At 40.7% G+C, this 131,735-nt stretch overlaps 5 protein-coding genes across 5 annotated transcripts; 4 read left to right on the top strand and 1 right to left on the bottom strand.

Annotated features, from left to right (window-relative positions):
• The first annotated feature begins 47 nt into the window (after positions 1 to 47).
• Positions 48 to 1,837, top strand: LOC117749382 (general transcription and DNA repair factor IIH helicase subunit XPD-like). The gene is made up of 3 exons (XM_034559854.1): positions 48 to 202; positions 313 to 456; positions 1,304 to 1,837. The coding sequence occupies exons 1-3, from the start codon at positions 125 to 127 to the stop codon at positions 1,394 to 1,396; spliced, it is 315 nt and encodes a 104-aa protein (XP_034415745.1). The 5' UTR covers positions 48 to 124; the 3' UTR covers positions 1,397 to 1,837.
• Positions 1,838 to 10,642: 8,805 nt separating this feature from the next.
• Positions 10,643 to 75,000, top strand: dnah2 (dynein, axonemal, heavy chain 2). Its single transcript, XM_034560743.1, has 87 exons — positions 10,643 to 10,750; positions 10,892 to 11,056; positions 11,217 to 11,445; positions 12,085 to 12,195; positions 12,571 to 12,809; positions 12,987 to 13,178; positions 13,558 to 13,715; positions 13,951 to 14,038; positions 14,189 to 14,394; positions 15,300 to 15,429; positions 15,633 to 15,815; positions 15,964 to 16,178; positions 16,468 to 16,614; positions 17,018 to 17,174; positions 17,480 to 17,589; positions 17,826 to 17,955; positions 18,958 to 19,146; positions 19,907 to 20,051; positions 20,272 to 20,464; positions 20,716 to 20,916; positions 21,046 to 21,202; positions 21,589 to 21,754; positions 23,763 to 23,926; positions 24,209 to 24,370; positions 24,542 to 24,645; positions 26,289 to 26,439; positions 27,064 to 27,140; positions 27,902 to 28,082; positions 28,245 to 28,383; positions 28,529 to 28,746; positions 30,048 to 30,137; positions 30,231 to 30,356; positions 31,071 to 31,181; positions 31,497 to 31,685; positions 32,045 to 32,142; positions 35,429 to 35,618; positions 36,598 to 36,778; positions 36,946 to 37,073; positions 48,897 to 49,049; positions 49,616 to 49,741; positions 50,955 to 51,173; positions 51,630 to 51,747; positions 52,435 to 52,571; positions 52,942 to 53,079; positions 53,233 to 53,391; positions 53,600 to 53,752; positions 54,271 to 54,362; positions 54,524 to 54,719; positions 56,287 to 56,511; positions 56,712 to 56,816; positions 57,103 to 57,291; positions 57,584 to 57,669; positions 57,872 to 58,002; positions 58,256 to 58,405; positions 58,727 to 58,894; positions 59,110 to 59,270; positions 59,644 to 59,783; positions 60,734 to 60,866; positions 61,088 to 61,227; positions 61,553 to 61,763; positions 61,956 to 62,072; positions 62,269 to 62,410; positions 63,237 to 63,406; positions 63,746 to 63,862; positions 63,998 to 64,162; positions 64,332 to 64,454; positions 64,577 to 64,725; positions 64,864 to 64,930; positions 65,714 to 65,864; positions 65,996 to 66,144; positions 66,310 to 66,443; positions 66,710 to 66,851; positions 67,372 to 67,571; positions 68,328 to 68,454; positions 68,787 to 68,970; positions 69,298 to 69,446; positions 69,608 to 69,791; positions 70,025 to 70,215; positions 70,370 to 70,561; positions 70,885 to 71,069; positions 71,649 to 71,883; positions 72,487 to 72,638; positions 72,767 to 72,881; positions 73,031 to 73,207; positions 74,061 to 74,135; positions 74,555 to 74,705; positions 74,846 to 75,000. The coding sequence occupies exons 1-87, from the start codon at positions 10,643 to 10,645 to the stop codon at positions 74,998 to 75,000; spliced, it is 13,356 nt and encodes a 4,451-aa protein (XP_034416634.1).
• A 3,677-nt stretch (positions 75,001 to 78,677) lies between these two features.
• Positions 78,678 to 91,251, top strand: LOC117749923 (general transcription and DNA repair factor IIH helicase subunit XPD-like). Its single transcript, XM_034560742.1, has 15 exons — positions 78,678 to 78,816; positions 83,006 to 83,064; positions 83,986 to 84,063; positions 84,162 to 84,224; positions 84,394 to 84,507; positions 84,691 to 84,807; positions 86,198 to 86,314; positions 86,604 to 86,706; positions 87,440 to 87,536; positions 88,689 to 88,707; positions 88,840 to 88,912; positions 89,027 to 89,097; positions 89,473 to 89,616; positions 89,727 to 89,870; positions 90,718 to 91,251. The coding sequence occupies exons 1-15, from the start codon at positions 78,678 to 78,680 to the stop codon at positions 90,808 to 90,810; spliced, it is 1,431 nt and encodes a 476-aa protein (XP_034416633.1). The 3' UTR covers positions 90,811 to 91,251.
• A 2,600-nt stretch (positions 91,252 to 93,851) lies between these two features.
• LOC117749745 (retinal-specific phospholipid-transporting ATPase ABCA4) lies at positions 93,852 to 95,688 on the top strand. The gene is made up of 3 exons (XM_034560474.1): positions 93,852 to 93,935; positions 94,083 to 94,332; positions 95,036 to 95,688. Exons 1-3 carry the CDS (start codon positions 93,883 to 93,885, stop codon positions 95,153 to 95,155), a joined length of 423 nt encoding a protein of 140 aa, XP_034416365.1. The 5' UTR covers positions 93,852 to 93,882; the 3' UTR covers positions 95,156 to 95,688.
• A 1,230-nt stretch (positions 95,689 to 96,918) lies between these two features.
• LOC117749633 (very-long-chain enoyl-CoA reductase-like) lies at positions 96,919 to 104,671 on the bottom strand. Its single transcript, XM_034560303.1, has 13 exons — positions 104,648 to 104,671; positions 102,280 to 102,330; positions 102,020 to 102,071; positions 101,380 to 101,424; positions 100,004 to 100,107; positions 99,535 to 99,650; positions 98,358 to 98,463; positions 97,963 to 98,035; positions 97,811 to 97,854; positions 97,661 to 97,718; positions 97,274 to 97,362; positions 97,128 to 97,173; positions 96,919 to 97,046 (listed from the first exon to the last, which is right to left on the bottom strand). The coding sequence occupies exons 1-13, from the start codon at positions 104,669 to 104,671 to the stop codon at positions 96,919 to 96,921; spliced, it is 936 nt and encodes a 311-aa protein (XP_034416194.1).
• Positions 104,672 to 131,735: the final 27,064 nt, after the last annotated feature.

Below are 131,735 nucleotides of genomic sequence, written 5' to 3'. Positions count from 1 at the left end.
CCCTCTTTACTGCCACTCTGCTTTACAATTTCGCTTTCTCTCTTCTCGCGTGTTTCAGGCTCGTCTGGAGTACCTTCGCGATCAGTTTCAGATCAGAGGGAACGACTTTCTAACGTTTGACGCCATGCGTCACGCCGCCCAGTGTGTAGGTCGAGTCATCCGGGGAAAGACGGACTACGGGATCATGATCTTCGCCGACAAGGTACGCGTTGTCCTACGGCAGGGCCTCAGCACAACATGCGGACTGGGCCTATAAACGGCCTTCTGATTTGGTCATTCTTTTTCTGAGACGACTCCCTCTCCCGCCCGCAGCGCTATGCCCGAGCAGACAAACGTGGGAAGCTCCCTCTCTGGATTCAGGAGCACATCAGCGACGGCAGTCTGAACCTCACCGTGGACGAGGCCGTCCAGCTCTCCAAGCACTTCCTGCGACAGATGGCTCAGCCGTTCAGACCGGTACGACTAACGCCCGCCAAGTACATCGTCTGTGCTTCAATTTGTTTTGTTTTTTGCATCTATAGGGCGAAACTCAATAAATAATTTTTTGTAAGTTTAAAGTTTTAAAGGCCAGATGTGTTTGACAATTAAATTCTGTGATTGCGATAATGTTTTCTTGAAATCTCCTGATAATTTTACAGCATAATCAGTTTTTGAGCTTCTGCATGCGAGTCAGAAAAATAATTCTTGGGATAAACCAGAGTGAACAGGTTTAGATATTTTGATACAATAAATCTATTGTACCTTGGCCAATGAAATCCCAGAGAACTGGTTATCTTTAGTAAACAGTTGTTTCTATGCCTCGTGCATTATGTTTGGGTCGTCTGGATGTATCGATATGATTTAGGTGTTCAAAGGTCAAGGTCGCTGTGACCTCATGTCCGTTCCTTCCTCCTGAATCTGATATCTCAGGAACGCCACGAGGGAATTTCTTCAAATTTGCCACACATATCCACGTTGACTCCAGCGATTAGACGTTGATGGTCAAAGGTCTCTCTGATCTCACAACACGACATTGTACCTAAGAAGATAAAATAATGAAGAGATGACGTTTTGGACAAATATGGATGTAAACTGCATCTTGACTGGTTGGCCAAGGCGTCATTCTAGGATAGAGCAAGTAAAAGCTGCTTAGAACAAATAACAGCTTCAAACTTATTTACAGCTGCAGTGAACGGGATGATTACTACAGGTCCTCAGCAGGCTGAAGAGTGATGTCAAGACAAGAACGTTGTTGAGCAGGCAGTCTTTGATCACTTTCTCGGTATCCTAATATTTACCTCTCTCTAATAATCTCTCTCTCCAGGAGGACCAGCTGGGTTTGTCTCTGTTGACTCTCGAGCAGCTGGAGTCGGAGGAGATGCTGAAGAAAATCAGTCAGATTGCTCACCAGACCTGAAGGCGACACAGACACACTGTGCAATGTCATCACCCGTTGAAACGTATTCAAAACCCAGCTGGCCCAGCTCTGGTGGTTACAGTAATGATTCCTGACTGGATAACTATCGATGTATATTCATGACACACCGCCAAAGGTCTGAGCCACTTCCTGTATTCCAGGTCTCACACACAGCCTACAGAGGTTTGAGCACCACAGCTCTTTAAGTGCATTTCATGTCAGATGCTGCAGTTTTATGGAGATCACTCACAGGTGTACTGTGAGAGGATATAGTGAGAGCACTGTAACGATTAAAGTAGTCTTGTCTGTAATACAGAAGTATTAATAGTAATAACTACTTTTTTTTTGCCGCTGCAACTGTACAGTCAACTTTTATACTGAACTTGAATATTTGTGTCTGTTTTTCAACCAGGAAGTTGGAATATAAATGTTTGTATTCAACAGTTGACTTGTGTTTTTCTTATTCTGACACGTCTGAAGCGAATACATAAACAATTTGACTTTTATAGTAACTATTCAAAAAGTTAAAGTAGCAGCCCTTAAAACAACTATTATTGTCAAACTCTAAAATAATAATACTTCAAATTTATTTAGCGCTTTTCTAGACACTCAAAGACGCTTTATTAAACAAAAACTAAATAGACAAGGAGAAAACAAACAGAACATTTCAGGTAAAAAGGAAAAGTGGTGAAGGCCCTGTCTAAACCTAAGAGACCAACTACAAAGCAATATTTCCACGCAAACACAATGAATATAGTTGACACCTTTTTTGTAATTTATTTCAGCTCAAGTTTTTCAAATAGAAAATAGAAACATTCATATTTCCCAGAATAAACACAGCTTCAGGAGATGTGTATTTTCCCTATCTTTACATGATTTCTTACAGGTGTGTCGTAAAGCCACTGTAAACTAAGTGCGTTCCAGCCCTTACATGAAATGGCAGTGACATTTTCTACCACAGTAAATGTACAATCAGTTGTTTTCCATCTTGGAAAATTACACAATGTTTGAAAAATAAAAAAATTGAATGGAAGATTGAGTTTTGTGGGGGAAAAATCCACAAGAATCTGCTCGTAACATTTTCAGGAAGCTAAGATTTCCTAGCAGCACGCATACATTAGTATCTTACTTTTAACATTTGAGGATTACATGCGTTCTAAAATTAGTTATTTGACGCTTTGTCTGCTTATTGTCAAAAGACATTCAGGAGTTTCAAGTAATTCTTGCTAAAACATAAATAAATACAAATAAATCTCTTTCATATTAAATGCTGGTTTACTAAAGTATAATAGTGAGTTGTGCATGTCAGTGAAATATAAATAGCATTATGTTGACTACCAACACTGGACTGCAACATTTTGACCTTCACAGGGTCACTGCCTACTTTGAATGTCTTCTGTCTCGCTGCACTGCTGTGGTGAGGCTGGGACACTGAACACCAAGAAACAGACAAATACACAGAATTGAGTTTGGGCTTGGACTTGATGAAAGCTATCAATTGCAATTTTGAGTCACATTTCATTAACGTTAGTAAATGAATGACATCGGATGCATTGAAGCTCAGGTTGGTAATCTTCAGAAACACTTTGTTATAATAATAATAATCCATTTAATTTATATAGCGCTTTATAAGATACTCAAAGACACTTTATATGTTACATTTCATACACCGTAGACACAGCTATGGGGAGCAATGTAGGGTTAAGTGTCTTGCTCAAGGACACATCGACTAGGGCGGGGATGGAACTGCCAACCCCCTGATTGAAAGGCGGACATGCTAACCACTAGCCCCACGTTATAGCTGTCTAAATCATCTTTACATCCCGACAGCAATCCATGAATCAAAAGCTCTGACAAAAAAGAAAACAATCTGATGAGTGTGATGTAATAAGCTGCAACTTGTGGAGCTCCTTCTGCAAGATACTTATAGATTTCAGACAAAATTAACAAATTGATTCTGTTTAAAAAAAACTAATTTAGCTGGAGGAGAAAAGCACGTTGATTAAAAAAAGAATTGCAATAAATCTACACAATGTATATATATGTGTGATGTTGAGCTCATGAGTGTCTAAACAGGGCAAACCACATAGACATTAAAAGTCAGTTCACCTAAATTACAAAAACATTTCTAGCCGTGCAGTCACATTTTGTGAGCTTCGGAAACTTTAAGGTGATCCAAGATTGTTCTGTGATGATGCTAAACCCACTAATATGTGACCTTCCTTCCTTTAAAGGAGCATGAGAACGTCCCATTTATGCTGGGAATGATTGAAAAGCGCTGCCTTTTACTGGTAGAGAGACATTAAAGTCTTACTCTGCGACTGTTCCTCGTCCTCGGTGGGAAAGAGGTCACCCAGAGACTCTTTGGTAGAAGATGTGTCTTTGTCCTCCTGAAGTGAGAGAGACACACACACACACACACTAAATTAACTGATAATTCAAAGTGGTGTGTCACACTAACAAACATAAATGTACCTCCAAATCTGCAGCTTTGTGTGTTTTTTTTTTTAAACCATTTAATTTACCAGCACATGGTTGAGTCTCAGTGCTCTCATCAAGCCCATTACTATGAAGGTAGATTTGTGTCTTTATTACGCAAACAAACAAAAAAGGTTTTGAGAGCAAATTTCTGGTTTGTAAGTAAATTAATTGTTAGTTTTGCTTATGAAACAATAATTTGTTGATCCAAATCAAAAACCTTCACTCTCAAAACGAAAAGCTACGAGTTGAGTTTGGCCGTAGTGGGCGGGGCATACGCTGCTGAATGAGCGAGGAGTTTCTATTGGTGGATTCGGCTGGGCTATTGGCTCTTGGCTCGCTATGCTAACGGGAGGTTACGGTGAAGAGGACATGGAGGTAAGTTGACATCATATTGCTCTGTTTTGTCAAAAGTATTTTAAATGTAGCAGCACTTCACTTTGTTTTCATGTTGTTAGTGTCGTGGAGTCTCTTTTTTAAAGAACCACATGGAGGGCTGCTGTGCTGACATGCAATAATAATTAATAATAAGCTATAATTTTGCTATCTGTCTTTACAGTATGGAGGAATGTGAGGCACTGTGTACCCGCTTAGCAATTATGGTTAATGGATCCTTCAAGTGTTTGGGAACCATTCAGCATCTTAAGTACAAGTAAGTGATTTTACCTCGTCCCATATCACGTATCAAATTTCTGTAACATTCATGCAACAATTAAACATAAATTCAATCGTATTAGCATTCTACGTAACTGGCAATCTTTGATTATTTTTCTTTTGTCTCGCATCAATGTTAATGTAGGTTTGGTGATGGCTACGTGGTGACCATGAAGATCAGGGCAGCCAAGCCCGGGTGTGCTCCAGATCTGAACGCTGCCGAAGCCTTCATGGAGAGCACCTTCCCCGGCTGCATCCAGAGTGAGAAACACTGCAACACTCTACAGTACAAGATCTCCTCCTCCTCCCTGGGGAGGATCTTTCAAATGGTCCTGGCTAACAAAGACGAGCTCAAGATAGAGGACTACTCGGTGTCACAGACCACTCTTGACCAGGTAAATGAGTATAGGAAAACAAATTACATCATGGGAATTTAACAAGGGTTTACATTGATTCATTTCATGTTTCTTTCAGGAGGATCAGATGGCTCAGTTTAAAAGCAGTCAAATTGTGAATAATTCACTATTTCTTTACTTTTAGCTCCGAATTGGCTCTACGCATTTAGCTGAAACACTTCTGTGCCGAAATACAGCCTCACAGAGGATTGCATTATATTTCATATCTTTGCTTTTTGATTCGCTCTTTTATTTGATAGATATGGAAAATGTCTCAATGTGCGTCATCTGCCAACTTAGTTCAAACTGATCTTGCTACGTCGGCGACAGGCGTGGCTGGAGGCATTATGTTTTCGGGTCGTCCGGCCGGTCTTCTGGTGTAAACACGCTATCTGAGAAACGCCTGGGTGGAACTTCTTCAAACATCCACCTGGACTCAAGGATGAACTGACTCAATTTTGTTGGTCAAAGGTCACTGTGAAGTCAAACTAATAAAATAAACAAAGGCTTTGAATATCTTTGAATATTTCTCACTGAAGCTTCAAAGCCCCCAAAATGGTATTAGTCCCGTTTACTGTGTCATAAAATGTAATTAAAAAGTCATAGTATTTAGTACCATTAAAAAAAGCATGGTATAATATGGTATATCATAACAATATTGTAGTATGACTTGATCCTAATGTTTCTATGTACTTACTTGTAGGTTTTTGTGAATTTCGCCAAGCAACAGTCAAGAGAGGACGACATCATTGCGTTGCATCCAAAAGCTGCCGGAGCACAGCGATATATTGAAGCCACGCCCTTCAAGTCTTTGGAGAAGTGAACTTATCTCACTGAGCACAATTGGAAGACTTTCTTTGGTTTTCATTTCCTCTTAGAAGCCGCTGTGTCTAAAGAATGCGCCCTATGTATGTGTGCTTCAAGGACTAAAAGTTAAGTAGAGGATTCTCTGTCATCATGAGGTCCTGCCTAGAGTCAAGCGACTGGTGCATGATCAGTTTGGGGAACACAGAAGATGAATCGCTTTTCCTTTGGAAGGGGTCTTTGTGGATCTACTGTGCGGTGTTAAGATCTGAAATGCAGTCTGTGAATGAGGCAGCCCTGTAAATGGGACATGACACGTGTCCTGTTTGACCGATGATCCGACACGTGGCAATACTTTGCTTTTCCAGTAAATGGGGTTAGTGGGCTTTGAATTTGGAAAGTGTGGAGCATTTATGTACCTGCTATATGTTCCACGTTCTGCTCACCTTGTAGGCCTTGCAGACTAAATGAAACGGCTTGAGATTTATGAGCAGCACCATGACTTTGATTGATGACATGTCAAAAAAAGTTATATATCGGGTTTTAATGGGAATGTGAATTATGTATTTTTTGCTTCAGATGCCAAGCAAGATAATCCTTTTTTGCCTTCTGTAGATATGTGTAATAAGCACTCTGAAAAGCATAGCCGCAGCACTTAATTGAGGCAGCTTTACCTAAAGCTTCATAATTCTTATACGACGATGTTCTGCTAGTGCAATACAACTAATGATTTTTACAAAGTCCGCTTGCTGCTATGGAATAATTTTTATATTGTGTGATATTTTCTTGCCACCAATGTCTTTGCGCTTAATTACACACGTTCAACTTTGGTAAACTGTCTGCATTCCACCAGCACCCATGGTGTCATTAGAGAAACTCACAAAAGTGACGTTTCTGAGAGGGGCATCATGTCAAATGAAGTACGTATTTTCTGTAAGATCTGGGCCTTTCCCTCAGACACTCTGTTTGATTTGTTTTACAGGAAAATAGCTCGAGATTATTCACATTTGTACAAAACAGTCTTTGACAGTTTAATAAAACCTGAGATTAGACAGGGCTGGAGAACAACAGCAATCGCTGAGCATTTGATAAGCCCTCTACACATTCATGACAGATGTTACACTTCTGTAGTATAGTTTCCTTTTCTCTGAAGAACACAATCTGAGATGTACAGTGGAGAAGCTAAATTGCATAATTAAATGTCTGCTTTAGCAGCTTACCTCCTGAAAGCGTTGAAGTGATGTTGCACTCTCAAATGGATGCCATGACATTTTTAATTCAAGTCTGCTACTTTGCTTGGACAGGCACTTTATTATGAGCTGGAGTACGTTTTATTTCTTTCACTTAACCGGAAAAGTTTATCAGTGCTGTAAGCATTCATCATTAAAAAGAAGTGGCACAACCTGTAGGTTAATGAGCCAGCTTGCAATGATAACTATTCACTTTAAATAAGGGTTGCTAAGATCCTGAGGTGCCATTTTCAACCTTAAATCAAGTCCTGAAAATATAAACAAAACAAATAATGTGTAATGTTAACACAAACTATTCTATGGCAGCAGTGAAGATATATCCAATATCATGAAGGCTGTGACCTCTTTTGCTTTTGACTTTCTGTAGGTAAAAGTTTGAGTTTCTGTAGAGGGCGCTATAGATAAGTGAGATAGCCCAACAAACAGGAACCATCACAAGAGCATGCATGTGACAGTTATATGAGCGGGTTGATGGACAGCTCAGCTGTCAGGTGGGCAGAGAAGCACCAGCAACTGACTGACCGATAAGCCCGGCTGCCATGTCCCAGCAAGAATAGGCCCGTTTCTATAATGCCAGATTCGGCAGCCATCAAAGGGCCAGAGCCTTTTTCAGTGCTGGTTGCCGATAAACCCGGCTGCCATGTCCCAGCCAGAATAGGCCCATTTCTATAATGTCAGATTCGGCCCAGATTCGGCAGCCATCAACGGGCCAGAGCCTGTTTCAGTGCAGGTTGAAAATCAAGGAACTTTGTATTCTTTAGGAAAATTCATTTGTGGCTTGTTCCAAGGCTGAAATGTCTTTTAAGACCATCAAAATATGGTGATGCAGCTTTGAGGCAGTAAAGTCATAAAACCATCAGGTATTCATGAAAATGTAAGTCTTGTGTTCTGAGACACTTTTTTGAAGAAAATCAAGGAACTATGTATTCTTTATGAAAATCCCCTTTTGGCCTCTGTACAGGCTAAAAAGTCGTTTCAGACCATAAAAAGAAGTAAATGTAATTTTTGGGCAGTAAAGTGATAAAACCACAAGGTTTTCTGAAAATGTCATGAAACTTGTAAGTCTTGTGTTCGGAGACACTTTCTTGAAGAAAATCAAGGAACTTTGTATTCTTTGGAAAATTCTTTTTTGGCCTGTTCCAAGGCTGAAACGTCTTTTAAAACCATAAAACTATGGAGATGCAGCTTTGAGGCAGTAAAGTCATGAAACGATCAGATATTCCTGAAAATGTTATGAAACTTGTAAGTCTTGTGTTCTGAGACTAGTGTGGTGTTCATCCTGACTTGTGTCCAGCAGGGGGCACTGTTGCTTTTTATTTAGCTTTTGGGCAGGTTTTACGACAGGAGAGTGATTTACAGACTTGATGCTGCAATGTTGTCCTCATTCTGCTGAGCGAGGCTAAGTTGAATCCGTCTTGCTAAATAAAAATACAACTTGATGAACGTGGCATTGATATCAAGAACAAAGCGCCATTTCCCCTATATACACACACACATTGATACATCCTTACAGGAAGCTATTTCCTAGTTACTAAACTACCCAAAACAACATGTATCTGAAATGTTCCATGAACACAACTGAAACATGTACAGTTAAAACTGTTAGCTCATGCACTGGATGGCCATATAGTAATTGTAGTGACCAGTTGTCCGATACATCAAAAAGCAAACATAAATTGAATGGCAACTGACGCACCATGAGTTTGTTGTTTTCTCATAATTTATTTAACAAAACAAAACAAGCAAACAAACAAAAGAACAAAGGACCTCCTCATGCTGCCTCTCCTGCACTGACGCATGCCCAGGTGCATGCTGGTCCTGTACCTGCCTACGCCTACATATAATCCCAGGTGCCCAAAGCATTACCCAATTAATGAACAACCAAAAGAGTAAGTATACTTTGACAACAACAAAGAATAAACTAAACAAAAAACTATCAAAAGAAAAAGCTATCCGAATACATCAAAACATCTAACCTAAATAAGAAACCATCTGGAATAGTTCAACAATACTACTTGTGAATAACATAACTAAATACTAACACCAAATAAATAGCTCCTACACTTCTGCTTTGTGTCCCCAACGACCAGAACGACTTGTCACACACCAAGCGCTGCAAGAAAACCCCGCACCAAGGAGAAGGTAGAGGCGGACAGACAGGCAGGCAAGGAGAGGAAGGGGGCGAGCGAGCAACAAGAGCCCAGGAGAAGGAGGAGAGGAGACAAGAGCAGCAGAGGAGGATAGAGGCTGGGGAGAACTTGAAGCGTCTCCGTCCCGGACTGTCACTCACGAATACGAACTCCCGCGAACGCACAGAAAGTCTCGCGTTAACTCAACTCCCGATCCAGGGTTACTGAGGCAACAAAACGTTTCCATGGAGACGCGCACACTCAATACCACAGATCAGACTGAATGAAGGAACCTCACAGAGAAAGAGTAACGTATCGTAATTAATGACTTCATGAAACATGTACATGTAACAAGTTAGAGTAAATAGTTGCCCTGTTGTCGTTGTCCGGCAACTTATTTCAGCTCGGGAGGACTTAGCGGCTATGCTTGATAAAGTTCACTTGCTAGCCGGCTAAGCTAATATAGTTTTAAACTCAGTTAGCCACTTTATGTCCCCTCTTACGGTAACGTTCCTCAATCTGGACACAAAGACTGGTCATACAACGGTAGTTTGTAAATAAGTGTTATGGAAATTGCTACGAAATAAAGATAAACAATGTGACGTCAGGCGGCCGTTTCTCAATATGCGTTCTTGTCCGTAAATGTGTTCTCGTGGACTTGTAAAACGTCATCAGTCGCGGCCCAAGTACTGTTCCGATTCAAAAGTTCGCTTCTCCCAAAGTACGGTCAAAATGCCCGGATGTGACTTGATCCGCCCAGTTTCCAAAGGATGCATCAGAGGAGACGTGTGCGTACTTTGGACAGCCAATATCCCACAATGCATTTCGCACCAGCGACGGGGAAAATGACCGCGAAAAAAGCACACAACTGTAAGTTGAAATTTGCTAAATACTACTGTTGTTGAGTCACGAAATGTAATTTTAGGATGTTTTCAGGCGAGAAGTTATTAGTTTAATCATTAAATATGTGGTCAGTGTGGCCGCCGAGAACTTTTTTAAATGACCAACCGCAACCGCAATCGCAATTTTCATCCTTATCATATATATATATATATATATATATATATATATATATATATATATATATATATATATATATATGATAATGGATCAGATATATATATATATATATATATATATACCAACCGCATATATACCAACAGCATAATGGTTCATATATATATATATATAAAATACGATAATTGACTTACTATAATAATACTGGCGCTTTTTATAAATGGTGGTGACGTCATCAAGTTCGCTGCTGTTCCAATTGCAGAAAGACCGTCCTCCCGGACTCCAAAAGAACACAAGTCTGTACTCAGCATACTTTTAATTGAGAAACGGCCCTGGCAGGGTGGTCACTATGTCGTCATAAGTTAATCTTTTTTAACCGCAAAGAACAGTTTACGTTAAAGTACAACATGATACATTTTCACTTAATTTACAGTTCTCATGTAAATTGTGCTTTTCACTGTATATTGTGTATTTCACTATTTATTGTGCATTTCAGTGTGTCAGTGTGTTTGTCTCCCTATGCTTAAAATCATCCTGCATGCTTTGGTAAACACAGAGAAAGAAGAAAGCTTTGAGGTGAGAGCTTCAAAAGAAATGGATGAGGAAGATTTAAACACCACTCGTCAGGTAACGCTCGGCCATTGATTATAATGTGTCATTTTTTTCATCTATCTCTGTGACAGACATTATCCTACTAAATAACCCCCCTGTCTCTTTCCCTCCCCACTTTTCTCCTCGGCCCCCTTCTTTCATCTCTTTCCATAAAAGACGTTTATCCGTTTATTGAGACTTACTGGTTTACTCGAAGAGTTATTGTCGGATGAGAATGAACGGGCTTTGGATCAATTTATTAAAGACACATCCATCACAACCATGGTGGCCTACTTGGACACTCAGGACAGGCTGCGGGTGGAGTTCTCCATGCCCTCACAGGTGAAGCGCTTCCTTCCCCTTTAACCTTCATGCTTTAGTGGTCCTTGACAGGAATACGTTTGAGAGCCACTGTTAGTTTTGTTTAAAATCCGATTCCCTCCCTGTATTTTTCATCTCTCCTCATTACCACCACGCCTGAATAATTATTTAATGGGTGCAGGTTGTGGAGCAGCAGACCTATTTTAACCGCATACCAGGAGCCATAATCGCAGCGGACACGTTTGATGAAGTCGTGCTGTTTGGCACGGTGCGGGGCAACCCCATCCAAAATCTGCTTTGGGAAATGACCTGTCTGCACGCCCCCGCAATTGCCCTAAGCACCGACATGGAGAAGAACATCAAGGATGACTATACCAACCAGATGCACTGCTTTCTTTACAGCCTCACAGGTGGGTACCTCAGAGGAAAAGCGAGGGAGACAATTCACTATCAAACCACACCACACATGGTAGTAGTTCTAAAAACAACTCTGGACCACTGTAAGGTTGTTATCTTTGCCTTACTCCCTCTGATTTGACTTTGACTCTTTAGAGATCTCCTATATACAATACATTTACTCAAGAGCAGTCTACACCGCCAGTGCTTTTGAAGCGTTTTAGACGTCCCTCACTCTCATAACAATGTTTCACTCAGCTCCAGTATTTGATAAAGACTGTACATCTAGAAGGGAAATGTTGTATTTCCCAAAGATGAGATGATAGAATTCCTTTTTTTAATACAACTATTAGGCAATCCACCAAGAATCAAAGGCATTTTACACATTTCTAGACCACCAAATCCCTCTGTGTAGCAAGACTATTTGATTCAGTAACAGTGAAGCTCATCTGTGACTGCAAATGGTGGTACGGCATATGCATTAAAGTGGAGTCCTTCTTTACCCCTGGTATACATCTTGCACTCTATGCCAGGATGGTGCGGTAGAAATCACATGCAGTTGTGCACAGGATGGGCAACATAACTTGCTGACATTTTCACCGAGCCACGTGTGCTGCAGTGTAATATTTTACCAAATTGTTGTTCTCGAACAGATGCTGTGTATGAGAAGTTGGGCCAGACAGTTCTATACATCCCAATGGAAGCCCTACAGTGCACACCTGAGGTGGCCAGCAAAGACAAAAAACTGATACAGAGAATGGAGAGTAAGCTCTATTTATATGTGTATGTATGAAATGGTGGGTGTGGTGCCTTTCTCTCTCTTTCCATCTCTGTGGGTGTCTGTGTCTAGAAGGGCACATCAGACGGTTTGTTCATTTCTGATTTAAAAAAAACATTGGCTTTGTGTCTCAGACTCTTTTGAGGTTTTATATAATGAGGCACTGGGCTCATAACCCCTCACCTGCATCAGTCCAATTTGTTAATTGTTTTTTTCCAATATTTCTTTCGTCATACTTAGTGGTTTTGACATCATTCAAACTCCTGGCCTTCTCTGCTTCCTTCCATCTGTCGACCACGCTTCATTTCACCTTACCACCATTTTCTCTTTTCTTCCACTCAATTGTTCCTCCTGGTTTTAGTTGTTCTTATCCACTGGACGGATCAGGTCAAGCAGCTCCTGAGTACCCAAGCAATAATGAAGATGAGGGAAAACTGCGGCCCGCTGCAGGAGATTGACTTCTGGAAGAGTCGCTCTGCAAAGCTGTCGAACATCAGCCAGCATCTGCAAAAGCCCGAGGTCAGCCACATCCAGAAGATTCTGCTGCTCGCCAAGTCTCGCTATCTACAGAACTTCTGCAAACTGGCTCAGGAAATACAGGTACCAGGAGTCTCAAGTCTAGAGGGCTTCTTACTGGTGGCGCTCATTACTGCAGCAACATTACGAGCTAAAAAGTGGGACAATGTTGACATGAGATCTTTTGTTGCCATGACTGAAGCAAACTGATAATAATAATAATATGCATTCATATTATCTTCTTTCCTCTGTGTTGCTCAGGAATGTTCTGTGCAGGCCAAATCAAACATGACCTTCCTGTCCATACTGAAGGAGCCATTGGAAGAGTTGGCCGGGCTAAAGCCCAGAGAATTCGCTCCAAAGTTGCGACACATTGTCAGTCTCATTCGCATCATCTGGGACAACTCCCCCCACTACAACACCAACGAGAGGATCGCTGGTCTCTTCTGCAAGGTTCCTGTATTTTACTGCATCAGAGTGATTGGGGGAGGTGTACTCACACCAGGTTTATTTTATTAACCCCCTCTGTCTCTCTGCGTATGTGCAGCATGCGGCTGCACATCCTGACTGCTTTTTTGTGGATTATTTTGATATGCTACTTCAACGTCTTTTACACAAGCAATCATGTATTCCTCAGGTAATTCAGAGGAGCAACATTAACAGATAAGCTATTATCCACCTCTTTGCCCATTTGTAGAAACCAATGGCTGACCTAAAGGAGAATATGTACATATTTTATCCAGTCTGTGATTCCAGCTAATACCATAAGAGAAGGGGAACAACATTATAAACCTTTTGTTTATAATAGTGTTTGTTTTCTCCTGCCTTGCAGATGGGTAATGAGATCAGCCGCCTCTGCTTCCAAAGCATCTCTCTGGACGGGATCTTTCAGGGCTATGTGTTATCCAGCAAGCAGAACCTCAACGACTGTATCCATTGCTGCCAGGAGTGGAAGAACATTTACCAGCACGCCTCACAGCTTCACCACAAGTAGGATAAATCTCACCTGTGTAGGGACACAACACGCTGTCATCTGGGCATGTTTGATTTCAAACATTACAATTCACTGATTTATATGGGTATAGTGTCACATTCAATTGATGTTGAATTCAGGTAAAGTTGGGCAAAATGTTCTAAAATACTCATATACTGCTCATTTCATTCTTCATTTATTTTTGAGACTCTCCCCCTCCCCCCCCCCAACCCCCTCTGTTTTTTACATCAGGTATTCTCAAAAAGGCTGGGTCCTGGACCAAAGCAGGTTTTTTGTACTGGTTGATTCTTCCATCCAGAGATTCGAAGAGCTGCTGGAGGTGAATTTCCCCTCACTCATACATGCACAGACAATAACCCACGTACACGTAAAGTATAAAGAAGAAAGAAAAAAATGTTTTCTCTTATGTCTTGATACAGGATGTATTGTTTGTTATTTGGGATATTTATTCCCTCTGGTTTTGTCTCAGGTATGCGATTGCCAGAATCAGTTTGCCCGTTGGGAGGACGGTCAGCAACGAGCCATCACAGTCTTCGGCAGCTGCCAGGCACCCGAGTTCACCCGCTGCCTCCTGGAGATAGAAAGCAAATTCCACCGTTGCCTAAAGAACCTGCACTTTCTTGACAAAGACATCCTTGATGTCAAGAACACCTTATGGCGCAATAAATTCAACCAGTAGGTCTATTGCTCTTTAACACATTCAAACTGAGACTAGATATAAAAGTAAAGCAAACGCAAGCAAAGTCTCGGATTGTAACCACAAGTGGGCATGACAATCACATTTTTTGCAATTTTGCTGTTTTCTCAAACTGGGTGAAGCTAGGAGAAGTTTGATGGAAGATGGAAGAGAGGCTGATACTTTATTAGTAGGAGAGAAAAAAAAAAACACAAACAAGTAAATACAAAGTAGGGTTTGGAGATTTGCTAGTACAGTGGAAACCTGTTTTAGCCATCACGTCTGTCCGGGTTAAATTAAGTGTATATAATATAATATAATGTATACCTTTTGTATAATAATATATAATTACTAGAACGGATATATATATTTCTAAATTGTTTTACAATTACCATCTAATCGACAATTAAGGTATTTTTTGTTCATCAATTAATATCTTGATTTTTTTTGGTGATCAGTTGAATAATGTATCAACTAATTTATTATTTATTCTACTACTGATTAACACAATCATGAATTTTTCCTAAAAAGATTTTAAAAACTTGTCTGATTTGTATATTCAAAACAATTCCAGAACTGATTTAAAGTTGTATTTAACACCAAAAAACTTTTCCAACACTTTTCTTTTTGAATAAGTTTGCAAACTGGACCAGTACAGGGATCTCATTTATAGCTGTTGCGTAAGCACGAAACCGGGCCTGGTAGATGGGTGCGCCACTTCCCACAAACCCCGACCCTGTGAACATGTTTGTTTTGAGCCTGGAAATTACCACACTAAAAAAGTTTATTACAGAATGAACAGAATTTCTGAGTGCTTCTAATGTATATATCAGCTGATCATCACACGTATATGTTTTCATGTGTGGATATGTTTTTGTGTGTGTGTGTGTGTGTGTGTATGCAGGTTTTGTGCAGTTGTGAAGGATTTGGAAATGATGATGGTGAACCTGATCAATTCAGTGTTTAAAACGGTGTACCAAGTGGAGGAAGGAGTTCGGCTTCTGTTCCGTTTCAAGCCGATCTGTTCTCGAGAGGTGTCTTTCTCGCAAAACACACACACACGAACACACACACACACACTCAAGTCTGAAATTTGCTTTCACACCACTCAATGATGCATTACTGCATTTCTGAATTAAACAGTTTGTTGCTCCCTGTATTCTGCTTAACATTTGTTTTCTGTCTTCTCTCACTATCATGGAATTCATTCACTTTTGTCCAATCTTCTCCTTCACAGGCCATTAGGCGCACCACAGAAGAGAAGGTGGAGCAAGTGATAAACATCGTTGACAAGGAGCTCAAAATGGTCAACAAAGAGCTGAACCGCGGGATGAGGTCTCTTTCTGACCACATGCCCCAGTTTGCAGGCCAGGCCCACTGGTTGAGGGCCCTCAAACGTCGCTTAGCGAGACCCATGGAGGTGAGTCCATCACTACACAGTGACATAAAGCAAAGTAAAAACCACATATTGAATGTAAACAGATGGCATTCATGATCTTCCCTGAACCCACCTTCTGGAGCTCCGTCCTTGACGTCTTCTTCACTTATCCTATCTCCTTCCCTGACAGGTGCTTCAGAAGGCTCGCTTCCTACCCGAGTCATCCAACCGCAAGCAGGTGTTCTTCACCTACAGCCAGATGGTTCAGGTTATGGATGAGTTGGAGAGGAAGAGCTTCAGCGATTGGAACCAGAAGCTGGATGGACAGTGCCTCAAGAAACTGGAGCAGCCGCTCATGGTGCGCCACAAGGACAGCACCGCCATGCTCGACATCAACTTTGATAAGTGAGTGACATAATCAAGACTTGCACACAAGATGACTCAAGGCATTCCCATTAAAGTGCAGATTCACACAGTCTTACATTGTGTTTTCTGTGTACTTGTCACACACACAAACTTGAGCCAATGCCCCGACAGGATGTACAAATACACACTCAGCTGGATACAAAGATATGCTCTTACACAATATATTATTCATAAACTACACAGTTCTACACAAATGCATGATGCATGACGCATGCATGTGGTCATCATTTATGTTGTGTGTTTTTCTTTAATGTGTTTTCTTGTCCAGCAACCTGATGAACATTTTTTCGGAGATCGACTACTGGGATCGACTAAAGTATGAGATCCCCCAGTGTGTGTCTGACATTTCCAAGGACAGGGACGACATTAGAGGCCTGCGTCAGAAAGTACTGCCGCTGGTCAGGGACTACAACAGGTCTGACACACACACACACACACACACACACACGCACGCCTGTGTGTATGGTTATATGGTAAACATCTGACTGTGCTTCTTCTACAAACACTGATGTGTGTTTTATCACAAAGCCATGTCAAACCTTTTTCTGTCAAGCATAGCAATATTTGATTAATGTTAACTGGTAACATAGGACTTCACATGGTATTTAAAATGAGATCAAGTATTTAAAAACTCAAAACAAACTCTCAACAGTGTTTTTCTTTTGGCCCACTCCAGAAGTACTCAAAACACATACATATTACTTAATGCCTTTCTCACCTGTTTGTGTGTGTGTGTGTGTGTGTGTGTGTGTGTGTGTGTGTGTGTGTGTGTGTGTGTGTGTGTGTGTGTGTACTGTATATATGGGTGTGTGAATCAGGATTATTGGAATGCTGTCTCCCGATGAGTTGGGTATCTTCCGGGAGCGAATTCGGCTCATGGATAAGAAGATTCAGCCAGGGCTGTCCAAGGTCCTGTGGTCTTCTAAAGGAGCTGCTAACATCTTCATCTGTGACTGTCTCCTGCATGTTAACAAGGTTGTTACACAAAGTTCCCTTTCTGATATGGGCATGGGGACAGATAACAAGAAGTGGGTGAATGGAGAGTTTGGTTTCAGTGTGTGGATTAAATCCCATGAATTTGTTTGGCAAAAGTGTTTTTCAGTGGACTTCTGAACATGGAACCATTTTTGACAGATCTTACTTTGTCGGGCAATAAGTTCTAGAGAACAGGACAGAAGTGACTAATAGTGTCCTCAAGACATCTGGAACCAATTCCTGGTATAGTAAGCGAACCACATTGTACTGAGGAGCCGCTTTTCTCTCCTTTTCATCCACTCCAGGTCCAGCAGATGGTTGATGGTTACAAAGCATCCAAACAATCTATCTCCACCCTCTGTTGCCAAATCAGTGAAACATTGCTGATTAAATTGGATGGAAAGACTGTATACAGGTACCAAGAGATGTTTGATTACATATTCATTGTACACAGTAAATAGAAAAAATAACGAATATAAAGTGTTCAGATATTATTTAACATGTTTTAATTCACTTCCTATGACATGGTTCTTAATTAATAATATATTCACTATATTCTTCTAATTCATTTCTTCTTTTACTCAGTGGACATGTGGTTTTTGTTTCCTTTCTTGGTGGCATTATGGGTGTTTCTCCTGTTGCAATTATTAGGAACCTGGAGTTCGAGGATGACCAGAAGACTCACCAGCTGAGCCATCTCCAGATACTGCGCTCAGCCCACCAGAATATTGTTCACATTATGACCCGCATCCACAACACCTTCTCTAATGATGGACTGGAGGTTTGTGCCTTCCGCTGAGACTCCAAATCAGAAGTCATATTATTCAGTTCCCAAAACAATAACACCAGTCTCATCAAGAGTCAACTTGGTCCCCTGGCTGCTTATTTAAAACCTGTTGCCAGAAATGTGGGTGCAATGTTTGACTAAAATGTTGAATAACAGATCAAAACAATTGTCCAGTCCTGCTTATTTCAATTAAGAATAATCTCAAAAATCAAACCCATATTGTCACGCTCAGACATGGAAAAAGTCATTCATGCACTCATTTTCTCTCGACTCTACTGCAACTCCTTCATTTCCGGCATAAATCAAAAATCCATCTCCCGCCTCCAACTAGTCCAGAATGCAGCAGCTCGGCTTCTGACTGGTTCTAACAGACGGCATCACATGACTCCAGTCCTGGCCTCTCTCCACTGGCTCCCTGTTCGTTTTAGAATTGATTTTAAGATTTTGCTGCTCACTTTTAAAGCACGCCTGGGTCTGGCCCCAAGCTACATCATTAAAATGTTAGCCCCATATGAGCCAGCTCGCAGCCTTAGATCCTCCGGTGGGACCCTTCTGGCCCTTCTGGCCGCTCCAAAGTCAAGGCTTAAATCAAAGGGTGACCGTGCTTTTGCCATCAGAGCCCCTCGACTTTGGAACGACCTACCTGAGGATATAAGGCTTGCAGAATCAGTAACTTCTTATCAGGGGGCATGAGCATGAACTTCTGGTGTTGTTGAGCCGTGGAGGAGGGGCAACCTTTAAATGTTGTGTTTACAAACTGCAATCAACAAATCGTATTCATTCTGCCTTAAGCTAGTAAAAAACACCATATTTTCAAATTCCCTCAAGGATGTACTACAGCAATCATTGTAATCTGCAGCTGTATCTCTTAGTGGGGATCTCTTTCCTTTCTTATTGAGAGACAGATTTATTAAATCTTTTGTATTTTTATGTGATGACAGGTCAGCTCACATGTCCACAACCATGTCATGGGTGTTATTTTTCATGGTGTTTAAGGTCCAGGAGCACTGGGTGACCTACACAGAGAAAGTGGACCACTTGGTAGAGCAAGCTCTTAGGAGCAACATCAAGCGCTCCGTGGAGAAGCTATCCAGGGCCATCAATGGAGACAATAAGACATCGCCCAATCCCTTGTTCAAAGTCCTGGTAGCACTACGCCAGGCAACCCCCCAAACCACACCAAAGGTACCATCCATCCATCTTAATCCAATTGGGTCATGTGATTATGAGTATAATATTTGGCCATATATGTTAGGATGTGTTTCTATGTGCTGACATTTAATGTATTCATGGTCATATTTTCTCACCACACACATTGGAGCTTTCACTGTGCTTAATAAGAAAAATTCCAAATACTGCCACTGCATTGCATTAGCTGGAACTTTAGCTTGCTAACAGTTGCAAACCATGTTTGTCCTTACCTGATGATACATTGAGATTGGCATGGTGATATTCAAATGTTGATTGAAATGGTCATTGAAATTATGTATTTTGAGTTTTTTTTTGCTATGTGAATTCTTGAGTCAATTTACTAGCTTTGTAAATGATCAAAAACAAATATATTTAATCTAACCATTTGTCACTATCTGAGAACTCTAAGGCCCACCAGTGGGTGTGAATAGCTGCTTTACAGTATGATAGCACAGGAGAATAGCTACATGTCCTGATCAACAGTATAGAACACACACACACGAACATATGCAAACATGCAGCGATCAATGAGTTGAACAAATTACTACCTTTGATCGTGACAATAAATTCACACACAGGTACACCTGCCATGCTCACGTTGACACATCTTATTCACTGTACTATTGCTGTGAGGCTTTGCTACATGGTTATGGTGTGACTGTATGCTTTAAAACACACACACACACGGCAATAGTTCAGTTTAATTAACTGGCAATTGTATATCTTGGGTAAAAGTGAGGGTCTGTTTTAACAGGTCGAGTTCTCCCCGCCACTCGGAAAGCTTGCTCAGATTGTGAACATTACGCCTCAGCTCATCAACACCATCTCCGAATTTAAGCGACTGCCAGAAATTCTGTCCTGCAAGCAGTCACAGGGGAATCCCATACACATGAACATAGGTAAGAACTTTATATGTATTTATGTTTTTACATTTTTATTTAGCAAGTACAATTGTGCACATCCAATCTGTTTTTATTGGGTGCTGATCAAATGCAGACCTCATGTAAACATACAGTTACACAATTACAGTGATTACTAAGCAGTTGTATGTGTATGTATACTTCTACCAAGTCTATCTGACTGTCCCCTCTGTCACCCTGGTCCTCTTTGATCCTTCAGAGCAAGACGAGGAGATAAGGAAGATTCAGGCTGCGGTTGCTGCAGGGATGACATCCAATGCCGGCCTCCTGCAGACCTACCTGAAGACCTGGGATAAATACAGGGATATCTGGCAGAGCAACCAGGACTCCTTTATAGAAGGCTACCGGAGACTAAACCCACCAGTCACTACTTTTGATGCAGATATACACAGGCACTGTGCATTAAAATACTCACATCATTCTTCAATTGACTCGCATAAAAAGTTTCTGAACCTTTTGACAACAGCTGTTGTTCCCGGCAGCTGATTCTTTTTTACAGTTCACATTCTACAGACCTATCCTCTAATGCGTGTTTTATCAGATTCCATTTCCCAAGTGCACGTTTTTGTTTCATTTTGACATTCGTTACAAGTTGAAGCAACACAGACTCATTAATCTCCCTCTTGTGTGTCATGTCCTCCAGGTACACGGAGAAAGCCTACAGCGTTCAACAGGAAGAGACGGTATTGAACATCTGGTTTGTCACACTGGACTGTTCACCAATCAAGTCCTCCTTAGCACAGCTCTGCACTGCGTGGCAAACCAAGTTCACTCAGCTGCTCAGCCACATGGCTAGCACCCAGCTAAAAGAACTCCATGGCTATCTGCAAGACAATGGCAACAGGTGGGCTTTGAGGGAAGATGAAGATGAACGGAAGAAAGGAAAGGGAGCACATTTTGATCAGCTAAAGATTTGAAATAGCATGCTAAAGGTTTTGTTTGTGTGTGTGTGTGTGTGTGTGTGTGTGTGTAGGCTGAGGCAACCTCCCCAGACACTGGCAGAGCTTGGTGAGAGCACGAAGCTCTTGGTGACCCTCCAGGGCGATTTGGCCAAGACAGAGGCTCAGATTCCTCTCATCCATGACCAGTTTGCTATCCTGGACAAATATGAGGTCCAAGTGGAAGAGGCTGTAAGCACCTCGCTCGTGTATAAACAAATATACAGTATACACATATCCAGCGTAAATGATACAGGAATGTATGTGTGTTTGTGTATAAGCTGTATACTGTATAACAGTGACTTCACCGTTGTGTTTGCCCCCCTGTGCCTTTTATTGCTGTTGTGATGTTTTTCGCTCTTCTCCCTACTGGCATCGGCAAGAGTTTGATTAACAGATGATTTCATCCAATCACCTGCCGAGTATATCTTTTAGAAGTGTGTGCCCTTTTCCAAACAGTTTCAAGTGATGGCTTCTCGGATGGTTATTTGTCACAAACCATCTGTCGGGTCAGGTTAGGGTACTGTATATTTCTACACGTACAACAAACACTGTTTTGTTTTTTGGTTCACCAACAGGTGCAGGATATGCGTGAGGTGCTGAACGGGGAGTGGGTGTGGTTCCAGCAGGTGGTGATTAACTGTGACATCATGCTGCAGAAAACGAAGGAGAAGTTTAGGGACAGCATGATTCCTGAGGTCATTAAGAAGATCAAGACCATGCTGGAGGAGTTCAACATCACAGGTCACGCCCTCCCTTTCTCACTGCTCTCTTTCACACACGTATATACATTATCACCATGGTGCGCACACGTTAGTGTTGTCCTTCTCAGTTTCCATGAGCCATTACTGATCTATAAGAGGCCTCTTTAGAACCAATAGCCTGCATTGAATCCATTCTTGCCCTCTGATGATTGCTGACTCCACAGCCACACCTTTGCACATTAAAAGGGATGTTCCTAACAGGAAGAGACACCATTTCCTGCCGCATCATCATCTCTCACTCCTCTCCATCTCCTCTGTCCCTTTCCCACTCCTTTTGGCTCCTGTTTCCCTTTTGTAGTATCATCTTCCCATTGTTTTTTATTATATTCAATCTAAAATAATGGTTAATACATAAAAAAATTCTGAAGAGACAAAAGAGACAGGTAAGAGGCAAAAACGTGGTTGAGGGGAAGAAACAAGAATCAGTAAGCCATTTCCACTCAAACACCAACTGAAAGAATTACTAAAATATCATAATCAGAATTTTGTCAGGAGTCAGCCCACTAAGCACGTTTTCGGAACTAGCAACCTGTAGCTCGGTGTTATCAGAAAAAGCCAGATAGCAAAGAGCAAGAGGATTCAACACAGATTCTGAACATCTTTAGAAAATCCTTCTGCACCAAAGCATCACCGAGATATGAGCCAAAGAACAGAGCAACATTAATCGCTTTAGCGCCTTACGGTCACAAATGTTGCTTATCTTTGGCTTTTTTTTGAAAAAATTCATTTTTCTTCTTCTAATCAACTAAGACTGCTGTATTTGATGTATTGAACACCATAAGTAATATACAAGTGAAATATATGGTTTTGTACATGAGAAAATTTAAATTGCACAGATGGTGCCCAAATGCCCATTTTGCCTAATTAATCTGTACTAAAACCTCTCTAACTTTCTGCTTTACTTTTTCAAAGTCAAACTTTGCAGAGAGACTGTTCACATAGTGTGCTATGATCTGAGTCAGTTTAAACCTTTGGCTCTGCATCCTTCCAAGAGATAATCATCCTGAAAGTGCTTTTTTGTTTTCTAGGCGAACCTGAAAATTCAACTTTTGCTGTCTTTCATCTTTATTTACTCTTAACCAGTAACAAATATACTAATATTTACACATCTGAACAAAAGCACACATGGGTTGTCTTTATTATAACACCAACATTATTCAAATAGCCTTTGTGGTTGCTGAGATACACCCTTTTTTAGTTTGGGTATGTTATTTCGAGCAGACACCTAACAAATAGGTCGGTTTTCAAAAGGATAAGACACAAAGGACTAAGACAAAAGGGGCCAGAGACAGGGAAACACAGGGTTTAAATACGCTGGGGAGGTGTAGGTGATTAGACACAGGTGGAATCAATCAGGGGCGGGGCAGACAATCACAGTGGGGGGAAAACACACAAGGTCGGAAGGGAAGTTATCTGAAACGAGAGGAGAGGTAAGTAACACAAAATAAAACAGGAAATATGGACAATGACCAAAATAAAGAAACATAACTTAGGAGACGGGACGAGACATGACACAGGTGCACAAAAGCAGGAGTCAAACAGGCAAAGAAACAAAAGGAAACTAACACCAAGATCATGACAGATATACAGTATTACCAATAGATACCTTGTGAATAAATATTGGTTCATGTTCTAATGGTTAACAAATTTCTAGTTTCTCAAGGCGTATACCGCCCAAGTGTGTTGGAAGAAAACAATTTTTACAATTGTTTTATGTATTTAGGTTTTTGTAGTGAAATTATGTTTTATAGATTTTACTCCTTATTTCAACGTCACCAATCAGCTGTTCCTCGTCCATTGCAGACAGGGCGCTATTAAATAGAAACAGGGCATCTGACAAGAAGTTCATCTTAAAACAGTGCCGCCGACAGTTCCAATGTGTTTTTAAAGAACAAATGTATTTTTGGACAGTTTCGACAATCTTAGTGTGTGGACGTATGCCTGTGGTGTGTTTGTCTATAACTATGCTTTTTTTCATGCATATCTAGGTCCATTTGACAGCACACTGAGCAGTGAGTTGGCCTTAAACAATTTAGCGGGCTATCGCAGTCAACTGGAGGCTCTAAAAGAGGAAAAGAACGCCATCTTTCTCGGGCTGGGCTACTTGGAAACAGAGCAGACCTCTTCCAAAAGCATCCGGACGCTGGAGAAGGTCTGACACAGCACTGGGCTCATGGGCCACAAGCGCCAACATAAAGCAGAGAGGGTTGTTGGAACTGTGGTTGTCTGTGTGAATGAAGCAAGCAGTTTGTAAACATTACATGCACTTGATAGTATATCATATTAGGGAATTCAAACCCAGAATGCCTCAATAAATTCCAAAAGAAATAGTTTTTGTTGCAAATGTTAGACTTGTCTCAGTGATGCAAGACTAAATTTATGATTGCACTTTTGTTTGTTCATATGTTTGTTTGTGTCCATATGTTTTGTACAGGACATAGACCACCTGCGGCAGGTCTGGGAGATCACGCAGGAGTGGAATGCCAACTGGAACATCTGGAAGGTCGGTCAACTTCCTACGCTGCAGACGGAGAGCATGGGCCTCACGGCACAGGACTTGTTAAACAAACTCCACAAACTCCAGAGAGAACTAAAGGTCAGTTCCATCACACAGCACTTTTTAAATAGCTGAAGATGTTGGCGCCGTGCTACAGTGAGTCACAGTTATATATATTTTACATGGACAGCTAATACTATGGCTTCCCCCTCAGCTGCTCTCACATTTACATTACACAGTAGTGAGGACCTGGTCTGTGTCTGATTCCAGGATAAGGAGTGGGAAATTGTAGATTCCTCCCAAAACAACATCATCCAGTTCAAGCGGATCATCCCTCTCATTGATGATCTGAGGAACCCAGCCATGAGAGACAGGTATTGTGTGAAAGAGAATATATGTATTTGTCATAACACTTGTCATTTCGGTATATATCTTGGAACTATTGTCCTGCAGTAGTTACCATGTACAAGACATGGCAGGAGCACAGCTACAAAATAATTATGTATATCGAGAAAGGCATCACAGTACATACTTAGCACACACACTACAGGTGGGTGCACCTTGGTGGTTGTATTTATACTTTCAGCTGGCTTTTTAAACAGTAGTTAATGCTTTAAAGTCCTAAACCACATCGCTAAGTCCCGTAGTATTAGCTTATTTCTGTGGTTTCTTCAGTCTTCTATCAAAAGTCTTCCTCTCAGTCTCGTTTCCCCTCATCAATGTCAGTACCTCCAAAGGGACACCTTTGCTGCATTCGGTCCTCCTTCGGGGAAAGTGGTGCCACAAAGAAAACAAAAAGAGAAAAAAGCTTAAGGCATCCTGTAATGAGCAAACTGGTCATTATTAAGTAGTTGATGGGGGTAATGGAAAAGACATATTCGGAGAAAGATGGCAAGGTTTAAAAGGGTGTATTCTCTTTGTTTGATATTAGAGATTTGCCGATTGCAATTCTTTTGCCAAATTCAGATTTTTGCAGATTCAAATTTTCTTTCTTTCAAATGATAATTGACAGCATACCCAACGGTTTTTGTAACTTTTCTTTAATGGCAAATTGAAATTCAATTGTATGTTTATAATAAAAAATTCACTATTAAATAACTTTCTCCAAAACTGCACCAAGTAGCAGAACTTAACTTCCTCTCACTCAAACATATCTCAAGTAGTTCCTAATGTCCTTGAAGGCTTACTTTGGACTTGCTGGTGTTCCAAATCTTTATGTCTTCTTCACTCGCGCTGAAAAACATCCACACCGTCGACGGGATGCATGTGTGTGGCTGTAGTATGTTCAGCTGAGGCCACTTTGTGCGCGACATGCATGTTGTGTGTGTGTGGCTGGAACATCACTGTCTGAGCTGCTGTGTGCGATGTGAGACCATAGTTGGTACGGATTCTGTTCCGTCTCCTCTTTCTATTTCCCCTGCCATCCCTGCCCTCTTGGTGTTGGTCTGTCAGTCAGTGTGCTGATGTCTTATATTATTTATTAGGCAGGATAAGCACACACTGGACATTGTATGTCACTGATGACAGCAGTATGAAGAAGAAGAGTAAGAAAGAAGCTGTATTTTCCTGGATGCTATCAAAACTGCACAAACAATGAGTTTAGTACACTAATGTACTAATGATTAGTACACTAAAGTACTACTACTAATAATAATAATAATAACTTTATTTATATAGCACCTTTAAAAATAGCAGTATCGTTAGATACTGCTAATGAGCAGTATCTAACGAATATGAAAACTAAAATGATAAATATTAAGTATTAGCATGTAGCAAGCATGTGGTTTTGCAACACATTGACAGCACATCACACATCACATCTTTTTGCTACGGCCTAATGCTCTAAAGATATGTTGTACAAATGCTAAAGCCCTTTGCGAACTGTGATTTTGTGTTCTATGAACATATTTGACTTTGTTAGCCTTACCTTTTAACTTTAAACTTGTTTTCTTCAGCTGACCCACTGGGCAATTTAAGCCTAAGACAAACAATACTTTCAATGCCACCTTTCTTATAGGCACTGGGAGCAGATCAGTGAAGCACTGCAGTGCTCTTTGGATCATACCAGCACTGATGTCACACTGGAGAAGATCATGTCTCTGGACCTTGACGATCTGAAAATCTGTGAGATCTCTGGGGCCGCCAGCAAGGAGCTCTTCATAGAAAAGGTCCAGTCTCTTCCTGTCGTTTAGACTGATGCCTATAGTGGGCCGGTCTGTAGCTTCTCCTTGATGATATAGATTCATTCTAACCAGGGTCTCACCGAGAATATTGGTGAGCCAAGCTGAAAGTGTAGTTAAACAAGATTAGCTTTCTCAGATGTGTATGTGTCAGATTCTTAAACTGAAATGCTCCACACGGTTTCAGAAACATGCTTCCTCCTTAGTGGTGTTTAGCTGCCCCTTTTATTTGTGACATTACAAATAAAACTAATCTTTTACTTTACAGACATTTTTTTAACTCCAGTATATCGCCATGTTAGTCTTTCGACATACTTCCAGGGGATTAAAAAAACAAATAAGAAATGTAGAATTGAAAAGAGTGTCAGAAAATGCTCATAAAAATAGAAAAACAAGTAAAGTGGAGAAAGAAAAAAAAGGTTGTTTTTTTTAAAAGGTTCTCCATCTCTGATATTTGAGAGCAGTAGAACTCATGCTAAGATTCATGGTTTCCTGTCATTGATAATATAATCATGCCAATGTATCATTAAGCTTGTAGAATAGAACAATATAAATGTTTCCCTCTGTAAGTGTTCCGTCTGTTTACATTGCTCTTTGTGTTTGATTATTAAGGGTCTGGAGGACATTACCAAGACATGGGCTGAAACGTTGCTGGACTTGGAACCTTACAAAAGCCACTATCAGCTGAGGTGAGGAAGCAAGCCTTGACGGCAGGGATGGGTGGATGGTTCAAGAAGTTATAACTGTCATCTTCTTTTATAGATTCTATGGTTGAAACTCACAGTCACAGATTTGGTCATTCATTGTGTCTTGATTACCTGCATCACAAGATTCCTCTGCTCAGTACAATTGCATAATAAAGTGATGGTCTCAATCTTACTTTGTTTAAAGGATACTATAGAAAATATGTGACCCTGATGCAGGAAAGTGTCTGTTGGCAGTGAGTGAGTCTGTTTGTCGTCAGAGACGAGTGAGCAGAGCAGAGTTAATTAAGCGAGTGACAGCCTGGTTTGGGAAAGCAAAAATCGGCCATCTGCTGCATATAAAATAGGAATAGAGAGACAGCCCCAGTCGTATTCGCAGCCCAAGTCATCGCCACTCATTCGACAATGGGGGGAAAGGTTACAGTCAGCCACTGGCCCACAGTTAACATAATAGAGGAAGTAGGGAGGGAGAGAGTTCAATATAGAGTAAATATTAGAAATATCTCTCAATGTTACGCACTCAAAATATGGAATAGTAACTACCTCCTCAAAAACTTCCACCAAAATCCTTTTTGGCATTGTTTACACAGTAATAATAATGTATATAACCACATTGGATTACAATAAACTGTACATGTGTAACTAATAAACTGGTAACATAAATGTTTACTTCCATGACTTTTTCCGCTGTGAAAATGCATCAGTATTGGAATTCCATAATCCATAATTTTCTGTCTCTGTCTCAGGGGCACAGAGGAGGTTTTCCAGGCCCTGGAGGACAACATGTCCATACTGTCCACAATGAAGGCTTCTCCGTTTGTCAAAGCCTTTGAAAAGGAGGTAGACTGCTGGGAACGGCAGTTATCCCATGTTCTGGAAGTCATCGAGATGATTCTCACTGTGCAGCGTCAGTGGATTTATCTGGAGGTACGAGAAACACACTCACATACTTTACTATGTTAAAGGATCACGCCGTTGTAAAACGCATCTGTCACAGCTCTCTGGTATCGGTTTTCTCGATATGGTCCCGGGACCATATCGCAATCTTTCGCTGTCAGTCTCCATTTTTTATTTCCTTCATCCTTCTAGAACATTTTCCAAGCAAAGGACATCAGGGAGCAGCTGCCTCGTGAATGCAAAGAGTTTGAAGACTTCAGTTCAAGTTGGAAGACCATCATGGGCCAACTCCACAAGGAAAGCAACGCCTTGCAGGGAACACACCACCCCGGTATGACAACATACTTGATGTTGCTTTTAAGAACATGCTGGTACAGAAATGTGTCATATATATATATATATATATATATATATATATATATATATATATATATATTTTATAACAGTCTTCTAACAGCCCCTCCTCTGTCTATCAGGCTTGCCTGAGAAGCTGTCACTGATGAGTGCTAAGCTGGAGGAGATCCAGAAGGCCCTGGACTTTTACCTGGAGACCAAGAGGCAGATCTTCCCAAGGTTTTACTTCCTGTCGAACGATGATGTGCTGGAAATCCTGGGGCAGTCACAGAACCCCAAAGCCATTCAACCCCACCTGAAGAAGTGTTTTGACAACATCAGGAGCCTGAAAATTAAAAAGGCAGGGAATGCAACAATTATCATGAAATCCATCACAGGCTAAGATGCACTCAGTGGCTCGTGCTGCACTACTACTTCTGTGAAGGAGTCATTTCAGGCCATTAATTCAAGAACATTATACGTTTCACAACATTTATGAAGGCTATTATTGAGGCCATACACATTTTGTTTTCTGGAAATTATTCAGTTGTCAAGCATATTTGAAATGCTTTAATAATGTCAATGTGGACTTAGTGTAGGCTAAGTATGCCCTTTACAATAGTAGGAATTATGAATTAAAAGTACTTTGAACAGGCTTCCCACGCTGCCTGGAAAATAATTGACCAATTTTCCAGTCAAGGAAAACACATGAAGAGAAACGGTAAAATGTTATATAAAATCCGGGAACATTTTTTTGACGTTCTACTATTTTCCTTTTAGCTGAGAATGAACAACATGCTATCTATCAGATCTCCCCAAAATAGCTAACGCTGCCATCTGAAAGAGTTAAGTTATTTTAAGGATCATATTAATGTTCCTATCATGTCACATGGTAGCACATGCAGGTTGGATGGCATCACAACTTAATTGGCCAAAACAGAACCTCAAATGTAAATATTAGTCTCTGCTGGCTGGTAACTGTGGCTGCTTCTATTGGTATTATTTCATGATTAATTTGTCGTAGTTTCTAATAATGTAAGAGATGATTTTTTTTAGATAAGTTATAGGCATCCACTGCATGTCTTTTCAATCAGACTCCCACATTGAAAAAATATTAGTCTATGTTTCTATCTGTCATACTTCCAAGGTCATCTGTAAAAATGTCCTGGAAACGTCCTGAAAACTGTAGAAAAGCATGGAAACCCTGTCCAAAGTAAAGATTTGGGGCAAAACAATAAATCCCACGCAGCCCAAGTAGACACATTGCTAAGATAAGATGATGCCACTTTTTTCAGTGCAGGTTAACTTTAGTTAGTGTCCTCAAATGAGACTCAATAAGTGGTGCTCTCCACTGGTACGCTGGACCTGATTTAATGATATCAAACCACATCATGTTTCGCAGAAACACCTTTTTAAACTGAACTTTGTGCTCAGGGACATATATTTCTTAGTTTTTCAAAATGTTTCGATCCTAACATTTATCTGCAAAAGCATGTAAAGGTCACATTGGTTAGGTTAAATTTTGCTACATGTATTTCCTTATTTCAGCAAGTCAAACTTCCAGGATGAAGTGGCCTCAAAACTTTAACCACAAAACACTGTTTGCATATTATACAGAATCCATACAGAGAGCTGTGAGATGTGTATGTATGTCTTTTCTAGGGCATTCGCCAACAGGCCAATGGGATATTCTCTGCTGATGGGGAGTATGTTAACTTCAGCCTCCCAGTGGAACTGGACAAACCCGTGGAGGTAAAGCAGCAATGATTATGATTGTGATCAATATGCAATATTCAAAGAGGTACGGTGGAGAATGTGAGCACCTTTTTGTTTGTGTGCGTGTAGGTTTGGCTGTGTAATGTTGAGACGGCCATGCGCGTTAATCTGATGAGCTCTCTGCAAAAGTGCCTTGGAGCTCTGAAGAAGAAGCCAGGCCAGTTCGAAAAATGGGTCGAAGAATGGCCGGGACAGGTACATTTGTGTTTAGTTTTTTCCCATTTTAAAATCATTGTGGTTTCACATCTTCGCCCATCTGACATTCAGACTGACTGACACTGATGCAGTCTTTTTGCACAAATCCCAGTTCCTGCTGAACCAGTGTTATTTTCGTGAAGGAAAACTAAGACTAAATATGTTCATTTGCGGCAGTTTTGTTTTTTTCCATGACAAAGACCAAACCATGAAGAGGCTGCAGTGACATTGTTAAATACTAGCAATATCAACGTACAATGTTAGAGATGTAATATGATGTAGTCCCTCATAGGACTACATCGGCAACACAGTCAGGGTGAGTCGGAGTAACAATTACATCAACAGCATTGAAAGAAACAAAGTCATATTTTTTTGCAAGACTAGATTGACTGAAATGTTCAATATAATCAAATACAAAAATACTTTCATTTACTAAAACAATATTTAAATAGTTATCTTTTTCTTTGACTAAGAATACATTTCAACTAAAAAGACTAAAAAAACAGAGTGAGTTTGACTAAATATGATGAAAACTAACAAATGCACTTGACCCCTGGACGAGGACTAAGGAAAATAGGTATCAAAGTGAACACTGTGATGAACCCCTCTCCATTCCCATGGTTATTTACTCAGTCCATGTCATTGGGTAAAAAAAAGAATATGAACAAGGCTAAAAGTTGTAAGAAAGCTAAGTGTGTATCTTTCCGTTTTTAGATACTGATCACCACCAGTCAGATCCAGTGGACCACAGATGTCACTAAAGCTCTCATGTCCTGCAAGCAGCGAGCTGATAAGTCCTCTCTTAAGTCCATAAAGAGGAAACAGGTTGAGTTTTTGTTGCTTAACTAAATATTTTTGAGTGAACTCACTGTGATGATTTGTTAACATACCAGTATGTTTCCATAAAGCAAGCTGAAAGCTCTGTACCCAGTAGGATGATCCTAAGCATGAAAATGTGTGTTGTGTTATTTTGTTATTATTTTCAATATTTTGTGCAGCCTGCAATTCATTAGCCTTGTTGTGTTAAATTCAGCGTATCTGCCTTTTCTGACGCAAAGGGAAGGCAACATAGTGGTGTTAAGAATTCAAAGTCTTCTAATAATCTCTTGAGCTTTTGCTATGTCCGTCTTTGTCTCTCAGGTCTCCAAGCTTCAATGCTATTCAGATATCATACGTGGCAACTTGTCCAAAATCTTACGTCTGAAGATTGCATCGCTGGTGACGGGGGAGGTTCATGCTCGCGATGTCATTGATAAGCTGATCAAGGCGGGCTGCAACGACGTCAATGCCTTCGAATGGCTCTGCCAGCTGCGACTATACTGGGAGATGGTATGCTATGAGTGATGCTAGTAAGAACAACAACAGACAGTATAGAGAAAAAGAAGGGCACAATAAGGAACTTTTTTCAAGCAATAATTTCAGCAACATTTTTTAATGGCTGTAAGAATGAATTTCCCTCTAAAATGTAAAAGCTAAAAGCAAAACTGTGGTAGATCAAATCGGTATACATTTAGCTATTATTGATTCCTCTGCGACACATAAACATTTCTTTCTAAATCATCAGCATTTTTCATTCTCCACCTTATGGCAGCAAAATATCAGTTTTGCTGAGCTGAGATGAGTTGGAGGGAGACAGATAAACATCCGCTGAATTTGTCCATTTTCTTATTTGCTTGTTCTCCAAATAGGAAGAGTGCATAATCCGACAGACTAACACACATTTCAAGTATGGCTACGAGTACCTGGGCAACTCTGGACGGCTTGTCATCACTCCACTTACTGACAGGTAGTGATCAATCGTTCCGTCAGTCAAACACTGCATTTCCGCCACAAATGCATCAAAACATCAATCAATTTGTCACGTGTCAGTTAAGTAACTCATTCAAAGTTAATCAAAGTATTTCACTTGTTTGTTTTAATTATTATTTTGGTATTTTTGACAGACAGATTTGCACTGATGTAAGTATTTTGTGTAATTAAATGTCAAGTGAATTCGATAACATCAGACAGATGCAATCATTTGCATTGTTTCTGTAGTATAGTCAATAGAGTACACCTCGGCTCTTTTTGCATTGACTGATAAAAAGACCGGTGCCAGAGGGCACATTAATAATGCCAATATAGAGTGTATTAGTTCATATTGGAGACCATCTCACATACTTTGTTGTCTATTGTTCAACCAAGTTCGCGCAGATGTTGAGGATTGTTGTATCTTCCAAATATTCGACCATTCATCCTCTGTAATATTCACACCAAGTTCCAGTTCCCATTTCAGTTTTACATAAAATGTTGTATTTCCTATTTTTTCCATCAGATTTTTATATAAAGTTGATATGTTTCTATATTTCTTTGAGTTGTAAGCTCCTATTATGGTTCTAATTATGCCATTTTTCCCCAGGTTAATTTTGTGCTTTATTTCTCTGTTGAAAAAGTCCCTTAATTGTAGGTATCTGAAGTGGTCCTGGTTGTTTAGTGAATATTTATCTTTCAGCTCCTGGAAACTCACAACACTTCCATCTTTAGTAATTGTGCATATTGCTGTTATTCCATATGGAATCCATTGTTTAAACCTCTGATCGAGAGTACCGGTACCTGGAATAAAATGTATATCATAGGCTATCCATCGCAGAAGCCTGAGCTCTTCTTCTAATTTATATTTTCGTACCAATTTGAACCACATCTATAATGTAAATCGGGTGACAGCATCCATCTGTTTAAGTAAATCGTTTGCTATATTTCTGTCTCCAATAAGGCTTTGAATTTCCCTTCCTTCTACATATTGTTCAAGGTTTTTCCATTTTGCTTCATAATCGTTGGTACACCAGGGGCCGGTATTTCAAAATGATCCCACAGGATTAATTAATCCTCCTGGATTGGATTAAATCCTGATCAGATCCCCAAAACGGGTATTTCAAAGCAAATCTGATCCTGAAGATTCAGATTCAGATTTGGTAATCCAATCCTGCCTTTGATCCGGATTAAACACTGCTGTTGAGTATTTCAAAACTTTAGTGGGAAATCTGGATCAGTTTGATCCTAAAAATCAGGATTACCCTGATCCCACCTCAGAGGTGGATTTGAGGGAGATTACATGTAAAGGTTTGAACAGCCTAAATGTAACTGCTCCCAAAGTTCCTTGTTTGATACAGATATAGCTACGCTTCACTGCTGTTTGAACAATGTTTATTATCTTTGCTGTGAAAAACTTACTGAAGTAAAAAAAACATACAACGTGTTTGTCGCCGAAAAACAATTAATATACATCAACATAATCAAAATTAAAATGTGGACCGCGACATACAGACGCTAGCCTATTTACTAACTTGTTAGCTCCTTAACACAGACGTCAATGGAGCAGCGTTAGCTCACATTAGCGCAAACTCGGCTCTTCTTTCAACTTTATGCTGATTTACGTACTTTGTTAACTCAATATAATGATTGCCTTTCATCTAGTCTTAGGACGCATCAACACTGAACAAAATCATACTTAGATTTAGAGACAATAGTTGCGCCAGCTTCTCCTTTTTTTCGGTAAAATGCTCGCTCCATTTCCTGTTTCTCGTCTGTGATCCAGGGGGCGGGGCGGATTTGGACATCCCAATCTGCCGGTATCAGGATCACTCAAGTTTTGAAATACCGGGATAGATCAGGTTGATCCGTGGCTGAGGACAGGGGGATTTGGTTATCCGGATCATTCTGATCTGGATACAAGTTTTGAAATACTGGCCCCAGTAGATTACTGGTCGAATTTGAGCTGCATGGAAGTATGCCCTAAAGTTTGGTAATGCCATGCCCCCTTTATTTTTCCCAATCTGTAGTGTTTCATATTTGACTCTGTTCCATATAAACCTTGAAATGATTTTATCCCAGGCTCTGAATTGTTTTTGAACATCTTGTCCCAAAAAGATAAGAGAAAAACTGGTTCACGCGTTTGTTACTTCTAGACTAGATTACTGCAACTCCTTATTATCAGGCTGCTCTAATAAGTCTCTTAAATCCCTCCAGTTGATCCAGAATGCTGCAGCTCGTGTACTCACAACAACTAAGAAAAGAGATCACATTACTCCTGTATTAGCTGCTCTGCACTGGCTCCCTGTAAAATCAAGAATCACATTTAAAATTCTTCTCCTCACCTACAAAGCCTTGATTGCACCATCATATCTTAAGGAGCTTGTAGTACCATATTGCCCCACTAGAGAGCTGCGCTCACTAAATGCTGGGCTACTTGTGGTTCCCAGAGTCTTAAAAAGTAGGATGGGAGCCAGAGCCTTCAGTTATCAAGCTCCTCTTTTATGGAACCAGCTTCCACTTTCAGTCCGGGAGGCAGACACAGTCACCTCATTCCAGAATAGACTTAAGACTTTCCTGTTTGATAGTGCTTATAGTTAGGGCTGAATCAGGTTTGCCCTGGTCGAGCCCCTTGATATGCTGCTATAGGCTTATAGGCTGCTGGGGGATGTTTTAGGATACACTGAGCACCTCTCTCTTCTCTCTCTCCTTATGGATGAATTTACATCTCTCCATTGCACCTTATTAACTCTGCTTCCTCCCCGGAGTCTTTGTGACTTCACGTCTCATAGGGTCCATTGGACCTGGAGGTGTCTGATGCCTGGTGAGCCGGCCTCCCGCGTTGGCCCTGCTGATGCGCCCCGCCCCCCCTCCTCTCTACCTCCTTCTGTTTCATGGATTGGAGTTCCATTCATACATTGTCATATTCATGTAATGTCTTTATGTAATTTTGTAATGCTGTTCATTCTGTACACATGACATCTATTGCATCTGTCCATCCGGGGAGAGGGATCCTACTCTGTTGCTCTCCTGAAGGTTTCTTCCCTTTTTTCTCTGTGAAAGGTTATTTTTGGGGAGTTTTTCCTGATTCGATGTGAGGTCAAAGGTCAGGGATGTCGTATGTGTACAGATTGTAAAGCCCTCTGAGGCAAATTTGTAATTTGTGATATTGGGCTATACAAAATAAACTGAATTGAATTGAATTTGGATGACATATAATGAGTATTTTTTTCAACATTGATACTGTGTAAATGCTTGACATGTAAATGCTTGACTCTGTCCAGATGTTACATGACCCTAACCACAGCACTCCATCTCCATCGGGGGGGCTCCCCTAAAGGCCCAGCTGGTACTGGGAAGACAGAGACAGTGAAGGATTTGGGCAAAGCTCTCGGCATGCACGTGATCGTGGTAAACTGCTCCGAAGGGCTAGACTACAAATCTATGGGACGCATGTACTCTGGCCTGGCACAGGTAGGAAAATGCTAGAGGATAAGAAAATATGATGATGGTGACGACAATGACTGTAGTTTGAATCATAATGTCGATGTCAGCCTAAATAAAACAAGGTAAAACAGTAGTTGTTATACTTTTGAGTGTATATATGTTAGATATGTCACTTGTTTACTAACTAGTTATGGAAACCCTATTCTCGTGCTAGTCAAGATCAAAAACACTTAATTTAATCTAAAACTGTGTTAGTAAAAATTGCTCTCTCGCTCTGTGTGTGTGCGGATTAGTGGTGGAAGAAGTACTCAAACAAGTATCAAAACTACAGTATAAAAATATACCTAAAGGATCAAAAGGAAAAAGTAATCATTATGCAAATGATCCCATTTAAGAAAAGAATTATAGACCATTGACTTATAATTAGTGATGCATTGATTTTCCAACTTCTTTATATACTGCCAGATTTAACTGCGTTTGACCAGATTTTCACAGAAATCTGTGAATTTATACAATACTATCGCAAATTGCGATATCGCAATTTCACCACGGTAACAAATCATATTGAATTATCGCCCAGCCCTACTTTAACGTTCTTTATTTAACACTCGTTAAAAAACAATAAATACAATTGTCCCTTTTGTTCTGTCAGCCCTTAATTAATTTCCTGTAGAATGAAGCTACATCTATGGTGGGTGAGACCAAAAGGAAAAGAGTTCAGAGGATATGGTTCATCTCACTGGTTTCTAGCTGCTAACAGGCTAAACAGGTCATACGCAGTTTGGGCTTTCAACTTGAAATAGAAGTTTTAAATAGCATTAAATAGAATAAAGTACAAACACTTAAATAAATATACTTATATGTACTAAGTTACAGTCAACCACTGATGACTCTTTTTCAGCTCGGGGGGAAAAAAAAGAATCCAGACAAAGCTGTGTTTTTTCATTGGTGTATTTTCTTTTTACTGCATGATTTGTATGTATTTCATTGTGTCCACCCTGGACAGACTGGCGCATGGGGGTGCTTCAATGAGTTCAACCGAATCAACATCGAGGTGCTGTCGGTGGTAGCCCAGCAAATCCTGTCCATCCTGTCCGCCCTCTCAGCGGGACAATCCAAGTTCCATTTTGACGGACAGCACATAAATCTGGTCCCATCGTGTGGCATCTTTATCACCATGAATCCCGGTAGGTCAATGCAAATGTGCATACACTGCAATTTATGCAAGTTATGTTAGGAAGTAGTTTGGGATATTTTTAGAGGATGTTTTGGTATGTTTATTTGATCATGAAAATAAATGCTTTCAGTGTTTATAATTCAATATTTCTTCTCTCCATTTGCTTTGTTTTCCTAGGTTACGCTGGTCGTACGGAACTTCCAGACAACCTCAAGTCCATGTTCAGACCTGTCTCCATGGTGGTGCCAGACTCTACTCTAATAGCTGAGATCATACTGTTTGTAGAGGGCTTCAACAATTGCAAGGTATGACAACTCAAGGATATTTTATACTCTAATCCCACTTTATGTGAAGAGCTCAGGCGGGATTACATTTTATAATTTATTCAAGGTTTTTAACAGACCATGCTGGTTATTTCACTGTGCATGAATGTGATCTCATTGGGAAATGTGAGGTATTGAAGCCTCAGCTGAACATAGATCAAAGGTAGGTGTTGATCCATCTGTTTCCCCACTGATTTCAATCTTCTTTAAGCAGTAAGCACTGGTCTGGGATCAGTGTCGGAATAGGGTTTGGTGAAGGGCCATGGTGGGAGAGTAAGTCTTAATACAGACGCTCTCTCCTGCTGAAATGCAAGCTGTCTGTATAGTTGAGCTATGCTTTGGGACGCGTCTTTGATGCTCACTAAAGCAACGCATTGGAAGTGATGGATTAATTTACTGCTAAATCACTCTGACTCATCTTATGTTTATACTGTACATTTGAATCCTACTTATGGTGAGATTGACCATTCTACCTCTGTCCTCCTTCTTTTGTTTCTTCCTTTTCTGTCTGTAACTCAGTAGACACTATACCTATGTGTCTATAACTCAGTAGCATAAAGACACTACCTCTGTCTTTTGTAAGTCAGTAGTATAAAGACACTCTACCTCTGTCTCTGTAAATCAGTAGCATAAAGACACTACCTCTGTCTCTGTAAGTCAGTAGTATAAAGACACTCTACCTCTGTCTCTGTAACTCAGTAGCATAAAGATACTGTACCTCTGTCTCTGTAAGTCAGTAGCATAAATACCCTCTACCTCTGTAAGTCAGTAGCATAAAGACACTCTACCTCTGTCTCTGTAAGTCAGTAGCATAAAGACACTGTACCTCTGTCTCTGTAACTCAGTAGCATAAAGACACTACCTCTGTCTCTGTAAGTCAGTAGTATAACAACACTCTACCTCTGTCTCTGTAACTCAGTAGCATAAAGATACTCTACCTCTGTCTCTGTAACTCTGTAGCATAAATACCCTCTACCTCTGTCTCTGTAAGTCAGTAGTATAAAGACCCTCTACCTCTGTCTCTGTAACTCAGTAGCATAAAGACACTCTACCTCTGTCTCTGTAAATCAGTAGTATAAAGACCCTCTACCTCTGTCTCTGTAACTCAGTAGTATAAATACACTCTGTCTCTGTGAGCCAGCATAAAGACCCTCTACCTATGTCTCTGTAACTCAGTAGCATAAAGATACTCTACCTCTGTCTCTGTAAGTCAGTAGTATAAAGACCCTCTACCTTTGTCTCTGTAACTCAGTAGTATAAATACACTCTGTCTCTGTGAGCCAGCATAAAGACCCTCTACCTATGTCTCTGTAACTCAGTAGCATAAAGACCCTCTACCTCTGTCTCTGTAACTCAGTAGCATAAAGACCCTCTACCTCTGTCTCTGTAACTCTGTAGCATAAAGACACTCTACCTCTGTCTCTGTAACTCAGTAGCATAAAGACACTCTACCTCTGTCTCTGTAAATCAGTAGCATAAAGATACTCTACCTCTGTCTCTGTAAGTCAGTAGTATAAAGACCCTCTACCTCTGTCTCTGTAACTCAGTAGCATAAATACCCTCTACCTATGTCTCTGTAACTCAGTAGCATAAAGACCCTCTACCTCTGTCTCTGTAACTCAGTAGCATAAAGACCCTCTACCTCTGTCTCTGTAACTCTGTAGCATAAAGACACTCTACCTCTATCTCTGTAACTCAGTAGCATAAAGACACTGTACCTCTGTCTCTGTAAATCAGTAGCATAAAGATACTCTACCTCTGTCTCTGTAAGTCAGTAGTATAAAGACACTCTACCTCTGTCTCTGTAACTCAGTAGCATAAAGACACTCTGTCTCTGTAACTATGTAGCATAAAGACACTCTGTCTCTGTAACTCAGTAGCATAAAGACACTCTACCCCTGTCTCTGTAACTCAGTAGCATAAAGACGCTCTACCTCTGTCTCTGTAAGTCAGTAGCATAAAGACACTCTACCTCTGTCTCTGTAAGTCAGTAGTATAAAGACACTCTACCTCTGTCTCTGTAAGTCAGTAGCATAAAGACACTCTACCTCTGTCTCTGTAAGTCAGTAGTATAAAGACACTGTACCTCTGTCTCTGTAACTCAGTAGCATAAAGCCACTCTGTCTCTGTCTCTGTAACTCAGTAGCATAAAGACACTCTACCTCTGTCTCTGTAACTCAGTAGCATAAAGACACTCTACCTCTGTCTCTGTAAGTCAGTAGTATAAATACACTGTACCTCTGTCTCTGTAAGTCAGTAGCATAAAGACACTCTACCTCTGTCTCTGTAAGTCAGTAGCATAAAGACACTCTACCTCTGTCTCTGTAACTCAGTAGCATAAAGACACTCTACCTCTGTCTCTGTAACTATGTAGCATAAAGACACTCTACCCCTGTCTCTGTAACTCAGTAGCATAAAGACACTCTACCTCTGTCTCTGTAAATCAGTAGCATAAAGACACTCTACCTCTGTAACTCAGTAGCATAAAGACACTCTACCTCTGTCTCTGTAACTCAGTAGCATAAAGATACTCTACCTCTGTCTCTGTAACTATGTAGCATAAAGACACTCTACCCCTGTCTCTGTAACTCAGCAGCATAAAGACGCTCTACCTCTGTAAGTCAGTAGTATAAAGACACTACCTCTGTCTCTGTAAGTCAGTAGTATAAAGACACTGTACCTCTGTCTCTGTAAGTCAGTAGTATAAAGACACTCTTCCTCTGTCTCTGTAAGTCAGTAGCATAAAGACACTACCTCTGTGTCTGTAACTCTGTAGCATAAATACCCTCTACCTCTGTCTCTGTAAGTCAGTAGCATAAAGACACTCTATCTCTGTCTCTGTAACTCAGTAGCATAAAGACACTCTGTCTCTGTCTCTGTAACTCAGTAGCATAACAATACTGTCTATGTAAGTCAGTAGCATAAAGACACTATACCTCTGTGTCTGTAACTCTGTAGCATAAATACCCTCTACCTCTGTCTCTGTAAGTCAGTAGCATAAAGACACTCTATCTCTGTCTCTGTAACTCAGTAGCATAAAGACACTCTGTCTCTGTCACTCAGTAGCATAACAATACTGTCTATGTAAGTCAGTAGCATAAAGACCCTCTACCTCTGTGTCTGTAACTCTGTAGCATAAATACCCTCTATCTCTGTCTCTGTAACTCAGTAGCATAAAGACCCTCTACCTCTGTCTCTGTAACTCAGTAGCATAAAGACACTCTGTCTCTGTCTCTGTAAGTCAGTAGCATAAAGACACTCTACCTCTGTCTCTGTAAGTCAGTAGCATAAAGACACTCTACCTCTGTCTCTGTAACTCAGTAGCATAAAGCCACTCTGTCTCTGTCTCTGTAAGTCAGTAGTATAAAGACACTCTACCTCTGTCTCTGTAACTCAGTAGCATAAAGATACTGTACCTCTGTCTCTGTAAGTCAGTAGCATAAATACCCTCTACCTCTGTAAGTCAGTAGCATAAAGACACTCTACCTCTGTCTCTGTAACTATGTAGCATAAAGACACTCTACCCCTGTCTCTGTAACTCAGTAGCATAAAGACACTCTACCTCTGTCTCTGTAAATCAGTAGCATAAAGACACTCTACCTCTGTCTCTGTAACTCAGTAGCATAAAGATACTCTACCTCTGTCTCTGTAACTATGTAGCATAAAGACACTCTACCCCTGTCTCTGTAACTCAGTAGCATAAAGACACTCTACCTCTGTCTCTGTAAATCAGTAGCATAAAGACACTCTACCCCTGTCTCTGTAAATCAGTAGCATAAAGATACTCTACCTCTGTCTCTGTTAGTCAGTAGTATAAAGACACTCTGTCTCTGTAACTCAGTAGCATAAAGACACTCTGTCTCTGTAACTCAGTAGCATAAAGACACTCTACCCCTGTCTCTGTAACTCAGTAGCATAAAGACACTCTACCTCTGTAACTCAGTAGCATAAAGACGCTCTACCTCTGTCTCTGTAAGTCAGTAGTATAAAGACACTCTACCTCTGTCTCTGTAAGTCAGTAGTATAAAGACACTCTACCTCTGTCTCTGTAAGTCAGTAGCATAAAGACACTCTACCTCTGTCTCTGTAAGTCAGTAGTATAAAGACACTGTACCTCTGTCTCTGTAACTCAGTAGCATAAAGCCACTCTGTCTCTGTCTCTGTAACTCAGTAGCATAAAGACACTCTACCTCTGTCTCTGTAACTATGTAGCATAAAGACACTCTACCCCTGTCTCTGTAACTCAGTAGCATAAAGACACTCTACCTCTGTCTCTGTAAATCAGTAGCATAAAGACACTCTACCTCTGTAACTCAGTAGCATAAAGACACTCTACCTCTGTCTCTGTAACTCAGTAGCATAAAGATACTCTACCTCTGTCTCTGTAACTATGTAGCATAAAGACACTCTACCCCTGTCTCTGTAACTCAGCAGCATAAAGACGCTCTACCTCTGTAAGTCAGTAGTATAAAGACACTCTACCTCTGTCTCTGTAAGTCAGTAGTATAAAGACACTGTACCTCTGTCTCTGTAAGTCAGTAGTATAAAGACACTCTTCCTCTGTCTCTGTAAGTCAGTAGCATAAAGACACTACCTCTGTGTCTGTAACTCTGTAGCATAAATACCCTCTACCTCTGTCTCTGTAAGTCAGTAGCATAAAGACACTCTATCTCTGTCTCTGTAACTCAGTAGCATAAAGACACTCTGTCTCTGTCTCTGTAACTCAGTAGCATAACAATACTGTCTATGTAAGTCAGTAGCATAAAGACACTATACCTCTGTGTCTGTAACTCTGTAGCATAAATACCCTCTACCTCTGTAAGTCAGTAGCATAAAGACACTCTATCTCTGTCTCTGTAACTCAGTAGCATAAAGACACTCTGTCTCTGTCACTCAGTAGCATAACAATACTGTCTATGTAAGTCAGTAGCATAAAGACACTCTACCTCTGTGTCTGTAACTCTGTAGCATAAATACCCTCTATCTCTGTCTCTGTAACTCAGTAGCATAAAGACCCTCTACCTCTGTCTCTGTAACTCAGTAGCATAAAGACACTCTGTCTCTGTCTCTGTAAGTCAGTAGCATAAAGACACTCTACCTCTGTCTCTGTAAGTCAGTAGCATAAAGACACTCTACCTCTGTCTCTGTAACTCAGTAGCATAAAGCCACTCTGTCTCTGTCTCTGTAAGTCAGTAGTATAAAGACACTCTACCTCTGTCTCTGTAACTCAGTAGCATAAAGATACTGTACCTCTGTCTCTGTAAGTCAGTAGCATAAATACCCTCTACCTCTGTAAGTCAGTAGCATAAAGACACTCTACCTCTGTCTCTGTAACTATGTAGCATAAAGACACTCTACCCCTGTCTCTGTAACTCAGTAGCATAAAGACACTCTACCTCTGTCTCTGTAAATCAGTAGCATAAAGACACTCTACCTCTGTCTCTGTAACTCAGTAGCATAAAGATACTCTACCTCTGTCTCTGTAACTATGTAGCATAAAGACACTCTACCCCTGTCTCTGTAACTCAGCAGCATAAAGACGCTCTACCTCTGTAAGTCAGTAGTATAAAGACACTCTACCTCTGTCTCTGTAAGTCAGTAGTATAAAGACACTGTACCTCTGTCTCTGTAAGTCAGTAGTATAAAGACACTCTTCCTCTGTCTCTGTAAGTCAGTAGCATAAAGACACTACCTCTGTGTCTGTAACTCTGTAGCATAAATACCCTCTACCTCTGTCTCTGTAAGTCAGTAGCATAAAGACACTCTATCTCTGTCTCTGTAACTCAGTAGCATAAAGACACTCTGTCTCTGTAACTCAGTAGCATAACAATACTGTCTATGTAAGTCAGTAGCATAAAGACACTATACCTCTGTGTCTGTAACTCTGTAGCATAAATACCCTCTACCTCTGTCTCTGTAAGTCAGTAGCATAAAGACACTCTACCTCTGTCTCTGTAACTCAGTAGCATAAAGACACTCTGTCTCTGTCTCTGTAAGTCAGTAGCATAAAGACACTCTACCTCTGTCTCTGTAACTCAGTAGCATAAAGACACTCTACCTCTGTCTCTGTAACTCAGTAGCATAAAGCCTCTCTGTCTCTGTAAGTCAGTAGTATAAAGACACTCTACCTCTGTCTCTGTAACTCAGTAGCATAAAGATACTGTACCTCTGTCTCTGTAAGTCAGTAGCATAAATACCCTCTACCTCTGTAAGTCAGTAGCATAAAGACACTCTACCTCTGTCTCTGTAACTATGTAGCATAAAGACACTCTACCCCTGTCTCTGTAACTCAGTAGCATAAAGACACTCTACCTCTGTCTCTGTAACTCAGTAGCATAAAGATACTCTACCTCTGTCTCTGTAACTATGTAGCATAAAGACACTCTACCCCTGTCTCTGTAACTCAGCAGCATAAAGACGCTCTACCTCTGTAAGTCAGTAGTATAAAGACACTCTACCTCTGTCTCTGTAAGTCAGTAGTATAAAGACACTGTACCTCTGTCTCTGTAAGTCAGTAGTATAAAGACACTCTTCCTCTGTCTCTGTAAGTCAGTAGCATAAAGACACTACCTCTGTGTCTGTAACTCTGTAGCATAAATACCCTCTACCTCTGTCTCTGTAAGTCAGTAGCATAAAGACACTCTATCTCTGTCTCTGTAACTCAGTAGCATAAAGACACTCTGTCTCTCAGTAGCATAACAATACTGTCTATGTAAGTCAGTAGCATAAAGACACTCTACCTCTGTGTCTGTAACTCTGTAGCATAAATACCCTCTATCTCTGTCTCTGTAACTCAGTAGCATAAAGACCCTCTACCTCTGTCTCTGTAACTCAGTAGCATAAAGACACTCTGTCTCTGTCTCTGTAAGTCAGTAGCATAAAGACACTCTACCTCTGTCTCTGTAAGTCAGTAGCATAAAGACACTCTACCTCTGTCTCTGTAACTCAGTAGCATAAAGCCACTCTGTCTCTGTTTCTGTAAGTCAGTAGTATAAAGACACTCTACCTCTGTCTCTGTAACTCACTAGCATAAAGATACTGTACCTCTGTCTCTGTAAGTCAGTAGCATAAATACCCTCTACCTCTGTAAGTCAGTAGCATAAAGACACTCTACCTCTGTCTCTGTAACTATGTAGCATAAAGACACTCTACCCCTGTCTCTGTAACTCAGTAGCATAAAGACCCTCTACCTCTGTCTCTGTAACTCAGTAGCATAAAGACACTCTACCTCTGTCTCTGTAACTCAGTAGCATAAAGACACTCTACCTCTGTCTCTGTAACTCATTAGCATAAAGACACTCTACCTCTGTCTCTGTAACTCAGTAGCATAAAGATACTCTACCTCTGTCTCTGTAACTATGTAGCATAAAGACACTCTACCCCTGTCTCTGTAACTCAGCAGCATAAAGACGCTCTACCTCTGTAAGTCAGTAGTATAAAGACACTCTACCTCTGTCTCTGTAAGTCAGTAGTATAAAGACACTGTACCTCTGTCTCTGTAAGTCAGTAGTATAAAGACACTCTACCTCTGTCTCTGTAAGTCAGTAGTATAAAGACACTGTACCTCTGTCTCTGTAAGTCAGTAGTATAAAGACACTCTTCCTCTGTCTCTGTAAGTCAGTAGCATAAAGACACTACCTCTGTGTCTGTAACTCAGTAGCATAAATACCCTCTACCTCTGTCTCTGTAAGTCAGTAGCATAAAGACACTCTATCTCTGTCTCTGTAACTCAGTAGCATAAAGACACTCTGTCTCTGTCTCTGTAACTCAGTAGCATAACAATACTGTCTATGTAAGTCAGTAGCATAAAGACACTATACCTCTGTGTCTGTAACTCTGTAGCATAAATACCCTCTACCTCTGTCTCTGTAAGTCAGTAGCATAAAGACACTCTATCTCTGTCTCTGTAACTCAGTAGCATAAAGATACTCTACCTCTGTCTCTGTAACTATGTAGCATAAAGACACTCTACCCTGTCTCTGTAACTCAGCTAGCATAAAGACACTCTACCTCTGTCTCTGTAAGTCAGTAGCTATAAAGACACTCTACCTCTGTCTCTGTAACTCAGTAGCTATAAAGACACTCTACCTCTGTCTCTGTAACTCAGTAGCTATAAAGATACTCTTACCTCTGTCTCTGTAAGTCATGTAGCATAAAGACACTCTACCCCTGTCTCTGTAACTCATGCTAGCATAAAGACGCCTCTACCTCTCTGTAAGTCAGTAGCTATAAAGACACTCTATCCTCTGTCTCTGTAAGTCAGTAGCTATAAAGACACTCTGTACTCTGTCTCTGTAAGTCAGTAGCTATAAGACACTCTTCCTCTGTCTCTGTAAGTCAGTAGCATAAAGACACTATACCTCTGTGTCTGTAACTCTGTAGCATAAATACCCTCTACCTCTGTCTCTGTAAGTCAGTAGCATAAAGACACTCTATCTCTGTCTCTGTAACTCAGTAGCATAAAGACACTCTGTCTCTGTCACTCAGTAGCATAACAATACTGTCTATGTAAGTCAGTAGCATAAAGACACTCTACCTCTGTGTCTGTAACTCTGTAGCATAAATACCCTCTATCTCTGTCTCTGTAACTCAGTAGCATAAAGACCCTCTACCTCTGTCTCTGTAACTCAGTAGCATAAAGACACTCTGTCTCTGTCTCTGTAAGTCAGTAGCATAAAGACACTCTACCTCTGTCTCTGTAAGTCAGTAGCATAAAGACACTCTACCTCTGTCTCTGTAACTCAGTAGCATAAAGCCACTCTGTCTCTGTCTCTGTAAGTCAGTAGTATAAAGACACTCTACCTCTGTCTCTGTAACTCAGTAGCATAAAGATACTGTACCTCTGTCTCTGTAAGTCAGTAGCATAAATACCCTCTACCTCTGTAAGTCAGTAGCATAAAGACACTCTACCTCTGTCTCTGTAACTATGTAGCATAAAGACACTCTACCCCTGTCTCTGTAACTCAGTAGCATAAAGACACTCTACCTCTGTCTCTGTAAATCAGTAGCATAAAGACACTCTACCTCTGTCTCTGTAACTCAGTAGCATAAAGATACTCTACCTCTGTCTCTGTAACTATGTAGCATAAAGACACTCTACCCCTGTCTCTGTAACTCAGCAGCATAAAGACGCTCTACCTCTGTAAGTCAGTAGTATAAAGACACTCTACCTCTGTCTCTGTAAGTCAGTAGTATAAAGACACTGTACCTCTGTCTCTGTAAGTCAGTAGTATAAAGACACTCTTCCTCTGTCTCTGTAAGTCAGTAGCATAAAGACACTACCTCTGTGTCTGTAACTCTGTAGCATAAATACCCTCTACCTCTGTCGCTGTAAGTCAGTAGCATAAAGACACTCTATCTCTGTCTCTGTAACTCAGTAGCATAAAGACACTCTGTCTCTGTAACTCAGTAGCATAACAATACTGTCTATGTAAGTCAGTAGCATAAAGACACTATACCTCTGTGTCTGTAACTCTGTAGCATAAATACCCTCTACCTCTGTCTCTGTAAGTCAGTAGCATAAAGACACTCTATCTCTGTCTCTGTAACTCAGTAGCATAAAGACACTCTGTCTCTGTCTCTGTAAGTCAGTAGCATAAAGACACTCTACCTCTGTCTCTGTAACTCAGTAGCATAAAGACACTCTACCTCTGTCTCTGTAACTCAGTAGCATAAAGCCTCTCTGTCTCTGTAAGTCAGTAGTATAAAGACACTCTACCTCTGTCTCTGTAACTCAGTAGCATAAAGATACTGTACCTCTGTCTCTGTAAGTCAGTAGCATAAATACCCTCTACCTCTGTAAGTCAGTAGCATAAAGACACTCTACCTCTGTCTCTGTAACTATGTAGCATAAAGACACTCTACCCCTGTCTCTGTAACTCAGTAGCATAAAGACACTCTACCTCTGTCTCTGTAACTCAGTAGCATAAAGATACTCTACCTCTGTCTCTGTAACTATGTAGCATAAAGACACTCTACCCCTGTCTCTGTAACTCAGCAGCATAAAGACGCTCTACCTCTGTAAGTCAGTAGTATAAAGACACTCTACCTCTGTCTCTGTAAGTCAGTAGTATAAAGACACTGTACCTCTGTCTCTGTAAGTCAGTAGTATAAAGACACTCTTCCTCTGTCTCTGTAAGTCAGTAGCATAAAGACACTACCTCTGTGTCTGTAACTCTGTAGCATAAATACCCTCTACCTCTGTCTCTGTAAGTCAGTAGCATAAAGACACTCTATCTCTGTCTCTGTAACTCAGTAGCATAAAGACACTCTGTCTCTCAGTAGCATAACAATACTGTCTATGTAAGTCAGTAGCATAAAGACACTCTACCTCTGTGTCTGTAACTCTGTAGCATAAATACCCTCTATCTCTGTCTCTGTAACTCAGTAGCATAAAGACCCTCTACCTCTGTCTCTGTAACTCAGTAGCATAAAGACACTCTGTCTCTGTCTCTGTAAGTCAGTAGCATAAAGACACTCTACCTCTGTCTCTGTAAGTCAGTAGCATAAAGACACTCTACCTCTGTCTCTGTAACTCAGTAGCATAAAGCCACTCTGTCTCTGTTTCTGTAAGTCAGTAGTATAAAGACACTCTACCTCTGTCTCTGTAACTCAGTAGCATAAAGATACTGTACCTCTGTCTCTGTAAGTCAGTAGCATAAATACCCTCTACCTCTGTAAGTCAGTAGCATAAAGACACTCTACCTCTGTCTCTGTAACTATGTAGCATAAAGACACTCTACCCCTGTCTCTGTAACTCAGTAGCATAAAGACACTCTACCTCTGTCTCTGTAAATCAGTAGCATAAAGACACTCTACCTCTGTCTCTGTAACTCAGTAGCATAAAGACACTCTACCTCTGTCTCTGTAACTCAGTAGCATAAAGACACTCTACCTCTGTCTCTGTAACTCAGTAGCATAAAGATACTCTACCTCTGTCTCTGTAACTATGTAGCATAAAGACACTCTACCCCTGTCTCTGTAACTCAGCAGCATAAAGACGCTCTACCTCTGTAAGTCAGTAGTATAAAGACACTCTACCTCTGTCTCTGTAAGTCAGTAGTATAAAGACACTGTACCTCTGTCTCTGTAAGTCAGTAGTATAAAGACACTCTACCTCTGTCTCTGTAAGTCAGTAGTATAAAGACACTGTACCTCTGTCTCTGTAAGTCAGTAGTATAAAGACACTCTTCCTCTGTCTCTGTAAGTCAGTAGCATAAAGACACTACCTCTGTGTCTGTAACTCAGTAGCATAAATACCCTCTACCTCTGTCGCTGTAAGTCAGTAGCATAAAGACACTCTATCTCTGTCTCTGTAACTCAGTAGCATAAAGACACTCTGTCTCTGTCTCTGTAACTCAGTAGCATAACAATACTGTCTATGTAAGTCAGTAGCATAAAGACACTATACCTCTGTGTCTGTAACTCTGTAGCATAAATACCCTCTACCTCTGTCTCTGTAAGTCAGTAGCATAAAGACACTCTATCTCTGTCTCTGTAACTCAGTAGCATAAAGACACTCTGTCTCTGTCACTCAGTAGCTTAACAATACTGTCTATGTAAGTCAGTAGCATAAAGACACTCTACCTCTGTGTCTGTAACTCTGTAGCATAAATACCCTCTATCTCTGTCTCTGTAACTCAGTAGCATAAAGACCCTCTACCTCTGTCTCTGTAACTCAGTAGCATAAAGACACTCTGTCTCTTTCTCTGTAAGTCAGTAGCATAAAGACACTCTACCTATGTGTCTGTAACTCAGTAGCATAAAGACACTCTACCTCTGTCTCTGTTTTTTTCCCCATCATAGCTCCTGGCAAAGAAAGTGTTCACCCTGTACTCCCTGGCAGTGCAGCAGCTGTCTCAACAGGACCACTATGATTTTGGCCTGCGTAGTCTCACCTCCATGCTCCGCTATGCTGGAACGAAGCGGCGCTCTTGCCCCAACGTTCCCGATGAAGAAGTGAGTCTCTTTCTCTCGTGCTCTCTCGCTCGCTCTCTTATGTGCACCAAACCAATCGACTGGGAACAGGTTTTGCTTACTATAATCATTTGTGTTGTTCATACTAGTGTTTAACAGATCCCTCCTTTATGCACTTCCAGTGTAAGTGAAAGCTGATAATATCTATAGTCCTTATTCAAAGGTTTCTATAAAGCTACAGTGAGGCTGGGTTAGTCGAATCAAGTAGATATCCCTCACTGTTAAAGTGACTGTGCGGCTCTATTTCTGAGCTGGGCTTTGAGAGAGTAACGGAGCCGGTCCCGAACCAGACAAGCATTCTAATTGTATTCATACTAATACTTAGAATGTAACTTGCACGCGAATATCAAGCAGTTGCTATGACATGCATGAGCTTGAATGTGAACCCAAGCTGTGCTGTCATCTCTCCTTTTGGCATCCTGTCTAAATGATAGGATGCTAGGAAACCAGCTCCTATAACTTTAGCTAAACTAACTACTGTCCTTTCCTTTCAAATAAACTAAGGAATGTAAATGTGAGTGGATCTGCCTTTGTATCTCTGTTCTCAGATCCTGCTGATGGCTATGAAGGACATGAACATCGCTAAGCTGACCTCTGCTGACGTGCCACTGTTGAACGGGATCACCCAGGACTTGTTCCCTGCTGTGGAAATACCCATTATAGACTATGGCAAGGTAAGTCAGCTGTTGACATCGGAACCAGCAGAAAGCTTGTGTTTTGTTTTGTTTGCTATATGACAGTGTCCCTTCTTCTTTGATTAAAAAATTACCAACAAGGTTTTTATTTCTTATCTGTTCAGCAATTTAACTATAGTTCACTTGCCCTAGAAGTTGTCCTGACTAAAATCAGTCTGTCAGTTCCTCGTAATATTAATTGTAGCATACATAAAATGTGTTTACCAACATCGATGCCACCATTGTCTCTGCAACTTTGTCTATCTGTCTTTTCAATTCAATTCAGTTTATTTTTTATAGCCCAATATCACAAATTACGAATTTGCCTCAGAGGGCTTTACAATCTGTACACATACGACATCCCTGACCCAGGACCTCACATCGAATCAGGAAAAACTCCCAAACAATAGAAAAAAACTTTCACAGGGGAAAAAGGGAAGAAACCTTCAGGAGAGCAGCAGATGGACAGAAGCAATAGATGTCATGTGTACAGATTGACAGCATTACAGAGTTATATAAAACATTCAATGAATATGACAGAAATGTATGAATAATTAGTAGTAGGCATGGACCACGATCCAGACTGCCACAATCCATGAAACAGAAGGAGGAAGAGGAGGGGGGGCGGGGAGGGGCGGGGAGGGGCGCATCAGCACGGGCCAAGGCAGGAGGCCGGCTCACCAGGCAGGAGGCATCAGACACAGCCAGGTCCAATGGACCCTATGAGACGTGAAGTCACAAAGACTCCGGGGAGGAAGCAGAGTTAATAAGGTGCAATGGAGAGATGTAAATTCATCCATAAGCAGAGAGAGAAGAGGAGAGAGGTGCTCAGTGTATCCTAAAACATCCCCCAGCAGCCTATAAGCCTATAGCAGCATATCTATGGGCTGGACCAGGGCAAACCTGATTCAGCCCTAACTATAAGCACTATTAAAGAGGAAAGTCTTAAGTCTGGAATATGTTGGAGCGCATAAAGGTTATTTTTATAATAATGTGTATTTTTACATGTGTTTATGTGTGGATGATTCTAAATTTAATGCATAATTATTTTTCTTATCTTGTTGTCTGACAAGCACAGCCACATGTATAACAAAAAATAATACCAATTTAATTCAACTTGACCCCAGTACGTCGGGGTCAAATACTGGTGTCTGTATCTTCAGAATGTCCCTCAGGGTTTCACCATCACTGACTATCTGTCATTTTGTTGCAGTTGAAGGAGACTATAGAGGTGGAGCTTCGTCGGAGCGGTTTGCAGATGACTCCTTTTACCATTGCCAAAGTCATCCAACTTTATGAGACCAAGAATTCTCGACACTCCTCCATGCTGGTGGGCAAGACAGGCAGTGCTAAGAGTGTTACCTGGAGGACTCTGCAGATTGTCCTCAGTTCCCTGCACCGCAAGGGAGAGCCTGGCTTCTGCCTGGTCCAGGTGGGTGTGGAAGGAAAATAATACTGAAAAGTATTGGCTCATACTGTTGCTTTTAAACAAAAGGAATGTTCTTGCGTCACAAAAAGGGGCACTAGTTTATTCTTCTAGTAAAACAGTCAGAATCTTCTTACTACTGTCTCTGTCCTTACTTATTACTTCTCATCCTGATTTCTTTCTTCTTATTTACAAATGTTGTATTCTTATTTTTTACTTACTAAAATCAATGTACAGTATGTGTTTGTAAACTCCTTGCTCTAATCAGAACGGGGGCTAAAACCGATTCCACAATTAACAAAAAATGCATGTGCTCTTCAAAAAGCTACTGTTTTTATGTGTTCTCATCACTTTAAGCTTTGTAGCTGACAAACCGACGTCACTAATTATGATCTGTCATTAAAATGCATCTATTAATGCAATAATGTTCTCTTCCATGCCTTGGACCCTGTGGTACAACAGGATTATCCTCTGAACCCCAAGGCAATGAGTCTGGGAGAGCTGTATGGAGAAAATGACCTCTCCACCAATGAGTGGTCTGACGGAGTGCTGTCTTCCCTCATGAGATCAGCCTGCGCAGGTGCACTAAAAACACCCTGCTGTGAATAAGTGGCCATATCCGTCCCATTTCTAACAGAGTATTCATACAGGTTTTATTTTTATAGATGTATTTATTTAGAATTTGCTTCTTAACGTAGTATTAGTATTAGTAAACAGTGAAATGTTACAGCAAGCCTGAGATGACAGCCTTTCACTTAGTAAGCAGTTGCTTCAGACAGTACATTTAAAATTGTCATTCTAAACACATTTTCTATGTTTTACTACGCATACTCATCGTCATGGAGCACAGGGAAGTTTTATGTTGCAGTTAATGCCCTTTTTATCAATCTTACCTAAGATTTACTGAATTGCAAACAGGTATGGGCACTAGACTAGGCACTTTCCTTTCTTTGCCTGGCGTTTGGGCTGTTGTATTAAAACTACTGGGGCAAAAGGTTTTGATCTAGCACACAGCACTGTAGTTCCAAAATGTTTTACTTTGCCCTGCAACACACACTCTTGTACATGGTCTTTTTTGTGGTCAATATATTTACTGTTTTTTTTATCAAATTCATGAAATCAAAAGATAAACTGGTAAGAATGACATCGACATGTTAATCCTACTGTCTTAAAATTGTAAAAGTAACAGAGTAAACATTATTATACCACTATATGTATATGTCTCTTCACTTTTTCTATCACACTGCATCCCCTCTCCGTTCTTTAGATGAGAAACCAGATGAGAAGTGGATTGTGTTTGACGGGCCTGTTGACACGCTGTGGATAGAGAGTATGAACTCTGTTATGGATGACAACAAGGTGCTCACGCTCATCAATGGAGAGAGAATCTCTATGCCTGAACAGGTGAAGACAGCAGCAGAAACTAGACGTGTGGGCATTTTTTGACTTTTCCTAGCAGGAAAAGCATACAGTATTCTGGTGTAATATATATCACATATACATTAACACACTAATGTATGTCTTTTGTACAATTGTTTTGATGTTTGTTTTGTATGTAAATGTGTCTTTTTCTGGAAAAACACATTATGCACTCTGTGGAAACAAAATCCCCATTTTTGGAGGATACATTTGATCTTGTTTATGGTCCCAGATTAAAAAAAGAAAGAAACTAATAACAAAACATAATCCAATTAATTATCATGTATTACTGTATCATAGTACACCATGTACAGTAAAAACTATCACAACAGAGGAACTATTGTTTTGGTCATAGGTGTCTTTGCTGTTTGAAGTGGAGAACCTAGCAATGGCCTCTCCAGCTACAGTGTCTCGCTGTGGGATGGTCTACAACGATTACACTGATCTGGGATGGAAGCCTTTTGTTCAGTCCTGGCTGGACAAGCGGCCAAAGGTACAATCCATTCACTCAGAATAATAAATAGTCATTGTCTTTCTTTATGAACACATTTTTTAGAGGAACATAAGGAAACCATGTTTCATTCCCTTATTTTCTGGAACCCGTTCGGTTCCATCTCCATCTATTTATCGCTCCATTTCTCCACAGGCTGAAGTGAATCATTTAAAGCATTTGTTTGAGAAATACATCGCGAGCACACTGAACTTTAAAAAGAGCAACTGTAAAGAGCAGATTCCCATCACTGAACTAAATGGAGTGACCTCTCTCTGCCGCCTCTACGACGCCCTGGCCACACCCAGCAATGGGGTAAGACAAATAGAGTACCATCTGCAACCTCCACTGAACATTGTAATCCCTCTCAATGACAACCATTTTTAAGCACTGCTTAAATATTGACGTGTTATAACTGACTTCAGACTTGTGACTGAAATTAAGCAAAACATTATCAGAGCATTAGAAAGTAAATCCATAAAACTGTAAGCCAGACATTATCTAATTTTCTCCCTTTTTCCAGGTGAATACTTCAGACACAGTCAACTTGGGTACGATGGTGGAACTCTGGTTCATCTTCAGTCTCATCTGGTCCATCTGTGCCTCTGTTGACGAGGACGGACGCAAGAGGATAGACAACTTCATACGGGAGATGGAAGGCACCTTCCCCATCAAGGTCCTCTTTAGAGCATATTTGTTTACACTTTTATGATGTACAAAGTCAGTCAAACAGTTAAGAATGAAGCTTCAAGCTATTCTATGAGGCTCTAATTTGTCACATTTTCTTTTGATTACCATCAGCCGAGCACTTGTTTTGTTTCGTCTCAGAAGCATTTTTCTTTTGGTCCCTGTCAAATATTGGTCCATTCTATAAACCTCCAGACAATTTGTCTGAATGAACAGGATTGCTTTTGTGAGAGCCGATTTGTTAACTGTTTCGATGTTGAATAGATTCTGACGTCTAAACATTATTTTACTTTGAGACCTTCTGCAATAACCTGCTTTTCTACAATCATTACACTAATCATTAACAGTTTATCAATATGATGTGTAGATGGTTTTAAAATTGCACGCCTTGGTTCGGCATTTTACTAATAAGAGATAATACTGTGTCCACTCCCACTTTCCATCAGCAAACTGAATAAATGTATCTGAGCAGGCACCAACATCATCTGATCTTTTAATGTCTTACAGGACACGGTTTATGAGTACTATGTGGACACCAAGAACAAAACCTGGGCTTCTTTTGAAGATAAAGTGCCAAAGGGATGGCGTTACAATGCCAAGTAAGTAATGTGTTCTTGTGTATCTGACATCAGCTGTTGGATATTTTTACCCTTTAGACTCTCTGCCAATACAGTTATTTTTTACTTTTGAATAAACACTATATGGTATAACCTCCCACTAACATCTACAATGCATCTATATCCCTCCCTCCTTCCTGCAGTGCTCCATTCTATAAGATTATTGTTCCTACAGTGGATACAGTTCGCTACAACTTCCTGGTTATGGCTCTGGTGTGGAGTCAGTACCCAGTGCTGCTCACTGGGCCTGTGGGAACTGGTAAAACCTTGGTGGCCCAGAGCGTCCTGCAAGGCTTAGATAACAAGTGGGCTGCCCTCACTGTCAACATGTCTTCACAGGTTAGTTAAGGCCTCATTACAGAGAAAGATGACAACCACGATTTATGACCTGAATGTCCTCAATGTCCACTGGGCTGCAACACACATGCTGTAATCTATAGATGCCACAAATACATATGCACATGCTAGCACACGCATCATATGTGTCAACTAGATATGACTGTGGACAAGTAGTAGACTGCTCCCCATATTTCTCGTTTTTAATTTATTTTTATTTGTCCAATGTCATTCCGAAAGTGCATTGATTGAAGCTGCACATATTTGAAGGTCACTAAATGCTGTTTCACATATGGCATTCAGTGGACAGTTTATTACGGCATTGATTAGAACAACTGTGCAACTAAATAATCACCAACAAAGTTTATTTTAATCTCCATAATGGAGTAGAGTCCATAATGCCATGAGTTCTCAAAGCAGTTTTTTCTGATTCTGAATGTTATAGCCAAATGACATAGTTCAACCCACAACGCATTGAATCACTAGCAGACAAACATCATTTTTGGTTCAGATTTTCCTCAGATGGTGCCATTTCAAGCTATCAAGCACTGTCTAATTTGGTTGATCAGCTGAAATCACATCCATAATTGTACGCACAGTCCGACACAAACAAAGTTTAAAACGTTAACAAAAGGATGGAGTTTATTTGCCCAATTGGACATTTTTTCATAGCTAGCACAGTTTAGACGGAATCTTTGTTCGGATTTTGGAAGATTTCCGAGCTGTTTCTGAGTTTATAATGGGTGTGTATGGCACGGAATGTTCAGATCTAGAGTGACAGAGTGAGAGGGAGGAACCGAAAGTCCTACAAAAATAAAACGTATTTTGCCACAAGTTTCTCAATTGTCACTCTTTTTACACCATTTATGGATCAAAACGTAGGGATTCTTGTGCTGGTCCTCACATGTGTCGATGGAATCCACAATGTTTCCCACATGTGTCAGGTGAAACCGTAACGATGGAGCAAGTCCACCTCTCTGCCCCACCCGCCTCCATTATATCTTTCCCTCCAAAACGTCTTCTCACAGACAGTCGGACCTGATTTCTAAATCGCGACCACAGACACATTTCATACACGACAGTCCCACCGTGTTCATCAAGTCATCCTTCCTCTCAAAAAAGTATTGGCTAAAAAAATAGAGCTACGGTTAACTGACTTTTTGAGATAGTTTGATAGGTAATCCCTCCATGTTAAGTCTGGCCTTTGAAGTTATCGCTATGGCAACCTTAGATGTTGGCAGCAAACAGGTGTTCTAATTAGTGCAGTTTGACAGACACACACACACAAACATCGCTGAGGAGGAGAGATATGGAAATGTGGGTGTGTCTTTGTGTACACTAATACACACACAGGAATAAATGCAGTTAAGGAGGCAAGGAAGGAACCTCCTTTCCCCTCATCCCCCCCTCACCTCACCTCCCACCCCTCACCTCCACCCCCTCATCTTCCTTCCCCCCCCCCCCCACCTCCCCTCTCCCCCTCACCTTGTTTTGTATTCATGATTTAAGGTACCCAATGAAACATACCATTTGATCTTTTCTGTATTTTTGTCTCTCTGTGTCTGTCCAGACCACCACTAATAACATCCAGGCCATTGTGGAAAGCCGCATAGAGAAGAGAACCAAGGGGGTGTTTTTGCCAGCAGGTGGTAAACGCCTGCTGTGGTTCCTTGACGACCTCAACATGCCGGCCCATGACCTCTTTGGATCCCAGCCACCGCTGGAACTACTGCGTCTCTGGATCGACTATGGCTTCTGGTATGACCGCCAGAACCAAACCCTAAAGTTTGTGAAGGTGAGAAAGAGCATTTTGAACGGAGTGGGAGTGAGGTCTGTTTTCAGATGATTGTGAGATTAATATCTTTGTGCCTCCTCCATAAATCACCTCTTTCCATTTTCTCTCAGAAAATGGGTCTAGAGCTTTACATGACCAATGTTCATTTCACAGGAGTGTGTTAATGAGGCCATAACACTCTGCTTTGTCTGCATTCTTAGGACATGTTCTTGTTGGCGTCCATGGGGCCCCCTAGTGGAGGGAGGACTCATATATCTGGCCGCCTACAGAGTCGATTCAATCTCATCAATATGACCTTTCCTCATGTAAGTTCCGCTGCCTATTTAGCTGAACTCTCTCTTCCTTTCTCGTCTCCTTTACCACTGAGGATTACACATTGGAGAAACTCATTTGATTGTAAAATATAAGTGCCTTGACACTTGAATGTGTGAATTGGACAACATGAAATGGAATTATCACACCTTATACGATTCCTATTCTGTTGTTCTTCCCTTAGCCAGCACCACTTTGAAATCTATAAATCTTATTGGCACGGCTCTATCATTGACAAGATGTACCAAACTTAAACAGACCTGTCATCTCTGCATGCAGGAGTCCCAGATCCGTCGGATCTACAGTACTATGATCAACCAAAAGCTTGAGGGCTTTAAGGAGGAGGTGAAGCCCATCGGAGAGGTTTTGACTCAGGCCACCTTAGAACTGTATCATGCCGTCACAGATTGTTTTCTTCCCACTCCAGTCAAGACCCACTACCTCTTCAACCTCAGGGATATCTCCAAGGTACGCATTAATTCATAGAGATGGTCAATGTGACACTTAACTCTGAATTCTAAATTCTAAGCCTGCTGTGTATGAATAGTCATTAATGATTAGTTAGAGTCCTGATGGGGCAGGTGGCCCCTTGCATGGTGACCCCTGCCATCAGTGTACAAGAACAGTCCATTTATCACTGGCTATGGTAATATATTTTCCTGAAAGTTCCTGAGAGCTTATATAACTCACGTGTTTAGTTATGTGACATTAGGTCACAATAACTCTCTGTGATTTGTTTTCAATGTTCCACCCATTCTAGGTGTTTCAAGGTCTGCTAAGAGCTCACCCAGATTTCCATGATACCAAAAACAACATTGCTCGGCTGTGGATCCATGAGTGCTTCAGGTAACATTTCACAAAACCTCTGACCTTCTCACAGTCATATAGCATATTTACTATAGTTCAAGCTTCATTATAACAGTCATTAGTATGTATGTCCTTCAGCTGAGGCAGAGGACATATCCATCTGAGAATGGCTTTCTACTTTATTTCACATTGGCTATGTATTGGATGATATTTGTTCCTTGTGTTTTGTTGTTGATTTCAGGGTCGTTTCAGACAGGCTGGTAGATCACAGTGACATGAAGGCCTTTGTGGCTTTGCTGGAGGAGAAACTAGGCTCACTTTTTGACCTCACCTACCACAACATCTGCCCCAACAAACAACCCCCAATATTTGGTACATTTGTATCTACACACACAAACATACATCCACTCATCAATGTCACACAAATGACTGTAATTAAACTCTTACAACTAAGTTAATGGATTGGTAGTTTAAGCATTATGAAACTGTTAGCCTAATGATTACACCAGAAGATATGAATATGAATGTATTAACGTGTGTGTGTGTGTGTGTGTGTGTGTGTGTGTCTGCGTGTGTGCGCGTGTGTGTGTGTGTGTGTGTGTGTGTGTGTGTGTGTGTGTTTCAGGTGATTTCCTGGGTGAGTCTAATGTGTATGAGGACCTGCTGGACATGAAGTGTCTCAAGACGTTCATGGAGACCCAGCTGGAGGACTACAACCTGACACCCGGCGTAGTGCCCATGAGCCTGGTGTTCTTCCGAGACGCCATCAATCACAGTACACATGAGAACGCAACAAACACACATCCACACACACCCTCATACACATATTCAAATGGACACAAAGTGCAGAGGTACTGTAATAATAAAAAAAATGGTATGACAGCAGATTTTTATCAAATCAAAATTATAATGTTCTGGCAACGTAACCTGATATATGAGGACAAAGTATTTTAATAATTGGTAGAAAACCTTTGTCAGTAGAACACAAACACACACACACACACACACACACACACACGCCACACACAAGCCAGGTATAAGAATACTGTATATGAAATTCAAATGTATTGGTCATATTTTTGTTTTCCCTCCATAGTAACCCGTGTAGTACGTGTGATCAGTCAGCTCAGGGGCAACATGCTGCTGGTTGGTGTTGGGGCCTCTGGCAGACAGAGCCTGTCTAAGATGGCTGCCTTCATCTGTGAATACGAGGTATTCCAGGTGGAAGTCACCAAGCAGTACCGGAAACAGGAATTCAGAGAAGGTGGGATCAAACACACCACCATATTCCCAGATGTTTGAGAAAAGGAAAGCATGACTGTATCGCCCATTGCTTGAAATAAAGAATAAATAAAAAAGATGGATATAAACAACATTAGAATAACAATATACTCAAATATATTTAAAACAGTCTTGTCCTCTCATCCCATCTTCAGTCAGCTACAATATATATCAGTTTTTTTCTGTCCTTTCTTTCAGACATTAAGAAGCTGTGCTGGTTGACTGGTGTGGCCAATAAGCCCACAGTCTTCTTGTTTAATGACACCCAGATCGTAGTTGACTCCTTCCTAGAGGACATCAACAATATCCTGAGCTCTGGCGAGGTGCCTAACCTCTATAAGCAGGACGAGTTTGTTGAGGTCTGTGTTGTCAAATCTTTTTGTCTTTCCATCTGTCTTACTCTGTCTACTTTTCATTTATGTTTGTATCCAGATTACATTTATGGTTGAAATATCTCAATTCACACAGAAGAAAATGATCTCAGCTCAGTTTTTTCTTTTTTACATTTGACAAATTATCCTTGCTATAAAATGTGACAGCTCTCTTAAGATAAAAATCTTAGATAAACTCTGACTGTAGTAGCCGAGTAACAGTCTGCTCTTAAGTAACATACGGCCTCCAATATGTATTAATCTTGCATACTGTGGCATCTATAGGATCATTCCCTTTTTTAACCTTTTTAAACCCACTTCCGATTGTGGTAACATCTAATTGTTGTCATTCTACCTCTAGGTGTGCAATGCTCTGTCAGAGTCTGCCAGGAACAACAACGTAACGGAGACTCCTGACTCCCTGTTCAGCTACCTGATAGAGCGAGTCAGGAACAACCTGCACATCGTGCTCTGTATGAGCCCAGTGGGAAAGTCCTTCCGGTAGATTCTGATTTGGTTTCTTGTAGCACACTCTGCCCTATAATACACCTGATTTCACAATATGTTCCTCCCTCCTTATTTTCCCCCTCTCTCTGCCGTCGACACATATGTTTATGGAAATTAACACAGTACACACACACACACACACGGGCGAGTATGCACACATGTTCTGTTATTCATTCTCTCTATCCCCTGTCACACACATTCACATGCATGTTTCTTCTCACAAATGTCCTCTTCCCCCTCAAACAATGATAGTTTGGTTGCAATTAGTAGCAGAGGGTACTGTTCACACGTAAGGCTGCCAATTGGACTGGCAGGCACCATTCGCTAATACCAGTCTCTCAGTGACAACTTGTCCTGGCCCTCTGACCAACTAGCTGCTATTCCTGTCCATATCACACATTTGGACCATAACTCCGGTTTTATCACTCACCCTCTTCGCCTTCTTTGCCTCTTTCGTCAACAGGGCTCGAGCTATCAAAAGCTATCGGGGGAAACAAAAGCACTACCCTCTCCTGTCTTGGTTGTGCAGGTGTTGATGCACTTGTGACGTAAAACTTATAAAGCCTTCGTTTTCTGGAGAGATTATCCAATGGAAGACAGAACTGAAAGGGAGACTTTATAGGCAAACCAATCTAATTGCTGATAGTGTCATTATTCTATGGCCATTATTTTGTGCAATCAACATTTACTTCATAATGATAAGTTACAGCAACATTGGCACTTTAAGATACCCATCTGAAAATATAACATTAGTTTGGATGACTTTGAAGCATATCCAGGGTTTATAATGGCTTCATTATTGCCTTAATTTGTTTTTAATTTACCAACTGCCAAATGTACCTGCACTAGTATACAGACTCTGTCTCTCCACAAGGTTGTAATGGAGATCATTATATCAACAAATTATATCGGAATACAATTTTTTAATTGCTGTTTGCCAACAGGAACCGCATCCTCCACTACCCAGCGCTTGTCAACTGCACCACCATTGACTGGTTCTGTGAGTGGCCCAAAGATGCTCTGCTGGAGGTAGCTGAGAGGTACCTGGATGGACTGGAGCTGGGCTCCTTGGAGGGGGTGAGGCACACACACACATAAATACACATTCTTCTGTGTGAGCACTTGATTTCACACTGTTAAACTGATGCCGATTTGACATTGTGATGTGTTCTTACACGTGTATCTGCTCTCCCAACATTAATAAGTTCAGCTTCATGTATATTCTATATTGTATATTATCTGAAATCCCTGGTATGGATGCTCCTACCTGGCCAATAAAACTAGTTCTGATGTCGTAGATCCAGACAAAGGTAGCCAGTGTCTTTATGACCACACACCAGTCGGTTGCACAGGTCTCCCAAAGGATGAATTTGGAGCTGAGGAGAAATAATTATGTGACTCCCACCAACTACCTGGAGCTGGTGTCTGGATACAGAAAGTAGGCACCTTTAAACGTTCTCCACTTATTCTTGCTTCTCTTTTCTCCTCCCTTCACACCACCTTCAAATGCTTCATGTGTTTCTTGAGGGTCATATAGATTGTTAACATTGAACTGGTCCCATTCTAAGCTCTAAATGTTAGTGCTTACACCCAGAGTATGCATACATTAGGTGTGGGTCTCTCGGGTAAAGCATCAGAATAGAGCGAAACCAGAACAAACAGACTCATAAAACTATGTCAATCATCTGGTTATGTTTGTGTGTGTGTGTGTGTGTGTGTGTGTGTGTGTTTGTGTGTTTGTGTGTGTCTCCCCATTCATGTAGGTTGTTGGCAGAGAAACGCAGTGAACTGAGGGAGCAGGTGAGAAATCTGCGGAACGGCCTGTTCAAGCTCAATGACACACAGGAGAAGGTGGAGGCCATGTCTTTAGAGCTTGAGGAGGCTAAGAAGCAGGTGGCAGAGTTCCAAATACAGTGTGACCAGTACCTAGCCATCATTGTAAAGCAATGGGAGGAGGCTAACATGCAGAAGACTGTAAGCACCACAACATTTTGTGCATGCACACACAGTTATTAAATAGATTTCAGTAATAATATTGATTAAGGCATTTATGTGATTCACACCCACACAAGTTTCCATTAGTGGTTTATGTTTGGGAAGCTCTGTTGGCAAATAGTAAAAATGTGTATAATACTCAGTGACACATTGGTGTATGTTTGTGTTGAGGTGGTGAGTGCTAACAGTGTGAACATCAGGGCAGAAGAGTTACATTGTAAAGCCATGGCTGAAAATGCACAGAGAGATCTGACCGAGGCCCTGCCTGCACTGAATGAGGCCATCAAGGTAGTGCTCTTTCCTGTTATCTTTTGTAATCCTTCCAGTCACTTTGTTCATAAATGTGTCTGGTTGAATTATTCCCTTGATATTTGAGAGTGGGCTTTCTGGCTATCTAAATTACAATTAAACATGTCTCAGCGAGTAGTGTACCCTGCCTTCTAACACCCGCAGATTCACTTTTCCTTCCTTCTTTTCCACCTAGGCTCTGGAGTCTTTGAATACGAGGGACATGACGGAGATCAAGTCGTATGGCTGTCCCCCAACGCTGGTGGAGACAGTGATGCAGGCTGTCATGACCCTCCTGGGCAAAGAGCCAACATGGGCAGAGGCCAAGATACAGTTGGGTGAGAGAGAAGTTTCCTGGATTTTGCAATTATACCAACTGATTTAAATTAAGTTGGCTGTTGAGCTGTCGGTTTATAAGGTGCCTCCAGTTCAGTGAGGCAAACTGAAATCGAAACCCAAATAGAAGAACATAAAAGTTAAGAGCTAAGGGCAGATTAAACACACTCAAACTTGAATAACATGTCCCAGATACAATTTATCAAACAGACTATCACATAGCAATTATATTCCAAAGGATTATGTAACAGCGTTCTGCATAAAGTTTCACGCCTCCGACAGGCAACAGCCGTGGACAGAGAGACATTATTTTTTCATGTTGTCCATCCAGCCGTTACTTTCTCTTTGATGTAATATCTCAGGAATGACTGTAATGAATTTCTTCAAATTCTTCAAAAGTCCACTTGAACTCAGGGTTTAACTGATTAGAACTGTTATGTTGTTTTGTTTGACCTCACAAAAACAAGTTTATATATGAAGTGATGACATTTTGGACAGACATGAATGTTAACTGCAACGTGACTGATTGATGGAGGCAAACACATGAGGAGATAATTCTAGTTTTTATTAGATTCTACTTCCAAAAGATTATTTGTGGTGTACATTGCAGTTTTTGCTGGAACACAAGTGATGATAATCAACCTTTAGAAACTTGCACTGCCTTTCCCTCTTCTTGGTCAAAAAGCTGTGAAGTTGTCATGACAAAAGATAACAACAAAATAGATGAAGGGAAATTAATTAAACTAACAGACACTTATAAGAATTTGAGAAAAATAAAGAAATACAACTGTAATGGTTTTCTGACCTATGTGACTTTGTTTCTGGCAGGTGATTCCAATTTCATCAAAACTTTAGTTAACTTCAACAGGGACAATATAACGGACGGGGTGTTAAAGAAGATGGGCCGGTACTGCAGACAGGAAGATTTCCAGCCTGAGATCATCGGCAAAGTATCACTAGCTGCCAAGTCCCTCTGCATGTGGGCCAGAGCGATGGAGGTAATATAGTGTTCACACACACACTCTGACTCACACTTACAGATATGAATAGTCACCATAAAGCCACAAGTGCATGTACTAGTTTGTAATTAATAATCATTATTGTTGAAGTAGTTAGTTACTGAATGCATGCAAACAATGGCACAAAGTGTGACATATCGTACAAACGTGAATTCAACACGTTTGATTAAGTGCATGTCTACGTAGCAGCAGCCAAAAACATTTGCTATATAGCAAAGGTGCTATCACAAACAAATTCAAGCTTTTTGTGAAATGAATACATGAACAGGAAAATAGGTGGCAAAACTAAATCCATGGATGTGTGCATTGTTCCTCCAGGTTTATGGGCATACCTTCAGGGTGGTGGAGCCCAAGCGGGCTCAACTGAATGCTGCCATGGCCCAGTTAGCAGAGAAACAGGCTGCACTGGCTGCAGCCCAGGACAAACTGCAAGAGGTATGGAGCCCAGTGCATCTAGCAACTAGCCTGATTCAAGCATTTAAACAATTAGACATTTAGCTAACTATAAATATGAGTGCAACAGTAGCATTATAGTGAATTCATTTAATTGCGGTGTCTGTCTGTGGGCAGATGTGGGAGAAGAAAGCCGAGCTGGAAAAGCAGCTCGGTGAGAAGAGGATCATGAAGACAAGTTTGAGAGAGAAATCCGATGAGATGGAGATGAAACTGGACCGAGCTGACAAACTGGTGACTGGACTGGCTGGAGAGAGGGTTCGCTGGGAGGAGAGAGTTGCTGTAGGCCACACACAAGCACACACACACACACACACACACACACACAAATAATAACACTTGTCCTACTCAGGTCTGGTTGTTTGGGGCGAGTTAGAAACAAACAGATCACACAGTACAATACATAACTCACGCACTCACATATACACTCTGACCTATGTGTGTGCTATAGGGTCTTGAGAAAAACATGGGATACCTGGTGGGAGACTGTTTGCTAGCAGCGTCTTTCCTGTCCTACATGGGACCCTTCCTTTCCAACTATAGAGACGAGCTGCTTGCCATCTGGATGAAGGAGGTGAGACACACAGACACGCATTCATCAAAACATATATCCTCATGTGGAGTTCAGGGAAAAGCTTCCCATATACTTAAACTCCATCGACAGTTACTACTGGACTCTGTTTACCCTTTCCTCAGGTACGGGACTTAGCGATCCCATTCACACCAGGATTCAGTTTTGCCGTCTTTCTGTCCAAGCCGACAGTCGTGAGGGACTGGAACATTCAGGGCTTGCCCTCTGATGCATTCTCGACTGAGAATGGAGTTATCGTCACCCGCGGAAACCGGTCAGTGCATGGAGACACAATCCGTTATTAAAGGTTTTAATAACTAAGATTAGCTGTTGTCCAGTTAGCATGCACACTTTTTTGTTTCATACTGCAAAATACAAGTTGGCTTGTTTTATTTCTTTCCCTTCTTTCAAGATGGCCACTGATGGTGGACCCTCAGGGCCAATCTATGAAATGGATCAAGAATATGGAGATAAAGAGAGTAAGTCTATGTTTTTGTGTCTTAACTGTTACATTTCTTGAACACTCATGGATAATTGAGTGTATACAAATGTGCATAGGAAGGTGTCCAGAGATGCACTCAAATTTCGAGAATTATTTAATGTATTTTCAGCTACCAATGCTAATGTTGCAGATCACTACGTTTCAGACACTCAAACTTTGTGTTGTTTTTAACAAACCTTGAAGCTGTATCGCACACATACTGCAGCTGGGTAGAAAGTTCAACTGAATGCCACACACCACACACACGATAAGAGGAGTCACGCGTAAAGGCTGTTTTTCCGTCATGTCAATAATACTCTATTTCTCATGATTATTTAACACACTTTTTACTTGTTCCATTATTCATCCTGTACTCTCAAACTGCTTATTCCACATTAAAACAACTTCAGGCAATTGTACTATATAATATAGTTATAACCATCTCCATTTTTGTTGATAAAAGTCTCCTAATAAAGCGGGCTCAGACAGTCACATCTCTTCCAAAATTAAATAAATATTTCAACAGACCAGATTTCAGGACTGGTGGATTCTTGATAGCCCATAAGTATATGCTGAACCTGGGAATACTCTACTGTACCTCCCAGCACAACATAACTGGACTCAACTTGAAATGACAGTGAAAGTCCCATACCATTGGATGATTTCAGTTTTAGAGGTGTGCGCAGTATCTGATGCTGTTTGTGTGAGAAAACTGGGATTTGTCGTTTGTTTTATTCCTCTTCCGTCTCTCTTTCTCTCCTCCGTGTGTCCACATGTGCAGGGTTTGAAAGTAATAGACTTTCAAATGACAGACTACCTGCGGGTGCTGGAGAACGCCATTCAGTTCGGGAATCCTGTTTTGCTGCAGAATGTCCTGGAGGATTTGGACCCCTCTCTCGACCCAATTCTTAACAAGTCCATGACACGGATAGGTCAGACTCAAATACACACATACACACATCCAACTATGCACGTTTTCTTTAGGAGGTTTTCAGCTAAATATGAGGCTGTGACTGAATCCATTTTTTGTATGGGTATAAATTTCTTTTCTTTTTTTTCTCAGGCGGCAGGATGCTGTTGAAGCTGGGTGATAAGGAGGTCGAGTACAATCCTGAGTTTCGTTTCTACATCACCACCAAGCTGTCTAACCCCAACTATACACCAGAGATTTCTACAAAGACCACCATAGTCAACTTTGCCGTCATGGAGCAGGTCTGAGTGTGTGTGTGTGTGTGTGTGTGTGTGTTTGGGCTCCAGGTCACTATTGTATACTTCTCTATATGTATGCGTATATCCTCAGTTGTATACATTTTTAGCGTGTGATTTGTTTCCTTAAATGATCTGTTTGTGTGCGTTTGTGTGCGTGCGTGTGTGCAGGGTCTGGAAGCCCAACTACTGGGAATTGTGGTGCGTAAGGAGTGTCCAGAGCTCGAAGAACAGAAGGACTCTTTGGTGATCAGCATTGCTTCTGGCAAGAGACGCCTGGAGGAGCTGGAGGATGAGATCCTCAGGTTGTTAACTGTAATAATAGCAGTATACAATGATAACAGCAATAGTAGTTACCATTGTTTGTTGTCCTGGTAATGTTGAGCACATTACATCCAGCAGCAATGAAAGCAACAAGACTTACGTTCCAAGTCAAACATAAATTGTTGACGTATGTGAACCCTAATGTGTTTGTGTTTTCAAAACATTTGTCTTGGTCTATCTTGCTTAGTAGGCACTGTTTTGTTGTATTTCTTTTTTTTAAATGTTGTTTGTGTGTCTGCTCTACCAGGCTACTGAATGAGGCGACTGGGTCACTGCTGGATGAGCAGCTGGTGAAAACCCTGCAGACATCTAGACTGACGGCAAGTGAGGTTTCAGAGCAGCTTGAGAGCAGTGAGCAGACCGAGATCAAGATCGACTCTGCTAGAGAGGTGAGGTGCAGGCGGCAAACTCCGGGTCTGAAAAGTGCCTTCAACTTGCATTCTTTAAATGCAAGTTGGGGGGCGACTCTTCTGTTTGCAAAAATAAGTCTATAAGAAAATGACTCTACTTCTCTCTTGATTCATTCCCTCAGTAAAGATTGTGAACATGAGTTTATGGTCTCAATCTCTAGTTTCAAGTCGTCTTCAATACAGCATGATGGCTAAAATGCTGAACTCGAGACTTCAAAAGGGCAGTCCACAAACCACTGGGGGATGTCACATTGACTACGTCTACTTCTTACATCCAGTTTATGGTCAGGTATAGGGATGAGGGGATTGGGGCAGCGGGGGAATTAGGTTTTATGATTGACTATCTTTAGGTTTTTGGACTGCCCTTTTGAAGTCCCATTGTTTTTTTCTGGAAAGTTCTGGTGGCCATTTGTTGTAATTTTAGTCTGCCTATTAAAATAATATTATTGAAAGGGCTCATTTGCATGTCAGTATCACTTAAAGTGCTCTCTCTTAACAGGCCTATCGCCCATGTGCCAAACAAGCCTCCATCCTCTTCTCCATTCTAAACGACATGGGCCGCATTGACCCAATGTACCAGTTCTCACTGGATGCTTACATTGACCTGTTCGACCTTAGCATAAAAAAGAGCAAGCGCAGCTACAAGCTGGAGGAAAGGATTGCCAACCTTAATGAGTACCACACTTATGCAGTATACAGGTGAGTCAGCTCTTTTCATAAATGCACATGCAGCTACCGATGAGTCAAGTGAATCAGAACATGTTTTTGTGGACAGAGAAAGACCATGATAATAAGCTGTATTTGTGTCGTATCTTTTAAGCGGCAGTGATGTTGAAGAATGATGATGAAGGAATCTCCGCGGATACTGTTCTTTCTGGTATAATAAAGTTTATTACAGACAGGAATCACAGGTCAGGACGGGCGACTAGTATGCCCGGAGACTTCTCGGTCAATCAGAAGGTCTCCTGGACAATGCAAGGCAGAACAGTTAAATAGGGCAGTTGTTTTGGCCACAACGTCACACGGGGGCCCCTAACCAAAGACATACGTTTCAGACATAGGCACACAGACCCTTCCTCCAACAGGTCAAAGGGCATTCTTTCGAGGGGGACACTGACGATTAACACATGTGGAACGATATTTTGGAAGCCGAGCCTCTAACGAGCGCTGAATACACAACATATGCTGACAACAAAGCTTTACAATCTCCCAATGGGCAAGCCAGCAACGTAAGTGTCTTGCCCAGGGACACCTTGACATGAGTGGACCTGCTTCACCTCCTGGGCCACAGCTGTGAACTGAGACATAGCCATAATGCTACTGTGTCCTTGATAAAGATGTTTATGACATATCTAATCAGCTCACTTATTGGACTTAAAGGTTTCTGATATGATCAATCAGAAACATACACTATGCCTTTTTTTGTTAGCTAACTCCGTATTTTATCCTCTGCAGGTACACGTGTCGTGGTCTATTTGAGTGCCATAAGCTGCTCTTCAGCTTCCAGATCTGTGCTAAAGTCCTGGAGGTGGCTGGACAACTCAACCTGGATGAGTACAGCTTCTTTCTGCGAGGAGGACTTGTAAGAAAACACAGTACACACTCAAACATCTTGTTTCTGCCTTATTTGATTTGGGAAAACCAGGACAAACCTTTTATTCTCAAACGCTCGGAAATACTTAAAGCCCCAAAAATGTTCCTGTGTATTTAAATTTTGAGCCATGTAGAAGTTATTATTCCTCTCAAAAACAACCAACAAGGTGTTTTCCCAAAATTCCCATAGCCATTAGCAGTTTTTCACAACTACCTTTCCTGGTGGCCTGGTGCTGTATGATTGATGTGTTAATGGTTTAGACAATTTATTGAAACACCGAAAGAAGTTTGACTACTGATTTATTGATGGTGTGCTTCTAGGTACTTGATAAGGTGGCTCAGATGAACAACCCCTGTACCAGTTGGCTGGTAGACTCCAGCTGGGACAACATTACAGAGCTGAATAAGCTGCCCAACTTCCATGGCATCATGGCCTCCTTTAAACACCACCGGGACTGGAACCTTTGGTTCACCAGTGCTGAGCCAGAGAATACCGCACTACCAGGTCTGTATGTGTTGTGGGAGGTTTTTCTCCACTATGAACAATAAAGTTGAAGCATACTCGACTGACATTGGTGTGTGAGGAAGGCAGCTTGTTCATGCTGCTGTGCCATCTTTCATTGTTTTGCAAAAGATTGCCGATATAGAATGTATTAGTATCTGCAATTATGAATGTATTTGTCAAGTGTGTGTTCATTATATCCTTTGCTCATGCTCCTTTTCACATTTCATGTTAATCATACATCTTCCCTAATTACTTCCAAACTGCCCTCCTTCACCCCTGAATTCCCTAACTTTACCCTTCCACTCTGTTTTTAATCTTTCCTTCTAGATAATTGGGAGAGTAACTGCAATGAGTTCCAGAAGATGCTGATTGTGCGCTCTCTGCGTCCGGACCGTGTCTCCCTGTGTGTCACCTCCTTCATCGTTAACAGCCTCGGCCATCAGTATGTGGAGCCTCCTGTTCTCGACATGAAGGCCGTGAGTGTCTGCTCTTAATCCCTGTTACTTCCTCCGTCTTGAATATTAGATGTAAAGCTTTGAATTTGAAACATCTCATTTGCATTCATCTGTTTTATTTCAGCTTAAATTCTCATTTCTTTCTTTGTCCCTCTTTGCTACTCTCTCTGTTCTCTCCCCAGGTTGTTGAGGAATCCACCAGCAGGAGTCCTCTGATCTTCATTCTGTCTCCTGGGGTGGACCCCACAGGGGCCCTGCTGCATCTGTCTGAGGCCTCTGGTATGAGCAAGCACTTCCATGCTCTCTCTCTGGGCCAGGGACAGGCCCCCATCGCCAAGAGCATGATAGAGGAGGGTGTCAAAAATGGTACAGCAGCAATTGCTCTGTCTTTCTTCTCGTCTGTGTCAGATTCATTCAGTGGCTAAGAAGTGTAACTTGTTCTGCCACAACTGATTCTTTGAGTGTCAAACGTCCCTTGTGCTTGACAAAGTGTGCAAAGTACTTTTATTATGCGTTTTCTTTCTCTTGTGATCCTGAAATGAGAACAATCTATACAGGTTATATCAGCTTATCTGAAGCCCTCTGTTTCTCTGCACCAGGTCACTGGGTGTTCCTTGCCAACTGCCACCTCTCTCTCTCATGGATGCCCGAGTTGGACAAGCTGGTGGAGCAGCTACAAGTGCAGGAGCCCCACCCAAACTTCCGACTCTGGCTCAGCTCTTCGCCACATCCCGACTTTCCCATTACCATCCTGCAGGCTGGCATCAAGATGACCACTGAACCGCCAAAGGTGCATGTGCTCACACACACGTATTTCCAGACTTTACATATCTTCTATATGTCAACAAATCAACATGGACGTTCTTTCAGTTTCATTTGCATCCACATATTTCACAGTAAGATCTACGTAGTGGTGTTAAAACACTGCCCCCTGTTGTTTTCAGGGCGTGAAAGCCAACATGAAGCGGCTGTACCAGCTGGTGACGGAGTCTCAATTCACCCGCTGCTCAAGACCCGCATTCTACAGGAAGATGCTCTTCTCCCTCTGCTTTTTTCACAGCATCCTGCTGGAAAGGAAGAAGTTTTTACAGCTGGGCTGGAACATTGCCTATGGATTCAACGATTCTGACTTTGAGGTCAGAGCTTTATCTGAAACTGAAGGAAACAGCTGAAGGCAGAAAGGCCACCCTGTCAGAGTGTTTGTTAGACGAATGGATGACAATCTACTTCAAATGCATGCGACTATTTATTGAATCTGATTTGCGGTCCTTTGCTGCATGTTTCTCCCCTTTTCCTATCTGTCATTGTTCTTTCCCATAAAGGCATATAACGCTTTAAAAGAAAATTATATAAAAAAGAATGTATAAGACTGCTTACTTAATTCCTTTACTCCTTGGTCTGTATCTTGCTTATCAGAGTCAGTCTGTTAAAATCCACGTCTTGATGCCCCTCCACCCAGGTCAGTGAGAATCTGCTCAGTCTGTACCTGGATATGTATGAGGAGATTCCCTGGGATGCGCTGAAGTACCTCATTGCTGGGGTCAACTATGGAGGTCATGTAACGGACGACTGGGACAGACGTCTTCTAACCACATACATCAGTGACTACTTCTGTGATGCTGCCGTGAACCAGCCCTTCTTTAAGTAATGCCCTTTGACACACACACATTTTTTATTACACACATACAAATACAATACAATAAAAACAATTAAGAACATTCATTAAAACAATCAAAAAGCAAGAAATAGAATAAAAGTTGCAGTGCCGTTAAAGAAATGAAATGCAGTAGCGAGATGCAGAAATTTATTGATATCCTTGAATCTGGTTTAATTAAAGGCAACAGCAAACAGAAAAGTCTTCAATCTGGATTTAAACAAGCTGAGGGTCTCTGAGGGTCACTGAGGGTCTCTGAGGGTCTCTAATGATCTCAGCAGACCTGCAGCTTTCAGGGACCTTGTTCCAGACATGTGGAGCAGAAAAACTGAACGCTGCTTCTCCATGTTTAATTCTGACGACCTGCGAGGTCAGGATGTACACTAACTTTCTTTGTTTTTGTCATTTTTATTGAACGTTTCAGCTAAAGTTTTTTTACATCACTTACTTCACATGAGATGAAAACAAATCTCTCCGAGAAAATTGGGAATTGTACACCAATGTTTCTAAATCTCATCATATCCATGTATCACTGACTTTATATTCTGTCAACCCCTTTTATCTGTCAGGTTGTCCTCCATAACATCCTATTACATCCCCCGTGATGGCCCCCAGTCCTCCTACATGGAATATATCAGCATGCTGCCGTCCACAGAGCACCCTGAGGTGTTTGGCCAGCACTGTAATGCAGACATTGCGAGCCAGATCGCCGAGACCAGGACGCTGTTTGACACCCTGCTCTCCCTGCAGCCTCAGGTCACCAGTCCTGCTGCTGCGGGGGCCAGGCCCATTGGAGAAGATAAGGTGAGGGAGAAGAGGAGGGAAGAGATGACTAGTTTAGTGGAAATACACAACTTAATAGACGTAAGATGAGACCAACAATTGAATGACTTTTAAAAAGGTCAGAGCACTCAACACACCACAAAACTCAAATTGTTTCCAATAGAACTTCCTCACCCAGGTGCCATATTAATATCAATTATGTTTTAAATTACCTGTACATGGAATGTTTTGCATTCAGACTTAGATATATCTCTGAGCTACTGAAGTCGAGACAGAAATACCCGTTTTGTTTTGAAAGTCATCTTTTAGGCTCCCTGAAACCATCCGCCAATTATGTTTTCGCCATTAAAGAGACTGGATGTTGTATAATAAAGTAGTTTCTCTATGTGCTTTAAACTTTCTTTAAATGTTATGCTAGTGTAATAGTGCTGAAAAATACGGTTATTTTAGTTTTTGGAGCATGACTGATATCGGAGTTTGTGTGTATATTAGAAAGGATTATCAAGAGCCGACACCTGAACTATTATAAGGCCTCCAATTTGACGCAGCACCACGATCTGACTGCTGTGTGCAGTAGATTTGTAAATTACCTGTTTTTGTACAATGTTTGCAATGTGCCTCCAGGTATTAGAGCTGTTGGTAGACATCCGTGGGAAGATCCCACCATTGATTGACTACGAGGGCACCAGGATCATCCTCCAGGACAACCTCTCCCCTATCAATGTTGTCCTGCTGCAAGAGATCCAGAGATACAATTCTCTGCTGGAAACCATCATGTACGAACTCTGTGTGTGTGTGTCAAAGGGATTGGGATGTACTCAGCACTGGCAGAAGACTAATCGGGCATGATTGTGAACCAACAAAAACATGAATCCAATATTATTTAACTGTGTGTGTGTGTTAGTTCCTCCCTGGCGGAGCTGGAGAAGGGGATCAAAGGCTTGGTGGTGATGTCCTCCAGCTTGGAGGAGACTTTCCGCTACATCCATGACGTCCGTGTTCCACCGCTGTGGGAGAAGGTACCAGACCCACACCTCACTTGCAAATGTTCACGCAATACCTCCACACCTGCATTATGAATGGCAGCCAACTGCTGGAAGCATGAAATGTCTGTAGATTTCAGATTTCTGTCTCACTCTCTCTGTGCCACTCTCTCTCTGCCCACCAGGCGTACCCTTCGCTGAAGCCCCTGGCAGCGTGGACCAGGGATCTTTGCCTGCGGGTCAATGAGTTTGCACGCTGGGCAGAGACGGGCCAGCCCCCTAACCTGTTCTGGCTCTCCAGCTTCACCTTACCCAACGGGTTCCTCACCGCTGTGCTGCAGTCCTCTGCTCGACAGTACAACGTGAGTGTTCACACAGCCGCACCACACAGGCAGAAAGACATTAGGGAATACCGCTTGTATTGTCACATGTAACAGGAAAGGGGTTCCCAGTTAACTATTTGATTCTACAATTGAAGACTCCACAAAAAATAAATGGAAGAATCCGAAGATGTTAAACTTTTCACAGTACACATAATACAGACATAAAAAACATATTGGCTTTTGGAAATTATTTAGCACGGTGTATGTATGCAACACTTGTTTTGTGACAAAAACATGAAAATCATTTGTCTTTTCCAACTTTCCAGTTGCAAGTAAACTGACGGGCAAATGTTTAAAACATGTTACTACTGTGGTGGGAGATTTCTATGTTTGATTAGGAGGAGAGTTGTGGTTCAAATATTCAATTGCAACAAACAGAGTCTTCCAAGGAATCAAAGTTGTCTTTCCGTTTATTCAAGCTTGCAAGCAGGGAAAAGGGTTCAACAGCCATGTATCACAGTGAGCTGCCGAAATCTCTTTATTCATACATTGTATTACATCGTGATTTATACAAGCATATGCACCCCCCTCCAAGGCCCACTAATGACGACAAACGAAGAAAGAATGTGAATGTCTTGGATAAGAATTGAGGAGAACAAAGAACAGAGTGTGTTGGTTTCGATAAGACATACGGTCATCTGTCTACCTCCATATCCTCCCTGTTGCTCTGCTCTTGAAACAGTCCATAAAATAACACATATTTTTCCCGTTAAACTACTAATGTGTAGAATATTGAAGTTCAATCTGCTGAACACTTTTCTGTTGAGTCCATAAATTAATCTCAACATCTTGTCCATTCAACAATTAACATTGTGTCTACCTGTTCTTTCAGATATCAGTGGACACGCTGTCTTGGGAGTTCATAGTGTCCACTGTAGATGACAGCAACCTCATTTACCCGCCCAAGGTGACCCCCCTCTACACACATTTCTATTTCCAAAAAGATGTCAACAAATTTAACATCAGAACACTTTTTTTTTCTTTGATCTTTCACCTGTCATGTACACTTTTCATCACATTTTTTAATTCCTCAAATTGCTTTTTTTATTCTTTTACAAAGCACTCTTACATTTCAAGTTTTGAAATATGTGAAAAAACCTGTTCATTTGTTGTGTTGCTCCCTTTTTGTCTGACATTGTAGCTCTTTCTGTCCAAACTGATCTGTCTTTTTGTCTTGCCCTTGTTTTCACCCCTCCCAATCCTTTTCTTTCTAAGTTTCATTGACCTTATGGCATGGCTTCTAGAAATGTCATGACACCTTCCCTGGTTGCCCCCTCCCTTTTCTTCCTTATTTCCCTGCTCATTCCCTCTCCTCTCTGCCTTTAGGATGGAATATTTGTCCGAGGTTTGTACCTGGAGGGGGCTGGTTGGGACAAGAGGAACGCCTGTCTGGTGGAAGCTGAACCCATGCAGATGGTCTGTCCCATCCCCACAATCCACTTCAAAACTGTGGAAAACCGCAAGAAGGCAGCCAAGAGTGAGTTGTTCTTTCCTCCATCCCAACATCTGTCTTTCCATCTTCCTCTCTTTTTGTTTTATTCTATTTTGAATGATTCATCATAGGATTCTTGTTTTTTAACTGTGTGTGTGTGTGTGTGTGTGTGTGTGTGTGTGTAGGTATGTACCTGTGTCCGTGTTACTACTTCCCAGTGCGTTCGGGTGGGGCGTGCCGGCCATCTTTTGTGGTCGGTATAGAACTCGAATCCGGAGCTGTGACCCCGGACCACTGGATCAAGAGAGGGACGGCTCTTCTCATGAGTGTGGACAACTGAAGGCCTTAATGCACACTCACACATTGACTCAATCGTTTATACTTGTGTTTATTAGTTATTGATTAAGCTGTTTCTGACTTGTCTGCTTTTTGTGAAATTTTAAAATGTGTTCCATTCACAATAAATGGCCTGCGTCATTCTTTTACACTTTAAAGTTTGTCGGACACAATACTGGAAAGGTCTTTTTCTCTTTTTTCACTCCTTTCTGGGCTGTCAGCCTCTTCATAGACCGGCATCAGTCTTTCCATCAGTCTTTTCTACTCATACTCAAACACCCACTCACATATTCGGGGAGTAAACTTATATACTTAGTCAGTCAGCGTTGTGAGAGAGGAGGTGCGTACCTCCCCAGTGGAGAAAAGCCAGCCCAAACTCCTCAAAGGGAATGAGAGAAAAACAAGAAGAGGAGCCTGGAGAAAGTGAGCCGGGGAGGAAGAATAGTCCAGTAGAGAGGGGAACAAGAGAGACGGGTAAAGGTTGTATTCAGACAGAAGAATTGGCCTCCTGAAAGACAGAACCTAAACTTTGTCAGGGTTTAAGAGACCTCTTTATCAGACTTGTGTCTGTGTCCACACACTGGCGGTCTCTGGTTGGATGGGAGATAGAGGGGGCACTCATAGTGACATGATGAATTCAAATTGCTGGATTCACAGGCCTAGTTCCTCATGGAGGAGGATGGAGGAAGATTCTTCAGCTGAGGGTTTGAATATTCTCTGTGTGTCCATGTGGGTCTACTCCTGGTGCTCAGGTTTCCTCCCACAGAATCCAAAAATATTCAATAATTGGAAACTATTATCATCTCCAATTAGTCCTTATGTTGGGTTTTTCTCCTGGTGCACACTTTTCCCAAAGATTAAAATAAAAAACAAAAACAAATCAATGTTATATATACAGTATTAAAACAATTGTACGACATGATTGTGAGTTTAAAGAAGTATTGGTATCTGTTTTAGTTGTGATTTTAATAAACTAAAGCTGATCAATAAAATGATCAAATATGTTTTATATATACCCATCGGTGACCAACGGCGTTTAACTTGGCTGTGCTCGTGACATATGTTAGTGGGTTATTGTCTGTGTAGATGGTGAAGTGGGCGCATAAAACAGATAGTCCCTGAATTTCTCACAAACAGCCCATTTCAAAGCGAGGAACTCAAGCTTTCCAGAGTGAAGCCTGTAGTTCTACTCGGCCGGAGACAAAGTCCTTGAACCATAGGCGATGACTCTCAGTCTTCCTTCCTGGCGCTGGTAGAGCACTGCAGCTAACCCTTGCTCTGAGGCATCAGTGTGTACGGTAAAGGGCAGGTCAAAGTCAGGGTATGCTAGTACAGGTGGGTTGGTAAGCGCGTCAATGAGTTGGTGGAGGATACCTTGGTGCTCTATTGACCACTGGACTGGGGACCCTGATGAGAGCTGGGCACCTTTCCCTCTCCTCATAATCCTCGATGGGTTTTCTGCTGCATTTCCTTTTATCTGCAACAATTCATAGATGGGTTTGGCAATGCGAGAGAAGTTTTGGATGTATGTCCTATAATAACTGAGGAATCCCAGTAGCTTTCTGACATCTCCTACTGCGTTGGGTGTCTTCTCCCTCAAAGCTAACACAGCATCCAGGTCTTTTGGGTCTATCCGTACTCCCTCTGCAGAGACCAGCCTTCCCACATACCTGACTTCGGGCTTGAATAAATCACATTTTGTTGGTCTAAGTTTCACACCATGTCGCTGCAGAGCCTTCAGGGCCCGCCTTACCTCCTCAAAGTGATCTTCAATTGTTTTCAATTCAGTTTATTTTGTATAGCCCAATATCACAAATTTGCCTCAGAGGGCTTTACAATCTGTACACATACGACATCCCTGTCCCAGGACCTCACATCGGATCAGGAACAACTCCCCAAAAATAACCTTTGACAGGGAAAAAAGGGAAGAAACCTTCAGGAGAGCAACAGAGGAGGATCCCTCTCCCCGGATGGACAGAAGCAATAGATGTCATGTGTACAGAATGAACAGCATTTACAAAGTTACATAAACACATTACATGAATATGACAATGTATGAATGGACCTCCAATCCATGAAACAGAAGGAGGTAGAGAGGAGGGGGGGCGGGGCATCAGCAGGGCCAACGCGGGAGGCCGGCTCACCAGGCATCAGACACCTCCAGGTCCAATGGACCCTATGAGACGTGAAGTCACAACGACTCCGGGGAGGAAGCAGAGTTAGTGAGGTTCAATGGAGAGATGTAAATTCATCCATAAGGAGAGAGAGAAGAGGAGATAGGTGCTCAGTGTATCCTAAAACATCCCCCAGCAGCCTATAAGCCTATAGCAGCATATCAAGTGGCTCGACCAGGGCAAACCTGATTCAGCCCTAACTATAAGCACTATCAAACAGGAAAGTCTTAAGTCTATTCTTGAATGAGGTGACTGTGTCTGCCTCCCGGACTGAAAGTGGAAGCTGGTTCCATAAATAAATAATAATAAAGTTGACTTCTTGGCCGGTCATTTAATGTCATTGACAAGTCACATCCTGTTTGTACATTCATTATAGCTCATTCATTATATTACCGGCTGTGTGTAAATCTCAAATACACTTTTTCTTCAACATAACCTGCCTCTGTGGGTCTCCTGACCCCCACCCTGACTTATGTGACCTTAGCCATAGGTGGAAATGTAACCCAAATTATTGATCTTAGCACAAAATATCGAATCAAAGCTTAATTTTAAATATTCAAACAGCGCAAGGGAGAGAGGGATTATAAAGAACATACTGAATCTATGAGTGATTATACAAAGTGATTACATCATGATATTTGCTTGATGACATACTAATGCAGAACGTTTGCATTGTGACATTTGAGGAGCAGGTTGTTCTCTGAGCCCCACATTTTAAAAATATTTATCGGAAATATTGTTATTATTCAGAGTAAGCAGTCCTTACTCTTAACTTTATATTCCAACGTGCACAATCAAAATATATCAGTTGAATAAGCAAATCAGTTAGTAATTTATTTGGCACTTAAAGCCAAACTGCTGCCCTTAAAATCTGATTTGCTTTATCTGCATGGATATTGGATATTATTTTATGTCCGATACTTCAGCAAACGCGTATGAACGAGGGCAAAACATAAAGGCAGCAGGGCATCATGAGTACAATTACAATCCTTTGATGGAACTATGTTACTATTTAATAATAATGTCACATGGGGTGTGTGTATGAGAAAATGTCCAAAATGCATGAATTTATTTGAGAATAAGGCCAGAGAAACTCACCAAAATGATATTCGTGTTCATAATATTCAAGCTATCATCCCCTGGAGAGCTTTTTGTGACACTTTTAAGAGCATACACATATTTCATGATAAGCAAAGTACTGTTTGAAAGAAAAATAATCTTTCCTTGTTAATACGCGTTAAATCGAAGATAAAATCCTTTAGGTCACGGTTGTTCAGACTGCTCAGAGGCCTGAAGACAAGGGGCGTGTACTGTTAAAAGTATGCCTCTCTAAAAGTTGAAGTCCACCAGGACTCCGACGCAGAGACAAAGAACGAGGCGACCAACACGTCGGATGTAGGCAACAGGCTGCAGCTGGCAACGCAACACGCGCACTTTTGTTTTTCATCCTCCTTCCTCCGAGGTCTCCATCGTGGCATCCGAGGAGAGGCAGCTGGTTACAGTCGGGATGAAGCTGGCTGTCATGTGGTTGTGCCTTCTGCATTTGACCGTTGTCGTTGCCGGACAATACACCCGCAAAGAGCATCGCAAAGACCGCAGCAATGCGCCGGCCAAAGCCCCCCAGAAGCCTCAGCCCCTCGGCACAGGTGAGTGCGTGGGCTGCGCTGTTGTCACGGCCGTGGTTTGAGTCAGAGGATGAACGCAGAGATTTATACGTGTTTTTTACTCTCGAGTGTGTGTCAATTTCTATAGAGATAATCCGACAGTTTACATAAACACATATTCATATTCTTATATCAAATATATGTTTGGACATATCGTAGGCTACTACATATATCGTAGGCTACTACACAATATGAACGATTGAATAATATTGAATTCTGAACTGCCAAATGTATTAATAGAATATTTTGAATTGTGAAAGTTTTAAAGGGAATAAAATATCAACTGGGAATAAAGAATGGACTTCAGTCTGAATATGAAATGACTTTCATACGTCCTTGTCAGAGTTGTTTGACAAGGACGTTGTTGTTTGCAAACAATTTGAACTCCTGGACATTATGTGAATATTAGTCTGTAATCGTGGGATTGGACTCGGACAGTGGTTGGGCTCATCTTTATGATGTCACCTTGCGACAGATATGAAACTGACCAGAATGAAAGATAAGACAAGACCAAACTATATGTATCCCAATAAGGGAAACTAGCTGTGTAGCAGTTGCAAGACAGATTGCGAATATTAAATGTCAAAAAACTGCTGGGATAAGCTTAAAGATAAGTACAGCATTCGATTTATTGGAAGAGTGTAGTACTTAATATTTTCACATTTGTAATTGGACATTATGTCCCATCATGTCATGGGAGTGAGCTGTATGGATTTGGCACAATGTATTGTTGCTCTTGTTCTTTGTTTAGTTTATTGTAGGTTGAGAGATTTGACGGCAGCAAAATTCTTTCCATGGGGACCGTTTGTTTGCTCGTATTCTCACTTGAGGGGTCGTCCCACAACCACAAGGTACCCGGTTCGATCCCCGCTCTCCACATAATTGCATGTTGAAGTGTCCTTGAGCAAGTCACTGAACCCCCAGTTGCTCCCCGGGTGTTTCACTGCAGCCCACTGCTCCTTAATAACTAAGGATGGGTCAAATGCAGAGAAGAATTTCCCCACTGTGGGATCAATAAAGTGTACATTATTATTATTATTGAGATAATGGTATGATGTGGTTCTTGCATATCCTCTCGCACACTTTAGGGAAGCCGTTAACATTAAACAAGAAAATCCATATTGTCAGAGGATTCAAGTACTGTGTTTGTGTCCGGGAAGTCGGTGAACTGACCAATCAGCGTCCTAGCTACTGGCAGCCACTGGGCAGTTGAGGTGTGTGTGTGTGTGTGTGTGTGTGTGTGTGTGTGTGTGTGAGCGACGCAAAGAGGTGACTGGTCGTTCTGAACAACAATGGCGGCTCCTGAGTTTAGCATAGATGCTTCAATAGCTTCAGTTTGACCAGAAATATAGATTATTTATTGAAGGAAGAGCAAAGAACGTTTATATCGATGGAAAATATGTTTTTGTTCCTCTCCCAACTGGCTTCGTCAAGACTTTGATTGATAGATGGTTTCAGCCAATCACCTGCCAAGTATTCTTTTTAATACATGCCTGCCCTTTTCCAACCAGTTTCCTATGACTGCTTCTCAGTTGGTTTCTGTCTAATAGCCCATCTGGCGGGTTAGGTTAAAGGTCAGCAGCAAGTGTATTGAAACATTGAACTCTTTCAGTGCATCCCACTTCCCTCAATGCATCTAGGTTTCCGTTACATGGGTCTTTCCCTCACATACATTCTAGGGAAAGAAAATGTTGAGACAGTCTTCGGAAGTGAATCCTGCTAGGCGGGTTACGGTCCCTCAAACTAGGTACCTGCTTGTCTGCAGTGTGTGTGGTCAGTGGGACATTTAACTGGAGGAGTTTGCTGTAAATCTCCTCATAGCTGGACAGTAACTTTTGCATATCAGGTTCGTGGTTGTCAGTATTAGCAGTGTCTGTTTCAATTTGTGTGTGTGTCCCATGTGTGTCAGTGTTCACTCCAGTCACTTCATTTAGCATTAATCCAGAATAATCATTAGCATTAGCTCTGTCAGTATTTAACTGTTGAATCTCCGGACTCTCGCTATGGCGTTCAATGATCTGATCTACTTTATCTTTTAGATCCAGTAACCATGACATACCCTCATCTTCTAACGTCAATAGGGAATTGCAAAACAACTCTCCTCGCCATCTTCGTCCAACTTATTTGATTGAAGCTCATCAATTGGTCCATTGTTTTTTGAGTAAGCTCGAAGATCTTTTCAGCTGACAGGTGGTGGAGTCCTTTCTTTATTGTCCAAACAAGTCTCTTCCTCTCGTTGTCAGACATGCCGCACGTTGTTGTCCTGGGACTGTTGAGTTGCGCTCTGTTGGCTTGGATTCCACTCTGCTGGTTCCCTCACCCTGGCAGTCGCACACTCGTAGTGCCCCTTGCTCTGGCAACGTGTCGTCACTCTGGCCCACGATTCATGGATCACTAGATCAGCAGTTTCCGGACCTCCGTAGCACTGACGATCCCCCAAAGATCTGTTACAGGTCTCAGATTGACAGAGCCTGACGACAGACTTGTACCTGAGAAAACAGGAATAAATGAGACAGGCAACTGTTCGGCTTCTCTATTCAGCGTCTTCTCAAGTTATGAGACGGCGCTGGTCGCGCACATACAAGTCGAAACCACAGCGCTGCACTGTCACCTACTGGGCACAGATGGTACTACATATCACAGAAACGTGTTCATTCTAATCTTCAATAAATAACAACAATGTGACCATACATTTTGTGTGCGTCACACATCCTTTCTTTATCTAACTGGTCTCTCCCTGATTGAAATACGGTATGTGAGGCCTCCACTGGGCAGTACTTTGCTCAACTTGTGAATGACGTGCTGGAGACCATGGATCTGGATGTGAAGCGGTGTATTGGAAATTCCACTGATGGGGCCTCCAATATGCAAGGCCAATATAAAGCTTCTCTGCTGAAATATATCAAAAACAGGCTCATTCTCTCATTCTCTCAACAGCACCTGGAGGCTTTTATGTTGATGGCTACTCAGACAGATGTTTTGCAGATGCTGGACGTGAGAACATCATAGACAGTGTTGCAGAAAAGAGTGAGCTGCTGCAAAAATTATTCATGTAGTGAGGTAATAATAACACGGAGTATACTGATATTGTTTTTATTACCATGTGACTATAATGCACCTGGACCGGCAGAGTTAGTTAAGGTTCTGTTACTTAACTTATTGTTTTGTTATGCACCTTCAACACCCCTACACACACACACACACACACACACACACACACACACACACACACACACACACACACACACACACACACACACACACAATCACACACCCAGCATGCAACACTACTGATACCACTGATGTACACACCCCATCGTATTGTAACATTTCGCTACGTTTGCTTATGACACGGAGACTGGTCCTTGGAGGCACGCTTTATTGATAGCCGTTCACGAGACACTCACATGCTACCAACAACAAGGTTTTCGTCACACACACTTAACTCCCTCCTGTCCCCCGGACAGGTCAAACCCCGCCTCCCCCCTGTTTCACCAATCACAGGCACGCACCTCGAGGATTGCTAAGAGCAGGGGTTGTCGTACAAAGCCCCCTTTACAGGGTCGCTACATTATGTTCTGTTCATTTCTACAATATAGTTCATGCTAATTCTACCCTCTGATTGTGGTCTTTCTCTGCTGACATTCATTCATTAGTTATACGTATAACCACTTGATACTAGCCCAGAGTTAAGCATATCTAGCAAACTATACCTACCTCAGAGTGTTACAATAGCCAGTATCATTTTATGTGTCCATCCAGGCAAATTGGTGGATCTAAATGTTATTTAAAAAAAGTAAAAACATATATGATGTAATTTCTTTGTAATCATCCAAAATAATGTTAAGTAAGGCCACTGACTGGTCGATAGTGCGATGTATTGAGTGGGCCGGTCTGACAGTAACTCCCGGGCCACTTTTCCCCGAGTCCGCCCCTGTCTTCAGTCGACACGACCCGAACTCGGTGGACAGGTTTATGTCCCCTTTTCCCTGAATGTTATGGTGTCCCGCGCCAGTCCAGCAGGTGGCGGTAACGCGCCTCTAAAATGGTTTGCCAACCGCCAATAAACACCGAGGCAGAAGTAAAAGCCGCAGAAGAAGAAGTCGGTTAATACCTGCAGCGTGTTTGTTGTTTTCTGACACCAAAGTTAATAAAGACGATGTATAAACAGCGACAGTGACCAAAGAAGAAGAAGAAGAGGAGGAGCGTCTGCTACACGTTAAATATGAAGTTAGTGTTTCTATGGCGACAGTAAAGAAGAAAGATATTACTGTAATCAAGCTAGCACAAACAATCCAGTGTGCAGATGTTGCTTGTTGCTAGCTCGGTTAACGTTACATCAATAATAACCCACCGAGTTAAACTAAATGACGTCATTTAGCTCAGGGAACATCACACCTGACACTGATTGAGCCTGAGCTCAAGCTTAGCTTCATACACAAGTGTGCTCACTTTGTAGCTGCTGCACGAACCTAGCATCGTTGCGGTGCTTTTTCACACACGCACGCACACAGTTGCAAAGAGGCAGCACGTCTCTCTGTTCTCAGTCCGTTGTCTGTATTCATCCTAGGCTCAACATCGAGCCTCCGCTAGCCTATGTCCTTGTGTCCTTGGGCCCAAAAGTGCTCCCGTAGCTGTGTCTACGAGGGATGTGTGTGAATGTGAGTTAGTCCTGATGTGCAGGTGGAACCTCCCATCAGTGGATGAATGATGTCATGTAGTGACAGGTCCATTTACCATTTAAAAAAACATCTACAGATGTAAAGATGCAACATGCACATTAATGCAGTGATAATAATCCAGAAAACATCACAGTAAAACACTGACAGAGAACATTTTACTCCACAATGTGTAGTTGTACTTCTCATATGAAGTACATTTAGCATTACATTAAGGTTCTGAATGCAGGACTTTCACTTTTAGTGTTTTTTTTTCTCTTCACAATGTGATATTAGTACTTTTACTTAAGTAAAAGTTCTGAACAGTTCCTCCACCTCTGCTGTGTCACAACACCGGGGTAAATTTAGAGAGCAGGCTTTGTACTAAAAAGACGGGGACACATTAATCAAGGGTGGAGTTAAAAATATTTTTTGTTTTTGTTTTGACAGCTACACACCGTTAACTTTTACGTGTGTCACTGTTTATGTTCAGGGTCATGGAGTCCTGGAGATGCCATCGGGAACCGGGAAGACCATCTCTCTGCTGTCTCTCATTGTTGCCTACCAAAAGGTGAGTTTAGCTGTGTTTTCTTTTGACTTCTTGTTGCTTCCCAACAGCCGATAATGAACTCTCTCGCTCTCGCTCTCTCTCTCTTCGCTCTTTTTCAGGTCTTTCCTTTGGAAGTGTCCAAGCTAATATACTGCTCCAGAACAGTTCCAGAGATCGAGAAGGTGAGTGAAATGTCAAATATGTTCACAGAAATTATTATTCAGAGATTTAATCCCAGCAACAACATTACGTAAATACACAGTCCATACTGCTTAGGAAACTCAAATCAAATGGTAAAACACATGACGGCTTGAGATGACGTGTCGTATATTTGATCTGCTGTCTGATCAGGTTGTGGAGGAGCTGCGGAAATTGATGGAGTATTATTCCAAGCAAACTGGAGAGAGCAACAACTTCCTGGCTCTCGCCCTCTTCTCCAGAAAAAACCTCTGCATCCACCCAGAGGTACGAGATTGCATACGGCCCGAGGCAGAGCACAAACACACTAACATGCCGATTTCACAGCCACATAACCAAGCTCTCTGTTCTTGTTCAGACTTCTTCTGGGAGGAAACCTTAGTAACTGGACCTTTTAGCACTTGAATTGTCTCAAAGGATTCAATGTCTCCTTGGTCTGCTTCTATCAAGGTGAGTGCTCTGCACGTCGGTAAAGAGGTTGATGGGAAGTGCCACACGCTGACGGCATCATACATCCGAGCACAACGCCATAGCGACCCCGACCTGCCTGTGTGCTGCTTTTATGAGGTAAGAAGTCACCTGAATGCTTCCGGTTCAGACCAGCTAGTATTTTTCAACTGAAGTGCAAATAGACGAGGCCGGTTGAAGGAAGCTTTGTGTACAAACTAGGGCTGGGCACGTTAACGCGTTAATAATGCGTTAAAGCAGCAATCATTAACGCCGACAATAATTTCATCATGCGTTAATGTAATTTTTTTTTTTTTTGCATTGGGAGGTGCTTAACACTGCTGAGAACATGGAGAAATGCACTTTTAAATGGACATTTTCATTTTCACCCAGACGGCATAGTTGATAAAAGCAAAGCTATTTGTAACCACTCAAACTGGAGTTATCTCATCACCGGAGTACTACGCGCATGAAGTACGTCTTAAAGGCGTTACGCAGCATTGAAACAACCAGTGGAGCGAAACTTCGTCAGACTACTGCAGCGTGTGGGAGAACTGTCGATAAACCAACGCAAGAAAAATAAAAAAATGCCTCAGCCAAGTGGAGAGCAGCGGACTGCAGGCTGATTCCTGTAGTGGAAGATGTCGGTCTGAGGAACGTCCTTAGAAACGCAACGAAAGACCGTATGAGCCTCAAGGCGCACCGTTGATTTGTATGAAACGGAGCGGACTACAAAGATGGCGGCAGGGTCAGTGTAACTGCTTTATTTTGTCAGAGGCTTTACAGACTAAAAAGTCCCCTGCACAGTAAATTCCAGCTGTGTTTTTTTTTTTGTGCTAGACCTGTTCAGAATTTTTTTAAAACAGATTTATATTCTGTTTCTTAACTTGCTGTTGCTCCGAGAGTGCCTGTTATACTGTTCTGATAGCATTACTTTAAAAAAAAAAAAGCGTGCAATACACTAGTTTTTAATTCATTCTTGAATTTTGCGCATAACACGATAAATCGCAGTTAATCACAGAAACATCATGCGATTAATTGATTTAAATTTGTTCATCTTTGCCCAGCACTAGTACAAACATGAGTGACAGCAGCTCACCGTAAAATAACATCCTTCACAGATGATGCCTAACCATGTGAGGGAGTGTTGTATTGTTTAAATGTGTAGTTCCTTCTACCTTTTTAGCATTTGCATCACCTGACATGTGAATTATGAAAATATTCCTACTGAACAGAGGTGTTTGCTGAACATTCTTTTGCATTAAGCTTGTGATGGAGTTCCTGCTGATTGGTTCACTGCAGCAGTCTGTAGCACCAGGAGACCAACACCTGCAGTCTATCCGTTACTGGATGCCCTATTACTGTCTTGTTAGCAACTGTAACTAGGTTAAAGTGAGAGTGGGATGCTCAAATATTGGAATAGTGAGGATACTTATTAGTGATTTATTGACAATGTACTATAGTAGCCCTAACCGGTTAAACATTCACCCACTCTGGTTCGTGTCCACAGGATTTTGATGCGGTCGGCCCACAGGTGCCCCTCCCCGCCGGGGTCTACAACCTAGACGACCTAAAGGACTTCGGCAAGAGGAACGGCTTGTGTCCGTATTATCTGGCACGCTACTCGGTACGTCGCACTACACACTAATGCAAACATGTTTATTATAAATCAAATGAAAAAGCTTTCTTAGTATTTTGGGAAAGACATTACTTGATGTATTTACAACAAGTGAAGCTCAAAACAATGTTTATAATCATGAGTAACGTTTGGTGGCGGACCGCTCGGCACACAAATCTGGAAATAGTCTGACGCAGTTGCTCTTTACTGAAGTAATTATAATAGTTCTAATACCTAAAGATGCTACACAAGGTTGGTGTTGCATCGCTCACTTTGTCCCATCTCTATTTCCTCTCAGCTCATGCATGCCAACATTGTGGTGTACAGTTACCACTACCTGCTGGACCCCAAGATAGCTGACCTAGTGTCCGTGGTGGTGTTTGATGACGCTCATAACATCGGTGAGGAGAAGAACTTTAGTGCAGTCAAAAAAAAATGTTACGCAACAGGACAAATACCAGAATGGACACGGTGGTCGGCGGTTTGCACGTTACTTGGACAATATGTTGCACAGTCCTGATCAAAACTGTCCAGCTCTTCCTTTTAATACATTGTACCCGTTTTCACATTTTTATTGTCAATGTATCTTTTCTGTATTTGTTTTTACTTGATTATTTTTTTTCTTTATTTTTTTTTCTTGTGCACCAAAACATCAATGCAAATTTTTGCATGTGAAAACATATCTTGAAAAAAACGGATTCTGAAATTTAGAGACAATTATTGGAAAGAAAGGTGTTACACTTAGTGTTGTCTGTATTAATAAAGCAACATAATATAAATATAATATATACAGAAAGTAGTATGACATATATTTACGTAATGTAAGAAATAGTGGAAAGTGCAATGTAATAATATAGAGTATAACATTTAGTATTATACCGCAGTATAACAACTCTTTTTGCTCATCATATTGTCGTCATACCAGGCCAGCATTTATTATTATTACCACAGACATAGAGAACAATATAAATATACATTTTTTTAACTCCATTATGAAGGACTGAGAACACCTTTTTCTGTCTTAAATGACTATAAATTATGATGAAATGACACATGCTATTATTGATGTGCAGATGCCTCATGGGAGGAGCTTTAATCTTTCTCTTCTCCTGTCACTCCCCGTTGTCTCCTCAGACAATGTGTGCATCGACTCCATGAGTGTGAACATCTCCAGACGAACACTCGACCGCTGCCAGACCAACGTGGAGACTCTGCAGAACACCATACAAAAGTAAGAGCCTGTGGCCGGCTGCACAGAACACCGGAAGTTCTCTCCTCAAGTATGACACTTAAGGTTTCACTTCTTCTTCGGTGAGGGACTTACTGAAAGGTGTTCCTCAGAATCCCTGAAAAAGTTTCCTTAGTTGAGGGCAAAAAGGGCATTTACTGCATTGAAAGAGATTTGACGGCAGCAAAATTCTTTCCATGGGGACCGTTTGTTTGCTCGTATTCTCACTTGAGGGGTCGTCCCACAACCACAAGGTACCCGGTTCGATCCCCGCTCTCCACATAGTTGCATGTTGAAGTGTCCTTGAGCAAGTCACTGAACCCCCAGTTGCTCCCCGGGTGCTTCACTGCAGCCCACTGCTCCTTAATAACTAAGGATGGGTCAAATGCAGAGAAGAATTTCCCCACTGTGGGATCAATAAAGTGTACATTATTATTATTATTATTGAGATAATGGTATGATGTGGTTCTTGCATATCCTCTTCCACACTTTAGGGAAGCCGTTAACATTAAACAAGAAAATCCATATTGTCAGAGGATTCAGGTACTGTGTTTGTGTCCGGGAAGTCGGTGAACTGACCAATCAGCGTCCTAGCTACTGGCAGCCACTGGGCAGTTGAGGTGTGTGTGTGTGTGTGTGTGTGTGTGAGCGACGCAAAGAGGTGACTGGTCGTTCTGAACAACAATGGCGGCTCCTGAGGTTAGCATAGATGCTTCAATAGCTTCAGTTTGACCAGAAATATAGATTATTTATTGAAGGAAGAGCAAAGAACGTTTATATCGATGGAAAATATGTTTTTGTTCCTCTCCCAACTGGCTTCGTCAAGACTTTGATTGATAGATGGTTTCAGCCAATCACCTGCCAAGTATTCTTTTTAATACATGCCTGCCCTTTTCCAACCATTTTCCTATGACTGCTTCTCAGTTGGTTTCTGTCTAATAGCCCATCTGGCGGGTTAGGTTAAAGGTCAGCAGCAAGTGTATTGAAACATTGAACTCTTTCAGTGCATCCCACTTCCCTTAAATGCATCTAGGTTTCCGTTACATGGGTCTTTCCCTCACATACATTCTAGGGAAAGAAAATGTTGAGACAGTTTTCGGAAGTGAATCCACTTCTGAACTGTGAGTCCACTTCAACAGCTCTGTTGTCTTTTAGTGGCATCTACAATGCCTGGGTAGATGCCAAATTAAGGAATTAAAATTGCTTTAATTGTAGTTGATGGTTGCAGCTCTAGAAAAGGAATAAAGGCAAAGTCATGGTAATATTTCATCTTTTTTTGACATTTCTCTGTATCTCTGCTCTTCAGGCGTGTGAGAATGGCAGAGGAGCCATCCTGCTGTCTGTGGCCAGGGGGAAGGTGTCTGAAGGGATAGATTTTGGTATGCGGCACATTGCTTCAGTTTCACAGATTCGGTCAAAGTTTCCCCTGAAGTTGTATGGTAGGCAGTTTACTTAATAACTTAACGTTCACTGTTGTTCTGTTTGCTGTTCAGTGCACCGTTTTGGCCGGGCAGTCATCATGTTCGGAGTGCCTTATGTTTACACGCAGAGCCGCATCCTCAAGGTCAGAACTGTCACTCACACTTATTATGAAATCCACTACTTTTTAAGTCACGTCACAAATCAGTAACTCGAGTCCAAACCGGACTTTCAGCAACACCACAATGCAAAAATAGAATTTTATTGATGAGAAAAATATTGTTGTGCAGGAAATCTGAATGTGCTGCTCACTGCAGAATAAACTGAATGTATATTAGAAAGGGAGAACTAAATTAGTGAACAGGGGAGTGATTTCACACACGTATGTCTTCACTTCACCATATAATATTCATATTGCCCAGAAACAATGACGAGCACACATATTCTCTATTTGGATGTTTTCCCTCTTTACTGCCACTCTGCTTTACAATTTCGCTTTCTCTCTTCTCGCGTGTTTCAGGCTCGTCTGGAGTACCTTCGCGATCAGTTTCAGATCAGAGGGAACGACTTTCTAACGTTTGACGCCATGCGTCACGCCGCCCAGTGTGTAGGTCGAGTCATCCGGGGAAAGACGGACTACGGGATCATGATCTTCGCCGACAAGGTACGCGTTGTCCTACGGCAGGGCCTCAGCACAACATGCGGACTGGGCCTATAAACGGCCTTCTGATTTGGTCATTCTTTTTCTGAGACGACTCCCTCTCCCGCCCGCAGCGCTATGCCCGAGCAGACAAACGTGGGAAGCTCCCTCTCTGGATTCAGGAGCACATCAGCGACGGCAGTCTGAACCTCACCGTGGACGAGGCCGTCCAGCTCTCCAAGCACTTCCTGCGACAGATGGCTCAGCCGTTCAGACCGGTACGACTAACGCCCGCCAAGTACATCGTCTGTGCTTCAATTTGTTTTGTTTTTTGCATCTATAGGGCGAAACTCAATAAATAATTTTTTGTAAGTTTAAAGTTTTAAAGGCCAGATGTGTTTGACAATTAAATTCTGTGATTGCGATAATGTTTTCTTGAAATCTCCTGATAATTTTACAGCATAATCAGTTTTTGAGCTTCTGCATGCGAGTCAGAAAAATAATTCTTGGGATAAACCAGAGTGAACAGGTTTAGATATTTTGATACAATAAATCTATTGTACATTGGCCAATGAAATCCCAGAGAACTGGTTATCTTTAGTAAACAGTTGTTTCTATGCCTCGTGCATTATGTTTGGGTCGTCTGGATGTATCGATATGATTTAGGTGTTCAAAGGTCAAGGTCGCTGTGACCTCATGTCCGTTCCTTCCTCCTGAATCTGATATCTCAGGAACGCCACGAGGGAATTTCTTCAAATTTGCCACACATATCCACGTTGACTCCAGCGATTAGACGTTGATGGTCAAAGGTCCCTCTGATCTCACAACACGACATTGTACCTAAGAAGATAAAATAATGAAGAGATGACGTTTTGGACAAATATGGATGTAAACTGCATCTTGACTGGTTGGCCAAGGCGTCATTCTAGGATAGAGCAAGTAAAAGCTGCTTAGAACAAATAACAGCTTCAAACTTATTTACAGCTGCAGTGAACGGGATGATTACTACAGGTCCTCAGCAGGCTGAAGAGTGATGTCAAGACAAGAACGTTGTTGAGCAGGCAGTCTTTGATCACTTTCTCGGTATCCTAATATTTACCTCTCTCTAATAATCTCTCTCTCCAGGAGGACCAGCTGGGTTTGTCTCTGTTGACTCTCGAGCAGCTGGAGTCGGAGGAGATGCTGAAGAAAATCAGTCAGATTGCTCACCAGACCTGAAGGCGACACAGACACACTGTGCAATGTCATCACCCGTTGAAACGTATTCAAAACCCAGCTGGCCCAGCTCTGGTGGTTACAGTAATGATTCCTGACTGGATAACTATCGATGTATATTCATGACACACCGCCAAAGGTCTGAGCCACTTCCTGTATTCCAGGTCTCACACACAGCCTACAGAGGTTTGAGCACCACAGCTCTTTAAGTGCATTTCATGTCAGATGCTGCAGTTTTATGGAGATCACTCACAGGTGTACTGTGAGAGGATATAGTGAGAGCACTGTAACGATTAAAGTAGTCTTGTCTGTAATACAGAAGTATTAATAGTAATAACTACTTTTTTTTTGCCGCTGCAACTGTACAGTCAACTTTTATACTGAACTTGAATATTTGTGTCTGTTTTTCAACCAGGAAGTTGGAATATAAATGTTTGTATTCAACAGTTGACTTGTGTTTTTCTTATTCTGACACGTCTGAAGCGAATACATAAACAATTTGACTTTTATAGTAACTATTCAAAAAGTTAAAGTAGCAGCCCTTAAAACAACTATTATTGTCAAACTCTAAAATAATAATACTTCAAATTTATTTAGCGCTTTTCTAGACACTCAAAGACGCTTTATTAAACAAAACTAAATAGACAAGGAGAAAACAAACAGAACATTTCAGGTAAAAAGGAAAAGTGGTGAAGGCCCTGTCTAAACCTAAGAGACCAACTACAAAGCAATATTTCCACGCAAACACAATGAATATAGTTGACACCTTTTTTGTAATTTATTTCAGCTCAAGTTTTTCAAATAGAAAATAGAAACATATTTCCCAGAATAAACACAGCTTCAGGAGATGTGTATTTTCCCTATCTTTACATGATTTCTTACAGGTGTGTCGTAAAGCCACTGTAAACTAAGTGCGTTCCAGCCCTTACATGAAATGGCAGTGACATTTTCTACCACAGTAAATGTACAATCAGTTGTTTTCCATCTTGGAAAATTACACAATGTTTGAAAAATAAAAAAATTGAATGGAAGATTGAGTTTTGTGGGGGAAAAATCCACAAGAATCTGCTCGTAACATTTTCAGGAAGCTAAGATTTCCTAGCAGCACGCATACATTAGTATCTTACTTTTAACATTTGAGGATTACATGCGTTTTAAAATTAGTTATTTGACGCTTTGTCTGCTTATTGTCAAAAGACATTCAGGAGTTTCAAGTAATTCTTGCTAAAACATAAATAAATACAAATAAATCTCTTTCATATTAAATGCTGGTTTACTAAAGTATAATAGTGAGTTGTGCATGTCAGTGAAATATAAATAGCATTATGTTGACTACCAACACTGGACTGCAACATTTTGACCTTCACAGGGTCACTGCCTACTTTGAATGTCCTCTGTCTCGCTGCACTGCTGTGGTGAGGCTGGGACACTGAACACCAAGAAACAGACAAATACACAGAATTGAGTTTGGGCTTGGACTTGATGAAAGCTATCAATTGCAATTTTGAGTCACATTTCATTAACGTTAGTAAATGAATGACATCGGATGCATTGAAGCTCAGGTTGGTAATCTTCAGAAACACTTTGTTATAATAATAATAATCCATTTAATTTATATAGCGCTTTATAAGATACTCAAAGACACTTTATATGTTACATTTCATACACCGTAGACACAGCTATGGGGAGTAATGTAGGGTTAAGTGTCTTGCTCAAGGACACATCGACTAGGGCGGGGATGGAACTGCCAACCCCCTGATTGAAAGGCGGACATGCTAACCACTAGCCCCACGTTATAGCTGTCTAAATCATCTTTACATCCCGACAGCAATCCATGAATCAAAAGCTCTGACAAAAAAGAAAACAATCTGATGTGTGTGATGTAATAAGCTGCAACTTGTGGAGCTCCTTCTGCAAGATACTTATAGATTTCAGACAAAATTAACAAATTGATTCTGTTTAAAAAAAACTAATTTAGCTGGAGGAGAAAAGCACGTTGATTAAAAAAAGTATTGCAATAAATCTACACAATGTATATATATGTGTGATGTTGAGCTCATGAGTGTCTAAACAGGGCAAACCACATAGACATTAAAAGTCAGTTCACCTAAATTACAAAAACATTTCTAGCCGTGCAGTCACATTTTGTGAGCTTCGGAAACTTCAAGGTGATCCAAGATTGTTCTGTGATGATGCTAAACCCACTAATATGTGACCTTCCTTCCTTTAAAGGAGCATGAGAACGTCCCATTTATGCTGGGAATGATTGAAAAGCGCTGCCTTTTACTGGTAGAGAGACATTAAAGTCTTACTCTGCGACTGTTCCTCGTCCTCGGTGGGAAAGAGGTCACCCAGAGACTCTTTGGTAGAAGATGTGTCTTTGTCCTCCTGAAGTGAGAGAGACACACACACACACACACTAAATTAACTGATAATTCAAAGTGGTGTGTCACACTAACAAACATAAATGTACCTCCAAATCTGCAGCTTTGTGTGTTTTTTTTTTTAAACCATTTAATTTACCAGCACATGGTTGAGTCTCAGTGCTCTCATCAAGCCCATTACTATGAAGGTAGATTTGTGTCTTTATTACGCAAACAAACAAAAAAGGTTTTGAGAGCAAATTTCTGGTTTGTAAGTAAATTAATTGTTAGTTTTGCTTATGAAACAATAATTTGTTGATCCAAATCAAAAACCTTCACTCTCAAAACGAAAAGCTACGAGTTGAGTTTGGCCGTAGTGGGCGGGGCATACGCTGCTGAATGAGCGAGGAGTTTCTATTGGTGGATTCGGCTGGGCTATTGGCTCTTGGCTCGCTATGCTAACGGGAGGTTACGGTGAAGAGGACATGGAGGTAAGTTGACATCATATTGCTCTGTTTTGTCAAAAGTATTTTAAATGTAGCAGCACTTCACTTTGTTTTCATGTTGTTAGTGTCGTGGAGTCTCTTTTTTAAAGAACCACATGGAGGGCTGCTGTGCTGACATGCAATAATAATTAATAATAAGCTATAATTTTGCTATCTGTCTTTACAGTATGGAGGAATGTGAGGCACTGTGTACCCGCTTAGCAATTATGGTTAATGGATCCTTCAAGTGTTTGGGAACCATTCAGCATCTTAAGTACAAGTAAGTGATTTTACCTCGTCCCATATCACGTATCAAATTTCTGTAACATTCATGCAACAATTAAACATAAATTCAATCGTATTAGCATTCTACGTAACTGGCAATCTTTGATTATTTTTCTTTTGTCTCGCATCAATGTTAACGTAGGTTTGGTGATGGCTACGTGGTGACCATGAAGATCAGGGCAGCCAAGCCCGGGTGTGCTCCAGATCTGAACGCTGCCGAAGCCTTCATGGAGAGCACCTTCCCCGGCTGCATCCAGAGTGAGAAACACTGCAACACTCTACAGTACAAGATCTCCTCCTCCTCCCTGGGGAGGATCTTTCAAATGGTCCTGGCTAACAAAGACGAGCTCAAGATAGAGGACTACTCGGTGTCACAGACCACTCTTGACCAGGTAAATGAGTATAGGAAAACAAATTACATCATGGGAATTTAACAAGGGTTTACATTGATTCATTTCATGTTTCTTTCAGGAGGATCAGATGGCTCAGTTTAAAAGCAGTCAAATTGTGAATAATTCACTATTTCTTTACTTTTAGCTCCGAATTGGCTCTACGCATTTAGCTGAAACACTTCTGTGCCGAAATACAGCCTCACAGAGGATTGCATTATATTTCATATCTTTGCTTTTTGATTCGCTCTTTTATTTGATAGATATGGAAAATGTCTCAATGTGCGTTATCTGCCAACTTAGTTCAAACTGATCTTGCTACGTCGGCGACAGGCGTGGCTGGAGGCATTATGTTTTCGGGTCGTCCGGCCGCTCTTCTGGTGTAAACACGCTATCTGAAAAACGCCTGGGTGGAACTTCTTCAAACATCCACCCGTACTCAAGGATGAACTGACTCAATTTTGTTGGTCAAAGGTCACTGTGAAGTCAAACTAATAAAATAAACAAAGGCTTTGAATATCTTTGAATATTTCTCACTGAAGCTTCAAAGCCCCCAAAATGGTATTAGTCTCGTTTACTGTGTCATAAAATGTAATTAAAAAGTCATAGTATTTAGTACCATTAAAAAAAGCATGGTATAATATGGTATATCATAACAATATTGTAGTATGACTTGATCCTAATGTTTCTATGTACTTACTTGTAGGTTTTTGTGAATTTCGCCAAGCAACAGTCAAGAGAGGACGACATCATTGCGTTGCATCCAAAAGCTGCCGGAGCACAGCGATATATTGAAGCCACGCCCTTCAAGTCTTTGGAGAAGTGAACTTATCTCACTGAGCACAATTGGAAGACTTTCTTTGGTTTTCATTTCCTCTTAGAAGCCGCTGTGTCTAAAGAATGCGCCCTATGTATGTGTGCTTCAAGGACTAAAAGTTAAGTAGAGGATTCTCTGTCATCATGAGGTCCTGCCTAGAGTCAAGCGACTGGTGCATGATCAGTTTGGGGAACACAGAAGATGAATCGCTTTTCCTTTGGAAGGGGTCTTTGTGGATCTACTGTGCGGTGTTAAGATCTGAAATGCAGTCTGTGAATGAGGCAGCCCTGTAAATGGGACATGACACGTGTCCTGTTTGACCGATGATCCGACACGTGGCAATACTTTGCTTTTCCAGTAAATGGGGTTAGTGGGCTTTGAATTTGGAAAGTGTGGAGCATTTATGTACCTGCTATATGTTCCACGTTCTGCTCACCTTGTAGGCCTTGCAGACTAAATGAAACGGCTTGAGATTTATGAGCAGCACCATGACTTTGATTGATGACATGTCAAAAAAAGTTATATATCGGGTTTTAATGGGAATGTGAATTATGTATTTTTTGCTTCAGATGCCAAGCAAGATAATCCTTTTTTGCCTTCTGTAGATATGTGTAATAAGCACTCTGAGAAGCATAGCCGCAGCACTTAATTGAGGCAGCTTTACCTAAAGCTTCATAATTCTTATACAAAGATGTTCTGCTAGTGCAATACAACTAATGATTTTTACAAAGTCTGCTTGCTGCTATGGAATAATTTTTATATTGTGTGATATTTTCTTGCCACCAATGTCTTTGCGCTTAATTACACACGTTCAACTTTGGTAAACTGTCTGCATTCCACCAGCACCCATGGTGTCATTAGAGAAACTCACAAAAGTGACGTTTCTGAGAGGGGCATCATGTCAAATGAAGTACGTATTTTCTGTAAGATCTGGGCCTTTCCCTCAGACACTCTGTTTGATTTGTTTTACAGGAAAATAGCTCGAGATTATTCACATTTGTACAAAACAGTCTTTGAGAGTTTAATAAAACCTGAGATTAGACCGGGCTGGAGAACAACAGCAATCGCTGAGCATTTGATAAGCCCTCTACACATTCATGACAGATGTTACACTTCTGTAGTATAGTTTCCTTTTCTCTGAAGAACACAATCTGAGATGTACAGTGGAGAAGCTAAATTGCATAATTAAATGTCTGCTTTAGCAGCTTACCTCCTGAAAGCGTTGAAGTGATGTTGCACTCTCAAATGGATGCCATGACATTTTTAATTCAAGTCTGCTAGTTTGTTTGGACAGGCACTTTATTATGAGCTGGAGTACGTTTTATTTCTTTCACTTAACCGGAAAAGTTTATCAGTGCTGTAAGCATTCATCATTAAAAAGAAGTGGCACAACCTGTAGGTTAATGAGCCAGCTTGCAATGATAACTATTCACTTTAAATAAGGGTTGCTAAGATCCTGAGGTGCCATTTTCAACCTTAAATCAAGTCCTGAAAATATAAACAAAACAAATAATGTGTAATGTTAACACAAACTATTCTATGGCAGCAGTGAAGATATATCCAATATCATGAACTTCATATCACAATGCCAAATTGAACTTCCATGAAGAAACTGAGAGACCCATTGTAAATACAGTATACTGCTATAACATTATCACTCCCATTTCCACTCCTTTCCGGTTCATAGAACAAAACCTGCATCATGCTGGCCTCAGCAGCAGAACATGTTTTACACTCGCCATATGCTCCAATGATTCATGTTGTGTTCTCTGTCAGAGAATCAGGGGGATAATGGCCATCCGGAGGCTTGGATAGTGCTTGAACTCTCTGCTGTAGGCTCTGTGCTTCCCTTTGGCCCAGATGGTCATCTGAATGAACCCCAGTAATGTGTAAAACACCACTAGAATACAAGTATTAGAACAAACACATGTTGGTGCAGTAAGTGGATTCAAATCAACAGAACGTAATGTGCTGTACATACCTGGCAGACATTGGGTCATAATGGAAAAGCCCACCCAAGCTCCAACCTGCGGTATGTGTCAAATATACAGGCAGGCAGAGAGGTAAACACACGATTATGGTTGACAGTCATAGCCATGAGGAATTACTATAAATGCTTTCTATTACCTCGTATGTGTAATTTGGACAGGATACAAAGAAAAATAGCCACGTGAAGGGGTTCTTTGTTGGCTCGGGAAACCGTCTGCCCCTGGATCCTGAGAAATTATTTAGTGAAAAATGTATGATTAAGTAGTAACACTTTAAATGAGTAGTTATTATAATGATACAAATACATTGTAGACACCCATATCATCCATGTTTCCTTGATGGAACAACCAAAATAGTGTTAGCATGAAGTACTGAGCAAATGATCAAATGGGAACAAGTGCATGGTTTAAGATGTTTTTATTCTTTTTATCACACAGCATCTAAATTGATGGATTGGACAATGTCTTCAAAACGTTGTGCAATCCTCCTTTAAGTGGTGTGGAAGTAAACAGAATAACAACTCACCATCCCCTCTGAGATTATTAAGAGTCAAGTGAATGGAGAAGTTTCCCAGCTCACACATCTGGATCAGAAATAAGCATTTCACACCATACTGTCATACATGCATGTGCACTTCATTTTATGTTGGTCCTGAGTGAACACCACTATACGTACCACAAATAGGACTAATGCATAGTTGACTTGTAGTTCTCCATATGCTGTGAGGAGAGAGAGGCTGGTGTTGATAAGCTACAGAAAAATTGTGTGTGTGTGTGTGTGCGTGTGTGTGTGTGTGTGTGTGTGTACGTCCACATGGGTTGACTTACATGGAGTTGTGTAAAGAGGGTGGTTGATATAGTAGGCCAACCAAGCTGAGAAACCCCAGTAATAGACACAATTCTGAGGGAGGAAAATGAAGAAGAAAATAATAATTACATGATGAACAACGAACCTCTCAATTAAAAATTAAAATGTTCTTACTTTGATTACATTTCTACTTTTGAACTCTAAAAGTCAAACAAAAGAGAAGACCTATAATAATTCTCCTCATCAGGACACTGCACTGGGACTGTTGTAAGCAGCACTGTGCATCAGAGGTTGTCCTGAGGCTACAATCACTACCACAATAGCTTGCATGGGTCATGGAACAGGGGTTACACATTGAGAAAGAGTCGAGCACATTATCAGAGGCTCTTCTTTTCAAGGGTAGTCATGTCCTCACCCTGACTATTGTCCCGAGAGGCATGGTCCCATGGGAGAAACGATGCACAAAGATGGTCTCTATCAACCTCTTCATATAGTGGAAGGTGTGACAGGCAAAGGCTAGTCTGAGAGACAGAGAGGTGAGGATGAGGTCGGAAGTAGAAGTATGAACACTTAACTTGGGCGCTTGCATTCTTGCTGTGGTGTGCAACTTTACACTATTTTATGCAGTTGATTTAAAACTTGAAATACATTTAAATGATCCGTGAGTGACAGCGTGGGTCACAGCAGCGACCAAACGTTTGTGATTTAGCAAAGAACGTGCAACCTACTGTAAATAAAGGAACACACTGGAATAATATAACATACGCAGCTAGATGCAACAGTTATGATACCGTATAAAAGATAGCAAACAAACAAAAAGGGATGGCAATAGTTAAAACTGAGATTTCCTTGAGGTATAAACAAAAAGGCAAACCCTGGGGGTGAGAGTGTAGATCGATAAGCACAGGAACATGAATAAAAGAGATTGTCCAAACCATCATGTAATAGCAGGATCAAATATTGATTCAAAAGTTACATTATCTCATGTCAGTGTAGATGGTTACACTGATATGAGATAATACGGTTAGTTTTCAGATGCTGATTTCATTTGACTGAGTCCTTTACTCAACAATAGATCAAATATAGAAAACAGAAAAAACACAACATCAAAGACTTAATAAATACCAATTATTAAAGAATAGGTCCACTATTTTGGAATACAAAGCTCATTCCCCTTTAGAGAATTAGACGAGAAGATCGATAGCACTTTCATGTCTGTATGATAAATATGAAGCTATAGCAAAGACTGGAAACAGGGAAAGACTGAAACCAAATCTGCCTACCAGCACCTCTAAAGCTCACAAATGTAGATGTTATCTCATTTATTTAATATGCACAAAAAAGTGTTGCGGTTTTATGCTGGTCCTGTACCAGACGAGTGGTTGGCCTTTCGTTTACAGTCTATCTGTTAAACTTAAGCTGAGCTAACCGGCTACGAGATTGGTATCAATCTTCTCAACCTATCCTGACAAGAAAGTGAACATGCATATTTTATAGACACGTGGAACTAATATCTTTAAGTGGTTATTTTTCTAGAAACTCACAGCATGCGAAAACCTGCGCTGTCATTGGAAGTCTATTTCGTTACTTACCTGACGACAGGATGAGGACTGGAGGTAAAGGCATACTTGTGTGAGTAAATGCACGGGACTCGAAAATAGAAGAGTAGGTAGGTGAGAAGTGGCCCAATGCACTCGGCAAGAAACACCTAGAAACAAGGGCAGAGAAAGAGTTAACACTTAATACTACCTTACTCGCGTGGAGCCCCAAAGGTGTCATGTAGAAAAACTAAATTAATTCAGCATGAATGTATTTATTCATTTTCTGTACCCTGCATTTTAGTTACATTTGTATACCTTGAGATATCTTGGACCAGTGATGAATCACTTGAGTTCTACATGTATACTAGTCTTGTCATTACAAACAAGAAATCAGCCGACTGCTCCCAGAATAAACTACCCCAATATTATGTCAGTCGACTTTAAGTACATAGTGCCAGAAACTGATCTCTTTGTTCAACTTTCTCTGCACATTGTTAATATGTGGGATTGCTCTCCTTACCATGGTCCAACCTAACTGTGGGCCAAGATCTCTGAAGTACATCGTGGCGGTCGTCCCGACAGGTAGATTCTGTAAGACTTCCTCGTCTCTGAGTGATTTGTCCTCTAAAAAGGAAGAAGAAAAAAAGCACTGGCAAATATTGTATTTACCAATTCAACTAAATATGCTATCCAGTGGAAACACGCTTTGTAGAATTAAGAAATCACCATATTAATCGAATTAGAATAGAATAGAATTTCATTTCATTATGAATATGTACATCTAAGCAGTGTGCAAAGCATAGCGGATTAAACTGAGTTTTCTCATTCTAATGAATGTGTGATCAGTTTTTCAGCACATATTTTTTTCTACCTGCAGCTCACAGGGGCATAGCAGCAGATAATATATCCTGCTAATTGAATGACATTTTTAGAATATCGTCAGAGGGGAACTGGCCCAGATGGCTTTTAACCAAAGTCTGTGCTTTTTATTGAGACTCGGAGTGCATTTAAAGCCCTGCAACATCATACCTCGTGCTAGGTTTCTCTTTATGTACGTAATGTTCATGTACATCTACTGTTTTAATTTGGCTAGAATTAATGGAAAAAAACGATGAACATCAAGCAGTCTACCTTTCATAGTGAAAATACAGGAAGAACAGGCAGTGTCTCCACGGTGATGGTTGCTATGTAAAGATGTGGGTCGCTTTTTAAGGCATTTGCTCCACTCCAGAGTGAAAGTCATTGCAAATATTGTTATAAACATTCTCTGTGATATAATTTCAAAATCTCCCATGTAATTCACCCATTGATCACATCTAGGTCTTTCGAGATGTCATGAATATTAATTAGGCTTGTGGAATCATTCGGCCTGAGATTACATACGATGCATTTTCCAGTTACAGCAGTTGCTTTGCTGCTCATGCATGTCTCATGCCACAAATTGCATCAGTGTCTCGTGCAGTGTTTTGTCCGGTGGCACATATACACTTCTCAAATCATAATGGCTTTTAAGTCAAAGTTTAAACACACTGAAGACTATAAACAAGATATTGGACTCATGCTAAATCACATTATGGGAACACAACAGCATCATATTCCCACACAATAGATTGTCCTATTTTGGTCAAATAAGGAAAAGCCCCAAAAACAAAACATAAACTGTACTCTAAATAGTAGCAAGTAGAACACCTCCCTTTTTCTTTTTGTACAAAGCATCAAACACAGGACGGTAAATATATATGAATGCTGTCCACAGTTTACTGATACCATCATAAGGTATTTATGGCGGATGAAGTCTAAATTGTTCAGTATTAAACATGAATAGCTAGCACTCACTGCAATTTGGAGCCACACACACAAACAAATACAGTACATGATCACAATATGGCTACTTACTGGCATCGAGCATCAGGGCCTGTCTTGCTGTATACCAGTGAGGATCTGAGCAGATCGCACACACACACACACACACACACACACACACGCACGCACGCACACACACACACACACACATTTTAAAGGGTTGGATAGAGCTGGCACTGCACACACAGATTTGGGCCTCAAGCCCAATAATAATTGATCACGACGGAATAACGTTCTCTGATGGAATCTGATGGCTTCGGGCTTGGCAAACATTTGGTGACATTTGTGACCGGACACACGCTGGTGCCAGAACCACTGCAGGCTTCAGAGGAGTACACAATAAATAGTTTTTTAGAGGATTTCTCTCTCGGGTGGTGCGATATGCGTTTCTCAATTTGATCACAGAACCATATTCAAGTTGTAGTTTAGAGTAAATGTGCAATAGCAAAATACAAAAAACAAACAAACAATGCGACAGTATGATATCAATTCAAATTGATATCTCGGATAATGAGCTAACATTTCAAATCCGGTTTTATACAAGTGCACCAGAGTACTTTACAAGATATTTGTATTGCCACCATCAGGGATCAAGATAAAACACAAGGCCAGCAAAACAAACAAAAAAACACAGAACAATATATCATAGAACCAGAAACTTATGAATACTCACATGATTTGTGAAAGAGGCTCTTGATGTCTCCTATTGTTGAATGGGGATCCACCTGAATGGGATACCAAATATTATGAATCCTAGTTGTGTCATCAGTGAAGATGTTGACATTGCTTCTTGTGTCAAATGATGTGTTAATGAGAGTTGCAAGCTGATAAAGAATATATATATATATAGTCATAAATGATGTTTCCCACCTTAAGGCTACCTGAGGAGAAACCAAAGGGTAAAAGTGCAGCCATGGCAATATGTCTGCGTACCTTATCTAAAAAACAAAGCTGCTCTTTGGTCTTGGCATCCAGAACCCTCACCTGAAGAAAACACAAAATGCACAACAGGAAGTAGATTTCACACAAACATTCAAGAGATTTTGATTCACGCTTCAGATTCATTCACTGGCACTTCTGAACGTGGTGTATTGGATGAAGATCTGTGCACTCTACACGCCACAGGCAGCAAAAGATTGACCTCCTTTGCTCTCAGAATAAGTTATAAAGATTGTGCCTCTCTGGAAGTATGTGTATGTAAATGTATGTAAAGAAGTTGATTCTATATGTATCTCTGTCACGCGATATTTCTATACGTCTTTCTCATCAGTAATCCAGCACGTTATCTTCTTTTATAAAGTCTCCATATGTTAAAACACAAACCTTCAGGATATTGATGCAAATATTTTAATAAATAAATACAACTTTGCCACTTAGGAACATACATGGTTTGTACTACATCTACATATCGGCTGTTCTTAAGAATGCTTTTGTATTGCAACAGCAAGCCACAGGGATTATTTTAAATTAAATCGCAGCCCCTTTGAATGCAATGTGGACGGCTGGAAAGAAAATTAGTCCCTGCATGAAATACTTGTTTCTAAAAGCAGTACGATTCCTCACTATTCTCAAATCAACCACAGAAATATGAAAGAAATATGATATGGCTAAGCACAGCTGACACTCTTCTCAGTGGCCCCACTGCCAAGTGTGTCCAGTTTCCCTGACCAAGTACAGTAATCTCCATATGAGTGATGGGGTTGTTTGAGTCTGGGAGGTAAAAAATGATTTCTGTTGTCCTGCTGCTCTCTTGCACACATCTTTTTCATCTTAATTAGACCATGTCAGTGGTGATGTACAGCATATGCAAGGAGGATGGTGGGTGGCGGCCCACAATTCGCCCTGAAAGCACTCCATACTGTGCTCCTCAGCAGAGCTGTCCTAGCTAAATTGGTTCCTTTACTGGACAGTGTAATAACCCGCTAATGGATACCTAAAGAACTGCTGAGTGCACACAGAGAGAGAGAGAGAAAGAGAGAAAGAGAGAGAGAGAATTTCATCTTGTTTTTACAATATTCTGCTCATTCATTATTTCTTGATTCAGAAAAAATACCCCGCTTTGCACCTGTAGATTTTAAATACGAGTAAGACATCTTGTCACTCTTTGCGGTGTCTGTTAGTGCTTTGTAGGAGCTGAGCACGGCATGCTGAGGTCTCGGTAAAGGGCATCCCGGGAGACGGGTTTGTTTTGCTCTCCATCCTTAACCTTCCCGACTGCATTCGAGAGGCACATGTTGATGCATCCGCGTGTTCCCAGAGAGCATCACGGGTGTCATTAGGGCCGTGTGTTGTAAAGCGGTGTGCCCTCGGTTCTGCTGTGCCCTTGTAAATCTAATTATCAGACGCCCCTGTCCTCCCTTGGGAACACAGGGCACAGCTGACAGCTTATATCAGCACAGTTCATACAGAACATGCATACGTGCCTGTGAGGTATCTGTGGGAGGGGGATTACTAAATGTTTTCTCAAATGCTTAAATGCTCAAAGTTCTTGTCTTGAAAAGCATAGTGCTAATATTGAGCCAGAGCAAAGGTTAAAACAATACTTTGACATTTTAGAAAATACAGATAGTCTATTCATTGGAGAGTTCGATGAGAAGATCCGACATGAATCCGACATACATTTTCTCATTTAAACGTATGGGATCAGGCTTTGGAAACATGAATCTTTTGCATAATCTAAAAATGTGCTAATTTGGCATGCAGCCTTTATGTGACAGTTACTGAGAGCATGGCACACATCCCAGAGCATGTTGTAAATTAGCTTGAATATAAGTGTGTCTGGTCTACTTCTCCATTAGCAGGCTACTCATAAGGCCCTGTAGACAAGAGCCACATCATGAAAGCCCAGCTCAGTTCTGTTGACTCTGACACACACATGTATCCTAAGGCTGCTGAGCAGAGGGACTGCTCTCATACCAAGTCACGATTGTTAGCTCTTCACTGCAAGTATCCCTCCATGTGATGAGAGAGTCAACATGTGGTAGTGTGCCAGCTGGACAGGTATTCATTGACACAAAATAAATGATGCTCCACAAGCACATGTCTGAGCTCACCTGATGGAACAGTGTTTGAAACATAACCCCACCTCAACCTCGATTATTATTGCAACCTTATGAATGTCCGCATTCTGCTTGTTCTCTACCAAATGTTGCTCAAAGTGACTCTCACGCTTGAGCCAGTCCCTGTGAAGCAAAGTAAGCTCAAACTTTAAAACCATGTATCAGAAAGTGGCAATTAAAAGTTCCACTTCATTTAAATGCATTCTGCGGCACTAAGCTTAATACCTTACATTTAGACTTACCTCAAAAAAGGTGGTCCGACTCATGGCGTGGATTATTATTATATCCTCTGTGTACAGCGTGACAAATGACCTTAAACATCAGTACGCAAACACAACACGCACACTCAGACACTCACTCCTCACACACACACACTGAAGTATAGTTCCTCTCTTATCGAGGACAATCCCTGGACTGACCCCTTATTCTTCCCAGCCTTGTTTCCTCTCTCTCTCCCTCTCTCTCTCTCTCTGAGACAGTGCTGTGACACAGAATCACCAGAGGCTCTCCAGAAACCCTGCACATGCTCGCTCCCCTCCCCCCCCTGCTTCTCTTTCCTGCTGCTTCCTATCTCTTTTGTGTGCAGATACTTCCCTGAAATTGAAGCAGCTGAAAAGTGGAAGAACATTACATGATAAATTACATAAGATTCCACAAAAGTTTAAAATCTCTTGAGGAACTAGGACTCTTTAGGAACACGGCCCCAATAAAAAAAGTGCACCAACACAAGTAGAGCAAATGGATTCCATGTTTAAATCAAAATAAAACCAACAAACAATAAATATATATTGTCTATTATTTGACTCTTGGACCGTGAACCACCTTCGTCCTCATGCTGCAGTGCTTAGTTGTGTCAGCAGAAGATGAGCCCACCAATAAAACCTACTATTACTACTGGAGGTCAAACTGTACTTTGCTTAAGCATGCTTGAAGTTAAAGTATCAGTAGGCAGTTTATGAAAGACGGTAAACTGCGCTGTAAACAACAAGGACATACTTTTTCTTTTTTATTAACAGGATTACAAGACTGAAGTAGTCTGTGGCTCACTCTGTGAATTCAATGACAAGCTGATCATTAGCGTTTAATAATCCTGTCATGGGAGTCACCTAATACTCTATAATTGACGTTTTATGGGAATCATGAATACTGGAAATTTGATGGAAATTTGCCTTCCAGCGTTTGCGATCCAATGTCGTGGACCATGAACCCTATAACAGCGTTCTTTGGTGCTCAGTTGTTCCTTTCATGCAGTTCTGAGAAGCAGGTGTTTGTAGCACACGCGCTCACTGTATCTGAACACTGTAGTTCATGTTCGATGACCCTTCGTGTGGGTTTTATTTCTACTGTCTTCTCATGTGCGTACATTGATAGATTGTGTGGGTCTAGCAGGTTCAACAGTATAACGAATGCCATAGCAGTTAGAGCTTTGTATCCAGAAGCTTATTATACTTGCTGTTTGATATGTTTAATATATTTTGTTGTTTGTACTGAACCTACTGTGCACTTGGGATAGATACATAACTGATGGTTCTTCAATGTGGGAGACTACAGTCGCTTCTATCTACATCTCAGTGCGTTTAGCTTCATCAGCCTAGTGCACATTTGGACTTTACTTTGAGGCCACCCACAACAGTGAGGGTGGCAACAAGAAGATTGTTCCAGTGAAACAACATTTGAGTGTCAGAGTTTGTGTTCACACAGCTAGAACCAGGCTGACGGAGTGATTTATGGTCAAATGGCGTTATATTAGATGCATTTAGAGCTAAGATATGAGTGTAAAAACAAATGACTGAATTATGAATGATTGAAGCTAGTTTGTCTCAGAGACAAAGTGCCATTAGCCCGCTGTCATACTCAGCCTTGGTGAGAAATGTCTTCAAGTTGCATTTCATGTTTTCTTTACCTGCGTGGTGAGGTTTTCTTTGCCCTCGATTCTTTCACATGCGCTTGCTCAGCTGTATTTCTCTCTTCTTGTCCCCTTGAAAAAAATGGATTCAAACCATGAAAATCAAGTTGAGCATGTATACACTATGTTGTGGTGCTGCCTGAGGGGATTCAATTTGTGGGTAAAAAAAAAGGTAGATACGGAGCTGGACGGGATCCTGAAGGCCTCAGGCAGGACACAGTGCGAAATGACACAGAGAGACAGACAGCGAGGAGTTGTGTTGGTGAACGTAAACATCTGTTATTCACAATGTCAGGAGGAAGATTCTTTGGATACACCTGTGTGACATATGTATGTGAAGGCAGAACAAGCAGACATGTTAATCTCCTTTAATCCCCTCATGCAATTTCAAACAGCAAAAATATATCTTTCTGAGGAGTCCGTGTGAAATGAATCGACATTAGAATTAAGGAGCGCTTGTAAGTCAGAAACCATACCCTTTTTAAAATGAGACAAAAACGCATGCCAGCAGTTAATTTGTACACCTTTTTGCAATTTTTCTATGCTGCTGTCTTGGCCAGGCTTCCCTTGAAAAAGAGGTCATTGTATCTCAACGGGACCGACCTGGTTAAATAAAGGCTAATAAAAAATAAAATAAAAAACACCTCAAAACCCACTTTTCCAGCTAACTGTAGCTTTGTTGTGTTTGGATACATGACAAAGGACTTTGAAATGTCATGGGTAAGGTAGCTACCTGGATTCTAGGACACTATTATGTACGCATTGTACTTTAAATTATAGAGGATCCATAGAAAAGCAGAAGAATTTAAGATTTCTTTTCACACATTTAAGCTTTTACAACTGATTAATGACCGCGAAATCAGCGACTGTATGTTGACTCTTTCAGGACACTCACACCTGAGCGACTGCTAAAGGAACGTCAATTCTGACTGACTCAATCTATGCAGTGGCCTGTTTGACCTTTTGTCTCACACCACCATCAGGTCAAAGTCCCAAGGTATCTGGAATGAGCTCTGATCTTTCCTGCAGCAACACAATCAGCCCGGGATGTTTACTTGCACACAAGACATATTAAAAACCAACAGGCAGCCTAACATGCATCATAGAGGATGAAACCATTTCAGATTCCACGTGCATTCTTTGCATGGCGTGAGAGGGTCAGTTAAATCCATACAGTAATGGAGGTTAACTCCAGATACAAAACCTATTGGATACACCTCCACCCTCAAACAAGCTCACGGGCTTCCACCCTATGGGTTGACACTGTCCTCTGCTGGCCAGTATGACCAGTACCTTTCATCATTATCTACTACTGTCTACTTCCAATTTGCCATCACATAAAAGCTTAAGCCATTAAGCTAATAAGTACTGGGTTGATTGATTTTTGGGTTGCTTTCAAGGCGAATACATAAATCTTTACAATAAGGGCAACGATGCCTTTGCTTTTTTTAATCTCAGTTGTTGGTATTTTTAAATATGCAATTCAATCAGGAGGGATTGTGTGATCTTAAAAGATTGTTGTGTTCTTTAATATAGTGGAAATGTAATATTCTCATAACTTTGTGGATTATTAACTTTGAAAATGAGGAGAACATTTTAGGGAAACGTTTGTGTGACCCAGCCATAATGTTTCTCAGCAGCGTACAGCTCAGTAGTGACAGTTGCCTTCTATGAGCAGAATCAACAGCCAGGGCATTTCCAGCCCCGATAAAAACGGGTCTGGAAGCCATAACTAAATATGATCGGCACACATCAGGGGGAAGGGGTGTGATGGTGGCTGGCAGGATGTCTCCATCCACTGCAGATATCTGAGGCTATGCAGGAATAATCTGTCTGTAAAGTAAATACAGGACATAGCTATCTGTTAGCCAATGGAGTTAAATGTAGGGGAGACTGTTGTGATGCTTGAAGAACATGCACTGGATATGAGACGTGTGTGTGTGTGTGCATTGATGTTTACGTATCAGGTATTGCATGGTGAGCACCTTTTAAGGGTTTTACATTTATTCCTCAAGGGTTCATGAATTCCAAGTGGTGCAACTGCACCTGGGCTTGCCACCATGGAGACTAATCAAATTAGGGACTTAATATCTCAATGGGCCATTTAATGTGCATAACCAGTGCACTCAATATAAAAACCCTGATTCAGCATAGACACAGAACAATTGCCATCTGCATATGGCTAAGCGCACCTTTATGAACCAAAGTATTCTTTTTGAGCTAGCTGTTTCTGTCACTATTAAATGTATTGCAAAGTAAGTGAAATGAAAAACAAAGAATTTAATTATAATTTAGGACGAGAAATCACATCATACACTCCCCTCTCCTCCCTCAATAATCATAGTCTTACAAGTTTCAATGTTTACTCCCAGGAGATTCAGTAACTTATTCCGTAACTGGATTGCAGTCCACCCACTTTGTGATATAGCAAGGTCGGGGGCCTGCAACAGTTCTCCAAGCTGGTCCCCATGTGAGCTTCGTATGCCAATATATAAAAGGGTACAGAGACATGGACTGGAATTCAAATAAGCTCGGTAGTTGCCTGATCTATAACAGTATTGCATTAAAACTGGTGCACACTTTAAGTCATTTATTTATACATTTTTATTGTCCAACAATTTAGCTGTTCAACCTCTTTACACTGCAGTGGGCCTGCGTTAAATGGCAATCTATAAAGTAATCTACAGTTGAGGGACTATATATTAGTCTTATATGGTCCACTGCACATCATTTGATCGTGTTCTCAAGTACAAAAGGGGTTTCTCCAGTAGGGGGAGATGGTAACCTAGCACTAGCCAGTACAGGTGTCTTGCATAATCAGTCATAGGATAGACCAGGGATCTCTTAAATTGCTTTCTTTCATGTTTATGTTTGATCATATTTTCATATCTAGCTTGTGAGGACAACTCTAGTCTCTAGACAACAGTCAAGTATGAAGTGTAAACATTGTAGTTAGTTGGAGTCATCACTATATGTGTGTATCAAGAATTTCCATCACAAAATTAGTTTGGGTTAGAAGTAGAATCGAAGTAGAACATTTTTAAAGTATTTAAATATGTTATTGTTTCTGCAGTCTAGTGAAATATTTCTGTTTAGAATTCTTTCTCCCTCACGTCACCAGTGAAGAACCAAATGAAGTACTAATGTACTTACAAAAGCAACCTTTCATTTAAGTTTTTGGAAAACTAATGGATTGTTAAAAATAAATCTGTGAAATAACCTTAATTAAAACCATTTGCATGGAAGATATCAATGTAAGTCAATTACCACAATGTCAGAGTGCTTAATTTGTGTTCAGTCAACCCTGATCCAACACTGATCTAATGCAGACCAAATCAATTCAGCCAAACAAAAAAAGTATTGCTTCTTGCAGAATACACAGAATATGACCTGATGTAACAATAAATACAAGGTGATGCAGAGGTCATTATTTAATATGTTTGATATGTTGCAAATGGTTAGGTAGCTGCTAGCTGCTGCAGAAATGTTTGCTCATTCACTTTATATGCATACTTTGTGATTAACTTTGACTCCATCAAATGTACAACATAAACAACGAACGCTCTAATATTATAAATAATCACCAGGAAGAGGATAAAGTGGGTAAACAGCAGAAGCTGCGGCGATATTGTCTGTTGTTCACAACACTGAAGTCTGCATCACAACAAAGACAAAGTAAGCGTTTCGTCACATTAACTGCAGATATGAGGCGCTCATAAGGAGGGACGTTATCGCTGCTTTTTGTTGCCGTGTCAGAGCTACAGGGAAAAGATATTAGTATTGCTGCGCCAGAGATCCCAAGGAATCAGTCGACATATTACGCTGTGGCAATGCAACCTCACACCATTGTTTTCATTTGTTTTACTCTCGTACTGTCGTCTTCATTTTCCAGACAGATTTGAACGTTGGACTGCAGCCCCCAAACTGTGCAAAGGTCACACGTTTAATCCCAGTAATCTTTGCTGGCTGTAAATCTAGTTTTATTTCTAGATGTTTTTCCCCTCAGGTAGTCTGAAAAGTAAAGTGAGGAGAGGGTGAGGGATTTCTCTGCTTCTTCGGCCTCTCAATTTTTGTAGAGGTCTTAACTTCCCATGTTTTTGCCTCACTTGAATGGATTTCAGTACACATCTCTGTATGTGTTTGTTGATTTGGTGGATGCTGAAGGATCTATAGGACAAAGCCTCTGGACAACATAATCACTGAATAACTTTAACTGAAGAATTACCTTAAAAATGGTTGAATGTTGTTAATACAATCTCCAGAATGGCTACATACAAGCTTATGAATTCAAGTAAGTATTACCACTTACACATTTTCATGGAGCTCTAGGGTAATATTAACTTGCTAGATTCCCTGAGTCTGGTTAGTGGTCTGTGACTTCACGTCAGTTCATAAGCAGTTCCTTAATCATATTTACAGGTATTAGGAGCGATGTGCATTATGGGATGAGTAAGAGTTTAAATTATTCAACAGGACTAAAATGATCTGTGACAGCTACAGCAGCAGCAAGACAGATAGTGTTTCTGATTTCTGAGCAGACCTGAGATCAGTATGTCAGTCGATGAGTGTACTTTTTGCACATGCCAATCTGAAGGGGAGAAACAATAACTCTGATGTTGTTGTGGCACAATGTGGGTTTCATCATAATCCTTATCTGCAGAGTCAACAATAATAAACATATTATGCCTGCTTTCCTTTTTCTTGTGAGCTGTTCTCCCTTGAACCAATAACTACGCTGGTAAAGCCAAATTAGGTTTTCAATTGATACATTGAAACCTGTAGTTCTTACTTTAACTCTCTGAAGAACCTCCATGTAGCTCTCCTGGTAGTATGTAATCACTGAGAAGTAGTGTGCGGGAGTTAAACTGAATATTTGGATGACTTTTCTCTCATCAACCTTGACCAATTGTCTTCAACGGTTTCTACTTCTAAACCGTCTACCTGTCTCTTAGACCCCATCCCAACGAGGCTGCTTAAAGACGTGTTGCCTTTAATTGGCACCTCTCTGCTGGATATTGTTAATGTGTCTTTGCTAACAGGCCATGTACCACATTCCTTCAAAGTAGCTGTAATTAAACCTCTCCTGAAGAAGCCCACTCTTAATCCAGAGGTGTTGGCTAACTACAGACCGATCTCTAACCTTCCCTTCCTCTCTAAGATCCTTGAGAAAGTAGTCGCAAATCAGTTGTGTGATTTTCTACATCAGAATAGTTTATTTGAGGAGTTTCAGTCAGGATTTAGAAAACACCACAGCACAGAGACAGCACTGGTGAAAATTACAAATGACCTCCTAATTGCATCAGATAAAGGACTCATCTCCGTACTGGTATTATTAGACCTTAGTGCTGCGTTCGACACCATTGATCATGACATCCTATTACAGAGACTGGATCAGTCGATTGGCATTTCAGGTACCGCACTAAGTTGCTTTAAATCCTATTTATCAGATCGATCTCAATTTGTATTTGTAAACGATGAAGCCTCAATGACCACCAACGTTAATCACGGAGTTCCACAAGGTTCTCTGCTTGGACCAATTTTATTTACCTTATATATATTTGGGCAATATTATCAGGAGACACTCCATAAACTTTCATTGCTATGCAGATGATACTCATTTATATCTATTGATCAAACCAGAGGAGACCAACCAGCTCGCTAAAATTCAAGCATGTCTTAACGTAAAAACATGGATGACCTGCAACTTCCTAATGTTAAACTCAGACAAAACTGAAATTATTTTACTGGGCCCTGAACACCTCAGAGATCAATTATCTGGTGATGTGGTTTCTGTAGATGGCATTTCCCTCGCATCCAACACCACTGTAAAGAATCTAGGCGTTATCTTTGACCGAGACTTGTCCTTTAACTCCCACGTTAAGCAAATCTCAAGGACTGCATTTTTTCATCTACGTAACATTTAAAAAATCAGGCACATCTTGTCTCAAAAAGATGCAGAAGCTGGTTCACGCGTTTGTTACTTCAAGACTAGATTACTGCAACTCTTTATTATCAGGCTGCTCTAATAAGTCTCTTAAGTCCCTCCAGTTGATCCAGAATGCTGCAGCTCGTGTACTCACAACAACTAAGAAAAGAGATCACATTACTCCTGTATTAGCTGCTCTGCACTGGCTCCCTGTAAAATCAAGAATCACATTTAAATTCTTCTCCTCACCTACAAAGCCTTGATTGGTGATGCACCATCATATCTTAAGGAGCTTGTAGTACCATATTGCCCCACTAGAGAGCTGCGCTCACTAAATGCGGGGCTACTTGTGGTTCCTAGAGTCCTAAAAAGTAGGATGGGAGCAAGAGCCTTCAGTTATCAACAGAGGCGCAGCAACGGAACAGGCAACCCAGGCAATTGCCTAGGGCCCCGAGTTGAAGGGGGCCCCGAGGGACGGCTGACGTCAATGACAAAATAATGGAACCGCTTTAGACGCTACAACGACAATGCATCGGGAATGCCCCCACAGGGCCCTTTCCGAGTAGTCACTGGCTAGTTGCTAGTAGGGGGCCCGTACAGACGGCTGATATCGCTCCATATCAGCGACACAACTTGAAACCCCCGTAGACACTGCAATGACACGTCGGGAATCTCCCAAATGGGGCCCCCTTACTAGCCGGCATCGACGTGCGGTGACTGTCAAACACAAACAAACAAAATGAAAAAATGAAGCGAACATATCACTCTGGGCACACGAAACGAAAAAAAAAACAAGAAGAGGATGAAAAGAAAAAACGTGACAGTGGCAAGTGGGAATGTGGAAGCTATGTGTGTTACATTATGAACAAGTAGTGCTGCCAGCCAGCCTGCCACTTTATCCCAAACATCATCCACCAGGCACCAAATAAGTTGACTGCACATTAGCCTCTTGAGCCCGGGTGCAAATCAAAACATTTGTAACAGATAAGCTTCATACGAACACTGATCACAAACAAATATAGCCATCAAATTAAACAGCAGAACCTGGGCTACAAGAATATATAAGCTCCAAACACTAACTAAATGAATTACCAAATATCAAAATTCATATCGCAGAATTTCGTCAACCGATTGGTGCGTTTTGGTGGCTAACGCTACGTAGCATTATGCTACACAATGAAACAGCGTTGCATAAGAGAGCAGACACTCCGCAGATTCCGTGTAAAGTGAATTCAGCCATTTTCTTCTAAACACATTCATAGCCACACAATAAGTTAGTCCTTTGCTGCCAACGCCAATGATATTTTCTCCCAGAATAAAGCAAGTCTGTCTAAACTGGTGCTAATTTGTATTTGGAATTATGTTTTTGCCCCATGGTCCTTCTTGCCTAGGGCCCCCAGGGGGTCTAGAGACGCCCCTGGTTATCAAGCTCCTCTTTTATGGAACCAGCTTCCACTTTCAGTCCGGGAGGCAGACACAGTCACCTCATTTAAGAATAGACTTAAGACTTTCCTCTTTAATAGTGCTTATAGTTAGGGCTGAATCAGGTTTGCCCTGGTCGAGCCCCTTGATATGCTGCTATAGGCTTATAGGCTGCTGGGGGATGTTTTAGAATACACTGTGCACCTATCTCTTCTTCTCTCTCTACTTATGGACAAATGTATGTCTCTTCATTGCACATTACTAACTCTACTTCTTCCCCAATTAGGAGGTCATTTGTAATTTTCACCAGTGCTGTCTCTGTGCTGTGGTGTTTTCTAAATCCTGACTGAAACTCCTCAAATAAACCATTATGATGTAGAAAGTCACACAACTGATTTGCGACTCTTTATTACTACTCATTATTCATGAATGTACGTCATATTTATTGAATGTGTTGTAACTCTGTACACATGACATCTATTGCTTCTGTCCATCCGGGGAGAGGGATCCTTCTCTGTTGCTCTCCTGAAGGTTTCTTCCCTTTTTTCCCTGTCAAAGGTTTTTTTCTGTCTTTTTTGGGAGTTTTTCCTGATCCGATGTGAGGTCCTGGAACAGGGATGTCGTATGTGTACAGATTGTAAAGCCCTCTGAGGCAAATTTGTAATTTGTGATTTTGGGGTGTACAAAATAAACTGAATTGAATTAGATTGATAATATTTTATTTTACATTTTTTTATTCGCTAAATTTTTAAAGGTTCAAAGGTAACTTGAATCAGCAATTTGAATTACCATCAGAACAACTAATTCGTACAGACATGCTTAGACCATTCTACCACGCATTCTGATAAGCTGGTATATTCTGGCTGAATCAAATCCATTATACAACAATAATGACATTATGTACAACAGCTAAATGATTGCGTGCGTAATGATATAAGAGTTGAGGGAATCACACACTATGCATTTGATCCACAACCTTCAAATAAATATTGACTGGTGGAGCTGTGAACCTTCATACATTTAAAGTGTTTCAACTTAATAATGCATGTCTTGAATGTCTAAAACAATTAGCTTGAGAACAAAGTGCCTCCATCTATTTTATTTTAGTACCTAGCAATATCTAATAAGTGCAGGAGTAACTGTGGTTCCCAAATAGAGTATACACAAGGTTTTTACAAACTGTAACTGTTAATAAATATCCTATTCATTTTAATAAAGATAATTTTCTAAAGTATGGTCTCTATCATCTATAATCCCCTGTTGAACTGATAGTTTGTATATGTCACTGCAAATCTAAAGATATTACTCAATCAAGTCATTGGCTCCCAGTGCAGATCAGAATACAAACATATTCATTACAATGCAATAATATAACACAAGAAATAAAGAAAGTCCCAAAAATACATGCCTTTAGAAAATGTGTGGAAAGCTCTGGATGCTCGCCGTTACTGCCTCTGTGTCTTCCTTCCACCTGGCTGCTTCATAGAAGCACGAGAGGAATTCCTTCTGCTTCTTCTTTTCCCTCAGGCTTTGCTGCTGTTGACTCTGTAACCATCCGTGCAGGGGAGACCTCCTCCCTGGCTTCTGCTCCTTTCTCATGCTGTTGCCTCCATTTCTTCCTCTTTGAGGATGGTAAGGATTAATGGAATCCCTTCTCCTGGCTTGGTGTCTGGTGAGCTTGAGAAGGTTTATGATCTCTGTTGCCATGAGGCTTCCTTCCACCAAGGCAATCTCAACATCCTCCATCAGACCCTCTCTAGTCAACAGCAAGGTGTTAGGAGGAGCCCCCCCACACACACACACACACTTTAAATGTCTGGCATACCGGATAACTTGGATTTCTTGCTTTCGGTCCTCAAGGATTTGAGGTTTTGGAGGAAGATAGTTTTTTCTACTGTGTCCACATTCAGAAGCAAACTATTTTTTTTAAATGTACTGTACTCTTATGTGTGTGTGTGTGTGTCAGAGGCAATTGTGGCCCATTTAATCCAGAGGGGCCCGACTGGGCCCAGCTTTTATTTTAGAGGGGACGAGACAACTGATGGAATTGTTTAACATTGGATAATATGAAGATAGAATAAAGACTGGATGCAGCTAATGTTATACACAAATAGCAAACATTGAGATTAAATAGTATATTTTAGGGCCCTTAAATTGCACAAGACATGATAAATATATTCATTGATTTAAAATCATACATTAATAGGCAAACCAATTTCAAATATGTGGGACTATTTTTTATTTGATTTGATTTTCTTCTTGCAGCAAACAAAGCCTACAGCCTACAGTAGATACTACAATGTACACAGGCACAGCCACTGGGGACTCCTGTCAAAAGAAAGATGATCCCCTTGATGCATGAACGGTACGGTATACCAATGCCAGAGTCACGAATCCCCTCCTGACATACAGCAGTATAATTATTACCAGCAAGAGCCATTTTATGCTGTTCTATCAGCATTTGCCATTTCAATCAGGAGAGACTTCCTGAGGATAAACAATATTTTTTTACACATGCATAATACATGAATAGTGAGGTTTTGGCAGCTGGACATCATGAAGTACTATAATAGATAATGCATATTCCCCCTGGAGTCCAGACACTTGTGGTGGTGGTGAAGAAGGGAGTTGCTGCAAACCTCTGCTGTATGAGGAGCAGGACTGTGATGCCGAATGGAGGTGACTGAGGAGGAGGAGGAGGAGGGTCACATTTGATTGTGCTGCAATGACAACTTACAGTAGAGGAGAGAACATTTTAAAAGTTTCTAGCAACGATGTGATTGGTTTAAGGAAAATGCAGAATCTCGTTGGTTAATTTGAATTGAACGCCCACAATCTGCTAATAAAGGAGTCACAGGGAGAGAGTGATTTAGAGATTATGAAGGAAAAAGAGTGTAAAGAGAGTCCTCCCGACTGCACTTCCACTAAGCTTCATAACAATGTTTGATACCTCATGAATATGTCTGTATTACAGCGGAACATGATTAGAAACAAAAACAAAAGTGTTTACATACAGATTACTTTTATGAGTTTGTGATTTCACAAGGCTAAAATCCCAGACTAAATAGATGAGTTCATTTTGGAACTGGCTCACCATTTAAAAAGCTAAGATTACCAGCGTGATTAGAGGAACAATTCATGAAACCTGCCAAAAATTGATTATTTATGTCCAGTCATGAACTCCACATCCTCACTGAGCCTGCCTCACATAGAGGATTTATTATTAGATTGCATGTATAATTTGTATTTAACAAGGAACTTACCTCACTGAGATTCATCTGTGTTACAGGGCTGGCCAAGATAGCAGAAACCGACAGAACCTAGGGACTCTGAAATATTGCATGACAGACATAATATAGAATATGTACACTTAACAGTAAAGTTGCAGAAACCTAAAACAACGAGCTGAATGAGGCTAAAATTATACAGAGCTGAGGAAATTGCAAAGTCAGGAAATATTTCTCTGTCGCTCATTTTTCCATTGTTAATATATAACTCTTGATTATCGCAGTATTAACTAAATACATAAAATGGTTCAATAAAGATCATAAAACTGTTTTCAAAGGTTTCCTAGAGGGCTCCCTGACAATGTTTTGTTCAATAACAGGTGCATCTTAATGACAGCCTGTTCAAACAGCAGGGTATTCTTCATTCTTTTCAAAACGAGGCTCAGATGTGTGGCTGCTCGTGCTGATGGCACGTTTTTGTTGTTGTTGCAAGAAATATCATAACATATCACATGAAGCAAATACAGAAGCACAAATCTGTCTGTGCCATAGATGTCAACAACAGCTGTCAATTTAAAATGAATTTAAAACGTAAATTAAATTGAGAAAAACAGAAATCACATTTAAAATGTCAGCAAAGTACATTTATTAAATGAATGTTAAAAAAATACATACATTTTTCAGTCACCCAGGTTTAAAAAAAATTATAATTGCAGCCAACAACATGCTTCAGAAGGCTCAGTGAGACACCGAGATAAGATCAAATCCAAGACTTTGACCTACGGGCTTACAGGGCATGTTAGCAGGCCATGAGATCTTCTGACTGCCTTGTTAACAGAGCCACATGGGAGGAAATGTATTGGTGTTAAACTGCAAGAAAAGAATCAAAATGAGGAAATAGAAACGGCCTTCTGGGCAATAACCAGCTGCATGTGGTAAAGGTCAGTCAGGAGAGCTGGAAAATGGGAAAGTGAAAGCCACTGGCACGAGATGTTCAGACGCACAGAGGAAGCAGAAACTGAAAACTCATTATGTCAAGCAAATAGAAAGGTAACAGATAGCTGAGAGAAAAATAACAAGCCACTCATGGAAGCAGATTTGTAAAAAGTGAAGCACATGCAGAGAGAGAGTCAGCAAGATACCCCAGATAACAAGAGTATAAGATAACTTCAAAAATGATTTTAGAGGAGAAACACAATGACGCTGATCCGATAAGACGAGGCAGGACAAGGACAGAATAGTGAAGAAAAAGACTATTCACAGAGACAGTTTGTTAATTGTACGGATGGCTGAATATATCAGTTCCAAAGTTAAAGGAAAAAAGTTAAATATGCATTACAATAAAGAGCAACTTTTTAAATCAGTATTTTTAAGCCATGTAGGAGGAATGATTCACCGATTTGTCCTTGAACACTGGCGCACGTCAGAAGGAAAAGAAGGGGATGTGTGCATTCAATGGAGTAGACTAAGGTCAGATTGCAAGGTCAGCCGATTCATCCTTTATTATGTCTTTGATTTTCAAGACATGATTTGATTTTACACCATTGGCTCACAGCTTCTAAAACTAGGTGATGGTGGGTTATCTTTCTATTGGCTGAAGTAAGAAATCCTCATCTCAATCTTTTATACATTAACTGCTGACCAATGATTTCATAGAAATGTCAGCACATCTGGATACTGTGGTAGTGTTGTTTCCACTAATAATGGATCGGCCCGGTGGATTTAAAAGACTGCACCAGTGGTTTTGCACGTGTTGGACCATTAACTACAAATTGCATATACTTTCCATTGCTGTCAACCGTTTTCCAAAGCATACTCCAACTTTCTAGATTTATTTTCTACCTGCCAGACAGTCATTGGTTTAAGTTAATTTCAACAAACCTCCAATGTACTTTACATAGGCAATCCATCACAGTAAACAACTTACTTCCTTTGTTTTTGTGTAAAAGTTAGTTAATTACTTTTTTTTTAACCTCATCCCAACCAAACACTGCATTGTCACACGCTTGCCTGAAACACAGCTGATCACAACTCCAGCACATGGCAATAAAAATAAGACAAGACAGAAATAGGATATGTCCTATCTGAGTTTCAATAATCATTGTGCGCTGAAATAAACACCAAGCAATGTTGGCAGCCCGGACGATATTTCCTTCATGTTTATGCCAACAATGAGAAAAACTCCAACCATTATGTGACATGTGTAGCCACCAAGAGGCAGGACCCAAATGCCGAACACTTTGAAAAGAAACTTTATTCTTCACTTTAACTAGAGGAATTATTTAAATTGAGGAATCACCCAAAAACGACAGGACTAACACACGCTATCGCCAGGGATCTAACCAGGACGGACCAACACTGGGGAATGAGACAAATAGGGTTTAAATACACAGGGAAGGTGCAGATGATTGGACACAGGAGGAAACAATCAGGGACAGGGCAGACAATCACAGGGACAGGAAGTGAAGGGAAACAGAGGACACGTGAGACGAGGACTTCAAAATAAAACAGGAAACAAGACACAAAAAACTCCAGATCCTGACATTATGTTTTCACAATAGTTATCTGTTCAGGTACTCACTAAAATACCGTGACAATGAAAGTGTTATGTAATGTGACAAGCAATGCAACAACTTGTTCTTTCTATGACGGAGCCCCATAGAACTGAGCCCCTCTTAGCTGTGGCCTGCAACGTCACGGATGCAAAAACGCTTTTTTGTCACTTCAGCTCGGTAACCAGGCTGAAGGGGAATATGATGCTGTGGTTTTTCTTCTGTTTTTCATTTGATCTCTATTGCTGCATTAGAATTGCAGCAATAGAATTGTCCCTGGCGCCCTCATTATAAACTTCAAAAAATACTTTGGATTGAAAAAAAGGCAGCAGATGAACTATCTCCACCACATTTTGTGAACATGCATAAGACTGCTCTCGTGATTTCTCTGGATTTCATCACACTTTCCCCCAAAAAGTCAACATGGAATTAAGGCACTATTATATCTTTGGAAAATCCATCAATCTTGCTTAGATTTATGTGCAAAAATGTGCGGGGTGCTTCCGAAATTAAAAAGCGATGCTCAATCCGTCAAATTGAGAAGCAGAAGGAAGTACTCGCACTTCCCTCTGCTTCTCAACATTTTAGCTGGGCATCTGATTGAAGTAGCTCGAGTACCGTTGTCAGCACTGTGACTCCTCTGGCTTTGACAGTAAAAGCTCTCCATATAGCAGCCCGAGGCTGTCCCATGCCTGGGGGTATTAATTCAACACTGCTGTCCCAAGCCATGACAGGAAAAATGCCCACACGTTTAGACTCCTCTATGGTTTATTCAGTGAGCTACTACCTCACAGCAGAGGCACTCCTGTTTTTTTTCTGTTGCAGATGAAAGGACAGTGATATCTCTGTGGGATGTGGGAATTCATCATATAGTCTACTTGACACACTGTCAAAGTGTTTGACACTCCTCTTCCGGTCAGGATATGGTTATGAATATTAACTCGGCTTTCAATGTGTGCCTCAAATGCATCATTGCTAAAAAAAAAGAAGCTTGCTTGACTTATTCTGCTAAGACTAAGATATTTATAAAATTGCAATGATCAGTATTTTTATATAATACACTACATCTACTACTACGTAAATACACTACATCTACTACTACGTCAAAAGGAGTCGCACATAATGATGAACCTACAGATAATTATGAATCGTCTCTACAGCCCTCATTGCACCAGGCATCAGTACCAAAACATCAGGCAAAGTTAGCACTAGCTGGTGAACATTCAACGTAGTGGAGCATTTATCAGCTCAAGAGCCAGATATTTCCCTCAGGTGTTGGTGAAGGCCAAAAACAGAGCCAAAAGGAGAGTGCATATTGGGCTTTATTGGATGTTTAGGCAGCTGTATGCTAACAGGTTTGGCATCAATTGGCGATGATAATGTCAGTGTTGTGTTCACCAATTGTTTCTGTTGCCTCCAAGTGGCCTAGAAATTAAAAAAAGAGCTTTTGTAGGTGCGACCATAGTTGGCTAGTTCATGTAACTGGAGATAGCGTCCAAACAAAAATGGAGGGAATCACTGTCGCTGTCACGGCTGTTGTAAATGAACTACCTGAAGTAACAGCTCTTAAATCACAATGTACATTGAAAGCTAAATGCTTGAGAAGAAAGGTGTCTTTGGACCTCTGTTTCTAACTTCATAGCATGTGGACGATCATGTAAACAAACTATCTAATCATAAAGGACATCGCTCAAGATCACAATGTTTTTGTTATTCAGTCTGAATATCAAGCTGCAGTATTATATGAATCTTTTTTTATTGCTGTTTATTATTTTGCCTTTAACATTTGTTCTACAGGTGTCTAGCACAGAAACACGTATTAGACATGATAAAGAGACAACTGGTATTGTTCAAGCAGTGAGCAGAGCTTAAAAAAAGATTTGAAAAACAACCAAACACCATGTGGTCAGTTAATTCAAATTATTTTATCAATTTGAAACAATTAAAATCAGTGAAGTAATTCCCTCTAATTTGCTGAAAGCTGCCAGTCTGAGCCTGTATTGAATTTCTATTGTGACTCACATCTGTCTCTGAGATTTTTGCCTTAGATACTGGCAGACAATGAATTTTAGCTTTGCTCTCAAGTTTCAAAAATGATTATGAAATACCTACATTATTTAAACTGTATGTGCTTTGATGTCTCATCAAACCAAACTCCTCTCAACATTATTCCAGCAATAAAGAGAGGCTGACAGTAAAGGTGACCTGAAGTCTATTGTTCTCCCAGTGAAGTCAGGATGGAGGTGACCTAGCCTGGGGCTAAATGATCTGTGTGTGTCCCAAAAGTGATTGTTTTCCAGCAGTGAGGGGACCCTGTGGTTGAACTGGCATTTCACATGAATCTTCAAACTGATCACTAAGCAGAGTATAGCAGCTAACATGGGACCTACAATGAACAATCTTCCCTGATGTTTTTAAGCATTGATTTATTGGCAGCTAATGACAAAGGTGAACTTGGAAATAGCTCACATATGCTGCCACAACCAATCTTCCATTCTTGGACTTGCTGTCGATAGGGAATGGAGCACAGTGAATCCATAATGATACACTCTGTTGTAGCATGCTATTATAGCTGTATCCTTATGTTTTATCACAAACAGAACTATCCTTCTGTTTTCGCACAGCTGTTGTATGTTAGTGTCTGTCAGAGAGGCTGTAAGCATAGCAGTATCCTATAAGTTCAATCAGTTTCTTACTTTTTCACCCACACCAACCCCAGAGGATTGTCAGAAGTAAAAAAATAGGAGGCAAATACAAAGCGTAGCCTAAAGGCAAAGCCAAGCCTGCCTCACAAAACAACAATGGAAAAAGCTATTTCTTGCATGTACTTGTCTCATGCTCCTAGCAAATAGTGTGGAAGCGTTGGGCATGGTATGGGTGATTAGCTTCGAAGACAAGAAGCTGGCTCTTTGAAGACCATGACTGTGTGATCTACCGACTCCTGAGGCCTCTGATGAATAAATACATGCCTCATGTTGATGTGTCTTAAAGGGTAACTGGTATTTTTCAACCTGAATCCTATTTCCCAAGTTTTTGGATCTAAATAAATAATAACTTTTTTCTCTTTGGGGTCCGTTCCATAATGCTGTCGAACTCTGAGCCTAGCAGTGGCCAAAACAAGCACTTTTATTGGACTTACATTGGCGTTGTCCAATTATTTAGAAGGATTACATTGCAGTCTGTTTCGCAGCTGCAGCGCTCTGGCTCTATACTGGTCTCCATTAACCACTTAAACAAAAAAAAAATATTGAAGTTACCTTAAACGTGTCTGTTCTATGAAAAACTAAGTTACTAAGTTACAGTTTTCAAATGTGTGAATGTGTAAAACGTTCTAAACATACAAATTCCAATGTTTGAATGTGTAAAAAAGAAAGAAAACTAATACAACAAATATATTTTTGACATGCGTAGCTGTGCATGACATTTTGTGAACAAATGAAACAGATCATTACAAATAAATACATTTCCTAAGTGTTATTTGTGTTTTCAGTTACATAAATGGATTTTCCTGCTAAATAGCCAATAGGGAGGCTCAGATTAACATATAATTTCACCATCATAGCACAGAGCCAAGAGGGCGCAACTTCTGTGCTTTGAGTTTGGCTGGCATTATGGTATATTCCCCTGTTTTTCAGGATGCCTGCTGAATTGACACGTGGATATACCAAGGATAATGTCAACAACATGCACAGAATTGTCGATACATTAACTTTAATCAGCACAAACTAGCAAACAAGATAAATGTTCTGGCGGAAAGCTAATAAAACTCACCTGGCTTGAAGAGATCAATCCAATTGAGTAATTAAACCCTAGCTTAGCCTGTAACGTTAGCCTAGCTTGGTGTCTGTAACGTTTACCATGTGCTATTTTCTTCAGAGTTGGGCAAGATTGAAAGACAAAGGACAGACAGTAACGTTATGTGTATGTTTAATGGACAACCTTGTATTTTCTTCTCAGTATCCAGGTGTAACGTTAGTGTGTGAGTGAGAGAGTTATGCTACAGGTCCATGATGGCAAGAGTTGTTACCGTTTGGTTAAACGTGTCTTTGCTAATTACAGACATGCTAAAGCCAATAATAAAAACCAGTACATTTTGATGTAACTGAAATAGCACGACGTTAGTCCCCAGAAACTGTCTGGTTTGTTTGATTTGCATGCAAGAAGTTCACTCTTGTGTGTTTTGTTCATGTTGTGATGTTTATGAGTTCTTGTTTTTCATTAATATAGTAGACAAATAAATGAATTCATATCAGTCTGGAAAAGTATTATTTTACTATACTAAAAAAACAATCTAGAGATGGAAATATGCCTACTTATTTACTCATTACATGTAATAAACCAACATCTTCAGTGATATGATTAATAAAAATATTGTTTTGATATTTTCATGTCTTACAGGTGGGGCTGAATGAATCAATTCTATTGAGCTGGGGTCAGTGGTGTGCAACCACTGTGGTGCCTCCTTTCCCAGTCAGCTCAAAATCCCAGTGGTTCCCCCAGTACTCAGTTGACCAGAGGATGAGCAGCAGTGGCACAAATCAATAACTTTGGCAGGACTGAGAATAGTGTTATTGTAATTCTGTTTTCTATGAATTTGTTTCTAACAGGTGCACATTGTACAAAGGAATCAATGGACACAATCGGCTTCTGCCCAGTGCTCGTGCTGGTGTGTGACGACGATTAATGTTGCCGTGTCGAAAGATCCATATCAATTACAAACGGGGATAAGTGTGCTGTAAGATTATGGGACACATATTTTGATAATGAATTAGTCGTTATTGGCAGCCCTAATTGTCATATTTTTTTTACTAAAACATGCATCCAATCACAATCCTTATATTCATTTGCAAATTCTCAACTAAGCATTTTAAAATCCCTTTGATTGCGTGGCGTAAGTCACACAAAATTCACAAGAGCAAAGAAGATCCAATAAATACAAGATTTATGGATGCCCCATAAAAAAACTAATGTTTTACTGATAACTATATCTTCTACTGGGTACGTACGTGCAACAGCTTATAAGCATTAACGTTGAGAGTAACCACAAACTGTGGAATTCACATTAGAGCTAATTATTAAACATGCAGACAAGTAGACTGTGGGCTGATTATCAATTACTGTGAGCTGTTCAGCAGCTTAGCTGTCATTACTTTCTCTGCACAGACAGTTTGTTATTAGGTCCAGAGACTATAAGTAGAGCAAGAAGTTTGAAGGGATTCACAATTCTTCTGTGAAATGTTTACAATGGATCCATCTCCAACACACCTGTGCAGAAAAAAAAAACCTATCTTGAATAATTCATCAAAACGTCACAATGTTTGAAAATGTAACCAGCGGTTCCGACTGGCGTAATTGTGGCTTGACGTGATTCAAAAAAAAAAGTTGTCTGCTTTGTGAATTTGTTTTTTTGGGGGTTTGCAATCGCACTTTATTTATTATGGAAAATCACTCAGAGCAATAACTTGGCGAACATTTTGAGTAAACAGCATCTGCGCTCTGTCCTTGGAGCGGAGAGTTTGTCTGCTTGTCCAGATGCTGCACATTGTTTTACCTTCATTCAGCATCTGGAATTGTGAATCACTCGAAACTTACCGTTTATAGTCTCTCAGGACCATTCCTTCTAATCCGGTCCCGTGTCCATTTTCAGTGTGTGTGGGGGTCCTTATCCCATGCAAGGGTCCAGGGACAGAGGATGCTGTACACATTGTAAAGCCCTCTGTGGCAAGTTTGTGATTCGTGATATTGCGCTATACAGTCAACTTTATTGAAAAAGAGCACCAGAGGTGCACCAAGGGATCTAGGTCCCGAAAAAATATGACAATGTATTTGTAGAGCTGTTTATTTATTTACAAATCATGATTTACAAGTTGTAAATTAGAGATACAGATTTACAGATACAAATCACTCTGCATTTATTTGTGTATTGTGTTTTACAAGATACGAGTCATGTGACATTTTATGAGCCATATGCTCCCTCTATCTGTGTATTTTGTAAGAAACAGCAGGGTAAAACAGTCGCCAAAGAAGAAACAAAAATAGGGATTCACCAATATATTTTCAACGAAAAATGCAGTTTGCATTTATTTGTGCATTGTGTTAAACGAGTTACGTGAATTACACGTGTTTATATTAGAATAGGTAGCACTTAAATGCCGTAGGAGCACTTAAATGTAACTTACCAATAGCACTTTGTTGTTTAGCACTTTAGTAGTACTTAAATGGCACTTACGGATAGTACTTTGTAGTTTAACTTTATTGAAGAAATTGTACTTGCTTGATTCTTGTTGTTCTGAGTTTGGACTCATGGTTTAATGCACTTATTGTAAGTCGCTTTGGATAAAAGCGTCAGCTAAATGACATGTAATGTAATGTAATGTATATTAAAAGCATTTTTTTTAAAACTCTTTTTTTAACTCTTTACTTTTGTTATGATCCCTTCCTAGGACTTTTTAATATATTTTTTTTAATGACAAGTTATTTATACTTTTTAATGTATATACTATACATTTTATGTATTTCATTTTATGCATTTTCATGAAATATTTATATGACTTGTTTAAAAATTAAAAATTAATTAAAAATTGTACATACTCTACGAGGCTTTTTAACATTCATTGGACATACTAAAGTTACTTTTTATGATAGACAGCTATGACATTTCCATGACTGTTGTGAAATACTATTATTATTATATATCATGCTTAAGTTATTCTTTTGACATGCAATTCCAGGGCTTTTTAGTACTTTTATGAATTACTTTTTTACACGTTTACTTTACTATATATTTGAAATTTTTTATCACAGACTATTCTATGATGTTTTTTTTATGACATTTGAATGACGTATTATACTTTACAACCTTTATCAGTTTGTTTGACTCTTCAATGACATATGACATTCACTCTTCTATGACATTGTATGTCATTTGTATGACATTGTATGTCATTTGTTATGATATTTTATTTTATTGTGACTCTTTTTTGACATACTATAGTTCCTGAAACAAATATCAAGGTAATATTTGCTGATGACTTTACTCTGAGTTTGTCCAGCATCCTCTGCTCTTCTTGGATATCCTCTCAGAGAGGGCTGAGCTGCTTCTGATTAGCCCCCATGTAGTTCTCGAGCTGCTCCTCTTCTGTTTTCTGGAGGATGGAGAACACATTACAGAAACACAATCATTCAAATATAAAAATAATTGTATTTGACTGTTGCCGTTTCCACTTGTGTACAGATGGTAGTGTTTTTCAGGTTCACCTCTGCTCACCTTGATGACCCAAGATGTCGGTCTTTTCTCTGAGAACAGATACATATGTTAGCTTAATCATTCTGAACAACAGAGATATTGATATTCCCTGGAAGTGTAAATCACACTGAATGATGTCTGAATATTCATGTCTATTATCGACAAAATTCTTTAATTTCATAATGTTTCTTTAAACTTTAAATATTCAACAATACAAGGCATCTAATAATGAGAAAAAATATCCAAACCCACAGAGAAGAAATTCTCTCAGTTGGATAAGTTCCTCTTCCTCCCAGATGTCATCCATTGAGGCTGCATATCTAAAGGTGTGTGACAAATAAAAGCACCCGTCTCTTCATGCAACACAGCTGACAGTTTAAGTAAAAAACATTCAAACAATAACACACTAGTATCGAGTTTATAGATATAAAGTTAGCATTAACAGCTGGAAAGTGGAAACTTGCATAATGTTCATGAATAAAATGATAGAAATACGCAGGATTTGGACATACATGTTGGACCATGTTGCACACAATCAAAGAAACCTTGGTGTATAGAACAAAAGGGTAAATATTTGCACTGATAAATTATATTTAATTATTTTGTATAAGAGTGACATTTAGGAAACACTGAATTACCTATTTCTGTGACATTCGTATCCGGCATCTGCCACAAATTCTAGGATTAATAGTCAGACTGTGTGGCTAATTGTATCACATTAAAAAAGAGAGCATTTTGAGAAAATAACAGATATGCTAAAAATATTTGCAGCCACCAGGTACAGGTGAGCAGGGTTATGAAATAATCTAATATAAAGAACAGGTGGGGATAAGGCTTCCACTATTGATTATTTTAAATACAAATGATCAGATTTTTTATTTTAATTTGCAGAACTTGGTTATTTTTATTGTAGTATTTTTAAGTGAAAATGTCCTTCACGAGTTGTTGCCAAAGGGATATCTTTTAAACTTCTTGTCTAATTCCAAACTTAGTTTACAGTAAATCATATAAACTAAGTGAGTGTTTCCACTCGGTGTGTAATGGCAAACTGCAGCCGCAGACTTCCATCTATACTCATAACCTTTTGACCAGAGGTCTGTTCTGATAATTGGAGAGGAGACATGCCACAGTTAATGACTGATTGATGCTCTCTGAGGGAATTTCACTATTTAAAAGTTTATTTTCGTTGTCCCTCCTAATTAACCTCTCCACATGGACTCTCAAAGGACAAATGGACTGGGTCTCAAGAACATGCACTGACATTTGGTGTCCGTTAGACCGAAAGGCAGGCCGGTGAAATTTGCCATCAACTAGGAACCCCTTAGCAATTGTAACAGCCACGTCGGGGGACAAGAGAGATGCTTGACAGCATGAAGGTCTTTTTGTCACTCACAGAGTGACTGACACAAATGTTAACGCAACATGTGGTGCCATGCCTACCATGGCCTTAAAGGTGCAGTTGGATTTATGAAGGAAGTAGAAAAAAAGAGATTACCTGGATGTCTGCAGTCCCTGAACACATGTGGAAGATCTTATTTTTCAGGTGTCATTCATGTTCACTCGGAACCAAGCAGGCAGTAGAGGAAGTTGGCCTCTGTTGTAATGATTTTGTGGGGTAGATATTAAAATGGTGCTCAAGCTCCCTCTCGGTGCATCCACTTGACAGGTAGTTCAGAAACAGGAAAAACTCATCTATTGGGACTTGTTTCGGGTGTGGGGAAAAAAAAGAGCATGATTAATATAACACAGTATTTTCCCCTTTATAATGCGTGGGGTGACTTTTACAGTGACAGCCATGCACTCACTGTGGGTCTGCTGAAAGCCGAGGCTCCTCTGGCCCTTGTTGCCCAAACCCTCCATATCACCATCTAGAATGCCATCAGACAATTATAGATAATCATACAAAATACATGTTTTACTGTTTGTGTTTGTAGTCTTTCCTGATTGATTATTATATTATGAATTCAACTGGCTCCAAACATTTAGGTTGTAATGATGACTTAAATAAGTGTTCACAAATAGCAAACTATTTCCAAATGGAGATTTTTTTAAATGTATTTTATCCTCTACTGATAGAATAATCTGCATAGATATTAAAGTAAGAATACTGATTCAGTCTCTGGTTAATATAATAGCATGAAACAATTGTGAAATGGCTATTAATCGTAGTGAGCTAACGTCAGTTCACCCATCTGCACTGCTTGTACTTCCTCTGGTGTGAAATCGAACGTGTTCATGGTCCACCTTTATACTGATACTGATGCTGGGTTGTGCGCGGTGATGCTGGGTTGTGCGCGGTGATGCTGGGTTGTGCGCGGTGATGCTGGGTTGTGCGCGGTGATGCTGGGTTGTGCGCGGTGCAGCTACCTTCAGCCGCCTGTTTGACATGCTCATGGACCCGCACAACGCCCTCATACACATTACTGTGCACCTGGCTTGGTCTTTGTTGGATATTGCAAAAAAATACAAAACAAGTTCATACATTTCTTGACAAATGGCATGGAATGGTTGTGTGTGGGCTCACTTGTTTATTGTCACTGCTCTTTATTTGTGTTAATTAAAACCTCTGCTCGTTCTGCCTGCATGCACAACGCCCTCACGGCACTCTTGAACGTCAATCTGGTGTGGTTAATGCATGGAGCATACAATGGGAGTTCAGTTTATTAAAAATGGTTATTTTTCGCAAATTAATAAAGCTTTCATGAAATTTGAAAGTGCATTCACTGCCTTAATAGATACAGATGGAAATCGCCCAGCTGTGTACATTAAGTTTCCCTTATCTTGCGCCTCAACTGCCAAACCGGAAGCTGAGAAGTAGAAATTAAATATCGGACGCAAATGATTTGTGCAAACCTATTTTTATTCATTCACCAAATGGCATGCACAGCCAAACATCTCCTTGTGGATTTAAAAATTAAACCTTTTTCAAACTTTTGAAATAATTTGTTCAGAAAGCCTCACAGGCACACATTTGAAATTAGCAGACATGTTCAGATATGGCGTTGCAGCTACACTACTTTTGACCCCTTGGTGATTTACTAATGGCAGTTAAAAATCTGACACATTTCCTGCAGTGTGATTAATTCTCTTTCAGATGTATCAGTGCTATCAGATTTATTTTCCTGTGCATGCAGCCTCCAAGTTTTGGGTTTGAGCGTGTAATTTATGTTTGCAATGGAAGTGATGAGATGAAATTTGTGTTGCAGCCTCAACACCTGATGTGCATAAAAACACAAGAATAGTTCTCCAGCTCTCTGCATGTGTTTCCTTCTCTTTCCAGGCTTAGGCTGTTGGAGCACGACATGAAGGGTTAAAATGACTTTCCTCCCTCATATATATGTTCCTTGTCTTTTTATGGTTGACCCTTAAAAATGTTGTTGTCACTGCTGCCCAAAGATCTCCCAGTCATTGCAATCCACAGCGTATAGATTATTTTATGGAGAGAAGTCTTCCTTCCTCATCGTGCCCCATAATGATCCGACAGAAGTGGATTCCCATTGAAGGAAGCGGGTGGCACATTCAGATAACTCCCTTGACCGTTTCGACTTAACCCTGTCCCCTGCTTCTGACCACACCCAAGTCAAGTCACCAGCATTGTAGTGAAATATTCCCCGTCAGTGTTCCATTTGCCTCATACAAATATACACCATATTGTCGTTCTCTTCCCCATGCTCTCCTAAAAGCTAAATGCATGATAACAAAATAACCATGCCTTTCTGGTCTTGAGCATGAGAAAGATTACTGAATAAAGAGAAGTGGCTGGACTGAGCAGATGGGAAAAAGGCTGAGAAATGCAACAATATAGAGATAAAGCAATGTTTACTTAAATGATTTCTTGACTAATGGCATGGAGTGGTTGTGTGTGGGCTCACTTGTTTATTGTCACTGCTCTTTATTTGTGTTAATTAAAACCTCTGCTCGTTCTGCCTGCAGGTACAACGCCCTCACGGCACTCTTGAACGTCACTCTGGTGTGGTTAATGCATGGAGCATACAATGGGAGTTCAGTGTAGGCTGGATGTAAATGGAACAAGACCGTTTCTGATCCGTCTATTACTGTAAAAGGCGAAACTCTCTGTTTGACTCTCTCAGTTGATAATGTAAAATAAATGCACAATTCAAACTCATGTTTGTATGCTGCTTCCTATTTTAAAATGTCACTAACTATTGCAGGGAGGAACTATCAATACGGACTACTGTAAACCAACACTTTGCCCAGGGCGACTTACAACAAGAGATACTTGCTCAGGACACGTGTCTGTCGATGGACATTGATTGTTGCAAGACTAAACCTGGAACCTCCAGGTTACAGGACTGTCTGTCTCCTCACAAGCCTGCTAAATAAATGATGTGGGAACAGCAGCAGAAAGTAGAACAGCATGGATAAAAGTAACCTGCAAAATGTGCTTTAAAACTGTTGAATTTTAGAAATGAATGTGATGAATTTACCTGCAGATGATACGGCAAGGTCTTTCAGAGTACTGAGACATTATGAGAACTCACCCACTACGGTTTCAGTCAAGGCTTAACTTGGAAAGTAATGGTGCATTTCACCAGGAGCGTGCTCTCCCTGCTGATCAGAAGGCACTGATAGGATAAAGGGTTTGAATCCCTAAAACTGCAAAGAAATCCAGATAAGGACATCACATTTTGTATCTTAACTGTACCTGAAATATATATAATATATTCCAACTAAAACATATAAACATCAGACAACAACGACGTTTAGGGACACCAAAACTAATCCTTCCCTACTTGTTTTTATTATCACGTCATAATAGTAAATTGGGATATTACGAGAGTCTATTTGAGCCATTTATTGAAAAGCTGTATTTCACCCAGCTGTCTTGATTCTAGAGTCGGTATAAGTTTTACAAGCCTGTGATTATCATAGAGGTCAAAGCAGTCAAACGATCAAACTAACATCGTTATGCTCAAAGGACTGATAAACCCACTCACATTTCCACATCAGAGACAGAAACATTTTTCCTCACCAAGCACAATGGGCGCACGGGCAAATACACATGGTTAATTGCTGCTGCCGCATGCCAC

This window comes from Cyclopterus lumpus, chromosome 20 (genome assembly GCF_009769545.1).
Source record: "Cyclopterus lumpus isolate fCycLum1 chromosome 20, fCycLum1.pri, whole genome shotgun sequence".
Lineage (NCBI taxonomy): Eukaryota > Metazoa > Chordata > Actinopteri > Perciformes > Cyclopteridae > Cyclopterus > Cyclopterus lumpus.
Note: the sequence above shows the minus strand (reverse complement) of the source record. Positions and strands in the feature narration are given on the sequence as shown.

Excerpts from the sequence above, each read along its gene's own strand:
- LOC117749382 (XM_034559854.1), top strand. The coding sequence starts at position 125 with ATGCGTCACGCCGCCCAGTGTGTAGGTCGAGTCATCCGGGGAAAGACG. Across the intron at positions 203-312 it reads TCATGATCTTCGCCGACAAG|CGCTATGCCCGAGCAGACAA; the intron begins GTACGCGTTGTC and ends TCCCGCCCGCAG. Across the intron at positions 457-1,303 it reads TGGCTCAGCCGTTCAGACCG|GAGGACCAGCTGGGTTTGTC; the intron begins GTACGACTAACG and ends CTCTCTCTCCAG.
- dnah2 (XM_034560743.1), top strand. The coding sequence starts at position 10,643 with ATGCTTAAAATCATCCTGCATGCTTTGGTAAACACAGAGAAAGAAGAA. Across the intron at positions 13,179-13,557 it reads TCGCTGGTCTCTTCTGCAAG|ATGGGTAATGAGATCAGCCG; the intron begins GTTCCTGTATTT and ends CCTGCCTTGCAG. Across the intron at positions 70,562-70,884 it reads TCAACGATTCTGACTTTGAG|GTCAGTGAGAATCTGCTCAG; the intron begins GTCAGAGCTTTA and ends CCCTCCACCCAG.
- LOC117749923 (XM_034560742.1), top strand. The coding sequence starts at position 78,678 with ATGAAGCTGGCTGTCATGTGGTTGTGCCTTCTGCATTTGACCGTTGTC. Across the intron at positions 78,817-83,005 it reads GCCTCAGCCCCTCGGCACAG|CGACAGTGACCAAAGAAGAA; the intron begins GTGAGTGCGTGG and ends ATGTATAAACAG. Across the intron at positions 89,098-89,472 it reads CGCAGAGCCGCATCCTCAAG|GCTCGTCTGGAGTACCTTCG; the intron begins GTCAGAACTGTC and ends CGCGTGTTTCAG.
- LOC117749745 (XM_034560474.1), top strand. The coding sequence starts at position 93,883 with ATGGTTAATGGATCCTTCAAGTGTTTGGGAACCATTCAGCATCTTAAG. Across the intron at positions 93,936-94,082 it reads ATTCAGCATCTTAAGTACAA|GTTTGGTGATGGCTACGTGG; the intron begins GTAAGTGATTTT and ends ATGTTAACGTAG. Across the intron at positions 94,333-95,035 it reads CACAGACCACTCTTGACCAG|GTTTTTGTGAATTTCGCCAA; the intron begins GTAAATGAGTAT and ends ACTTACTTGTAG.
- LOC117749633 (XM_034560303.1), bottom strand. The coding sequence starts at position 104,671 with ATGAGTCGGACCACCTTTTTTGAG. Across the intron at positions 99,651-100,003 it reads CACAGTTAGGTTGGACCATG|GTGTTTCTTGCCGAGTGCAT; the intron begins GTAAGGAGAGCA and ends CCTTGTTTCTAG. Across the intron at positions 97,363-97,660 it reads TAATAATCTCAGAGGGGATG|GATCCAGGGGCAGACGGTTT; the intron begins GTGAGTTGTTAT and ends ATAATTTCTCAG.